The 144179-nt window shown below is 47.5% G+C and overlaps 1 protein-coding gene across 2 annotated transcripts; it reads left to right on the top strand.

The window, feature by feature from the left end:
• Positions 1 to 41344: 41344 nt before the first annotated feature.
• On the top strand, positions 41345 to 124505 carry LOC129380055 (uncharacterized). Of its 2 annotated transcripts, XM_050185101.3 has the most exons (5): positions 41358 to 41936; positions 43960 to 44114; positions 81206 to 81309; positions 102187 to 102270; positions 124281 to 124505. In XM_050185101.3, the coding sequence occupies exons 1-5, from the start codon at positions 41793 to 41795 to the stop codon at positions 124448 to 124450; spliced, it is 657 nt and encodes a 218-aa protein (XP_050041058.2). In that variant the 5' UTR covers positions 41358 to 41792; the 3' UTR covers positions 124451 to 124505. The 2 variants fall into 2 exon arrangements, with proteins under 2 accessions (XP_072143657.1, XP_050041058.2); XM_072287556.1 differs by lacking the exon at positions 81206 to 81309 and having other exon boundaries at positions 41345 to 41936.
• The last annotated feature ends 19674 nt before the right edge of the window (positions 124506 to 144179 follow it).

Here is a 144179-nt window from a genome sequence, read left to right as displayed (position 1 = left end):
GGAACATTCAAGCGGCCAGACCCTGTCCCCTTGCGCTTGCATTTGCCCTAATACCGGACTCGCGAAACGCTATTGCGTTAGTAATCTTCCGGTGTAAAGTGACGGCCACAAACGCGCAAACCCTGGCGCCGATCGGATAGCGGCAGTCCGATGCGCAGCAGCCAGCTCGCTCGTATGCTGCCTTGCAGAGGGACACGATGTCGCAGCTTGACATATTGCCAGTCGCTACGTTTGCAGTCCACAAAGCAACAAAGTCGAATCATAGTGCTCGCGAAAAGACTGAGACCGACTCTGACCGCGGAGCTCTCGTCAAAATGGAGTACGTTGTAACACAAGCAGACGACACTTGCTGTGTGCCGGAAGTGCTTAATTGTATTGAAAAATCGTTCTTGTGCATTCTCTTTATGTTACTTTCTGTTTATAAAAACAAATGAACTAACATTCCAACTATTACGAAGATCATTTGTTTACCATAAAGTTGGAAAAATTATTGATCACGCGCCCTGGTCAGCCAATCGGATAGCTCGCCCCACTGACGTCATATGGGTGATTTTCGTCATATGGGTAGGGGCGGCTTAAAATTCCGCCGAGCAGCGTGCTCCGATCGGCAGCGATGTGCATTTTTAAAACCTTATAATAAATTACACGCTTTACGCGGAGCACTTAGATGTGTCAATTAATGATCAGAAGGACCTACTCTAACGACTCAGTACGTTTGTAGAAAATCGTCAAAATCGTTTCAGGGTCCCTTTAAGTACGGCGAATGCCTTAAGTGGCGCATTGCGATAGCTCGTGCCCCCTAACGCGGCGTCTAGTAGAGTGGTACAAAAAATTCAGAGCGATTCTGCTCTGCACAGGTGCATGACCGGTGAAGTCGCAAATAACTATAAATAGAATGAACTAATATAACAAAACGATATTCCAGAAATATGCACTTTTTTATGTTTGATTTTATTAACGTTTATCTCGTGACCACAGTAAATATTGCTTTGTGGCCGCTGTCATGGACGGCAATGGGCTCTGTGACGACACTAGAGATCTTCTTAGCAAACGTTACGTCCATGCACGACCGGTGGCGCGTCGTGGAGACGTTGGTCTTGTAACATTTAAGGCCGAACCTTCCCAAAAGAAACTCCAAGAACCACTTTCCGTGGGGATGAGACACGTCGACGTTAAAGACACCCACAATGACGACGACATTGGAGTACATCGGGAGGATCCGCCCAAATATGTCGTTCATACATTCTTCAAGGTCCCTCTTTGAAATTCCGGGATGAACGTATACGGTGGCGATAACGATTCAGTTTCCAGTCTGTAAGGTGACCGCGCTACCTTGAACTGCCGGAAACTGCCTCCGCCGGCAACTCAGTCCAGTCTTTCAAACCAGGTTGAGGGTGATAGTACGCCGCTTGATGGGCACTCAATCGGCCGTGATCTTGAGCTCCGTCTCCGAGCAGCATGCGCAAGAAGATTGGCTTTGATCTGAGCGAGACGGCCAGTATATGCCACATCAAATTTCAACCAAATGCACACTGCATCGCGCGTGTGGCCTATCCTCTACTTGATCTCTCGAAGTACACCGATATCATCGTTCACGTGTCCGTCCTTCACGTCCATGTTCAACGTGAAGATATAGGGCTTGCGTCGAACTAGCAGTATTGTATGGGGTAAATTGCCCATTTCGACATGCGTCATACCGGCCTCCTTGGTCTGTGCGCGAACGCACTTGTCGTCCGGCCTCTATCCGCGCTACACATCAGCTGCTCAAGCTTGTGTACGTCTCCGACATCCTGTAAAACAGCATAGGTGTTGAAGGCATCGACGTTCTTATTGAAGTAGAACAGTCGTACAGCACCGTGCGCAACGACCTAGGCATGATCGGCGCTGCCACACCAACTCTCGATGACGCGCACCACTTCCGGTCGGAGGGCCCGCCCGTAGCCGATTTTCGTGAGGATTGCATAACTCGGCATCCTTTTGACGCACAACCTACCGCAACGAGAAGTAGGAGGAATGATGCCACGTTACCTCTGGGCTGAGTACCTTGTGGCCGCGAGCACACCTAATGAGCTCGTTAGCACGGATCCGGAGGCTGTTGTCGCAGATCGCTACACATTATGATTTCCAGACAGCCGAACGGCTTGCCATGTTGTACGTGAGCTGTACGTCGTTCGTGAGTCGATAGTCCCTATAGGCTCATACTCCCTTTAGAAATGGCTCATACCCCCGTAATCGCGGCACCCGTGACGATAGTTTTTGCACACGCACATCAAGAAACGCTGTAAACTAGCCTAAGACAGCTCAGCTGTAAAATTATCTTCATCAGCCTTGGCTCATACTGCCAGCGAATATTCTTATTTACGCGGGTATGAAATCATCCATACGATACACAGAACAGCATTCGTTTCAATGAAGACGAAGCTCAACACAAGCATCCGAAACATCAATAAAGCATTAACACGCTAGTTGAACTCACTGAGGCAGTACGAGTGTCTCAGTTAGAAAGATTAGGCCAGTCTAAAACAGGGACAAAAATCATGGAATGGGTAGGAATTCAATGGAACAGGGGTGCCCCGACTGACAAGAAAGACATTCCGTTGGACGTGCGTAAGCGCTTCCGAATCGCCCCCCTACCTAAAAATATGCATCCTATCTACAACAAAGAGAGGAGAACTCACAGGGCTAAGGCTCTAGTAAATAAACTTAAAGACACACCGGCGCATAACGTAGTGTACGTGGACGCCGCTTGCGGCAGAGACAGGGCTGCAGTATCGACGGTGGTTGATGGCGACGGGTGCGTTAAGATAGCGTGCTCCACGTGCACGAGGGAAGCCTGTAGAGCCGAGGAGGTTGCAGTAGCGCTCGCTTGTGCGGGTACAAAAGCGGGAGTAATATTATGCGATAACAAATTAGCTATCCGAAATTTTAACAAAGGGAGAATCTCGGAAGAAGCCCTCCACATTCTACTCAAAAACCCTCCCAGGAGGGACGTAACATTTATTTGGGTACCGGCCCATGAAGAAGTCCCAGGCAACGAAGCCGCTCACGAGCTCGCCCGAGCACTCTACCACCGGGCAACTCTAGAGCAGCCAGTTCCAGGGATAAAAGATAGCATGATCACGTTCAGGGAAATTGTCGATCACTACAAAGCTGAAAGAAGAATCTTTCCGCCACCGCATTGGTCTCTCTCTCTGGAGGACGCTCGCATTTGGCGACGCCTCCAGGGAAACAATTATACATCACCACATTGGATCTACTTAACACAGACGAGGGTCTATAACGACTCCCTCTGCAAAATTTGTAAGCAAAAAGGTACGCTAGACCATGTAATATGGGTGTGTGCTGGCTCCCCAGGGGCCAAGGAAAACATTGACAGTAGAGAAGCCTGGGAGGCCTTGCTCCAGAGCGAGGCTGAAGACGACAAGCGTCGAGCAATCCGCCTGGCCGTTGAGGCCGTGAAGACTCACCGTCCTCAACGCGCGGGGACTGTTTCGTCCTCCCCCCCTACCTACGTGTAGGTTAAGAGGCGGGCACCCCAGCTCGGTGGAACAATAAAGTTCGCAATCAATCAATCAATGCCACGGCCGCTGGATACAAAAGAAAGGTGCGGCCTGCCGCGTGCACCGAAAACGCTGTCATCCGCCGCGGCGCTACCAGTCGGGGTCTGTCGTCCGGGATCCGCATAGAAAATGCGCGAGGAGCGTGCTTCAAACGCCGTCGCCCGTGGAAACCGACGTGTCGCGTTCCCGTGAGCTAGCGCCGTTCGGCCCAGCCAAGCGGCCGAGAATGCAACTCCGGCTGAGACATTCGCTCCCATTGCAGCCTGCCTGACGGGGCAGGCCGCACCTTCTTTTTTCTTTTTCTTTTTTTTTTTTTTTTATCCAGCGGCCATGGCATTGCACATGCCACTCGGAAGTACGCTACGCTCGAGGAAGCTCGCCAAGCCAGAAACGAGGTGCGACATGCGAAGAAGTGGGAATAAGGCATTCGACCGCGAGTGCTAGTTCCCCCTGCTGAGCAGATGCAACGTAATGTCGACGAGAAACACTGCTTGCGCGAGTCTCGACCCGCTAGAGAAGCGCGCGAAGCCGCAGAAAAGTATCGAAAACGAGCCAAAGGAGCCAAACTGCGAAGGCAGCAATGTGACGATGCGAGATGGCCACGTGGAAGGGAGGCCGAAACTCGCAGACAACGGCATGCCACACGTGTACTTCACAATGCGGCTCGTTATGTTTCGCATAAAATCCGACGCCTCCGATCGTATAATTTGATGTAATGCCTAGTGTGCAGCAGGGTTTCGCCTTTACGTGTTAAAGGAGTGTAACATGCCGCTGTACATTTCCTTCTTCTAGACGCTTGGCCATATCATGACTGTGCCCAAGGGACCCACCTTGGTATCTTCGCCGCTAACCAGCTACGATGTCGCTGCTGTGCTGATTGAAGCTATCTTGCATGGAGTGCATGCAAGATACGTTCAGCGCGTTGTGATAGCACGATTTGGCCATGGCTCGTTTAACCAGCTCAGAATGAGAGTTGCAATGGCTTATTGCTTCATGGCTCGTAAGATCAACACGTGTGATGTGGCATTAATCTGAGTTTGATATCCAAAAATCTGATGACTTCGTTTCCTGGCACTTCAGTAGTTAGTATGAGCGGATGAACGCACTAAACAAAGGTGTCTTTGATCTGCGTAAGGACTGCGTAAATTTTTTCCACACTTGCGTCTATAAGAACATGAAAGTCGTCTAAATAGCGGAAACACTGTAAAACCGTTTACCCTTTCAATTTATCTCGGAGCCTTCTACCCTTTTGTGCTACTAACAAGTCACTAAGCACGGGAGCTATGCATGAGCTGATGCAAACTCCCCGCTTTTGCATGTAAAGCTCGCCGTCCCAGAAAATAAATGTAGTACTTAAGTGCACTTGAATTATTGAAGTATTTCTAAAAAGCCGCCGATGGATACGCCAGCCTTGTTTTGGAATTCAATTGATCCTTGTCGGTAAATACAATCTCTATGCTCGAGAAACGCTCATTATGTGCTAGTGAATAACATAAGTCCTAAACGTCAAAAGAGCAGGCCATCAGTCCTTTGTTCTAGTTAGTTTCTAAAAACTTGATTAGATCCTGCGAATTTTTCATCTGGTACGGATCGTCTAACATGAGCGAATTTATAATCTTCTTTAGGAAAACGGCTACAGTATTTTGCCAAATGCCTCTCTCAGATACGATTACACGAAACGGACCCTCTGGCTTGTGGATCTTAGCACTAAAAGAAAGACTTGTAGACATAGACCTTTACTATTATCTGCTGTTTTCGTTAACAATTCGAGGTTAGGTTTTTTACACACTTTCTTGGCCTTAGATTTAATTTTTTTCCCAGGAAATCTTCTTGGCAATAGAAAACAAAGACAAAATAGCTTCCCTACCTTTCTTGACGTACAATTGACAGGGTAGCGCTAACAATCCTCCCTCCTTGTCCATGGGGGTTGATCTTAATGAACGGCTGAAGGAGCACAACAACAATGTGCATAATGCAGTAAAAGGGCATCTTGGAACCCACTGCAGAGACTCCAACACCAGGGCTTACTACCCTTACACAGGTTTTAAGTAAACATAGTAACCAACTAACACGTGAAATCATCGAAGCAGCGCATATCGCCTGGTCAAAAAACGCACGCGTCAGTAGGCCCTCCTAATCAATTTCGTCCAAAGAACTGTCACCTTTAGCGGGGGGATAGGATCTTTACAGTTATTTTCTTTGTTCAGTGCGGCATGTATGATTAACTGTGAATCTATGAATTTTTTTTTTTGGTTGTCTTGTCGTTCGGAGCTGCTATATATTCGTCGTTCCAAGCAATAAAGTTCAGTTGCAACTCAGCGCTTGTCCGTGTCGCGTCTCCCTCCTAGTCACTGGCAAAATGCGCGCTATTCTGTTTAAAATGGCTTACCAACTCGCCCAAACGTCCGTTTTAACGAGGTTCCCAGTCAATGCCTCAGATGGCCACAGTTTTAAAGGAACTTATTTTATAGCTTTTACACGACATTTACGCGGATTGTGTTCACATTTATAGGGACGGTTTGGCCACCTCTGCCACCTCTGCGGCCGCTGTTGTTTTTCCACATGCCTGCTCAAAGGCTCACAGCTAAATTCCGAAAGCCGCCTTTGACCACGTCCACAGCCTCAAAACACACCCCTTTTCGTGCGCCTATTGAATATGTTCAATAGGAATCTCTGTTTTAATGGGCAGTGGTATGCGTTTCTAAAGCTGACCTTCAAAGTATGCAGGTGGCATTGTGCTATGTGAATTGTGAGCAGTAGATTTCAAGCATGGCCGATCAGTGATGCAAAAGCCCGCAAGGAAGGAGAAGATTCATGAAAGCAAAAAATTGCCATCCATCCTCATGTAGCACAGTAGGATGAATGTAGTACAATACGTAGCACAAACTCCTACGTTGTTCTAAGAAAGGCGGCTTCAGAGTTAATTCGTCCTGTTCCGCGAATCGGCGCCTATGAACTCAGCCACACTACTGTAGCTTTGTGGTACAATGACGCGGATTTCCAGAACATTCTTCTAATTTCTGGGCTTCAGCAGAAATTTGAAAATAAAGGTTCCACGCAGTTTTTTATTGAAATGGGGTTCGGTATGACACCGTGACTGTGTACCTGTGCCACTTTTCAACAAAGCTCTTCGACGCCAACATGGGTCGCTGGGGATATGGGACTGGCCATGGGGCACTGAGTATATAGCGTACTTCAATTATTATATTTAACACCAACTTGAATCACAGGCTACGTGCCAGTAGGTATGTCTCACCCTTGAATTAACCTCTTGGACGCCAACTTGGGTTATTAGGTACTATCTAGTGGGAATGTAACACGTTAGTTACATGAATAAATAATACACCGGAGCAAGTGATGGCTGTTGATTACGGGACCTGTATGCTTCTGATGTGACATAGACGCTTTCATGAAGCTTAAGGACTTATAAATATACATGTTTTTGAACTTTTATCTGCTCTATGTGTTCCACAGGCAGCAATAGCGCATAGGCCGGAGCTGTAACGATGCTTGTTTGTACGTGGAAAGCTGGGATTCCGAGCAGGAGGGTCCGACGGCTGCAGAGGACACGTCGACATCCTACTTTGACGCATCCGAAGAAATTTCTGCACAAGCGCAACTCACCTGAAGTTTCAGGAAGCGCCTTCGAAAGCATGCTGTAACCATGCTGAAACCAAACCATGCTGTAACCAAACCATGAGCATGGTTTGCACGACCCTTCTGAATGGTGATATATGCCACCATTAGGAACTGTCGCAGGCAGGGAACTTCAACGAAATTGCTCACTACATACGCTGGCTTTTTGAAAACATCCAATGTACAGAACCGTCGTTCGTAGGTAGTTTATACATCACTGCAGCTGCAATTACCACCAATCATTCATCGGCGACCGACTACACTGCCATGGTACCTATGACGGGGAGTAATTATCGCAAACTTATATTCCTTCTCTAATGGAATGAGTAATTTCTCTATATGTGATCACTGTAGCTTTCAGGAGGCGTTAGAGCAACTACTCTGCCACTGCACCCGCCATGATGCCTAACGCCAGCCTCTTGGGGAGGGCCCACACAACTGGATGGTCGCCTTTTCACACAGGCAAAGGTCTTCGGTGCTTTGCCACATACTTTATCAACCCAGGCAGGTACGCTTCCTATTTTAAATTACAGCTCTTAGACGACCGTTCCTACGTTGAGTGCCAGCGTCCTCGGCATTACCGAGCGAATGAGCTCAGCGAAGGATGAAATAGCGAATGCAGAGCGCAGCGGGTGAAGAAAGACTGCAATAGCGAACAGAGCGCGAGGTTGAAAACGGAGGAGGAGGGTGTGGCTAAAGCATGAGAAGAATAACGTAGCGCCACGCAAGACGGGCTCTGTGGTGACTACCACTACGGGATGGCGCGAGCGTAGCGTGCCACCGTCTGTTCAACAATCACGCCGTCAATAAGGAATGCGGCAAGCGCATTCAACGATGCCATATATGGACACAAAGCAGTGCATGAGTGGAGGTCCGCCTGTCGGGGCTGTTGTGAATTGCGCGCACGCGTGACCTACACGCTGCCTCTCGCGATGTCCCGTTTATCATGGCAGTCGCGCCACACTTCGTTTGCAATGTACCACTCGAGACAGGTTGTCCGCGCCCACCACGCCACTCACGGAGTTCTCTTCCGAATATAAACCGTGTACCTGTATAACCATAATACAAAATATTGACACGGAAACTTGTTTCGTGCATACAGCTGCGCTCACATTTTGGATTAAGAAGTATCGGAATCGTCGGTGAACTTTTCTTCTTAAATCGAACGACCTGAAAAGACGTATATAAAGACGCCCTGTGTATACTTCTGTGTGGATGAGCTATGTGGCTTTGCACTCTCTTTGTCCCCTTTTTGAATCCTGGTTTTATCTCGCAGGATAGCGCACCAAATGTCGTTATTGTAATGAAGTTCACTTAGAGATGAGAAGCAGCAAATAAACAGCAGCCTAACAGCAGCGAACAGCCCGAGCTCTCCGGCCAATCAGAGTGCGGGTCATCGTCGTCGTCGTCGTCGTCTCAGAGCTGCTATTGGAAACACGAGGCGTGCCTGCTTCATTACATTGGTCCCGAGTGTGAAACGGAGCTATCATGGCGACTCAGGGAGCAGACAAGATAAGGGAGTCGAAATAAACCTTCAGCCGGCTAACATGCACAGTCTCGCGACCTCGATAACGAAGGTCCGGCGACAGTGTTGCGGACTTAATGATATAGTTCACAAGGGAGGAGGCGTCGATGATCCAGCGCGGACCATGGTACCGCGCAATTAGTTTAGAAGAAAGGCCGGGCATGTGACGCGGTATGCATCGCCAAACAAGACAACCAGCAGGAAAGGTAGGCGTGGTCTGAGGACTGTCGCGTCTTGTCTTCTGACGCCCGTGATCCTCGCCGGTCAACGAACAAGCCAGCTGGCGGCAATCTTCAGCGTATCGGGCGACTTCTGAAATAGCTGTGCACTCGGAAGCGTCAGGTCGGTAGCGCAGGATAGTATCCAGAGGACCCGAGGCCTCACGCCCATACAAGAGAAAAAAAGGTGAAAAACCGGTGTTCGCTCTTGTCGCGGTGTTCTAAGCGAAGGTAACGAACGAGAGTACGTTGTCCCAATCGGTGTTGGCGCACGAGGCGTACATCCTCAACATGACGCCCAGTGTTCGGTTGAAGTGCTCCGTGAGACCGTTCGTTTGAGGGTGATACGCGGTCGACTGCCGGTGAATGATCTGGCGCTCGCGAAGGAAGAATTGCATCGCTTCTGACAAGAAGACACGGCCGCTATCCCTGAGAAGTTATTAAGCAACACCGTGGCGAAGGACGAAGTTGCGAAAAATGAACATCGCAACGTCGCGCGCGGTCGCAGCGGAAAGAGCCACGGTCACGGCGCAGCGCATCAGTGTATAATCGACGCCAACAATAATCCAGCGGTTTCCACATCCGTTGTATGGGAGCGGGTCATAGAGGTCCATGCCTACGCGGTCGAACGGTCCAGGAGGGCACGGTAGCGGCTGTAGTGGGACAGTAGGGCGCAGGGGGGGGGGGGGGGGGGAGTTTTGCTTTGTTGGCAGGCGGTGCATGATCGAACGCACTGCTGCACAAACTGATACATTCCACGCCAGAAATATGCTTGACGCAGCCTTATGAAGGCTTTTACGACGCCGGCGTGAGCACTTTGAGGGTCACCATAGAAGTACGCGCACATATTGGAGCGCATGGGACGAGGGATAGCCAGAATCCATTTCCGACCATCAGGCATATAGTTGCGGCGGTAGAGGATTTTGTCTCGCACGGAAAAGTGGGCTGCTTGACGGCGTAGCATCTGCGTTGAAGCAACGACCGATAGAGCGGCAAGGTAGTCGAGCAGCAGTGCTAGCGTTAGGTCCTTGCGTTGCTCGGAGGGCATGTCAAAAGCGTTCAGTAGTGACGGGTCTGAGGTCAGAAAAGAAACGGAAAGAGAAGCCACATCAGGTGTCATCGGCGAGCGGGAGAGCGCATCAGCACAGGGATGCTTTCGACCAGAGCAATATAGGACACGAATGTCATATTCCTGCAGGCGAAGCGCCCAACGGCCGAGGCGGCGCGACGGATCTTTCAAGGAGGAGAGCCTACAAATGGCGCAATGGTCAGTGGTGATGCTGAAATGATGGCCGTAGAGATAAGGTCGAAACTTGCCCAACGCCCAAATGATGACTAAGCATTCTTTCTCTGTAACGGTGTAATTAATCTCAGCTTTCTTTAAGGGAACGGCTGGCATAAGCCATGACGTATTCTTCATTCGTGGCTTTCCCTTGGGCCAAAACCGCACCAAGGCTGACACCACTGGCCTCGGCGTGAACCTCTGTCGGCGCAGTTGGGTCGTAATGGCGAAGAATCGGCGGTGAAGTCAGCAATTCGCGTAACTTGTCAAAGGCTTCATCGCATGCTGATGACCACGCCCAAATGCGCTTGCTTGCGGTAAGCAGCTTCGTCAATGGTGCGATAATAAAGGCGAAGTTCCGCACAATGCGACGAAATAAGAGCACAGGCCTATGAAGCTTCCCTGGGCTTTGATAGATGTGGGCTTCGGAAACTCGGCGACTGCGCGAAGCTTGTCGTGATCAGGAAGGATGCCGTCTTTCGAGACAACGTAACCCAAAACAATTAATTTTCGGGCAGTGAAATGGCACTTCTTTAGGTTGAGCTATAGGCCAGCTGAAGTGAGAAAGGTCAGGTCAGATGTGTTGGAAAATCCTGTGAAAAAACAACTATGTCATCCAGGTAACATAAACCAGTCTTCCACTTGTGTCCGCGAAGGATGGTATCAATCATGCGCTCGAAAGTAGAGGAAGCATTGCAGAACCCGAAAGGCATAACGTTGAACTCGTACAGGCCATCGAGAGTGGCGAAATCTGTCTTTGGGCCGTCAGCCTCAGCCATGGGAACCTGCCAATAGCCAGAGCTGAGATCTAAGGACGAGAAGTATTGGGCACCTCGCAGACAGTCAGGAGCATTGTAATCCTGTTCAGACGGCGATAATCGATACAAAACCGAATGGCGCCATCTTTTTTCCGCACTGGAACGACAGGTGACAACCAAGGGCTTTGAGAAGGTTGAATGACGCTTCGCTGCAGCATGTCGTCCACTTATTCCGTGATTACTCGGCGCTCTTCTGCGGGAAGCAATAACCACGCTGTCGCAAGGAGGCATGGGAACCGGTGTCGATATTATGAGAGACACTTGTCGTGCGACCCAAGGATGGTTTGCTGCAGTTGAACGAAGAAACGAACTCATTCAGTAGAGTAAGAAGTTGAGTGCGATGAGACGGCGAAAGGTCTGCGGTGATGGCCTCGTCGGAAGCTGCTGAAGGCGGTTTTGATTAAACGGGACTTATGGCGTCCAGATGTAAACGGGTGGCACCATCGTGAACGCGAAGGTCTTCAATACACGTGACAGTTTGCACAAATCCTAAGGTCTCACCACGCGGTATGGTCAGTGGATACCGGTGTGGATTACAGATGGGTATCAAAGCGGATTCAGACCTAACAGAGAGGACACTGAACGGGAGAAATAAATCCTTGCGGTGAGTAAGCCTGTCAGATGGCGTAAACGCCAATGTTGAGTCTGGCACGGCAGCAAGCGACAAGGTTACAAGCGCCGACGTCTGCGGAGGTATATCAGTTTCATCATCAACAAAGACTTTGTGAACACTGAGGTTGGCGCCGACCGATGGCGAGTCACATAGGCGCGCAAGGGCCACTTGTGCTCGAGAACAATCGATGCTGGCACTATGAGCTGATAGGAAGTCCCACGCGAAGATGAGATTATGAGAAAAGGAGGGCAACACAAAAACTCGATGACAATGAACGTCTTGAAAGACTACACGGGCGGTGCATACAGCTGTAGGATGAATGCGGCGCGCTATCATTGCAGAGTACCATGCGATATGGAGAGGTTGTGATTTTTTCACCATGAGGCAAACACTTTGATTGATGACGGAAACGGCGACCCCGGTATCGGTGAGTGTTTGGGCCGATGCTCCCTCGACGTGGTCGTCAATGACATCCTGTGGTGAAAATTGAGGCCTTAGAAAATTTTATGAGCTTGCAGGTCTTGCCTGCGGAACTGCGCTAGTCAGTTTCCTTCGGCAGAAGGTGGCCGACGACGCTTAGGTGATAGCGACCGTCGACGTGGAGGAGAACACCGACTGTCTGAACGGCGGTCGCAATCGAAGGGTCTCAGCGGCGAGTCAGCGGCATCATGGCAGCGTATCTAGGCGGCATGTTACGGCACATAGGAAAACTGGTCGAAGGCGTCACGGTGAGAGGACATGTTACGACGACAAAGGCACAACATGGCCAGGAATGCCACAGGCGAAGCAAATAGGCCTGCTGTCTGGCGTGCGCCACGTGTCGGCTCGACGAAGAGGCTGGGGTGACTGCCTGGAACGGGAGCAGGGATTGCTTGCTTGATTGATTGGTTCAAAACTTGATTATTCCACGGAGCTGGGGTGCCCGCCTCATAACCTACACGTAGGTAGGGGGGGGGGGGGGGTGGACGAAGCAGTCCCCGCGCGTTGAGGACGGTGAGTCTTCACGGCCTCAACGACCAGGTGGATTGCTCGACGCTGGTCGTCTTCAGCCTCGCTCTGGAGCAAAGCCTCCCAGGCTTCTCTACTGTCAATGTTTTCATTGGCCCCTGAGGAGCCAGCACACTCCCATATTATATGGTCAAGCGTACCTTTTTGCTTACAAATTTTGCAGAGGGCGTCGTTATAGTCCCCCGTCTGTGTTAAGTAGATCGAATGTGGTGATGTATGATTGTTTCCCTGGAGGCGCCGCGAAATGCGAGCGTCCTCCAGAGAGAGACCTATGCGGAGACAGAAAGATTCTTCTTTCGGCTTTGTAATGATCTACAATTTCCCTGTACGTGATGATGCTATCTTTTATCCCTGGAACTGGCTGCTCTAGAGTTGCCCGGGAGCAGTGAGAACCCAGTGCGTTGGTGGTGAGTCCGAATATTACGGTGGGTGTGACCGTGTGACAGCGGCAACATAGTTGAGCGGCGGAGGTGTGACCCGCGACGGGTAATAGGCATAACAGAGCGGTGCCGTCGGAGATGTGAATAGCGGCGGGTAGTCAACATAGGCGAGCGGTGCCGCCACAGGATCTGGCGGGCAAACCGGGGTAAGTGCGTCAGATATTCGGGAACGGATGGCTTGTTGCGCGACCGGAGTCAGTGTTGGGGCAGGCTCCTGGCTGATAGGGAGCAGCGAAAGCTGGAGGGCTACTTCCTCGCGAATGAAACACTTCAGCTGAAGGGCGAGAGCAGAAGTATCGGTATGGCCAGCGGCAAGTGCAATGGTCGAGACCGAGTCAGCCTGTGGGACGTTTTGGCAGGCGATGTTACATTAGCGGTTCGATTCGTCGAAACTCTGACACAGGCTGAAGAGTACGGCTACGCTGGTCGGACTCTTGGCCAGCAGCATTTGAAACGCGTTGTCCTCAATACCATGCAGAATATGGTTGTTCTTCGCGTCCTCCGCCATCGTTGGATTAACACGGCTGAAGAGATCCAAGACATCCTCAATATAGCGGGGAAAGGGTTGCCCGTTTGCTGTGCTCGCTGGCGTAGACGCTGTTCGGCGCGTAGCTTGCGGACAGCGAGGTGGCCAAGCAGTTCGGCGAAAGGAGTCTTGATTGAGGACCAACTGGAAATGTCATATTCGACATTCTTAAACCATTCTTTTGCGACGTCAGCAAGGTAAAATATGACGTTATTCAGTTTAGACTGGTCGCCCCACTTATTGTGAGCCCTTACACGTTCATAGGAGGACAGCCAGTCTTCGACGTCATGTTCTCCGGTCTCGCAAAAGATGGTCGGGTCGCGCTGACCGAGAACGCCTGCAGCCAAGGGGCAGCCAAGGGGCAGCCAAGGGTACAGTCGGTGCGTAGCTCGCATCAATCATGGTGACGGTGGGAAACGTACGATTACGGAGCTCCAGGGTGACTTGAGGGATTCCAGCCATATCCACCAAATGTAATGATGTTTATTTAAAGGTGAGAAGCAGTAGATAAACAGCAGCCTAGTAGCAGCTAGCAGCCCGAGCTCGCCTGCCAATCACAGCACGTGTCGTCGTCGTCGTCTCCGAGCTGCTATCGGAAACGCGAGACGAATCTGCTTCCTTACATTATGAATATCCTCCTTGACTGTCCTCGTTCACATTTTCTTGTCATCCTTACGCTGCTTCCCATGCGTATCGATTGTACAAACATACCAGTATATAAAATTGTTCATATCAGACTTGAGAATAGTCATCTAGGGCCTGCAGAAGGAAAGAAATTGTAAGAAATCCGGCCGAAAAGAAAAAGGCGAAAGCTATTAAGGCATTCCTGAGTCATTATTAAAAAAATCAAATTACGCTTTGCCATTTTCACAATTTCTTTCTTCTCACACAATTCCCCCCTACCGACTAGTTGTCGCGAACTGTTGGTTTCAGGTGCTGTAGAAATGAGCTGTATGTGCGAAAGGACGATATCGTGAAGTTTAGAAGCCACGATTTTGCCCAGCATTCCCGTTGTGCTGCCAATAGTGCCGTGGCGACGTCACGCTGTTTTAAAGCGACAGACAACCGCTCAGAACATGGATAGAGATAACCCCGATGATGGAAAGATCGTCTATTGTATTGGCTAAAACAAGCTCTGTTTTTCATTAAACGTGTATTGATTTTTAATTTGCATACTAACATCATCACACATTTTGCTGCTTCTTGCCTCACTGAAAATTTTAGTTACCTATATTAAGAAGCGGAACGCAAAAATATTATGTCTCTGCAGGAGGCGAAAATATAATGGCAAGCACTCATATCACAGGCGGTACTTGTCATGTTAATTAAGTATTCATCTAATGAATCTGGTATAGATTTCACCGGAATCGGCCTCCGTTTAATCAGATTTCAGTGGTAAATGGTCAGTTAGCCGCATGGTTTTAAGACAACTTGAGTTATCACACATTTTCCTAGAGTTGTTCTTGCATGAAGAAAACAAGGTGTGATAAAAATTATGCTCAGATTTACTTAGTTCGTTCTTGTATACATTGCCGAAACATTTCAAAGATTCTACATCTTCAGGTTTATGCGTTGAAATGATGTAAGCTGAAGCTTCTTTTTTAATTTACTAAAATGTTGAAAAGTCACCAAGGGTTCCCAAATTTTTAATGAAAGTGGTTCCGGTGATCACCAAGAAGCATGCATTTTATTTACCTAGGACACGCACTAATCCCTTCTGCTGTCTTTACTATCATGCACCAAATCTGATACACCGTGTCTCGACGCGCACACGCGTGCTGTGATTTGTTTTCGAAGGCCACAGTACGGAATTCGCAAAAATCGCATTTCTTTCATGTATACGCGCTTGTAAACAGTCCTGCACCTGCGGGAATTTCTTGAGATTAGGTTGAAGGGCCACTGAAGAACTGATATAATCAAGAGAGAATGAAGCATGAAAACAACAGCAGGGAGGTCAACCAGATCGCCATGTTTCGGCTTGCTACCCTCCGCTAGGGCAGGAGAAAAAGAGAGTTCATGAATATCAGAGAGCGCAGGACATATGCATGAAGTCAAAACGCGCAAAAGTGTTTGTAGTCAATGCCCCAAGCATTTGTGGCTATGAAGCAAGCGATGTTCTATGCTGGCAATCAGTGAGGCGACTTTTGTAGATTTTGTGAAGAAAATATCGGTAGCTTGTGCCGCATCCTTCTACTCTGGGGATGGCATAACTGCACCCAATTATTCCGGTACACACATCGCAATTTAAGCAGATGTAGTATGCCGGCAGCTTAAGAGTACATGGATAACGTTCAATAATGATCGTAGTAGAGTAATGACTTATCAATAGTCAACTGGTACTTCACTAGCAGGTGTAATGTATGTCATAGGTAGTGGCAGCACGCAGCCACTTCTTGACAATCTGCGGGTAAGACAGAGCAAGCCATTCACCTGAACAGGTAGCTCTGTCGCCTTCGATCTCCGATGTGCCCTGAACTTCAGATGCGTCCAACGCTTTAGGAGTAGAAAGTATTGCGAATGTGGACGTCAGCTTTCCCGCAACCGTTCTATGCCCTGGAAAACAGGCGGCGATGTCAGCGCCGGCGCCGACGTCGCCGCCACCACAACAAAGGCCTGTATCACAGGCGTAGCCCTTACTATCGATATTCATTTCTGTACAGCCTGCAGCCAAGTTCTAATGGCACACCCGAGTAACATGATGGGACGCTTTTGTGCCATTCTTTAGCTTGCTGCATATTTGACGGATATAAATAACTTCATGGACACACGACACTACAGCCAACCTTTTTCCAACAAAAAATAACACATTGGCTGTGAGAGCTTAACTGATGTGATTTCATGTTCTTTTAGTTATGTCTGTGGCGTTGCAATTACTTGCAGACTACGGCAGCCTTACAGCCTTTCCCTAGCGTTTCACTTGTGGCGAGCCCTAGCAAACGACCCACACGGTCTTCAGAACCGTCTCTAAAAACGGGTCCACCAATAGAATTCGGTTCTCGTTGAATTCCGCCATGGCTTTAAGGTAAAGCTTGACTTCGGTTTCGCTTAGGCTAAAAATAAAGTTTTTTTTTCAGGTTTTTGATTGAAAGAAGGTTCAGTTCGGCCCTCTGACTCTTTATCTATGTGCCACTCTTCAACGAACCTCTGCGACACCGGCATGTGTCACTTGGGATACCGTACTGCGTATGGGGCACTGCGTTTATAGCGTACTTCAATAAATTTTGTAGACGGCAACTTGGAGCACTGTGTACGTGCTGCTCAGTCTCTGCTGTTGTTGAATGAACTTCGACACTAACTTGGGTCACGGTCTATGTGCCAGCAAAGGTGTCTTACTCTTCAATTAACATCGTGGACCCGCGCTTGCGTAACTAGGGGCCCTATAACGTAAAACTACTTCAGTACGTTGTGTTTCCAATCTCCTGACGCCAAAATTACGTAGCACCGACACAAGCATCGGTAGTTGACCGGCAAGCTGCCTGAACAGCCCAATCAAGCGCTCTCCTCGTTTATAGGAGGTCGCTTTTGCTTTCAAGACGAATAACATTGCCTACATTGAGCGATTTTTCTTATCTTATTGGCTGAGAAGAGGCGAGAAGCCCGCTCCAGTGGAGAGGGCTTCGATGGAGCCAAGCCAGCGCAATGAAAATAGATAACCGGATGAAGAGGGAGGTGCCGGATTCTGCGATTTATCCACTTACCCTTACTTAGCTCGCGGTTTGTCTAAAATCGCGGTGGCGTGCAACGGACATTTAAAAATACCACTAAACGGATGGTCCAGAAAGAAGAGTTGGCATTGCGATGTCGTATACGTGGAGAAAGGACTAGATAACGTCATACGGTCATGCAATAACATTTCTTATACGCAAATAATGCCATGCTATTCGGCAGATGCGAGTGGCCAGTGCCTCAGCGATCGTCGGCAGCCATCTTCTATTTCTTTTGGAACAGGGCAGTCTCCGGTTATTCAGAAAAAAAATACAGTTTTGTTTGGCATAATTGTGCATCTTTAACGCGTACACGTCACGTTGACGCAATGAATTTTCGCGGTTTTGTGACATCGAGTGACAGACAGGTGAAGTGGGTGCAGCTTGAAACCTTTTGTCCAATAGCCCAGGGTTAATGGCAGAAATGCGTCGAGGAGGAGGAGGAAAGAACTTTATTGTGTGCCCTGCGAGTTGGTGGGGAGGGCCAAAGGCCCCGCCTAGGTGACAGCCAGGAGTTCTTGGGTCCTGGCGGCATCCTCGGCCCGCTGGACGGCCCATAGTTGATCTTCGAGGGCGGGGCTGAGCAGCGCGGCTTCCCAGCGCATGCGAAGGCTGCTTTTATCCCTCGGCATTCCCATAATATATGCTCCAGAGTGGCTCTGGAGCATATATTATGGCTCTGGAGTTTTGCATTTGTCTGAAGGATATACATCCGGATATATGATGTGCGAGAGCGCAGGATTCGGATACGTCCTAGTTTGTAACTGCCGCCATGCGACAGACTGCTTTTTTGTCAATTTTGCGTGAGGGCGCGGGAATATGCGCCTCTGTAACCTATAATGTTTTGTAATGTCATTATATGTTGTCATTCTGTCCTCCCACTCCCACTCATTTACCGCACCGTCACGTCCGGAGGGTGTCGGGGCGTCACTTGCGACTGCGGCTCGGTCCGTAAGCCCTCGAGCCGCGTCGTGTGCCACCTCGTTGTTGCCGTCCTCCGCGAGGGTGTGAGCGGGTGTCCAGGTGATGTATATCTTTCTTTTGTAATTTTGGCCTCCTGCAAGAAGAATTCGTAGTGCCTCCGGGGAGATTCGGCCGTTGGCAAAGTTTCTTATTGCCGTCTGAGAGTCGCTGACTATCACGGTTGCGTTAGTCTGAGCTGCTGCCAGTGCTATGGATACTTCTTCAGCTATCTCGTTACTTGTGGTGCGTATCATCGCGCACGTCTTGCACCGTTTCTCCCTATCGATTACGGCTGCCGTAAACCCCCGTCTGCGACTGTATCGAGCCGCGTCTACGAACACTGCGTCCTTGTCGCTGCCGAATTTCTTCTGTATTTGCTTCGCTCTGTTCTTTCTTCTGTCCTTATTGTGTTCTGGGTGCATGTTCTTTGGTAAGGGAGGTATTACCAATCTTTCCTTCGTATCTCTCGGAATGTCCACCTTGACACCATGCTGTGTGTGGTAACGTATGTCTAATCTCTCTAGGATGTGTCTGCCTGCTCTACTCTTAGAGAGGCGTTCATATTGTGCCGTACGTTGCGCTTCAATGAGCTCGTCTATAGTGTTGTGTAGGCCTAATTGCAGCAACTTGTCCGTGCTGGTGCTGATCGGTAGTCCTATGGCTAGTTTGTATATTTTCCGAATGAGGCATTCTAGTTTGATCTTTTCCGCGACCTGCCATCTTAAGTATGGTGCTACGTACACTATTCTACTTATTACGAAGGCCTGTATTAACCTGATCGTGTTTTCCTCTTTCATCCCGCTATGTTTATTTGTTATCCTTCTGATTAGCCTCATGATTTGCGCTACAGTTCCCTCCAGTCTTCTGAGGGTTTCTCCGTTGTTGCCCTTGGCTTCAATGAGGAGCCCCAATACCCTGATCCTATCGACCTTGGGTATGGGTTTCCCATCGGCCGTCTTTAACTGTATCTCCTCTCTATGGGTGAGCTCTTCCCTGTAGTTGCCTGGTTTGCGACCTCTGCGAGTCGGTCTGTACAGTAACAGCTCCGATTTCTCTGCCGAGCATGTTAGCCCTGTCCCCTCTAGATATTTTTCGATTGTTTCCACCGCTGTTTGAAGTGTTTGTTCTATCTGCCCGTCACTTCCGTTTCTCACCCATAGGGTGATATCGTCTGCGTATAAGGTACGATTTAGACCGTCGAATCAGAAATATTTTTTTTTTCTTTCGTTCAGTCGAATCATTCATAATCAATGCGTACACATCATGTCAGATTGGGACCTATAACGGTTTTTGTAACGCCACATGGGTCACAGGCTAAGTGGGGTCTGTCTAAAAGAGCTTTTGACCAATCGCAGAAGGCTGATAGCAGAATTTTAATAGTAAAGTTTGGAATAGCTTTATAGGCATAATTTACTGGCAACGTAACGCGTTAGTTGCATGGATAAATAATAAAGAGGAGCGAGTGAAGGCCGTTGATTACGGAACCCATATGCTTCTGAAATGACATAGAAGCTTCGGTGATGCCTAAAGAGTCTGTAAATATATTTTCCCGAAGTTCTAGGAAGTGCCTACGAATGAGCATCTTTGTAGCGTGCTTTGTGACATCTACAAGCGACGTATCACGCTCTCCCTTGTTGTATTGGCTTATGCGCTGCTCTAATACGAGGTCACGGCATGAAATACTTGTCGTGGCGGCGGCGTTTCAACAGGACAAAATTGTAAAAATGCCCTGTACCGTGCATTATATGCGTGATAAAGGACTCCCGAATGCCAAATTTAGCCTGTAGTCCCACACTACGGCGTGCCGGATAGCCAAATAATGCTTTTTGCACGTAGGGCTGAATAATTGTTTGTCGCCATCTACAAGCTGTATCTGGCATGGCGATAACAGCCCACCAGAAGCCATAGCAATATGTTGAAGGAGTGTGACCCCCGTTCCTTCACTGTTTCCTCACAAGAAGTGAGAACGGTTCTCTTACTGCAGATCCTCTATGAAAAAATGTAAATGTAAGGTGAAAATAAGTAAGATGTGCAGAACTGTAATGCATATTAAGAAAATATGTAAAGCTGTAGTAGCACCTCTGTAGATGGAGGGTACACATATTGCACTCTATGTAGATGTTCTGTATTGAACATATTGTGAAGGTAGCAGTCCCGACTCATATGCCAAGTTGATTATTCGGGTGCAGCATTTCTAAATGAATGGGTGCAGCACATCAATAAACCACGGTATGGTCGTTTAAACGCAACGGTATAAGGCTCTGGCACAGAATCAATACGCATTTCATATCACTGCCCCTGTTTGGATGTGAAAGAATCTTCATTAAGTTTCTTCTTTTCAGGCATTTGGCCTTGAGGTATTTCATATGGGGTATGCAGCATTAAGGGCCAATGCATGAGGACGTGGCTCCGGCAAGCCAGGAAATTGGAGTGTCCGGATAGTTACACATGGTCACTACGGGGAATACGTACGTTGATACACTTTTGTGACCAACCTACCCGTTTAGACCAGTACACACGGACCTAATAGTCATGGCGGTGTTTCAGGAATCTATTCGGGAAAAATCTTGTCCTCTGGTAGCGGTCGGTAGATTTGTTCGTTTTGCCGTTTTTAAGAAAATGACTGGAGGTAATTATACGTGGAGCGAGTACATCCTCACGGTGAAAAGTGCACAGCTGAGCACGCCTCTCCTAGGCACTACAGTTTTACGCGCAAATGTGTGTGACAGTACGTTGCATATTCTGACACAAGTATTATTGGACATATAGCTTTCTAAAACGTTCAGTATACTTCCACCAATCGGTATTCCAGAAATTTTTGTCAAATAGTTTTTCAAGTGATTTGTATAATATTCCAAATTTAAAAATAATCTAGAAATACCCAGTTATGCTATCTGCTTTCTTCATATCTAGAATTTCGGATGAGAGTAAGTGTTTCTGGGCGGCTGTGCTACGAAGATTTGCGGCAATGTGGCTAGGTGGTCGGCTGTTGACGCCCTCTTTAAACCAAGACGTGCAAATCAAGTTTTTTGTTTGAATCAAAGAAGTGTAAACACAACACTGTATCTATCGTTCTAAGAGTTTGCAAAGGCTACTTGTAAGCGTTATTGAGTGGTAGTTTCACACCGAAGGTGGACCTTTTTCTTATTTTAAAAGTGGGACCAAAATAGATTCTTCCGATGCAGCAGGCACTGCCAGGCAACAGTGTTAAAAACTGCGATCAGGGTTGTTTGAGAGACGGTGTGTAGGTTGGATAATCACATCGTTTTGTATTGTGGCAACTCTCGGTGTAGCACTCCTAGTTCAAAGCAGCTGTCACGTCTGCAATATCCAAAGGAAAGTTTATGGCTCTTTCAGATGGCATTTATGGTGAAGTGACTTGCGCTTTGTTACTTTATATTTTAGGATTACCTCTGAACCGTGGATGGTGACAGACACACGCTCAACGTGTTCCGAGAGACCATTGGTGTGGGCTTTCAAGCTTTTTCTTGTTGATACATCAGTAGTAGGGAATTTATTGGCTGCTCCTTGAACCTTGTTAGCTTATTCCTTAATTTATTTTCTTCTGTGTAACAATTTATATCAAAGAGAAAACTCATGCAGTTTTTGTTTTATTTGCCTGATGTTGAGTCCATGTTCCCCAGTCTTTTAGAGCGCTTAGTGAAACCATAGTTTCCGTATCTTAACATTGACACAGTATGTTTCATGCTTATTCTGCCTTTTTTGAGCACATCTGCGCTCTTCATTGCGCCCCGAAACGAGTCTTTTGAGCGAAAATTTATTTGTTCGTTAGGTGAGCTTTTCTGCTGCATCAATAATGAAAACTGTAAAACATGTTACTGCGCCATATATGCTTGAGCTACTTTACATGAAGTAACATTGGGATTGCAGTTATGTAGTGTTATTACGTTTACCGTTCATGGTGAAGTAGTCACTTCCCAAGAAATTCTTGATGCTTGAAGAAAAGAGCGTTACGAAGACGCGGACTAAAAGAGGAACATGTACGACGGACAAGGCGCTTCTTCCAACTAAATCTTTTTTGAATAAGCAGGATTTTATATAGATACAACCTAGAATAGCACCACCGTTACATCAGGACCTCCCTATTTTATCATTACCTCCCTATCTTTTGCGGTAAGCGTCACTGACGGGCAGCTAATGCACGTGCCATCGGCCTTTGCAATGTACAAAGCTTCTAATATGTCCCGTTCTAGTTGGATGTAGTTAGTTGGAAGTAGCGCCTCGTCCGTCGTACATGTTCCTCTTTTAGTCCGCGTCTTCGTAGCGCTCTTTTCCTCAAGTATGCGAAACCAACTCGCTCACATCAAGCTTCTGCAGATTCTTGATGACATCACAATCTAGGTCACCAAAAAAAGAAGCTGCTTTAATGCTAAGTGTATCGATGAATAGAAATTATGTTGGACATTGTAAAATCTGGGATGCTTCCAATTAAACATGCATGCATCAGAGTTTTCAAGAAAGCTCTCTTTCTGTCACCCTCTCGTGCCACAAAAGAATCTGTTCAGAAAGTGCTGTGAATAATAATGTTACCACAACAGCTGAGCCTCAGTTGAACTGATAAATTAGGTTTTAACATTCCGCTTTACTAACTGGATTATTGTGGGGTATGTAAACAGAGCATATTGTAACCAAGCTGGTAAGCAGAATGGCTGGTACAGACACTACCTCGAGGATCATCTGATCGGTGAAATGTTGACAAGGTACAAATTTGTCTTCAACTGTTTACTCATGTCCAAAGAGGCGTGAGCCTCATCATGATTTTGGCGAAAAATGACATATCGTCGAACAAGCGTCACCCGTAGGCTTCAAATCTGTCTCTTGAGCTCACAACCTTTTGATTAAACCTATGTAGGTGTTAGTTACCGTCAGTGATATTCTAGTGAAGCCCCTGATTTTTCAAATTAATATTTCTGCATTAATATGCGTAGTGCTTTTGCGCTGTCTATCTGAAAGAGCAATACAACTTTACCTTACACTGTAGCCCTTTTGGGGCCCTTTAAATACGTGGTTTGTCGTTTTTTGCGCTCTAGAAGAAGCTGTGCCTTTCTTTCGGTGCCTGAGACTGCGGTGCAGCTGGCGTTGTATCCACCGCCTCAATAGAGGCGCTGGATGCCCACTCGCGGCGTACATTCGCGGTTTCGGGCTTCTTTACCCAAGCAGGACTCAGAGCTGGCAGGGCTGGAGGCCTGCTGGCTACTCGTGCTGCGTGTCGGAACAGCATGGGCTGATTCCACTGAGGGGACGGATTGTGCGACTGCCGGTCCTTTGTGATTGAACGAATTGGGTGCCAAGTACTATTGAGATACTGGCCCCAATTGGAACACATCGACGTATGATACTCCCTGCACATATGCAGTGCTTACGCGCTGCTTTCAATCAAGTGCTTTCTTTAACCTTAAGCTTAAGGATTTTGGTTTTCTGGGCCTATCAAGGACAGGACTGAAAATATGCTGCGTCAGCAGATTTGCAAAAATGAAAGGACTTTTGACAGTTTTTTATGCTGAAGTTTATACCGGATTTCAAGAAGGAGTTCCTCACTCTCCATTTCTGTTCCTTTGTGTACGGTAAGTAATAGAATGGTAGAACATTCTGCTTCCATGAAGGGCGTAAGTTTTTTTAGTTTTCTTGTGTGCAGGTCTGTGAACGTTGAAAATACCTTTCTTTTGTTGGATGAAAATTATACACATTCTTTTTGGAAAGGGGGGCGCAAAAGCACTCTGCGCTCCCCTTTGCAAAAATCATGTCAAACCAACTCGTCCAACAGCTTACTGTTCTAAATCTTCTTTACATTCATCGGTGCGCCCTCTTTGAAAAGACGGTGATCAGTGAGTACAGGAAGAAAGGCTGTCACCTGAAGGCGTACATAATTTCGTGAGTATTGCCAGCCTCCCACCACCCATCCCAACAAGGGGGCGCTACCGGATGTAAAGAAGTAGCAGATGCCAACTTAACAAGGTTGCCAAACCTAAGGCCTAATACCCAAAAGCAGCATATGTTCGACAAGGTTAACGCGAGCCGCCTAGAAAAGATAGAAATTGAGGAAAATGGTATGGACAGGTTAGAAAATTAAATAAATAGAAAACCAAAAAAATATACACGAAATGAATCGGAGAAAGGTGACAATCGGTCCCCCCCGAGCGGGCAAGTCCGGGAGTTCCGCCTACGCGAAGCAAAGGCCAAAGTGGTGTGTTGCCTCCGCTGAGGGACCATACATTTCTTAGTACTGAGCGTCGGCTCCAGCTCCCAAATTCCCTTTTTCCTCGGACAAGGTTTGCCACCACCCGGGTGAATGCCTGAGGGTGCGTCCCCCATATTCCAAGCTCCGTGGCGCCGCTGTACACCAAATGCCAGCGGCCATTACCAACTCTCACCAAGTACACAACATAAAATTGTACGCAGAGTCAGACCCATACTTACAGTGTTTAACGAAATATGCCAATGACCCCCTCAGTAGGCCTATTGCTATTACTGCAATGTCATAATGTTTTTGCAGATTGCTCCTTCTGTGTGGCATACGCGAAGTATATGTACTCGTTTGCGACGTACGTCACTTATGGGTAATGTTTTCGTTAACACGATAAAATGGCCCAGCAAATTGTTTTCTAGGTCAACTTCACCTTATTTAAGGTAGGTAATTGAATGACAGAAGCAGAGCGCGTCTCTAAAGGGTATTAACTACACATATATATTTGCTCTTTCAACCAAACTATTGAGATAAACATAAGTAACTGTTCTTGTCCGGCTAAGTGGAGGACGTTTTGTTGCTTGTCCTGTGCGAATATTTCATATCACTTTGACAAATCTTCGAGGGTGTGAATTATCTTTTGTGTTTTGATGTCTAAATTTATTATTTTCCAGTGTTTGCTTCATTGGAGCTTTTTGCGCGGTTTTTCTTTCTCGCTAATATTCATTAAATTTGCCTGCTCCATGGTTTTGAAACGTGCGTCATGTAAACACCAATAACAACCCCTTAGGCACGACTAAATACATGTTTTAGGTCCCATGAGTGGCTTCACTTAGCAGCTGTACAGGTGCTGCCATGATGCCACCGCAAAATACTAGGAATAATATTACGCCCAAATGTCACAGCGCATGGCACTACACTGTTTTATTTTTTTTAATTGTTTTCGCGACTCTAACGTCGCAGCAGTGAGTCGAAAACAAAAAATCACACATTTTTGCTGCAAGGTACCTAGACTTTGTATTGACAGCGTGGAGAGCTTTCGAAAAGAAAATGCTTCCTAACTGATGCATATCGGAGCGTGGCCGCAAAAAAATGAAAAATGCGCTCGGACAATTACTTATCGCCAATTCACTGCTGAAATACAATGTTTCACATCGTGGAGAGAGAACATCAAAACAAAAATGCTTTGTTACCAGCACCTCTAGAACACAGTCGTTTGCCTTAAAGATATGTGTGAAACCGAATCCACAGAGATTTTTTTTCGTGGCTCCCACACAAGGTTGAAGCAACGGTACATAATTTGTTACTTTGTTTTATGTCGTTTCACTGAATACTTAGTATCAATTTTCATGACTATAGAAATTTCACTGCAATGGTGGTCGCTGAGACCTTGTCGGAGAGGGACTTGCAGGGAATGCTCTTTACTGCCTCAAGCAGGGCTGGAATTTGCTTAGTGCAAGGAAATAAGCAACTAATACGAATTAGGGCTCAGTAATTGAATATTTCTGCTCAGTGGTCGAGATGAAGCTACTAATGAAATGAAATAACTTGTTCATGCCTACGCTGGCACTCATCTAAAACATCACCAATTCTACAGCCAGCCGCGTCTTTGTGGACCGCGGTTATAGCGAACGCGTTGAAATGCTCCATAATTAGGCGTGGTAAAGCATGAGAGGACAGTAGCTTAATGAGGAGCCCAGGGAAACGGAGTAAATTTTTTTTAGAAAACTAAAAGATTTGGCAAAATAAATAAAATACGTTAGAAATACAGAAGAAGGCCCAAAGGCGTAAAAAATGAGGGCGTAGTTGGCACAAGTCCTTCCACGAAAATCTAAGACATCAGAAAATTTGGGTGCATCAGGGCAGATGCCCGACATGTCGAAGAAGTATGTCAAGGTGGCATATCTGCGATGATGGCTAGAGTAGCATGTCTAAATCGCATTTTGATGAATTGTATTGTTGCCCAGCCATGTTATAACAATGAGACCTAAACACTGAGAAATAATTCAAGCAGTATGCCTCAGAGGTCTGAGAGAACGCCATGGCGCTTTCCACGTAACAGACGCAGTAGGTCAGTTTTATTCACATAATACGGCGTCCATCCCAATGTCGAAGCTGCCTCGGTGAAAGCAGTTAAATCGAGCGGCAGGACCTGGAACTGAGAAAATCATCTGGTGTAAATAACGCCGTTTTGTAAAGGCCCGTATTGTTGACGGTAATGTGCATGTAACCGGAGTGATTGTATAAAAATGAAAAGGTCGTCGCACTGAGAAGGGAATTCGTGTCGTAAATGCGTTGCCATGGAAAGGCATTTTTCATGGTGTTTCTGCTCTTCATATGCTTATTTAAACCAGTTTCTGCACCAGTGTTTCCAACAAGAAAGTACAATACTCGCTAGCCCAAAAACCACTAACGACGTGCCAAAACGGACGTGTGTGTGAGGGCCCGCTTGCACTACCTACAAATGCAATCGGAACGCTGCACGCATTTTGTGCGAAAATGTGGCATTGAAGTGCAATATGTTGTGAGCTTGCTGGAATATGTCAGTGCGTTTCATTAGTAAACAATCAGGCCAAATCGCTCCGAATGAAATGCCGCCGTCTATATTGCAATGCGTGCCGCCGACGGCCTATGCACACTAACAATGCGATGGTAATAGTTTTCAGCAGAAAGAAACGCACGACACGAGAGAAGGCACACAGGACGCCGCTATGCCCTGTGTGCCTTCTCTCGTGTCATGCGTTTCTTTGCACTAAAAACTATTAACATGCAATACCAACTAGCCCACCAGTCTGTTTTCTTGAGTACGATCGTCCTGCGATGTACAAATAAATCTCGCGGTGATGCGCTGTGTTCCGTTCCACGTATTGGGTAGATAAACAGGCAAGCGAAAATAAGATAGCGGTTTTCACAATGCGAGATCTTTGTAGTCGTTAACTTACTTCAGAGTGGAAGGAATCGTTGAAGTCTGTCGTGTTTTCATTTTTAATACTTTATATTTAGAAAAGGAAAGAAATAAAAAAAATTTTGGCTATTGGAGAAAGGTGTTCGGCTCGCGTTTGGTATAATTACTGCGCAATCTTCAGTGCATCACGCCTACTCAACGCAGCCAGAACACTAGGGCGTTGCCTTTATTTTTTTGCTGTCTTGGTGTTATTGGGCTTTTTTTGTGTGTTATTATAGGGCAGTCAATGCCGTTGATGTGAGAGCGCGTCGACATGAGAAAGGTAAAGCCAGGAGGCGTCGTCGTCAAAGTGTGATTACATTATTGTCTCCAGAGCTTCTTTAAAGCCATAATATGTTACCAAACTTCTAATATATGACTTTTAGGCCATAAATGTATTTGGCCCCAGAATGACAGGATCTGTTGCTGTACATGATCTTTTCTGGAAAAGATGGTAACCTTTTCCTACTTCTCATTCCTGGAAATAAAATGTTGAGTTGTCCGTCCATATGTGATTGATGCATCTTTCAAGAAAAACGTATTGTTCTTCTGTACTCAGCTCATATGCAAGTGCATCAGAACTTGTTCAACTGCCAAGAGAGCCGAAAATTTCTTTCTATGCCAGAAAATTTCCACGTCGCTAAAGATGTCGCCAGCCCCCAAGAAGGCTGATTTGTTTGGGCAAAGAATATGGTATCCTAACTGAAAAAAAAAAGTTGTAATGAAGTTGAGTGGAGTAGTTGCTTGTCGTACATACGATTATTCTTTATAAATTACCGATTTTTCCACAGTATAAGCGAGACCTTTCTAAGTCGTACCCACCACGTCTTGCCAATTTAAAAGCAAAATTGCTGGATAAGTCGCACCGCTGTATAAGACGCACCTATTTTTCCTCGGTCGGCTTGATGAAACGCGGTAATGCACGCTTGTACACACATCGCAAAATGCCGTGCTTACCCATTTCATTGTACTAAATTCTCACAAGTCGCAAATTCGTGGAGAGAAGCATTTCTACCAACACTTATGTTAGGCGCAGAAAATAAAAATGTATTGAACTTTACTCTAAGGAATCGAAGGCTTCGTCTTGTGACGCAGTCAAGAAGTTCAACCCCTTCGGCTGGCAGCGTCGCTGGGCCACCGTGGTCGGACTCTGAAACACTTTTACGAGGTATTGTAGGCATGTCGCTAGCGTTGCCAACAGGGCGTGGCGTACTCGGGACGAACGTGCGAATGATCACAAAGCGACTGTCTGAACCTAACTATGGTCATACCATACCTGAAGACATGCGCACAAAAGAGGAACCGTGAACGCAAGCCGCAAGCCCGGCGACTTCTCGCGCGGGTGACTTATGATGATGATAGTGAAGTTGGGCTCTCCGTAACAGGTAATCCTAGGTGCTACAACATAAAAATGAGAAAATGTGGCCCCCTCTGTGTTTAGTACAGCAGTTCTAAACGAGAAGAGAGGGGGTTATCCGAGTGACCCAATTTTTATTAATCATATCATCAGAAGCCAACATACATTGACACCAACAACAACATAAGGTAAATTTCTTTAATTCATTCAGTAAGTACAGGTAGCTTCCCATAGGTTGTCCTTGGTGTGAATACTTGTTGGCTTCTTGTGCTACAGTAGTTCTGTGTGTTTAACTTTTTATTTAAGAAAGTTTATGCTATAACGTCTAATGTATACGCACGAGAACATCTTCGTTTTCTACTAGGTGCCACGGACAACGACAGCGCTATACGTCACCCTACTAAGCCGCTAAAACTAACCGGCAGAAGATGACGAGTTCAAATGAAACGTCAAAGAGAACAGATAGGTCGAATCGAAACGTTGACCAGCCTTTCTCAAGGACTTTATCACTGTTCATGTAACTTGTCTCCCTTAATACGGAAGACACCCATATCAGCCAGGGAGATCAAGCTGGCTGCAACCACGCGGTTCACACGGCGAAACGTAGGAGCTAACATCAGTCCAGATGGTAGCTCTACTGTTAAGACAAGATTCGATTGCTTTTAGAACGTTACCGCGCGCTTTTATTCCACTCGTGAACTAAGAAAACTTACATTGGTCTATAAGTCGCACCGTTGTGAAGATCCGCAAATAAAACAAAATGAAAGGCGACTAATATAGAAAATAAGGTACTGATACTCTATCAGGGTTGCAGTAATGGAACTCTGAGCATCCCGGCGGACGTAAATGGACTAGAGCAACTCTACTCTGTGGAATGTGATTAAGTTCAGTAACGCTGTTTTACTCTGTCAGTTGGGTAGAGCATGTACAGTAGCGCTTTTTGCTATCACACCGTTAGTGCAAACGCAGTGGAACAGTTGGAACTATCTAGCAACTTGTTCGTGCAGCTTACACGCACCTTATATGTAAGAATTTTTATACAACTCCCAAAATCGAATGAAAAAGTGCAAGAAATCTGCACTAGTTGTGCAAATACCACGTTGATCACCGTACCCAACATTTCTGACACCTTTAGAAAAAGCATCGTATGACGTGGCTCGGGAAATGGCCGGGGAAACCACGTTCCACTTTTTATTACACTGCGCTGAAATTGCGCCCAACTGAATCATTTTGGGTGCGTATCTGCGAGGTAAACATGGTGCGTCGATGTCGGTAGGGTTATTTTTTTTTTAACTTCAATAGTGACAGACAACCCTATATGACGTGATATGTGTCAGTGGGTAATTGCTTAAATAAACTGTGGACTTTCGAGGGTTGCTCTCAACTTCTATCTGATGGAGGTGGACAAGTCTGCATCTTTCTGTCAGAGAAGCAGAGATGCGATACACATAAATATGAATCTAAAGGCAAAGCATTCAACTCGTTGCAGCGCAATATAAAATTCAGAATACACGTTTTATGTATGAACGATACAACAATAATTTTTCAAAGGGTATGCCACACTGTACCCTATGGTTTAAATTAAAAGAAAATTCAAACAGTAATGTATTAAGTGTCCGCCCCGTTGGCGAAGCAGGTTATCGGATATGTTAAAGGAAAGTAAACTTTACAATGACGGCAAAAAAAAAAGCCGACATATCTTACGCATTTTGGGAATCGATGTAATGCGAAGCAGTGTGCGGGGAGCCTACCAAGTTAGCGAAACGACCATGAGCGCCACAAAATGTAGGAGGCTGTTTCATGACCTACATGACACGCATTTCGTGACATTCATGCCATGACCTATCATTTGTGTTCATCATGCACTCTTGTCATACTCTGTCAATTTTCGGGACGACCACCAGAGCATCAAGATGTAGGTGATTGTTTCATGACCTGCATGACACGCATATAATGACGTTAACGTCATGACCTATCAGTTACATTCTTCATACACTCTTGCCTGAGTATGCCAATTTTAGTACATACCGAGACGTAGGTGGCTGTTTCACGACCTACATGGCACACATGTCATGATATTCATGTCATGATCGATTAGTTATGTTTGTCATACACTCTTGTGATACTATGCCAATTTTGGTACATAGCAAGACGTAGGCGGCTGTTTCATGACCTACACAACAGGCATGTCTAGACCTATGCTTTATGTTCGTCATACACTATTGTCATGCTATAGCAATTGTAATACATACCAAGTTAATAAAGCGACCATGAGAGCATCAAGACGTTGGCGGCTGTTTAATGATCTTCATGGCCCACATGTCATGATATTGCCCATCATATATGTTCGCCATACACTCTTGTCATACTATGCCAATTTTCGTACCCACCAAGTTAACTAAACGACCTCGAGAGCACGAAGACGTGGGTGGGTGGCTGATAGATAGATAGATAGATAGATAGATAGATAGATAGATAGATAGATAGATAGATAGATAGATAGATAGATAGATAGATAGATAGATAGATAGATAGATAGATAGATAGATAGATAGATAGATAGATAGATAGATAGATAGATAGATAGATAGATAGATAGATAGATAGATAGATAGATAGATAGATAGATAGATAGATAGATAGATAGATAGATAGATAGATAGATAGATAGATAGATAGATAGATAGATAGATAGATAGATAGATAGATAGATAGATAGATAGATAGATAGATAGATAGATAGATAGATAGATAGATAGATAGATAGATAGATAGATAGATAGATAGATAGATAGATAGATAGATAGATAGATAGATAGATAGATAGATAGATAGATAGATAGATAGATAGATAGATAGATAGATAGATAGATAGATAGATAGATAGATAGATAGATAGATAGATAGATAGATAGATAGATAGATAGATAGATAGATAGATAGATAGATAGATAGATAGATAGATAGATAGATAGATAGATAGATAGATAGATAGATAGATAGATAGATAGATAGATAGATAGATAGATAGATAGATAGATAGATAGATAGATAGATAGATAGATAGATAGATAGATAGATAGATAGATAGATAGATAGATAGATAGATAGATAGATAGATAGATAGATAGATAGATAGATAGATAGATAGATAGATAGATAGATAGATAGATAGATAGATAGATAGATAGATAGATAGATAGATAGATAGATAGATAGATAGATAGATAGATAGATAGATAGATAGATAGATAGATAGATAGATAGATAGATAGATAGATAGATAGATAGATAGATAGATAGATAGATAGATAGATAGATAGATAGATAGATAGATAGATACTGTCAAACTGGGCAATGTTCCCCAAGTGCTTCACATTAAATAAAAAGGTTCTTACTTCGTTCAACTTTGCCTTCTACGTATCATTTCTGGGCTCCGAATTCGTTGGAACATTATCTCATTTGTGCGTAGAATTGTTGCTGCTGCTAACGTCGGTGTGTTTTCTTTCGCCGATGCTGCAGATAAGTACTACTTGCTGCTGGTAATGTCCAATTCTCAATGATACCCTAAAGATATGGCGTTCTCTGTAGTTGAGGTATTTAATTGTGCCGCTAGTACTGTATAATATCATTAATTTGTTAAGGAGACAAGCGTTGGCACAATAAAACAGTCCTTCACCCCTTTACGGACTTTATCAAAGCTGTGTATGATAGAATTGGCTCGTCCTATTCATTGAGGCCTGGTACCCAAACATGTTTGTATCATCACGTCTTCTCTCTTCTTCTTTCCAGGACTCGGCTCATAATATTTACTACGCGCCTATACCTTTGCTGCAAAAAGACGGGAATGTTTAATTGATTTGATTGTTTTTGTTGACAGAGTAATAAATCTCGCGCAAAATTCTCAAATCTTGTTAAACTTATAGCCCTAATGGCTAATATGAGGTCCAATTTTGAGAACGAGCATATACATACCTGACATGCAGCCGCATCTGTGCACAATATACAAGGTGATCATCTTTAAATATTGTAGAATTTTTAAAGGGACCCTGAAACGTTTTGACGATTATGTACAAACGTATTGAGTCGTTAGTGTACGTCTTTCTGGTCAATAATTGACGCATCTAAGTGCTCCGCGTAAAGCCTGTAATTTATTATAAGGTTTTAAAAAAGTACATCGCTGCCGACAGCAGCACATCACTCGGCTGAATTTTAAGCCGCTTCTACCGATTTGATGTAATTTACCCCAATGATGTTAGCAGGGCGAGCTATCCGATTGGCTGCCCAGGGGGCGTCATCGATAATTTTTCCAACTTTATGGGGAACAAATGCTGTTCGTAATAGTTGGAATGTTACTTAATTTACTTTTATAGAAGGAAAGTAACAGAAAGAGAATGCACAAGAACAATTTTCGACTACACTTAAGCACTTGCGGCACACAGCAAGCACCATTTGCTTGTGTAACACCGTGCTCCATTTTGACAAAAAATTTCCAGTTGCTTAGCTCCGCTATGCCAGGATAAACGTAGCGAAAACTAAGGCATAGAATGGTTAGCCTTGGTTAATCTTGATTGCAAGTCCAGGTTAGTCTGGTTGTCTAGCTATGTTGCGGCGTTTAGCCAGTGGTTCGGCGCGCTGTTCGTCTGTTTACTAGGCAATTTGTTTCCTCTTCATCTCGTTACGATGTCGATTCCAGGTGTCATCCTGCTTATCAGAATTGTCGCCGTCCATACTGCCACCTCAACTGTGGTTGCGGCGCATGCGAGCTCTCCTGTTCAATCCTCCGACATGTTATTAGGCATGCGACGCAGCTGGCGAAGCGAACGCAACTAGGAACGCGGTGTGACATCATGTGCCTCCTCGGAGCACGGCCACGGCGAAATCGCAAGTTCGCGGCCAGTAAAGCTTTCAGTTTAAAGCTCCGTGGTGAGAGTTGGTCTCAGTCTTTTCGCGAGCACGACGATTCGACTTTCTTGCGTTGTGGGCTTCAAACGTAGCGACTGGTAATATGTCAAGCTGCGACATCGTGTCCCTCTGCAAGGCAGCAGACGAGCGACCTGGCTGCAGCGCATCGGACTGCCGCTATCCGATCGGCGCCAGGATTTGCGCGTTTGCAGCCGTCACTTTACAGCGGAGGATTACTACCACGATAGCGTTTGCGGAGTCCGGTATTCGGGTAAACGCAAGCGCAAGGGGACAGGGCCTCGCCGTTTGACAGTTGGTTCTTTATTCTATGGTTTGACCCTGCCGTTTCACAGGATGAGTAGAAGCGCAAATGTGCAGGTGCAGCCACCTGGTAGCACACAGCTCAATCACACACGGTAGCACTAACGAAATGTATTCTTCTTTGCTGCTGGTGTAAATTTTTCGCAAGAGTGTAATCGTTAACACATTGTTTTTGTAAATGTTTAAAATGTTTTACACTTGGTTAGAGATGTATTAGAGCTTTGTTTGATTGATTTTGCTCTGCACCAACGGGCGGCTGGACATTGCAGACCGATCAGGCCGCTCACGTACGTCTACGCTAAAGTTCCTTCATCAGCTTGACTTGATGCCTACACCGTTCCGCCGAAACGCCCAGCTCGCCTGTGGTTACCGGAATAGCAGACACGTTCGGCGCTGCGACGGAATGCTCGCAACGCACGCTGCTTCGATAGCTCTCGCTAGTGGTCGACTGCCAAGTAGCTGGCGGAGAGGTTGGAGAGGCATCGCGTGCCCGCTCGTTAAAACCGGAAGCAGACGACACGACGTGCCATCATGATGCAGAGCCACTGAAGGCGGAGCTTAGCCCCGCTCACTCGGTGAACGAGTAAAATGCATGACTATGGAAGAGGGTAACTTGCAATCGTCCGTAGCTCTCTTAATATGAGACCCTTCACAGAAATTGTGGTGCGAATGGATAACTTTAGCTGTACCCTACGCATCTACAGAATCTTTCCGAACCGTCTCAGGGGCTCTTTGAGGATTGACTCTTGCGCATAAAGTAAATCTAGTGCTTGAGCTGCATTATTCTCAGAGGCGAACATTACAGGAGAAATCAGAACACATATTCAACTAATCAACAAATATCCACTAATTACCTTTGGAATTCATTACCGCACACGTTGCCAGTTACTAATTCCAGCCGGCGAGTTTACAAGGCTATCCACATGCAATGAATTTCCGGAATGACGCCAGTTTGGGGATATGCTCCATCAAACTTGTCTTATATATGCAGTTGTTCTACTTATCTTTTAACAAAACGCTATTTTTGCATTGAACCAAGAAGTAACTGGAACGCCCATGTAATCTATCGACACTTTCAGAAAGAATATCTCGAAACTGGAGTCATCCTCGAAATTAATTTCAAGTGGGTATGTCTTGCAAGGTGACCGGCTACACTTTGTAAATTCCAATATGTGCCGAAAAGTGATACATTTAGAAGTTAATTATTGAATATATTTTTTTTATTTTTTCAATATGTGTATCAATTTCTCGTACTATCAATCTCCACCTTATCGAATAATCAAGCTCAAGGACAAAAATTTTGCAACCTCCCTCGCACGATTTGTCAAAATTCCGTAAAACTGAACAATTATCATCCTGTATATACAAAAAATGCACAGTACAAGAAAAAGAACACTGAAAACTTGCTTATTTAGACAGATCATGTAGATATGAAGGCGAGCTGTAAAGTGGGTATTCATATAAAAAAAAACATCTTCGTTGGTGTAGTCAAATTAGTTGGTAATTTATTATCGTTCGGTTTGAGAGCACGAAATAATTTCAATAGCCTCCGACAATATGTGTTTCTACCAGCTGGCAGGTTAAAACAACTGTTAGTTGCAGATCCTACGTCACGTGTAGGTAGCCCAAATGTACTGAATAATACGGGTTTGTGATATGTCGTTACTCTATCAGTTATCTCGGCTGCTTTGAGCGCGTGAGCAATGTTGTACGAAAGCCCACGCAATGATCCAAAGAATCGCATAACAGAGTGCGTTTTTGAAAACATAGCAATCATTATGAGGCTCCTTTGCAGTAGACCTATCTAGATAAGTGTTGCATGTGATTTTACTCAATACGTTAGTTAGGTATGGTAGAAATGTAAAATTAAGTAATTTCAATATTGCTGGTTGTGAACATTAAAGAGCAGGCCATAGTATGTGACAATGATTTGCTAGTTTAAACGAGTCTGATTCTTGTCTTGTTGTAAGCGCATGTCGGAATCAAATGTATCTCCCAAATATTTATATGGAGCAATTCGCATCAGCAGAGCTTTTTCTAGTCACTAATATCGATCTCTGTAGTCAATTACTGTGTTCGATACTGGAAAACCCGAAATATATTTTTTGTGAACATTAAGGGTTAACTGAAAGCAATCAAACCATTACTGGAGCTCTCTTCGTCTCCTTTTGTGGGTTTCTAATTTTACCAGGTTGATTAAAAAGTAGTGCTCTGTCATCGACATGCGGTAATGTTTCTGAATAAACTAGGTACTTCTCAAAGTCATTTACATTCATTGTAAATATTTAACAAGAAAGGAAAGTTGCGGTAATCTGAGAACGACTGTTGCGACTGTCTATGCACTGTGCCGTTTGCTTGCGGCGCAGTAAACGAAGCTATACTGAAATATTATCGCGTAAAATCTAATTTTGTTTCTGCAGTATATTATATAATGTACAACACGTTACATAAACTTTGTATGACCTTGAGATTGTAGCACGGTTCACTATGGTTTATCACCAGGGCACACCAGGGTATGCATTTTTCTGCAATTTTGTTCCCGATTTAACACCAGAGAATATTTATTTAGTTTTAGAACGGGAATAACAATCATGCATGTACTTATATAAAAACACTCACCAAGTATTTATGGAAATAAGAATGTTGTATTTGTCAGAAAGTGTTGCACCCTTGATAAGAATGCTACAAATGTCGTCTGCCACGACGCCTGCTCGCTGCGTACGCGAGACTTTTCTCGCAGATGACAGGCACTTGCAAACTCTCTCGCTCTTTCGAAAGGTTGCGTCGGCTGTCACGGTTGCTGAACGTCTTCAAGTACTTTCAAGCACATCAGCTGCACTGCTAGCAGGGATGCTTGAGGCCTCCTACGAGTATGCTTCATTTTATTTTATGTTGACGTACCGCTTCCAAACCGTTATGAGGTGGCTTTCCACTTACCCATTTTGCGATACTATACTGCAGCCAGGAAGCAGCAACCTTTCTAACCACAAGCAAGTTTGTGTTCTCAAAGTTATAAAACACGCATTTCAATGAGCACATAAACGAGCAACGCATAATGAAGCCCTCAATAAAATATGATTGTCGAGCCACTAGAAGTGCGACAGTCTATGTCTTGTATCAGTAGTGCCTTGTTATTGCTATTTAGAAGTTTTATAAAGCTTAACAAATCAAGGTCCAAACGGTCAAAGTATGTTCTTTGAACGTTTACTATGCCGTCGCTATCTCGTCAGGGCTTCGACACCACACCGCGACACAAACATCGTCCCAGCCGCGACCAACAGAGCAACATAACAAATGCAGAGCAACAGAACAAATGCAGAGAGCTTTGCTTTGCCCTGTACCACTGCGGGTAATAGCAATTGCGCTTGGAGCGAAACCAAAACTGCCAAAAAATACTTATAGATTAGTTTGCCAGTCAACAGAATGCCAATTCGTAGCCTGTACTTCCCATCATTCCCATAACGGTTGAACGATCGCCGAGCCAGATTTCCCTCTAGTTATAATAATATGAAAATCTATGCATCTAACCCTGCAGCTACAATAGAACTGGCAGAATTTTCGAAGTTCATCAACAAGCGTAAGACAGCTGACATAAGGAAGTATAATATGGATAGAATTCAACATGCTCTCAGGAACGGAGGAAGCCTAAAAGCGGTGAAGAAGAAACTAGGAATAGGCAAGAATCAGGTGTATGCGTTGATAGGCAAAGCCGGCAATGTCAGTACTAATATGGATGAGATAGTTCAAGTGGCTCAGGAGTTCCATACAGATTTATACAGTACCAGTGGCACCCACGACGATAATGGAAGAGAGCATGGTCTAGAGGAATTTGACAATCCACAAGTAACGCCGGAAGAAGTAAAGAAAGCCTAGGGAGCTAGGCAAAGGGGGAAGGCAGCTGGGGAGGATCAGACAACAGCAGATTTGTTGGAGGATGGTGGGTAGATTGACCTAGAAAAACTGGCTACCCAATATACGCAATGCCTCATGACCTCGAGCGTACCGGAATCTAGGAAGAACGCCAAGATAATCTTAATCCATAAGAAAGGGGACTCCGAAGACTTGCAAAATTATAGACCGATCAGTTTACTGACTGTTGCCTACAAAGTATTTACTAAGTTAATCGCAAATAGAATCAGGAACACCTTAGACTTCTGTCAAGCAAAGGACCAGGCAGGATTCCGTAAAGGCTACTCAACCATAGATCATATTCGCACTATCAATCAGGTGATAAAGAAATGTGCAAAATATAACCAACCCTTATATATACATTCAATGATTAAGAGAAAGCGTTTGATTCAGTTGAAACCTCAGCAGTCATGGAGGCATTACGGAATCGGGGTGTAGACGAGCCGTATGTAAAGATACCGAAAGATATCCATAGCGGCTCCACAGCTGTAGCCCTCCATGAAGAAAGTAACAAAATCCGAATAAAGAAAGGCGTCAGGCAGGGAGATACGCTCTCTCCAATGCTATTCACAGCGTATTTACAGGAGGTATTCGGAGACCTGGATTGGGAAGAATTGGGGAGAAGAATTGGAATTCGCTGATGATATTGCCTTCCTTAGTAAATCAGGGAACCGATTGCAATGCATGCTTACTGACTTGGAGAGGCCAAACCGAAGGGTGGATCTAAAAATTAATCTTCAGAAAACTAAAGCAATGTTTAACAGTCTCAGAAGAGAACAACAGTTTACGATAGGTAACGAGGCACTGCAAGTCGTAAGGAAATACATCTGCTTAGGGCACGTAGTGACCGCTGATCCGGATCATGAGACTGAAATAATCAGAAGAATAAGAATGGGCTGGGGTGCGCTTGGCAGGCATTCTCAGATCATGAAGAGCAGGTGGCCATTATCCCTCAAGGGAAAAGTGTATAACAGCTTTGTCTTACCAGCACTCACCTATGGGGCAAAAACCTGGAGGCTTACGAAAAGGTTGCCGACGACTCAACGATCTATGGAAAGATTGATGGGTGTAACTTTAAGGGGGGATAAGAAAAGAGCAGAGTGCGGTGAGTAAACAAACGCGAGTTAATGACATCTTAGTTGAAAACAAAAAGAAGAAATGGGCATCGGCAGGAGATGTAATGGGGAGTGAAGATAACTGATGGTCAATAAGGGTTACGGACTGGATTCCAAGAGAAGGGAAGCGTATCAGGGGGCGACTGAAAGTTAGGTGGCCGGATGAGATTAAGAAGTTTGCAGGATCAACATGGCGACAATTCGCTCATGACCGCGGTAGTTCGAGGAGTATGGGAGAGGCCTTTGCCGGGCAGTGGTCGTAGACAGGCTGATGATGATGATTATGAGCTTACCAGACGAATAGAACTTCGGGAGTGTCGGAATTTTCAAAACAGGTAACACGTATTTTCGTTAAGTTTCTCCCTTAGTTCATTAAACAGTATATCTAGGAATAGCTATTGAATTGGTCTGATGCTCTCATGAGACCAGTTCATACGCTCATACGTAGACCAGTTCAGACTTTTTCATACTAGGTAAACTTCCACACTTATCGATGCACGTTTTGAACAGGCTTTCTAGTTAAACCCGATAAGAAATCGCCGGTAATGTCCCACACATTAATTTCATAACTATATTCAAACTTATTATACATTCCTAAACTACTCTAAAGGGTTTGTTGCAGTGCTCCAGCACCGCTTGCTACTGAAATTCTATGGAGTCACGTTATTTTCATAACGGAGTCAACTAGATGGAACACTCTCTAGCTAATCGTTTCTGGTTTTTCTTTGCAAATAACCACACGTCCAAACACCTTCCTGTTACTTCTACTATCCCTAACATGTCAGTCTTAGGCATGCTCTTCTTCTTAAAAACAGTATACATATATTTTGCTACGTGTAGCCTGCACTAAATATGCCGTCGCATTACGAAGTTCTCGGAATAAATATTGTCTCGAAAATCACTTTACTATTGCACAAGACTCACGCTTAGGCACATGGCAGTTAACCCCAACATTCGCACATTTGTTTCGATTTCGCGCTGTCGCAAACCGTTCTTCCACTTCGCACAACTGCATATTTCTGATAAAGAATTTTCGCGCGCGCGTACCAAGCGATAACCTTTCCTTACAACCTTTCCTGGAACAGGGATGAATCTCACACAACTTCCTCGGCATGTGAGACAACGTTTAGGAAACGGTACCTTCGTCATGGTCCAGGACACTTCATACTACTTGTACCTAATCTTTCATCGGACAGACAATTAAATAGCCACATCTATCTGGGACCTTGTACCCGAACCTTTGGAGTAGATTCGTGTGCTCTTCGCATTGACGCGAGAGCTTTAAGGGCCCAGTATCGCAGAAATTCCTGCGTCAGCGACCGGCGTCCAGCGCCGACCGTCTGGTGAGCAAATACTCATTCCGAACAACGCATACCCAACCACGGAGACCCTCCGTGTTGCGCGCAGGCTTTACTGAACTAATTGAATTTTCCAAAGTAAAATGCGTCAGAAAAAACGTAAAGTACGAACTACGCACAACTTAGGGGCATGATACCTTCTGGTATAGGACTGTATTTTGATATACGAGGAAACATAAGTCTGTTCCGCGGAAACTCAAACACAAACCACTTTCCCAGCGCTTCTACTATTCATAGAACAGCGCGTCAATGTCCTTGCAACACCATCCAGATGGCGCTCACATCCGTGCATCCGCGGCTCGCGCAAGATGCGGCCTTTTTACCAGAAAGTTCGCCTTCGTGCATCGTGTTCGCCACCAGCGTTTTCCAGCAATCATTACGGTTACATAAGCTGCAGTTGCCGGGAATCGTAAGCAGCAGTCGGGGATCTTTGAATGCTATGAAGGCGAAGCTTAAGCGCCCTCAAAATGTTCGTATGAGCTCTGCATTTCGCTGTTAGACGCGAAATCGTATTCACAGCTCTTGCTTCCTGTCACCGCATCGCTACGGTCTCCCTTTCTTACAATTTTTCCCCACGTGATTCAATCTCCCACCACACATCATGCTCCGCTCACTCACGCACACACAAGCGCAGCGGCCATCAATTACAAATTGGTTGCTTGCACACGTATCCTTTCTCAACAATTCTCAACAAATTTCTCAACATGTTGCCGCGCTCACATGTCTTTAGGAATTTCCAGGTACTCTTACCAGTTGTATTTTTTTCTTTGCGTATGGTAGCCACCGCTTACAAGTACCGTGAACGAGGTCTTTGCATTAAAAAAGTGAACATATTGCATGCGAATTAATGGAGCCTAGCAACACCGTAATTAGAAAAGAATATTCAGAAGTGCGGAGTCAGTCTTAGTATCTACATTCTATGCGCATTTATTCTTGCAAATATTTTAGAAGAAACTGTAATTCTTTGTAACGCTCAAAACGACGAGCTGTGCCGCTTGTAGAGTTGTTTTTTTTTTTAATTAAAGAGGAGCAGCCGGTACAGATATTGCGAAAAAAATTGAGTGACGTTGACTCACGATAAACATAGATATCCGAACCCATCAGATCAATCAACTGCTGTCATTGTTGTAAGAAACAAAACTAAACTAAGGTCATTATTCGCTGTGCACTCGTTGCTATGATATCCCCCGCCCCCCGACCTTTACTGCTGCGCATACGCCGCAGCGAAACCAATCAGCAATCCACTCCTTTACGTATGCTACAACCTTGCGCGCTTAGCAGAACTGTGCCGTCTTATTTAAGAAAGGAGAAGGTATAAAAGGAACAAGATCGCGCCGCCATTTCAAAGCAGCTAGCGGCCGGCTTGACATTACTGTGCGGAAGACATGGCGCGCAAATGTACACTGGCATCATCGGCTCTTGCGCTATGTATACTTATAAGCCTGGTTGATGATAGTCCTGAAGCACAAAGTGGAGGCGTTCGTATGGACTTCTCACCAATTTACATTAAGGACCAAGACATCACAAAGGTGAGAGAAGGAGTGCAGATGACCTCGCTTCACAAATGTGTTCTTTATGAAGCATGCTGGATTATAAAATTCAAAGCACTGAACAATTGTTCTCTCTTCAGGGTCTGTGCGAAAATCTTTTACCTCCTGTTGCATCTTCCCGCCATGCTGCATGTAAGCAAAGGGCTAAACTGAGCGAATAGGATGTTAGATTGGTGGTGAACATGCTCTTTCACCCCATAGGTGTTTATTTTCTTTAGTTAATACGCGACAACGTGGGTTTTCATCTGGTGGAACATGGTGGCTCGAGGCGATGCAGCCGTCTACCGAAGCTTCCAGAATCACAACAGTAAAAATATAACGAACGCTTGCGTTCACATGCCTGCGCCGAGGGGCGCCAACGAGCTAGCTGTTGAAGAAGACGCTCGAGCCGTTGCTGATTATGATAGTTTTGTGTATACAGGCACGCACTGACATGATTTTGGTTTGGCCTATTCATATAAAGCTTCACTTTAAAAAGTTTACGTTCGCGGTGCCCCTGTGCGTGATGCTATGCGAGACGTCACTTTGGTCGCATGCAGATACCACGTTTGCGCCGCTTGTTAGCACGTGCGATGACGGATCCGAGCGCGCCGAAGCGTATCGCACCGAAAAGGCAGTGTCCCAAAGCGAAGGCTCCAAGTACGGTAGTTGTCTACAGTACAACAAGCACCTGCAGAATCAGTACTGTCAAATGCATATCGCAACGTGTGCCGGCTTCACATTCCACGTATCCAGGCTGACCTGTCGCTATATAAGCTTGATCCATGTTACGTGGTTCACTTTAGTCGAAGTAGCTTTAATGGGTGTTGTTGCCTTGTGCTCCACGAGACATCACGACCGTCGCATGCTGATACTATGCTCGCGTCGCTTGTTAGTACGTGCGATGACAGATTCCAGGACAAAAAACCGTAATGCAGTTGAAAGGCCTTGTCCTCAGCCAATGGGGAGAGTGCGGTAGTTGTCTATAGCGCACCAAGCGTCTGCACACGAAGCAGCGTCATCGTATTCATGTCGCCAAGTGCGCCAGCTTTAAATTCTCCATAGCCAAGGTGCTCTAACGTTATACAGGCTTGCTTCTCGTTACGTGGTTCAGATTAGTTAAAGTAGCTTGCCTTGGCGTTGTCACCCTGTGCGATGCTCCACAGGACATCACTGACGTCGCATGCATATATTGCGCGTGCGTCGCTTGTTAGTATGCACGATAACGGATTCCAGGACAAAGAAGCGTATTGCAGGACGAAGACCTCCTCCCCAGCCAATAGTGCGAGTCCGCTCGTTATCTGTAGCGCATCAAGCATGTGCATAAGCAACAGCGCCGTCCGATGCGTGTCGGCAGGTGTATCAGCTTCAATTCCTACGTAGCTAGAGTGCACTGCCGTTATATAAGCTTGCTTCGGCCCACGTGATTCACGTTGCGAAAAGTAGTTTGGCTGGTCAGCGCCACCATGTGCTATGTTCTATGGGACATCACTGTCGTCGCACGCAGATACTGGCATCCGTCGATTATTAGCAGGTGCGATAACAGATCCAAGTACGAAGAAGCGTATCCAGGAAAAACGCCGTGTCCTCAGCGAGTGGCCCGAGTGCGGTCGTTATCTAGAGTGCACCGACGTACTGCCCAATCAACAGCGTCATCAGATGCATATCGGCAAGCCTACCTGCGATGAGTACAGTAAAGGCTTTCTTTAAAATACGAAATCAGAATCTATCGCCTTAGATTCTACGACTACGAAGCAACTGCAAATAGGGGCACTCCGCAGTTGGATTCTATTTGGGGATTCACAATGACCAGTGCTTCTACGATTGCCACCTAACTGTGGCTTCGCTTCCACGGTGCCAATTTGGCAATTATGAGTAGTATTTTTCTTAATACATGTACAGCTTATGTTTTTCTCTGAGCAGCGGTCCGGCGCTGCAAAAGTATTGGAGTGCCTTAAAATATGCATGTGCTTTCGTTCAAATCACCCTTCTCACAACGAATTACCCTAACATGTTATTTCAGGTGTTTCGCAAAGTGCCTTATTGGTGGCTATTCGGTTTCTACATTCCGCTCAGGGAGACTGCGGAGAACAAGAGAGAATGCGTCCATTTTAAAAAGCAGGAACAAAATGACACTGATATACTATTGAAAGCCTTCGGCGGAAAGGGCAAGCAAGAGTAAGTAGTGGGCCCCTTTCAAATTTTTGTACTTCGCATAAAGCTGTGTTGTTCCCTTTGAGTGGAGGGCTCAAATATGAAATGCTCCAATTCGACCTACGGTAGAATACCAGAAGCCTACCGCTACGCATCGACGCTTCCTACGTACTTGAAGAGTAACGTATGCTTTGAGTTAAAATGTAGGGGCAACTACAGCAAACCCCAAGGCAGTTTTTTAAGCATGAAATGCTGTTTGCATCCGCTTTTGGCGACCTTCAAGTGACCTTGAGCCGAAAGAGAGACCCATTATCCGGGTACTCAAGCGATTCCGGGAAAGTTCCGAGAACAAACCGAGATCGCCCCGGTAACCAGTCAAAACTTTCAAAGATGCGGTCTCTGGCACCATACGCTTTGTACAGGACCGCAGTATTTAGCTAGTTACTGGTCAAACGAGTTACAAAAGCATTGCTTCCCAGTTCAGTTTTTTTTTTCACAATATCATTCACGCTGTAGTTTGTAGTACGCTGAAGTTTTATTTGTCATTTCCAATGGTGTCATTCAAAATGGCAGATACAGGGCACAACAGGCCACAGAACCACGGAATTCTATTCATTCTTCCTCCAGCTGGGCAGTGCGTTCTATCTCCCTGGCGTCTTTCGCTGCCACTCGTGCGGCCTTCAGGCGGTTTTCTTCTAGCTGGGCAGCATCCATATGGACCAGTTCAGAGTATGGCGTCGTTCGATCATAGAGTAACATATGAAACGTAAAGAGTGGACACTCCCATAGGCGCCTGCGGCCGACTTTGGCTCTCAGCGCACCTAGCAGAATCGGCGAAACGCACCAGCCTCTAAGATGGTCGGGCACGCCACAGAATCTCGGAGGCCCTAATTTCACTTTCGTTTATTTTTTTTTTGTGCGACCCACAACGTTGCTTAAATCGAGTGGTTTCATGCGGGTGCTTGTGCCGCTGTTTATATGTGACGACGAGCGCACAAAGGTGTTTCACTTTATGTTACTGTCATTTAAATTCATATTTGCTGCTTCAAGCTGTAAGTTGGCGCAACAATGATGCCAACCGTTAAGGAAGTAGAACTTTATCACTTATGATACTGTAGGTCTAGTAACTCACGCTAAACCGGTGTATTGTAAATAAATGTGCCATGTTCCTTAAATATAAATCAAGTTGCTGCACAGTCAAGAAAAAGAAAATAGCAGACAATTTATCGCAGCAAGAATGCAAGAGGCAGATACATGCAAACTCGAAGGAAGAGCGAAATGCAAATAATATGGGTGTCACACGGCGCACTTTTAAACCCGATCAAGCCCAATCCGATTTGAATTTCTCGGTCCCGATCGCTTTTTTCGCGCAAACTTCGCGATGGAGCCAATAGCAGTCGAGAATTTCGATCCGGATCGGAACTGATCGCGATCGAAAGTGGTCGTGTGACACCGGTATAATGGAGAATAGTACGAAATTAATGGCGTGATGGCAATTACTTTGCACAAGCGAAACACATAGAAGACGTGTTGCAACTATCCAGATAATGAAAAACTGCCCATACGCGCCAGCACTTAATATGCTCAAAATGGGATTGTTTTAGGAAGAAAAAAATATGACGTTCTTTCTTGTACTTTTGCGAAGGAGGGTGAATTAGGGTAGCAAAATAATGTGAATGGTTGCCTGCCAAAATAAAATGGCTGCAAATAATTGAGCACGCACCAACATTCTTATCTCGAATGTGTAAAACAGTGTGTCCGTCACTAAACAGCTGCAACTAAGCACTTTGTGTTGGGGCTCTTCACCTTCTGTCTTCGAAGCCTTGCAAACGTGTTCTGATACTTGGAATTTTGCCCTTGAGTATGCATGATGTCCTTTGGGTGTACAGTGTATTTTGGGGAAATGGTAGGGATTCCTGCAATACGTAGAATAACAGACAGAAGGTAAGCAATACTGGAGGCTTCAAAGGGATGGAATGTAGACGCTACGTTCCTTCGTATAAGCAATACTAGAGCCCGCAAAGATTTATAATTGAGATGATGCGTTCGTTCATGTAATGCGTATTTTTTAAGCTAACGAAGCACTGTTATAAATGCTACACTCTTAGACAAAGTTACACTCTTTGGAGTGCCCCTTCTGCCACACAACAATAATCGTCATCTGCCTTGATGAGTTTCCTTTCTTTAACGCTGCGAGCCCGGTACTTTCCAGTAACGAACGGCATGCGCGTTATCAGCATGATAGCATTCCCGACAGGAAAGTAGCGGGCGCGGCGTTTGGCAAGGCAGATGACGATTATCGTTGTGTGGCAGAAGGGGCAATCCAAAGGGTGTAACTTTGCCTAAGAGTGTAAGAAACAAGGAACTTTCTATGGTAGTGACTCCATACCCAATTAAAACATGAAAACATCTTCAGCCCAATGCAGAACAGCTAACAACGCTCGAGCTCACATAGCCTACTACAGAGGTTGACAGTGAACCCATTAATGCCGTACGGCAAATATTGCACGTGTGCCGCTTTAGAAATAGCTACGTTTCTTTTGCGAAAGTAGAGGACCATACTTTTTCAGCAGTCGCTGCGCGTAACATAAAGCTCTCTGCCCGAACGGCATGTGTTCGTAGGCCGCATTTCTTAACGAACCATTTTATTTTATTTTCTAACTTCATCATTGTATCCAACGTGCCTCGAAGCTCGGGCGCTGCCGCGTCGCTGTTATCGCTAGCATCATCGCTCATGGGTGCGCATAAAGAAAAGAATGCGAACTGAAAGCCACCATAGCAAATGGGCAGCAGCTGTTCATCGCTGCAAGGCCACCGTCACTCGTTCATGTGGCTAACAGTGACATAACAAAATGCGAAGAGAATAAGCCGTTACAAACGCGCAAAAGAACTTGTTGTGGCCTTACCATGAAACGGCGATGAAGCAGACGCTGGCAGAAAAACCCAACAACGATGCTCAGGGCCGCTATCTTGTACACGTTCGAAAAGCCGACGTTCGATTTCGCCTCGCGCGATTGTCCAGGCTGCGCCGATATCGCGGCCTAGGCCAATCTAGTCCAATCGCGTGAGGCGAAATCGAACGTCGGCTTTTCGAACGTGTACAAGATAGCGGCCCAAGGGCCAAATCTTATAACGCTTCGGTTGGGGAACCGTTCGTTTGGCCTCACCTGATTGGCCAAAATTTTGGTTACGTCACAGGTCTTCAGAAGCAGCGGGGCGGTATCGCAATTTATGAATACGTCACGCATCTGTCAATGATCTTCAAACGAAACCGGTCGTAGGAACCGGCGAAGGGGTAGTCCGCTTTGGGTTCTGTTGCTGTGGCTTGGCTGTTGGCTTGCGACCTTGGCCGCGCGCGCCGGTAGCGCGACCGGCGCGACCCCGTAGACATGCGGGCGTCGCGCGCGCGTGCGTTGGTTGCTTCGGAGGCTATTACTTGCCTTCGTCGTCTGCTTGGCGTTGCTCTTTCGGTGTCTACCACGGCTGTAAGTGCAATACGCGATCGAAAAAATGACGCATAAGGAGTTGCACTGCCCTTGGCAGCTTTCTAAGTAGACCTTTTGCAGGCTACGCTATCAAATGGAGGAGACTCGGGTGCAAACGTTACCGGGGTCATTCCACGCAGGGGAAGGAACATTGCGCGCTGCGGTTCATCGCCACTGGTCTGCAGCTCTCATAGGTTTGTCGGACGGGAAGCCTTCATCGGAATGGCCTAGAAATCTGCTGCCGACAATGTCCACAAAGTTGCTCTCGCAATTACTGTATTGGCCGGTAGAAGGGTTGGGTCAGCTTTCCCGTGATCTCCGCTTCAAAGCCAATGCCAAGGAGATATTTGCATGGTGAGATCGAATTCCCAGTGCTATCGCCAGCGTGAATAGCTCGCAGATCGCCGTTCAGCAATCGGAAGGGTTCAACCTAGGCCGGTTCTGCGCTTCCTTCGTTCGGCTGATAAAACTATACAGTCAGGATGGGAAGATATTGTGGAGATCTCTTATTTGGCTGCCCTTTTTTCTGTAGTTCGGGAGTGCCGCAATTTGTTCCTCAATTTCGCAGCAGAGCGCGCACCTTCAGCACCACGCAGGCAATGCAGGGCCCGTATATCGTAATGTTCGATTTCAAGTTCCATCGCGTCTATCACGCGACGCGCTGTGGGGCTGATCGCAGGGATAGTGGCAGCGCGGCGTCGAGCGAGTCATGTCCGAGCCGATGACGAAGGGCGAAAAAAGAAGGAAAATTGACATAGTCGGCTAGTTGTGTCCCCATAGGGAAAGAAACTTCAACAAGAGCGGACACTCCCATAGAGCCCAGCGGCCGAATTGACTGTAGCACACCAAGCGGATGTCATTGACTCCTTCCGGTTTCGGTTTTGGGCGCGCGCGTTTTGAACACCAGTTGGTACACGCCGCGCCGGCTCCGCTGCTGGGCGCGGCATTCATTTTTTTTTCTCGCTTCTGCTGAACCTCGCGTGGCCTTCGCGTGGAATCGTTTCATTATTAAGTAGAAATGATTGTGTTTGACCTTTACAAGACTGCGCCGAATCTGTCAGGTGCAATTTCATAAAGAAAACGAAAGACGTCTTCTGAAATGATGAAATGTTAATTTAGCTCTAAATAAATGCTCGTTCCGGGTTTCTTCTGCTTTCATCCAAAGTTGTGGCACCAGGTAAGCAGAAGTCGTTGCCGTACGATGCTCCACCGGATGCCATCAGCTGAAAGAAAGTAAATTACACGCATGTATCATTTCGGTACATTGACCTAACAGGAGTATTGCGTGTAGATGCGAAACGTGCGTAAGTGGTGAACGAGCGGCATTACAGATAAATTCACTTTTACGTACATTTCGCAGCAAGGACTCCTCCCAAACAATGCCATAAAATCTGAACATCCGATCTTCAAGCACCCCTCCTTTCCCGGGCATTATTTCTTGCACTTTAAGTGCACAAATACACGGGTGACTGCGCGCTTCCAAAACAACTTGGCCTCATGAGACACGATGGTACGCCAAGTACACAAAGGTGGCTACAACACAGGCTCAGCCAGACCATGTTACACGCTCGCAGATTGCCTTCTAATCGCACTCAAGTCAGACTCGTGGGTGCAAAGCCTGTTCTCAGTCGCTCAGAATACATAAATATGTTCTTCAGCTCCTCCGTGTTATCTTTTACGCGTCCTGCCGGCGCATGCAACACTCTCGTGTTATCACTCTCGGCAATCGCGCGTCGCGTTTTCGAGAAGCGTGAGTACCGAAATAAGGTACTGTACATGTTGTTGCAGGGCTACAAAATGCGTCACAAACTTGTCCCACTAAAATTCAGTACACGCAAAACTAACTCACTATGGCCGGCTTGCTTTTTTGCTAACAGCTTCACAACCCCAGGCGCGGCGAGCAAGCCTCAATATATCCCAAAAAGTTACCAAATAAATTACAATACCTTTTCGGGTCAGAGAATGCATCACAAACTTATACCAGTAAGATTCAGTACACGCGAAACTGCGGCACACAGCTGAGCTGCTTTTCACTAACTGCGCCACTACGCCGAGCGCGTCCACTGTGCTTGAAAAGTGCCCCAAAAGGTAGTGAAATCAGTTACAATAATGTCTTGGGTCAGAGAAAGCGCCACAACTTGTCCCGGTAAGATTCAGTACACGCGAAACTGCGTCACACGGCCAAGGTGCTTTTCGTCAGAAAGCCAGGTGCGGCGAGCGTGCCCAAAAACTACCGAAATAGGTTATAATTATGCTTACGCTCATAGAAAGCGTCGCAAACATCTCCCAGTACGAGTAATTACCTCATATTAACTAGGCTTGGACTGCGGAGCTGTTTTTCGATAACTGCGTCACTATATAGGTTCAGTTTTGTGCAGTAAGCCTAAATGTGCTTGAAGTACACTCGCCCACAAAATATTGCGGGGCGCACGAGCGCGTGGCGAAACGACCCTCCTCCTCCGCTAGCGGGGAACCCCTGGTGTCGAGACCGGCGCCTGCACGCACGCGCGTCCCTCCGAGACTGCAAGCGTGCATGCTTCCGCGCTTCCTCCTTGCGCGCCGGCGATATCCGAATGCAGCCGCGAGCTTCCCCTCTAGCGATTGGTGCTGTGGCGGCTTCGACGGGCACAACTATGTGAAGCCTGTTTAGAAGCTTGCGCGCGCCGCTGCGGCCGCTTTTTGTCGAGTCACGAGCGCTGACGCATAGGGCCCAGGGGTGAACTCAAGTATTTTTCTTTCTGCGCTGCACCTTTTCGTTGCCAATCTTCGTTGTTTCTTTCTTTATACGAACGGGGCGTTCTCCCGCAGAAGAGCGTGGCAGAAAAGGCGCTCTATAGAAGGAGACAGGCAAGACGAAAATGAACTCTTGATTTCTATTGTATAAACGAAGTTTTGCCCGTCGAAGCCACCAATCGCAAGAGGGGCACCTCGCGGCTGCATTCGGATACCGCCGGTGCGCAAGGAGGAACCGCGGAAACATGCACACTTGCAGTCTCGGAGGGACGTGCATGCGTGATTCGTTGGTCTCGACACCAGGGGTTCCCCGCTAGCAGGGGAGGAGGGTCGTTTCGCCACGCGCTCGCGCACCCCGCAATATTATGTGAGCGAGTGTACGTCGCAGACTGTCAAACAAAATTCCTCACCTTGCTGTAGTCCAGTAGTGCAGCGGTGCCGTGTCGAAATGCAGACGGAACACAAGAGAACGCCGGGAGCCCAAAAAACGGGCTACATCCAAAATAGACGGGTCGCCGAGCACGCGAGCTTCACATGCGCAGCCGGCCTCGGTCACTCCTGCGGCTTGTCTGGCGCATGACGCATGCACGCGCGTCTGGCGTGCCGCTAGCTTGTTGCTAGGCAACGCAACAAAAAGTTGCAAAGTATAAGTTCATTTACACGCAAAACTTTTTCACTTTTAGTGGGAAGGAATAAAAAATAAAACGTTGTCTGGAAGCTTATTTCACATTCTCTTTTTCTGATGCTCGCGTCAACTAACGGTTGGTGTTGTAACTAGGCGTGACGTGTTTCCTGTTGCCAGTTTTTGAAGAGTGTCCCCTCTTGTTGAATTTCTTTCTATATGGTGTCCCTAACAACCAGTTCACGGTGTTGTCGCGCTCGCTACTTAAGTGCTGGCAGTGCGTTCCTGTTGCGTGCACCGTGCGAGCTCCTGGCAGCAGACGACATATAGCGCTGCGCTCTGCCAACTTATTTACGCTAGCGATACCACCTGTAGGCTGAGAATGAAAAAGAATGACCTTATTCAATTACCTCTGCATTGCGTAAAGGCCCGGCACCACACGTTTATACTTCAGAACATGGCGTATAATATTTAATTTATATGTTACATTTATTTAGCCCGCAGAAACATTCTGCAATTCCTCGATTAGCTCGTCATATAATGACGTACACTTCAGAGGTGGCACTTTCTCATCTATTGGTCGCGTCCTCCCCTTCTTCCACCACCGGCTTAGGAGTGGCGCATCTAGTGACGTAAGCGGCGAAGCGAATGGTTCGTATTCCAAACCGTTATAAGATTCGGCCCCAGGTGCACTTTACAGAAAGAGCCCGGAGGCGCGGTCTGGCTAAGCTTCGCACGTGTTGGGTCATGCCCAGTGGTCGTACCGCCTGTCAGCTGCTAGCCGCAGCCGCAGCCACAGCCGCATTTTTCTTTATGTGCTCTGCCACCTAGCGGAACCGGCGAAGCTCCATAGCTCGGACGCGAAACGGCTCGAGTGTCCACTCTTGTCGTTTACTATGTTACTCTATGGTTCGGTGGGGTGTGCTCATAGAGTTTCTCACTACATTACCTAGAGGGAAATCTGGCGTTGCTGCGCTGTGGTATGCATGGGAATGCCGGTATATTGTGGATTCGGATTGGCATCGTTCTCGTAGAGACAGGAGACCTTGAAGACGCGCTTGGCAAGTACCGTTCCGTCTGTCACAATGATTCATTTTCTACTAAAACAGCACGTGAAAAGCTGTTTTAGTTTTATTATTACGCGAAAACATGTTCTGTCTAACTATGAGAACTTGTTATTGTGTGTACGACTACATGTTGCGTAAAAAGTATCAGCGGGCCGCTAAAGTTGGAGGACAGACGACAAGGTTCGCGCTCGCTTTGAAACAGTTGGTCATCTGTTCTTGCTTTTCTTCGCTTGGTCATGCATCGTGGGTAAGTAAAGATGTAATATGCGTGAATGGAAACATTTTATGAAGATTTTACTTTGAGAACACGTTATTTGCGTAGCCATATCCACGTTTTAGGCGAAGCCTCTTACAACACCAGCCAACACGAGCCTCGCAGACACATACCGTCATTCCCATGACGGCACGGTGCCCCCTTAAGAAACTCCCATAGACGGTGGCGCCAGATTACCCTCTAGGTGTTATAGTGAGAAACTCTATGGGTCTGCTAGGGCGTGCCGTTGCGAACATGCGCTACACCCATTTTAACATTGTGGATAGGGTTACCTCCAACCACATTAATTTGCTGGTTGCCATTATATGCTTACATTTACTGGCGATTACGGGAGAGCCAGCAATATTTATAGCGAAGCTGCATATGTCTAGGTTTGCGTTCTTTCTGCGTTCGTAGAAGAGGTTGGTGTAGCCCCAAAAAATTAATATAGCCATGTCCAGCACTGCGACGCACCCGGCGTCGAGCGACGCTCGCGCGCGCGCTGATAACGTGAAACAATAAACGCTAAAGGCGCGTTTGTAGGCCGACGTTATGCGTGCGCCTCGTTAGTGTGACGTCAACATCGCCTAGCGACGTTATCAGCACTTGCATTCTCGTCGTCTATGGGTGGGAGGCATTGTACGCACCGAGGAAGAGCAGCGTGCACTTAAAGAGCGACAGCTTGAACGGGAACGGAAATGGGCACGGCGGTGGCGGAAGGAAACCATCGTCTGCGCGTCATTGTTCATGTAAAGACTTGACGTTTGCTAAGAATTTTTCCAGTATTCTCATTCAGCCCATGGCCTTCTACCAAAGTGACCTAAGAGCGATGATCGCTATGGTAATAAAATAAGAGAAAATACGGTAGAATCGAGAAGTCACGTGTATGTGTCTTTATTCAATCGATATGGTAACCACCACTTATCAATTAAATATAGTCATCACTATGCAGAGCTTCGCTGGTCATCCACATTGGCAGAGTGTAATGACACTGAATTTCTTTTAGTACGGTTGCCATACGGCATAACCTCATAATGTAGTTAAATATAAGCACGCAGCCCCATTTCATATCGATACTGCAACAGTGACTTGTAAAACGTGTTGTCCATAATTCATCCTTTATTGTGTTCAACTTAATCAAAGTTAAATTTCACACCTTTAAAAACACTTTCGCGAATTGTCTTTTTCTTAGTACAGGTTCAAGGTAGATGGCGGGGATCCGCTGCCGAAAGAGGAGCGCAGCACTTCGAACACCGGATAATGTCTTTGTATGGCTGACCCCAAACACAAGTGACTATTGGCGTAAGAGCCACCCTGGCTCGAAGTCTTCGGAGAGAGACCTCCTCCACCCGAGATAGTGAGAAAGGGAGCTGACACGCGGTGGTATTAGGGTATTCGTGTAACGCAGCAGGTTGGATTTTCGAGCAATGAAAACAAAGAGGTGGTCAGATGTCAGGAAATAAAAAAGAATTACGGGTGTCGAGAAAGACTGACTAATGCGATCCACAATCTCAATGCTGTGATCATTACCATGTGCCTGCACCCAGTGGACAGTAACGTTCACACGTGTAAAACTGAATCTCGTGTATCTGCACACAAATACGCAATCTTTTCGTTGGTTCTTTGAAATGCTTAACTGCGCCGAGGCTGTCAGCTTAGATATGAGCTTCATCGATGTTTGAAAATTGGACTTTGTTTTCTATCGCATGGCGTAAAGCCTGCAGCTAATTTAATAAGCGGTCCGAAAATTCCGTTGCATAGCTGCGAGAGGCTTCGATCTGAAAGTGTGTTGGACTAGAGAAGGCTATTTGTCCTCATTTTGAGTTAACCGCCGCGTCCACAGGGTCCCGTAGGTATGGTCATTTCAGTTGTTGCAATCGGTTGAACCCGCTGACGGAGCATGGTCGTCTTGCTATTGGTTAGGTATATACTCTTCAATGGTGGAAGACTGTCCATATTCGTTGTCATGGCACAATCTCCACAGAAATAGGAATGAAGCGCCGCAGCTGTCGCTATGTGGCATCTTTTGAGATTTCTTGCTTGCTGTCGCTGTTCAACTAGTTCTGAACGTGCGTTAACCTGGGCGTGCTTTCGTAGCGCTGGTATAGATTTTCCGCATAGCACTCGGTGTCTACCACATGTCCTCTCATCCTCGTTGCCGTCGTAGCGTAGGAAGGGCCTGGTTGCTCGTTGACGTCGGAAAGAGCGACGTTATAGCAAGGCCGGTGGGCTGCCGCTATAGTCCCTCCACCCCCCTCCACCTGGCTCAGGTCCTCGGTCTCGACGCCAGCAGTTCGCCTCCTCCAGCAAACTGCTCAAGCGCACCTCTTGCTTTTTCTGAAGCCGCGCCGGCTGTGCTGGTTCTTATTTTCTGTTCCTTGAAATTTGTTGTTTGCCGCACGCGTTGATGTCCTTGTCTTGTACGATGCAGTGGCCGTGCTCTCTGAGCTGTTTTTTTTATTTTTGCTACCACTTAGTCACGAGGTACCTCCCCTACTTCCTTTAACACATGACAATGACTCCCCATTGAGAGTTTTTACCAAAAGAACTGCTTGATGATGGCCGCTTCGGTTGATATACTGAGAAATACGATTACAAGGAAGGCCACGGCACCATGCGCATCACTTTCACAAATGTACGGTATTTGTGATTTGACGCAACATCAAAGTTCACAATTACACAGAACAGTTCATCTTGTTATACAGTACGAGAGCCCTACTAACAGCAACACAGCCATATATAGCAATATTTCTTACTGGTTACTCATGACCTGCCCTCTGATATTCCTGCAAACCAATCATTTATTGCTCTTTTGACCCCTGAATACAATTATTAGCTTAACTCTAAATTTGCTTTCTTATAGTGTCACTGCGAGAATAAACATGCAGGATAAAATCTCCAGCGTCAACAGGAACAATTTATTGTAAGCATGCTTTCACGCTAGCGCAAAACTTTGCCCATTAATGACAACGAAGTCTTTTTTAATGCAATACAATGGTAGCAAGCACTGTACTTCAAACCGTGTAAAACTCGACCACATGAAATTCTCGCACGACCTACACGACCATATTGACACGTGTACTTATCTTTATCGGGCGACCACGTTTCGCCGCTTAACAACTCTAATCGCACAGCGACGGACGCGCCTGCATGTATCCGACGTTTCTGGAAAGTTATCGATGCTTCTGCCCGGCTGTCTGTTGTCGCCGAACCTTGTGTTATCTGATTTCATCGCGTAACGCGAATGGTGTACAACTTTGTGGAAGGCACGCGGGTCCAAACGATTAGTCTGGAACATTCGACGACTGCTCTATAAAATCCGACGCGCTTGACCCGCTGATCAGATTTCCGACGATCGCCGACTGTGTTCGCTGCTTTCGTTGTGCTATAAGTGTAGCCTGTTTTGTGGGCACAAGTTCACCCAATAAAATCTAGTTTTGCCTTTCACAGTATTGCTACTGTGTTTTTAACGTCACCACCACGTGACAATATTTTGGCCTGTATGAACGTTTACTTTAGAATTAATCAGTGAAATATACAATAAAAATTATTTTTCCAAGCAAACGCTTCAGCCACCCTAATTGCACGTCGGGTTGTCTCCACTTGTTCAGATGTTTTGGTGTGCAATGCTTTATAACCCTTTTCTCGAACTTAAGCTTGCAGCAAACAAATCCGTCTCTGAGAACGGTGAGAGCCTTTAATCACGCCAAACTTCTCATTTCTTAATTGCTGTGTGTTTTCTGTACCATTTTTTCGATGTATTTGTGCGTCCACCTTCTTGTGTTGTTGTTGTAATCTGCCCGCATGTGCACTGGGTTATATTATTTTGAGAACGTCACCTTGTATGCAGTGACGTCTTCGTTTCCTTGGGAACATCTCTTGCGAAAACCTCCGAGCTCTTACAGGGTAGTTTACAAACGTAGTTTACAAGGCGAGTAGGAAGCTTGCCCAATGTTCTGAATTAACTCAAGGTGTCCCAAAATATGACACAGAATAATAAGACACTTCATCCTTAATCCGCGGGCAAAGTTCAAAGAGCGCCAGTTATTCAGCGCATTTCCAATACCTCAGGTGTTTTGGTCAATTCCCGAAGGTCCGTCTGCGTGAAACGTTGCTATGCTGTGTCTAGTTTCTTCTGAAGCACTGCGGAATTAGATACACAAGACCTGAGGTGGCCCTGTAAGGTTTGTTAAAGGGTTTTCTTGAGGTATTCGCTTGTAGAGATGCTTTGACAGCCACATTATTGAAGGGGAGTTGTCGACTGCAAATGCATCTGTGGTATTGTTACAACGTTCCACAGAGCGCCAGAAAACACCCGCCCTTGCCCACGCCACCACTTCTCACACACATTCCTAAAGCGCCGACAAATACTCTATTCGGCGATCAACATTCTGCTGCCTTTTAACAGCGTAAGCCGCATATGAATAACCTTCCGTAGTAACTGGAAAACATTTCGCAAGCGAGTTGCAAGAATGGCATTTGAAAGTGCTTAAATTCTTGAAGAGTCAAGTTGATCTTGTTTTGAATAATGCTGGCCGATATCGGCCCGATTTATTGGTGTTTGCTAGCCTTTTGTTCACAATTTCACCTCATGCATATAGATCCCTGAGAAGTTTGATGAAGCTTAAGATGCCGCATTCTGATACGATCAGAAGACTGTGTTCATCGTACGATGTACGCCCTGAAACGGAGCAGCAAGAACGTAGCTTTCTTTCCTATGCAAAGCGTATTGTAAGCACATATAAAGAGCATGAAAAGACTGTAACGTTAATGATTGATGAGATTCACCTTCAATATTTTTTTGATTACAAGGCTGGCTTTGTTACTGGTGCTGCGGTAAATTCATCGACTGCAGCAAAAACTGCCCACGTATTTATGATACAGAGCCTGCTTTCTTCAAGCAAGGATGTTGTACACATTCTTCCTGTGGCACAAATCGATGCTAAGGCGCTGCACGACTTACTTCAGAAGATGGTTCTTGATCTAGAGGCATCTGGTTTTAGAATAATCGCAGTGATCTCGGACAATAACTCCATAAACCGAAAAGCCATGTCCTACTTCGCTAAGACGGCAAATGTCAGCATTGTTTACCTCGCATCCTGCTGACCCATCACGACCCCTGTTTTTCATGGTGGACCCAGTTCACATACTAAAGTGTATAAGAAATAACTGGCTAAATCAAAGAAACACCGGCAAATGCATGTACTTTCCTGAACCGAAGAGTGATGAGGCTGCACCAAAGATACTTACAGCTTCTTTCAAGGTATTATGCCAGTTGCACGAAGCTGAAAAGCATGAGCTCTTGAAGCTAGCGCCAACGCTCACTTTGAAGCCACTGAACCCCTCGAACATGGAAGGCAGAACGTTAAACTGGCCTTAAAGATTTTTAACTCATCTACTGTTGTTGCTCTCAGTGTTGCAACGTTCCAGCATGCAAAAAAAAACATCTCAATATCTCGACACCATTTTGAGTTGGTGGAACATTGTTAACGTCAAGACGCCAAGAAAAGGACAGCGATTGCGAGATCAGTTGCAATGTCCAATAGTTTCATCGTCATGTCCTCAACTAGAATTCTTAGAGAGAATAGTTGAATGGCGTGATCACTGGGGAAGCCTCAAACATGACAATGGCCGCCTGACACGTGAAACACACATAGCTTTCAGCCACACTACCCACGCCTTGCACGAACTTGCCATATACTGTCTCGAAGAGCTTCATTTCGAGTATGTTCTTTTGGGCAAATTTCAAACTGATAGCTGAGAGGATCGCTTTGGAAAGTACCGGCAATCGTCTGGTGCCAATTACCACGTGTCTGTAAGGCAGGTATATGACTCTGAAAAGGAATTGCGTTTGCAGAAGGTTCTGGACCTGCGAGATTTGGACATTCTACTACCACTGAGCGCCAGCATGTTGTAGACAAGTGCAAATTCAGGAAACGGCTAGTTTCAAGTCACTGTGACGGACTCTGACATTGAGAAAAAAGCGTCAAGGCTACCGGCACTAACCTATGCTGCCGGCTATTGTGCCCATGCAGCTCTAAAAAAGTTGACATGCGCATCTTGCAGTGAAAGCCTTGTGATGGAAAACGTCGATCTAGATGACCCTGAGAATGCATTAATCATGAAGATGACAAGGGGTGGCCTGAAGTTTCCACGAGTAGTTGTAGTTAATGCTGTACTCTTTACTGAAATTATATTGGACAAGCTCAGGACACCAGAATATGCCGTACAATTTTTCAGCCTTCCTAGGCAGAAAGATACTCCTGTCGGCATTGTGTTCGCTACCCTTCATGACTTTGAGGATGTAGATGTGTGTGATTTCGGTCATCCTGCACAGGAGGTAATGGGGCATGTTGTAAGTACTGCAGCGAATACACTGCTGAACAACTTGTGCCGCACAGAAAATGACAAATTACGCAACGCCAAGAACGACCGAAAATTGCAGACCTTGAAGGCCTGAGATGTTTCTCATTGTTTATTTTTTATTCATGAAGCTCTGTTTTGTTGAACATCTACGTATGCTTGTGTTGACAGAACCCTTGCAAAAAGAAACCTGTGGCGTAGCTAGGACTTACTTGCCTACATTATCAAATTTGAATCCTGCATTTTGGCCAATTCAAATGTTAGCGTTTGAGTGCATTGTGCTACCTGTTTATGATTCGAACTCTCCATGCTACCGTAATCCATTAATTGCATGTTTTCCTTTAGGACTGAGAGTAGGCCTCTCGTTTTTGACTTGCTTTTCACCATTATCGCAGTATTTTATTAAGACCAAAAAGGCCTGCAAACAAGGCGGGTGGAAATAAAATAACCACAGGAAATGGTAAAACAAAAACGGAAGCTTATTCTGTTTGACAATTAGTTGTGCGTGACCCTATAATGATAAAATTTTCACAATAACATGAACTTCGATATTCGTGTGTCTAGCGAGGACTGTTTTACGCAATGCAAGAGTGAGAATGATAATTGTATATGGAAGATTTAAAATGGTTGTTTCTGAATGCAGTTCTTATCATTTGTGAACAAAGTATTTTCTGTGTCTTCAATACGCAGTTTTCCTCTTTCTTTCTTTCCGTCTAACCTTAAAGTGACTAAGCAGCATGCAGTTTGCTTGTCTTAGTCCCGACCAAACATCACAAGCACAATAAGGCAGGTCGTGTTGCGATACACGCAAAAAAAAAAATGTCGCCAATCAAGTAATCTAAGGAAGGTATGAAAGAATGTTGCTTTCTATGGTGGTGTTGACTGCGGTTAACCAGCGGCTCCCCCTTATTTTTTGCGTCAGCTATACGTGTCTTTCTTTGGAATCGAAGCATATGCATTTATAGGTGACTGTCACTTTAAGGACAGCACTAATTTTCCCATGCCATAGTATCCGCGACGAGCAAATAGTAACCCTGCAAGCTCAGCGAACCTTGGCACGGAGACGCCGACGGCGTTGACTGTCCGGCCCATCCGACTAGCGTGACGTCACACCGGCGTGCGGAGGCCTTACATTTTTTTCTAGGTGGCTTTGCCCCAAGCCGCGAGCCGCCCTGCCTCCAGCTTTGACCCCCCGTTACCCCTTCGGTGCCCTGCACATCCTGCGCCGCCTGCTTTACTATAACCTCACTTGCCCTCCAGAGGGCTCCCTTTGCCGGTTGCATGTGGCCTCATGGAGCAGTGCTTGTAAAAAATTCAATTTATCATCGCGACAAAAAAAGCGACCCGCGACTTATACATCACGAGTCACAACTTGGCCCCTTCAGACACAGCGATCACCAAATGGAGCGTCCGTGCCCATTGCCTCACCGCGCTGGCAGCCAGCGGCGGAGCTTAAACTAACTCGACCGCACTCCGCAATGCCGGCATGTCTAGGGGACGAACGCATACAACACGCGCTAAGAAACCTCCTCCGTAGTGCCTAGGCCGAGTCATATATTCAAGGAGTAAACGGCCCCAGCTTTTCTCTCTCGCGCCCGATCTTACTCGCGCCTGCGCACAAATGACTGGCGAACCCGCCCTCAAATGAACGTCTTGTATTGCAGGGGGACAACGAGCATTTACATAGGACAAAATCAACATTTCATCATATCAGAAGACGTCTTGCGTTTACTCTACGAAATTGCACGTGATGCAAATTAGATGGAGGCTTGTACAGATCGTTCGCAATCATTTTTACTAAATAATGAAACGATTCCGCGCCAAGGCCGCCTGCGGTTCAGCAGTAGAAGCAAAAAAAAGAATGCCGCGCCGCTCAGCAGAGCCCGCATGGCGTGTACCGGCTGGCGTTCAAAACGCGCGCGCCCGAACACGAAAGCGGAAGGTGTTAATTCGGCCGCTGGGCTCTATAGGAGCGTGCGCTCTTGTTGAATTTATTTCTCTATGGCGCGTCAGTAGCGTCTCTTGGAGACGCGCTTGTTAGATAAGCGAAATCAATGCACTCTAACTAGCCACCCATGCGCGTTAAATGTGCGCGGAGCGGAACATAAGGGGAACGCTCCGCTAGAACTGTCTGTTGACGGCATACGACAGTCGCGACGTGATGTTAAATGTTGCCTTGGCTGCCCCGCTCGACACTTTACGCGAGCCTTCGTCTTCTCGGAACAAAGTGCACGCTTCGGTGCCATTGTCTGTTGTAGCGTTGTAGCTCACGAAAGTGTCTCCTCTCTCTATTCTCTCGGTAACATTCTCCCCGCCTCCTCCCTCTACTGTCGTTGCTGTTGCGGGTAAACACGGAGACAAGCGCGGCAGCGCTTGCGTTCAATTTGGGGGGGGTCACGCCTAGTTACGCCGTCAAGAGAGCATTGTTCACATGCTACGCGGCGTAAATGTTGACACGAGCTTCTCGGCTCGTCTTTCCTATGTGCCACACTCCTGTCATGTACTAACGCGACAGCGTTAAGGCCCCCGTATCGCAGCAAAACCGCGGTCGTCGCTTGGCGAATAATCATCCTAAACCAAAACTGCACAGGCCCTCCACGTGGCGCATATCTTGCCCTGCATTCCTTACAAAGTTATTCCTCGGAATTTCGAGAATGACAGCTAATAAACAAATGCCATGAAACAAAACACCGACAGCGCATGCCTTTTATGTTTTTTGACATGGCCACGTCTCAACCACGTCCCATGCGGCCGGTGTTAGCGCCATGCAGCACCGCAGCAGCAGCGGAAAGTAGAAGAAAGAGGCAGAGGAAGCGTTCCTTTAATACTGCTGGCTCTCCCATGATCGAGAGTATATGTAAACATGAATTGGCTACAGGCAAAGCAAATTGGTTGGAGATAATACTAGCCACAATCTGAAGATGAGTCTAGTGCATGTTCGCCGCGGCACAGCCCACCACATTACACCCCAACGCGCTATACTGTGCACTGGTGCATATGGACGCAATAGTTTCCCGTCTCAGTGAAACAGGCATCCACGGTGCGCCGGGCGCCACCGGCTTGGACGCGGCCGACCGCTACCAGCACTGCCGGCGCGCCAGACGCGCCGCGGACCTCACGAACCGCTGGCGTTGAAAAAAGCGCAGGCAACTCTGCCTCAGCGCCAAACTATGAAGATCAGGTGTATAGTGCCCTGTATCTGCCTTTGAACGCCGCCCTCCCCCCTCCCCCCCGGTTAGAAATGGCAAATAAAACTTCAGCGTACTAGAACTTACAGCTTGATTGACGTTGTGAACAGAGAGTTGGAAGAACTCGGAAGCATTCTTTTTGCAACGTGTTTGGGAAGTAACTAGAGTATGTAATGCGGTGTTGACTGTTTGGCCGGATGATCGCAATTCTTTCTCGCAACTTGCCCGGATACTCTTGTTTGACTGTCCAGATGTTCTCGCTTAAGTGCCCGGAGAACGGCTCTGGCTTTTACATCAAGGTCACTTGAAGGCCGTCGATAACGGGTGCTAAAAGCATTGCATGCATAAAAACGCCTCGTCCGGTCCAATGGTACACGAACTATCATCATGACCATCGGTTCATACCCTCCTGAGCAAGCAATAAATGCAATGGCTCAAACCTCTCGTAATGTACAGGCTACAAGCGCTCAGCGTGTGAAGTGTATACCTTCATTGGAACGATGCATACAACGTACAGAAACGCGGCGTCTGGTAGAGTGGTAAAAAAAAACATGTGGCCTTCTCAATGGCTCATAACCCCCGTAAGCAAGCAAAAAAGTGCTACGACTCATACCGTGGCAAAGCTGAGGGGACAAGATCTGAGGAACTTGTAGGGAATAGTGCATACATTCATTGAAATCACGCATACAATACACAGAACAGCATACGTTTCAATCCTGTGCGCAGAGGATGCAGCGTAAAATTGAAGACAAACGTTGCCGGCGCTAGTATGACTCCGCTATACGAGGGCCGAAGAAGCCGAACTGCGAAAGCAGCAACGCAGCGATGCGAGACGGCGGATTATCAGATGTGCAGCTGGCTTTCGCCTTCACGTGTTAGAGGAGTGCAACTTGCCGCCAAACTTTTAACTCGACTGCTTACCAGTTTATCCTTCCATCTTCATTGAATCTTCTGTAAGGTGTACATTCATTCCCTACGGGCTCACTGGGTATCTTGGCTCAGTAATGTGGAAAGTTGGGCTAGTTGGTGAGTAATTATCATACTTTGCTGTTGAAGCAGCGCACTGACACGGACACAGTGAAGACACACAAGAAAAAACGACACTCGCTGCTTCGTGAGTAGGCGCTGCATTACGATGTTTCGTGTCATTCCCGGGCACTTTCCGCATCATATACATGCCTCATCCTGTGATTCACATTTTCTTTGATATCTTTTGCTCTTAAGTAGCTAGCTCGGGTCTCGAAAGGCACTGCGTTTTGCGTTATCACGCAGATTTTCCATCCTGATATCTTTTTCTTGCCATTCTTGTACTTATAAGAGGTCTTTTCTGCTTTACCTTGCACCCAATTTATCATCTCTGTTTTGCTTCTCTCACATTCGCTTTTTTACACCAGGTTGTCTATTTAAATTTTAATTATCCTGTTATTGGCTGCCAAATTTTTTAACCGGTTCCTCCATTCCATGTCCACGCTTTTGATGTACAGATATTTGTGCATTTTAGGCGGCGATTCATTTATTCCATGTTTCTTAGTCGTTCTTGCAAGGTAATGTTTCTCTGCTCTTTTTTGTCTTCAAACGAAGCCCAATTTATGACACCTTGCCCTGCCTCATTTGTTCTTTTACCGTAGGCCCCTAAAGCCAGTCAGCTCACTATGCTCTGGTTAACCTCAAACCGCGGCACTATTTCTGAGGTTCAGAATTGCATTCGCGAATGTAATCGTTGAAACCATTACACTTTTCCAAATTCCTCGCACCACCTCAAATTTATTGTGACCCCAAGTACTTCATTTCATTATCGCTTCATGCCGCTTCGCGGTTGCTGTATTATTCCTTCACTCCGCTGGTGATGATTAATTGCCATCGCCTTTGAAACAGGGATTTGTCAAATGGTCCAGTAGCCTGCGTGAGCTTCTCAGGTATACTACACATGCTTTTGATTCTAACATTTTTGTATACATCTCTTTCATCTTTTTGGGCAATCTCAAAACGTCTCTATCTGCCTGTCAATCTCTTCCCCGCTTTTTTTTTCACCAATACTCAAAATCTATCTTCTTTATTTCGACTGCTGGCCGGTTCATGCTTCCGTCGAGATTAAGTTCGAGCGCTCCTGGAAGTTGTACGTTACTTGCTTGTCGCACTAAGTACTTTCTCATTCTATTAATATGTGTTGAGTGGTCCCCGGAGTTTTGCTGCAGCATAGACATCCCTCATTTTGTTGCGAATATTTGGTCCGGTATATAATTTGTGCTTAGTTAGCCAGTCTGAGCCTTCATTAGCAAGGCAATGCACTTTATATTATCCTACAAATTTTTCCTTCTAATGTCTTTCTTTCAACTTTCGTTCTACCAATCTCTTTTTTGTTTCCATTCTGTGCATCTGATTCGCTGTCTCTGCTTCTCTCACTTTCTGATGACTACTACTTGTCTGTTTACAGTTTCGACAACCCTGTACTTGGTCGCCAACTTTCTTTAACGATTGCGCCACTCTATGTCCACGCTTGTCAGGCACAGATATTTGTGCACTTTAGCCGCCCATTTATTTTCATCCATATTCCTCAGTCCTCAAAACAAAATTTTCCTCGGTGCTTCTCTGACTTCCAAAGTTTCCCTACCCATGTCACCTTGCACTGCCTCATTTGTGGTGTTACCGTGGGCTCACAAAGCCAACCGACCCACCGATAATTCGTTAACTTCCAACCCCGAGAATATATCCGATTTTAGGCACAGAATGGCATTTGCGAACGTTAGCGATGACACCATGACTCTTTTCCACATCCCGCGCACAAACTTATATTCATCGTGGCCCCAAAGTGCCCAACGTTTCATTACTGCTGCATCCCGCTTCTCCTTTATTTTCACATTATCTTAGTCGGTGCTTGAGTAAGTCTTGTCTGTGTTTATGTTTATGCCGATGTATATGTATGGTTTGACTATGGGTGTGATGTGCCGTTGAACTAACAGCACGTAATTACTTTTGTCTTCATTAAAGATCATAATCCCCGATCTTTTTGTGATATACGTAAGGCGTATATTTGCAGCTGTGTTGCCACAGATATTCGCAAGTGTTTGTAAATTTCTTACAAATTCAGCTTGTAGCACTATATCGTCAACAGATTACTGTGACCACTTTCTCTTCCACCACTTGTCCATTATGCATGTGTTATAATTCAAACATGGATTTACTATTCTCAATTCGTCTTTCTATGCTTTAATATAAAGCGTGAACAACAAAGGATACAGAGGACATTCTTGCTTCAGTCCTTGGTGAATTTTGACCACTTCATTGCATTTTCGGCCTTCCTACACATTTTTTACGTTATTGTCTCTATGTGTCTCCCAAAGCAGATCCACGAAATCGTCACCTACACATCCGTGCTTGAGAATGTGCCATAACAATTCCCTGCCTACGTTGTGACAGGCTCCATTATTATCTTCAAATGATATCGATAAAAGTCACTTTTGAGCTGCTGTAATCTCCATGCTCTGAGTTAGTGCAAACATATTATCCTATAAGCCTGCATGATCTGAACCCATTATGTAGTTGCTCCATGCAGTAAATCATTTTTCGCCACCCACCTTGACAGTTCTACTTTTATGGCTTGCATTGTCATTCTATATGTCACGGACGTTGATGTAACTGGCTTGCTCGAGCTCGTCTTATCCTTATCACCTTTGCCTTTGTAGATGAGGTTCATCTTGCTTTCACACCATCCAACCAGCATTTTCTTCGTTTTAATCACTTATTCAATGGCATTAGTAACCAGTGCCTGGCTCTTCGCACCAAGATTGTTGATTAACTGTACGAGACATTCGTCGCTTCCTACGGTGATGTTATTATAGACATTTTCTCCTTAGGTCTTTCCAGCAAACCACTTTTACGCTAAATCTTGATCAGCCATGCTTTGTTGTTGTTCTTGCTGGATTTGTTTGAGGGTGAACTACGCGTTGTTTCTTGCAACGTTATCCCTAATAATGTTTCTAATGTACCGCAGCGCATCGTCTCCGTCGAAGATATTACCGTCTTCATTCCTTGTAGCTGTTTGCTAATATTTAGTTGGAGCTTCCAGTGCTTATACATGGCTACAGAATATTTTTCGGCGCCTTCTCCTGTTTGCGAATGTTGTATAGCCGAAGTTCACTTGTGCATGTAATTTGCATTTGCGTGAGGTCGCTGCCCAAACTTTTCTCGGTCTTTTTGTTCACCTAAGCAGCGCGTATTCGTGCGATTCCTACTTTCTGGCTTCTCTGTGATCCCTAAATGCCTGCTTACGCTCTTCCATAGCTTGTTTTATTTCCCTGTTCCTCCACCCAGGAGGTTTCCGCTTTCCAATCCATCAATCATTTTGCTGTGTAGTTCTTATTTCCGGCTACATAATGCCTACGATTCGCTTATGTTCCCTGGCTGCCTTATGAAACTCCTAGAATTTCTTCTTCATGTTAGTGCAATGTTTGGTATTTACTTTGAACTCATTTTAGAATATTTTCACTGTATTGGTTCTTGTTTTGCATCAGTATCTTATACAAATATTAAGTTTAACCGTTCAAGACCCCGTTTCAGGCTGTAATCTCAATGTTCGTCTGTCATCATTTAGTCTAGCCATTTGTGACCATTTCTGAGGCTTGGGCGTAGTCGATACATGAATGTCTGTATCCCCACTGCCAAGTTACCTCTCCATGGCATTTGCTTTCCCTGTTAACTGCTATAAAGGTCTGTTAATCGCACAGATCCTGCAACAGAGAACCGTTGGAATCCGTATATGCCTGTAAATCATCTATGTGCGCATTCATTTCTCCTGCGAAATCCACCTGGCCCGATATTTTCAACCAATTAATATTGCTCTAAAGCAATCAATCATTTTTCTTTGATTTTTATCTCTTCAATTACTACTTGCCCATAGGCAGGATGCTCCAAGGCGCGTCTTTGTCCCTCTCTTGTGCCACTGATCCATTAGTGCTCCCCCACACGTCTCTGTTACTCTTTCCTAATTCATACCTCGCCAAAATAGCATGCCTACGCCTTCGCCTTTCTTTGAGGCTGCCATTCAGCTGCATCCCTCTCATACAAAATTCTGGATAAAATGGGACAGCTCCAAATCCTGAAGATACGTTTCGCTCAAAGCGTCGCTTCCTTCACAAAGCTTCAAAGCGACACGCTGTGCCATCTACCGGCACAGATGCGAAATGGGCTTTTGACACGTATCTGAATGTATACATTCAACCAACAATTCTACCTAACACCAGAAAAAAAATTTAAGGAGATTCCTTTTTTTTTTGAAGGTCGGATTACGCTGACACATACCCGTAATCAAAGTGGCGTGATAAAAGCTTCATTCAAAAGGAGAACATAACCAGCGCTTTCGTGGCGCAGCTCACCAAGGCTAGTGGTCGATGTGCTTGAACCGGCTCGTGTAATGCGGATTCCATTTCGGTCAGCAGCACAATATGGTTGCAAAATGTTCGTCCTGAAAGAGTTGCACATACTCAGTGACACAAGTTGGTCTGACGTTGTTTTTAAGCGATATTCGCTCAAAATTGGAGCCCGAAGCTGTGACCATGTGACCACGCGCTACCCAGTGACTCATGCTGACACGAAAGTGCTAGATACGCAAACAAACAATATATATATATATATATATATATATATATATATATATATATATATATATATATATATATATATATATATATATATATATATCATCAGCCTAGTTACGCCCACTGCAGGGCAAATGCCTCTCCCATACTTCTCCAACTACCCCGGTCATGTACTAATTGTGGCCATCTTGTCCCTGCAAACGTGTTAATGTCATCCGCCCACCTAACTTTCTGCCGCCCCCTAGTACGCTCCCCTTCCCTTGGAATCCAGTCCGCAACCCTTAATGACCATCGGTTATCTTCCCTCCTCATTACATGTCCGGCCCATGCCCATTTCTTTTTCTTGATTTCAACTAAGATGTCATTTACCCGCGTTTGTTCCCTCACCCAATCTGCTCTTTTCTTATCCCTTAACGTTACACCTATCATTCTTCTTGCCATAGCTCGTTGCGTCGTCCTCAATTTCAGCAGAACCCTTTTCGTAAGCCTCCAGGTTTCTGCCCCGTAGGTGAGTACTGGTAAGACACAGCTGTTATACACTTTCCTCTTGAGGGATAGTGGCAACCTGCTGTTCATGATTTGAGAATGCCTGCCAAACGCACCCCAGCCCATTCTTATTCTTCTGGTTATTTCAGTCTCATGATCCGGATCCGTGGTCACTACCTGCCCTAAGTAGATGTATTTCCTTACCACTTCCAGTGCCTCGCTACCTATCGTAAACTGCTGTTCTCTTCCGAGACTGTTAAACATTACTTTAGTTTTCTGTAGATTAATTTTCAGACCCACCCTTCTGCTTTGCCTCTCCAGGTCAGTGAGCATGCATTGCAATTGGTGTCCTGAGTTACTAAGCAAGGCAATATCATCAGCGAATCGCAAGTTGCTAAGGTACTCTCCATGAACTTTTATACCCAATTCTTCCCACTCCAGGTCTCTGAATACCTCCTGTAAACATGCTGTAAATAGCATTGGGGATATCGTACCTCCCTCTCTGACGCTTTTCTTTATTGGGATTTTGTTGCTTTCTTTGTGGAGGATTACGGTGGCTGTGGAACCGCTATAGATATCTTCCAGTATCGTTACATATGGCTCATCTACTCCCTGATTCCGTCCTTCATGACTGCTGAGGTTTCGACTGAATCAAATGCTTTTTCGTAATCAATGAAGGCTATATATAAGGGTTGGTTATATTCCGCACATTTCTCTATCACCTATTGATAGTGTGAATATGGTCTATTGTTGAGTAGCCTTTACGGAATCCTGCCTGGTCCTTTGGTTGACAGAAGTCTAAGGTATTCCTGATTCTATTTGCGATTACCTTAGTAAATACTTTGTAGGCAACGGACAGTAAGCTGATCGGTCTATAATTTTTCAAGTCTTTGGCGTCCCCTTTCTTATGGATTAGGATTATGTTAGCGTTCTTCCAAGATTCCGGTACGTTCGAGGTCATGAGGCATTGTGTATATAGGGCGGCCAACCTTTCTAGGACAGTGTTCCCACCATCCTTCAACAAATCTGCTGTTACCTGATCCTCCCCAGCTGCCTTCCCCCTTTGCATAGCTCCCAAGGCGTTCTTTACCTCTTCCGGTGCTACTTGTGGGAGTTCAAGTTCCTCTAGACTATTCTCTCTCACCTTATCGTCGTGGGTGTTACTGGTACTGTATAAATCTCTATAAAACTCTTCAGCCACTTGAACTATCTCATCCATATTAGTAACGATATTGCCGGCTTTGTCTCTTAAAGCACACATCTGATTTTTGCCTATTCCTAGTTTCTTCTTTACTGCTTTTACGCTTCCTCCGTTCCTGAGAGCATGTTCAATTCTATCCATATTATACTTCCTTATGTCCGCTGTCTTACGCTTCTTGATTACCTTAGAAAGTTCTGCCAGTTCTATTCTAGCTGTAGGGTTATAGGCTTTCATACATTGGCGTTTCTTGATCAGATGTTTCGTCTCCTGCGATAGCTTACTGGTTTCCTGTTTAACGGCGTTACCACCGACTTCTATTGCGCACTTCTTAATGATGCCCATAAGATTGTCGTTCATTGCTTCAACACTATGGTCCTCTTCCTGGGTTAAAGCCGAATACCTGTTCTGTAGCTTGATCCGGAATTCCTCTAGTTTCCCTCTTTCCGCTAACTCATTGATTGGTTTCTTATGTACCAGTTTCTTCCGTTCCTTCCTCAAGTCAAGGCTAATTCGAGTTCTTACCATCCTATGGTCACTGCAGCGCACCTTGCCGAGCACGTCTACATATTGTATGATGCCAGGGTTCGCGCAGAGTATGAAGTCGATTTCATTTCTAGTCTAACCATTCGGGCTCCTGCATGTCCACTTTCGGCTAACTCGCTTGCGGAAAAAGGTATTCATTATCCGCATATTATTCTGTTCTGCAATCTCTACTAATAACTCTCCTCTGCTATTCCTACAGCCTATGCCATATTCTCCCACTGACTTGTCTCCGGCCTGCTTCTTGCCTACCCTGGCATTGAAATCGCCCATCAGTATACTGTATTTTGTTTTGACTTTACCCATCGCCGATTCCACGTCTTCATAGAAGCTTTCCACTTCCTGGTCATCATGACTAGATGTAGGGGCGTAGACCTGTACAACCTTCATTTTGTACCTCTTATTAAGTTTCACAACAAGACATGCCACCCTCTCGTTAATGCTATAGAAATCCTGTATGTTACCAGCTATGTTCTTATTAATTAGGAATCCGACTCCTAGTTCTCGTCTCTCTGCTAAGCCCCGGTAGCGCAGGACGTGCCCGCTTTTTAGCACTGTATATGCTTCTTTTGGCCTCCTAACTTCACTGAGCCCTATTATATCCCATTTACTGCCCTCTAATTCCTCCAATAGCACTGCTAGACTCGCCTCACTAGATAACGTTCTAGCGTTAAACGTTGCCAGGTTCATATTCCAATGGCGGCCTGTCCGGAGCCAGGGATTCTTAGCACCCTCTGCAGCGTCGCAGGTCCTACCGCCGCCGTGGTCAGTTGCTTCGCAGCTGCTGGGGACTGAGGGCCGGGGTTTGATTGTTGTGTTCATATAGGAGGTTGTGGCCAAGTACTGCACCAGGGTGGCCAATCCTGCTCTGGTGAGAGAGTGCGTTACCGGTTCTGGTCACCGGGATCAGGCCGCACTCCAGGCCTGTTTGTGCAATTTTCTCAACACACGGTTTCTTTTCTGGTATTTTCCGGTGGAGAATTATGCGGCCCGGGATTTAAATCACGGTCCTCTTGCACGGGAGGCGGATACTCTAACGTCCCCGCAGGAGTTAAATTAAAAATTAAATTATGGGATTTTACGTGACAAAACCACTTTCAGATTATGAGGCACGCCGTAGTGGAGGACTGCGGAAATTTCGACCACCTGGGGTTCTTTAACGTGCACCTAAATCTAAGACACGGGTGTTTTCGCATTTCGCCCCCATCGAAATGCGGCCGCCGTGGCCGGGATCCGATCCCGCGACCTCGTGCTCAGCAGTCTAACACCATAGCCACTGAGTAACCACGGCGGGTCCCGCAGGAGTTGTACGCTTCATTTAACATACAGTGGTGCCCTATTTGATCAGTCAAGGTGGACCAACCTGAGCTCGGTTATACCGCACGGATGGCACTCAGCTAGAGAACCTGGTATTTATGACCTGCACATGTGTGGCCATACACAATTGAAGATATATATCTTTCTTTTTTCTTTTATTTTAGGAGGGTTCCCGTACAGTGGTAAAATAAAGGAAAATACATTAAAAAGAAAGAAAAAAAGAGAGAAAAAGGGGGAAAAAAGGAACATAACAGGTGATTTGAACTCGTGACCCTTGGGTGTTGCCCGGAAAGATAGCTCAGCCGGTTGGTTCGTCAGGCCCCAGGCTATTTACAAGCGCCACAGCTCCTGCTCCGAGCCTCACACTTACGTGGAAAGGGACTGATGTTGTCCGCGATAGTCGGTTTTGGAAGGCATACTTTCTTTGAAAAATGGCTGCCCGAGGAGAAGAGCGAACTCGAGCGGCTTTAGAGACTTGGAAAACTGCCTTAAAATATTTAGACTTGAGGGAAAACTTCGTTAACAAACTATAACACGGCAATCAGCACTCGAATACGACGCGAAAAAATATTGAGACGTGGAAAATTTGCTTGAAATAAATATGGTTTACGAAACAAATGCTTGTAAGTATTGAACCTCTTAATAGATGAGAGGAAATATGCGCTCACCGAGAGGGCATCGTCTGCACGAGACCACCACCAGGCACCTTACTGAGACGTGGAGTGCTGTGCGGCCGGAACAACGCCTCCCGTCCCCGCCGGCCAAGAGGGGAAAACGCGCTTTCCGATCGCTCAAGGTTGCGCGGACATAGTATAACTCTAGCGTCTAGGAGAAGCTTAACCAGGTGCGATGGCGGCACGCATAGCGTGGGAAGCTAGCCGCCAGAAGAAGTATCTCAAGGACTGCTGCTGACGAGGGCGATCGGATCGGATCGGAAAACATTTATTGGGCTCTAGAAAAGAGATCTTCGCGGCTTCAGACGGCCTCTTCCATCTTCTGATGGATTCTTCAGTCTGCAATCACAGGGTTGGTGCCCTAGTCCAAGGCTCCACTGAGTATGGCCAACCCGCGAGCTCGCTTTACTAGGCGCTTTTGGCCGTTCAAGCTTACGCTGGAAAGCATACTCTCCCACTGTTCCGCACTCGGGTTTTTAATTTTATAGATAGTTGGGGACTCAATATTTTGACAGGCCCATGATATGTGGTACAGATGTGGTTTCCCTCCGCACCATCGGCACTTAGCCTCATATTGTGTCGGGAAAATTTTATTCAGAAGGTTTAGATTCGGGAAAGTACCCGTCTGCAGTTGTCGCCATGCAACAGCATCCTCTCTGCTTAGATCCTTATCCGGAGGTGGGTACTTCAATCTGACCGCTTTATAATAATTTAGGATATCTGAGTAGCCCATGGGTACTGACTCAGTTTCCTCAAGGCTGGATGTGTCGGACGCACGGTTGGTATGCCCTCGAGCTATCCTATCCGCCTCTTGGTTCCCTGTTATGCCAGTGTGCCCTGGTACCCAGATTATGGCATGCTGAACTTTGTTTCCCGGGTCGCATGAGCAGAGTATGTGGCGTGCTCTGCGCCCAATTCTGCCGTTTGTATAATTACGGCATGCTGCTTGAGAGTCTGTTATTATTGTTAGGGACCTGCCAGATCGATAGCCCTCCAGTGCTGCCAGAGCCACAGCGGCCTCTTCGGCCTCGACTACCGTGCAGTCCTGCAGTGATGCGCTGGTGATCTCCTTGAGGTCCGAATTAACCACCGACGCCACTGCTCTGCTGTTGTGTCTTCCGTCTTTGATGAACGTTGCCACGTCCGTATACCTTGTGTTGTCCTTGTTCGCCAAGGTTCTCTGCACGTACTCCGCTCTGGCTTCTCTACGCGCCTTGTGCAGGTTCCGGTCCCTATTCTTGGGTATCGGTGCGACTCGCAGTGTACTGCGATACTTGTCCAGAATGGCCTCGGTACGCTCGATCTCTTGGATCATGTTGCCGCCGCCATATCTTCGCAGGAGCACCCTTCCCGTGGGGGTCTGCATCAACCTATGTGCCTGAGAGCATAGTAGTGCTTCTCTTAGTTCACTGAAGGTATTGTGCAGTCCCAGGGCCAGCAGTTTCTCGGTCGATGTGCGCTGCGGCAGGTGAAGCGCAGTTTTGTACGCCTTTCGCAGTATGGCGTCCGCTTGTTCTTCTTCTTGCTTGATGCATTTGTGGTAGGGAAGGCTATACACCACTCTGCTAACCACAAGGCTCGTGACTAGCCAAAGTGTGTCGCTCTCCTTCATGCCGTGTCTCTTGCTAGATACTCTGTTGATCATACGGGCTACCTGCATGGTGGCAGTCTTCAGCAGTGTCAGAGTATGATTGCACCGTTGATTGGACTGAAGCCACATCCCCAGGATCCGAATGGTGGTCTTCTCCGGAATGCGTTGTCCCGTGAGGTATACGTTGAGGCTGAGCTCATCGCTTGTAGGGACCGTTCGATTTTGTTTGGCTCGCCACACCCTTAGGAGCTCGGACTTCTCCGTCGAGCAGGTGAGGCCCCTGGCCCTAACGTAGGTTTCTACGCAGGTGGCCGCTTTTTGCAGGCACTCGTCTTTTTCGCTGAGCGATCCCCGGTTCACCCATACCGTGATGTCGTCAGCGTAAATGGCGTGCCGTATGCCTTCAAATTGTTCGAGTTGTCTTGCTAGCCCGATCATTGCGACGTTGAAGAGGATGGGGGAGATGACCGACCCTTGAGGACTTCCCTTGTTTGGGGTGCGAAACTTCTCTGATCTGACTGCTCCCAGGCCGATTGTTGCTGTCCGGTTAGAGAGGAAGGCCTCGACGTAGCCATGAATCCTTCTGCCACAGTTCAGGCTATCCATTCCTGTGAGTATGGCTTCGTGGCTGACATTGTCGAAAGCTCCTTTAATGTCCAGTGCCATGATGACGTGTTCGCTGTTTCGTGGGACGTTGCTGAGCACCTCCTCCTTGAGCTGGAGAAGCACGTCTTGCGTCGATATTTTAGCGCGGAATCCAAACATGCTGGGGGGGTACTGCTCGTTGTCCTTCATATAATTTTGTAGCCTCATTGTAACCACCCGCTCGTACAGCTTGCCTAAGCATGACGTGAGAGAGATTTGTCTAAGATTTTCTACTTGCAGTTTTTTGCTAGGTTTGGGAGTCATCACTACCTCCGAATGCTTCCACTCCTCGGGTACTGTCTCCTCCGCCCAGTGCTTGTTGAGATAGTCAGTAAGCTCGACTACCAGCTCATCACTAAGGTTGCGAATCAGCGCGTTTTTTATCTTGTCTGCGCCTGCAGCCGTATTTCTAGTGGTATTTCTTATTGCTGCGTATACTTCCTCTTTGGTTATAGGCCTGTCCAGATCAGAATTTTCTTTCCCCTTGTAGCACTCCGTGTAGGCTGCTGGGTCACCGTCACCGAAGCACTTGTGCCTTACTCTTTCTATGAGCTCATACTCTGAGCCCTGAAACTGGTGAACCAGCCTCTGTATGGCCTTGTTGTTCTCCGACTTGGTTTTAGTCGGGTCGAGGAGTGCCTTGAGTATGCTCCACGTTCGGGCGGTACTCAGGGTTCCGCTTAAGGAATTGCTAAATTGCTGCCAATTTGCTCTCGCCAATTGTTCCGCATACTCTTCTGTCTGTTGCGTAATTTCCGCAATCTTCAGTTTTAGCTTCCTATTAAACTTCTGTCTCCTCCACCTTTTGGTCAGGCTCTGTCTTGCCTCCCATAGCCAAAGCAGTCTAGAGTCAACCTCCGGTATTTGCTCTGTGCGGTCAATCTCCTTGGTGTACTCGCTTTGCCTTTCCTTCAGCATATTCCCCCATTCCTCGATTGACAGTATCAAGCCCAGCGGATGTCCATCACAGGCTTGTCTAAAGGCATCCCAATCCGTTATTTTTGCTGTACCTATCCGACGCTTTACCTTCGTGTAATTATACTAACCCTAATAGGAATACTTTCGAAAGAAAAAAAAGGAAACGGCCCAGAGGGCTATACTGCAAGAGCTATGACTGATAGTTTTCTATATATATGTATATATATATATATATATATATATATTCAGCTCATCTATGGGATCGCATGCGCGCGCTGTTGCTTTGTCTCTGCGTGTAGTAGTTAAGAGAGCCACTTTAAGGGCGGAGAAGAAGGAAGGAAAGGAAAGCAAAATTGCAGCGCCGTGGTTTTAAAGCGCAACCGTGGTAGAGAAACGGAAGGCGATATAAGCGTGCGTGGCCATGATACGCACACGACAAACTGCCTTAAAATATTTAGACTTGAGGGAAAGCTTCGTTAACAAACGATAGCACAGCAATCAGCACTCGAATATAATTATAGCCCTAATAATAATTGTAAATTTTCATCTCATCTATGGGATCTAATGCGCGCGCTGTTGCTTTGTCTCTGCGTGTAGTATTTAAGAGAGCCAGTTTAAGGGCGGAGAAGAAGGAAGGAAAGGAAAGTCTCTGAAGCAAAATTGCAGCGCCATGGTTTTAAAGCGCAACCGTGGTAGAAAAACGGAAGGCGATATAAGCGTGCGTGGCCATGATACGCACACGACAAACTGCCTTAAAATATTTATATATATATGTATATTTATATATATATATTTATATCTATATATTTATATAAATATATATATATATATATATATATATATATATATATATATATATATATATATATATATATATATATATATATATATATATTGTGACGAAGAAGATCGGCAGGCTGAAAAGCCCCATTGCCATCGCGTGGCTCGTACCCTGTTCGCTCGCTGGCTGCGCCCTACCTGCTGTTGCCGCGTTGGTCGCTGCTTCTCTACGACCCGAATAAACCCCCTTTACAATTGGTGGAGGTGCTGGGTACAACCGGAATTCTGGAACTTCGCAACCGGACACTGCAGCCTGTCTTCATTATGCCGGAAGAAGGATCACCGCAACCACAACCCGCTGCCCCGGTGACTACCGTGGTCTGCCCCGGCCCGCTGCGTCAACGCGACCCACCCATCTTCAGCGGTACCGAAGACCATGACGTAGAAGACTGGCTCGCTGACTACGACCGGGTGAGCATCCACAACCACTGGGACGACACCAAAAAACTGAATTACGCATCGTTTTATTTGAGCGGTATCGCCAGCGTGTGGCACCGCAACCATGAACGTGATCTCACGACGTGGCCAGCCTTCAAAACTAACGTGACGGAGGTATTCGGGCGCCCCGCCGTTCGCAAGCTTCGCGCCGAGCAACGTTTGCGCAGTCGTGCGCAACAGTGCGGGGAGACATTCACAAGTTATATAGAAGATGTTGTCGACCTGTGCAACCGCGTTGACGTCACAATGGCTGATGCCGAGAAGATCCGCCATATCTTAAAAGGCATTGAAGACGACGCCTTCCAGATGCTGTTGGCGAAAAATCCGGCGACAGTCTCTGAACTCGTCAGTCTCTGCCAAAGCTTCGACGAACTCCGCAAACAACGCCTAGCCACCCGCCAATCTCCTCCTCAGGCGACTTCAATGTCGAGCTTGGTGGTTTCCCCGGATAATACGTCGCTACTGCTACAGATCAAGGAGTTCGTCCGTGAAGAGGTGGCTCGTCAGCTTTCTCTGATTCCCCTCACACACGGCCAGTCGAATTCTCCGTTGGTGCCCGCTCTCCAATCTGTCATCAAGGCGCAGGTAGCCGACCACATTCCACCTTCTCTCCAGCAGGCTCCGGTTGCCGCTCCCCTGACGTACGCCGAAGTCGCTTCGAGGCCTGCACCACAGACCTACGGTCCCCTTCGCCCGCCTTTGCGCCCGCCCGTATCCGCTCCGGTCCGGCCACTGGTGCAGTATGCACGACCTCAAGATCATTGGCGCACGGAAGATAATCGGCCGATTTGTTTTTATTGTGGCCGTGCTGGACACGTAGCACGTCACTGTCGCCTCTTTACCCCCAACGTCCCCAACAATGTGCGTCCATATGCGCCACGTTTCCACCAACACCGCAACTATTCGGACACCTTTGACTCTCCTCCTGTTGTCGACACCGCATTCTCCGCTGCTCGCCGTTCACCTTCTCCTCGCCGCCGCTCGCTTTCACCCATGCACCGGCGTCGGAGCCCTTTGCGCCAGGAAAACTAAATATCGCAGTTCAGGAGGCGAGAACTGCGGTGCCAGCGAAATGTATAAGGCCTCACACTTCCCCGCAGAACGTTATTGAAGTCGCAATAGAAGGAACAGGCTAGCACTTGTCGACACCGGCGCTGCACTTTCAGCGATAGATGCCCGTATTTGCCGCAAGATCGGAAAAGTGACGACACCGCTTTCTGGACTGTCTCTTCGAACTGCCAACGCGCAGCACGTCGAGCCATCCGGCGCCTGCACTGCTCGTGTCGTCATTCAGGACGTCCTCTATATCATAGAATTCGTCATGCTGCCATCATGTTCACACGACGTCATATTAGGTTGGGACTTTCTCTCCACACATCATGCGATCATTGACTGCGCCCGCGCCGAAATCGAGCTGTTTCAGTTTTCGACTGATATTATCACTGACCATAAGGACCATTGCCGCAAAATCTCTGTTTCAGAAGACACCATTATACCTGCCTGGTCTTCCACCCTTGTCAGTATCTCTTGTGACTATGTAGATGACGGCACAGTACTCTTCGCTCCGTCTGAACTCTTAGTTCGCCGCCGTTCACTACCACTGCCGTTCGCCGTCCTCGAGTTCAAAGCTGGCGCCTCTCTCATGTGCGTCTCCAACCCATGGGCTGAACCAATTACTTTACGCCGCCGTGAAAGCCTTGGCAGAGCAGAGCCACTGACTTCATCTTCAATATTTGACACGATGGACGACTCCACTTATATTGCTGCTCTCGAGGAATCGCGTCCACAGTCCCTACCGGGTTCTTTTACGCCAGCTATTGCCAGTGACCTTACGACGACGCAGCGCGACGAACTTCTTCGCTTGCTCCAAGGCTTCTCTTCCTCCTTTGATTGCCAAGCAACATCACTCGGCCGCACAACGACTGTTTCGCACACTATCGACACTGGGAGCCACGCACCAATTCGACAGCGTCCCTACCGAGTATCGGCGACTGAAAGACTGGTTATCAATGACCAGGTGAACGATATGCTCAATCGCGGTGTCATCCAGCCTTCTAGTAGTCCTTGGGCATCCCCAGTCGTCCTAGTTAAAAAGAAAGACGGCTCCATACGATTTTGCGTCGACTATCGAAGGCTTAACAAGATTACCCGAAAGGATGTGTACCCGTTGCCTCGTATTGACGACGCACTTGACTGTTTGCAAGGAGCGGAGTTCTTTTCCTCCTTAGATCTCCGCTCTGGCTACTGGCAGGTGCCCATGGCGGACGCTGACTGTTCTAAAACCGCATTTGTAACACCAGATGGCTTGTATGAATTCACTGTGATGCCGTTCGGTCTGTGCAATGCACCCGCCACCTCCGAACGCATGATGGACGGCATCCTACGTGGCCTAAAGTGGCATACTTGCCTCTGCTACCTCGACGACGTTGTCGTCTTTTCCCCTGATTTTCCGACCCATCTTCGGCGTTTACATCAAGTTTTGACTTGTCTCCGGAATGCTGGTCTCCAGCTTAACTTAAGAAAGTGCCGATTTGCAGCTCGAAAACTGACTATATTAGGCCACGTTATCTCCAAAGAAGGCATTCTTCCTGATCCTGATAAACTTCGCGCCGTATCCGAATTTCCGAAGCCCACTAATTTGAAAGCACTGCGCAGCTTCATTGGCCTATGCTCCTATTTTCGACGTTTCGTTCGCAATTTCGCTACAGTGATCGCACCACTTAACCAACTTCTTCAAGGCGACAATGAACTTTCTGGTTGGTCGGAAGCCTCTGATGATGCCTTTACGACTCTTCGTCACCTCCTCACGTCTCCGCCAGTCTTGCGCCATTTTGATCCAAGCGCACCTACAGAACTTCATACTGACGCCAGTGGTGTCGGCCTTGGTGCCGTGCTCGCACAACGCAAGAACACTAATGCCGAATACGTCGTCGCTTATGCTAGTCGTGCCCTCACGAAACCTGAGACCAATTACTCAGTCACAGAAAAAGAGTGCCTAGCTATCGTATGGGCTCTTCAAAAATTTCGTCCATATCTCTACGGTCGACGCTTTGACGTGGTGACGGATCATCACGCTCTTTGCTGGTTGTCCAACCTAAAAGACCCGTCGGGCCGCCTCGCTCGGTGGGCCCTCCGAATCCAGGAATACGATATCCGTGTCGTCTATCGTTCTGGACGCAAACACTCTGACGCCGATGCCCTCTCGCGCTCCCCAGTTACTTCAGACAGCAGCACTTCTACTTATAGACATGACATCTCACCACTTGACATCCTGGACATGGCATCGGAGCAACGAAAAGACCCATGGATCGTCATGATATTCGACTTTTTATCAAATCCTCCGGCAACTTCGGCACCTCGAGCGTTACGCCGACAGGCGCAGCATTTCACAATCCGCGACGGACTTTTATACCGCCGCAACTACCAAAATGACGGCCGCAAGTGGCTCTTAGTAGTGCCTCGCCACCTACGACAAGATTTATGCTCCGCTTTTCATTCTGACCCGCAGTGTGGTCACGGCGGAGTGTCAAAAACTTACACACGGCTTCGCCTACGATATTATTGGCGAGGGATGTACACCTTCGTCCACAAATACGTGCGCTCCTGCATTGCCTGCCAGCGACGCAAATGTGTCCCGCATCTCTCCACCGCACCTCTCCAACCACTTCCCTGCCCAGCTCAACCATTCGACCGCGTCGGCATTGATATATACGGGCCTCTTCCATCTACTGGCGCTGGCAACCGATGGATTGTTGTGACCGTAGATCATCTGACACGGTATGCCGAAACCGCCGCCTTGCCTGCTGCATCAGCAAAAGACATCGCCTCGTTCATACTAAACAACTTCGTTCTCCGCCATGGCGCCCCTCGCGAACTGTTGAGCGATCGGGGCCGCGTATTCCTCTCAGACGTCCTGCAGTCACTCCTATCTGAATGCCAAATTATTCACCGCACTACTACTGCTTATCATCCACAGACCAATGGCTTAACAGAACGATTCAACAGAACTCTTGGTGACATGCTATCAATGTATGTTGCATCTGACCACTCCAACTGGGATCTTGTACTTCCGTTCGTCACTTACGCATATAACACTGCCTCTCAAGCCACTACTGGATTCTCGCCATTCTTCCTGCTTTACGGCCGCCATCCCTCCAGCACCATTGATACTGTTCTCCCGTACCGGCCGGACCCTGCTGAATGCTCACCTGTTTCTGCGATTGCTCAGCACGCCGAGAAATGCCGACAACTGGCCCGTTCTTTGACGTCTGCTCAACAGTGCCGCCAAAAAGAGCGCCATGACCTCAATCCTCCCCCTCACACTTTCCCCGTCGACTCACTCGTGTGGCTTTGGGTCCCGCCTGTTGCTGCTCCGGGCCTTTCGTCCAAGCTCCTCCCGAAGTACCACGGGCCCTACCGCGTGGTTGCACAAACATCACCAGTGAACTACGTGGTCGAACCCGTATCGCCATCTCCTGATCTCCGTCGACGAGGGCGCGAGACTGTACACATTGACCGGCTGAAGCAGTACTACGATCCGCCCACCTCTTCCTAGGTCGCCAGGATGGCTACTCTTCAATTCCGGGGGTGATTGTGACGAAGAAGATCGGCAGGCTGAAAAGCCCCATTGCCATCGCGTGGCTCGTACCCTGTTCGCTCGCTGGCTGCGCCCTACCTGCTGTTGCCGCGTTGGTCGCTGCTTCTCTACGACCCGAATAAACCCCCTTTACAATATATATATATATATATATATATATATATATATATATATATGTGTGTGTGTGTGTGTGTGTGTGTGTGTGTGTGTAAGAACAGCCCCCTGGAAGTGCGTCAGGTTCCGAAGGAGAAATAATAATCCTATTATGACTCAAAGCAATACGAGGCGGACATTGCGGTCTATTCGGACTCCTTCGTCTTCGACTTCTAGAAAATTGTCATATTGGGTAATTCTATTTCGCAGCCATCTTAGAAAGCAGTGCGTTCTTGGCTCAGTTCAAGAGAAAAAGCTTTTTGTCGGCGTCTATGACTGTAGAGCAATTCTGAGTGTAAGATAGGAAGACTTCAATTTAAATTTCAGTAATTAGACGACATTATATTTACGATGCCATAGAAGCTAAAAGCAGTTGGGATATTCGGCGTTGCTTTTGTTTTCTTTTCTAGGACGGAGACTGAAATCTATGGAAAGTTCTACAAATGTAATGACACATATGGTATGGAAAAGGGCCAGCGGAAACACCCAAATTGTGTTAGACTCACCGCGGAAGGTAAAAAACTTGTGCTTGAATATTTCAATTTAAATCCTCCAGAATCTTGGGGTTCCTTAGGTTCTTTTTTAATTTTGTCGAGCAGGAGGGCGTCACATAGAATTTCTGTCCGAACCAAAGAAATAGCGTCGTAGTTTGTACTGCATATGCCTGAAAATTCGGAAAGAGACAGACAATTATTGCTCACTTTTAAACAATTCCTGCCCAAAATTTGTTGCACCTTTCACCTTGCGGTACAATCTGAAGACAACATCCTGTGTCAAGGACCAATGCTACGTGCTAGGGTTTTGCGTAAGTTAAGATGCCAAATGACCCAAACGTTCTGCTGACCGTTTCGGTTTCGATTTTATGCGGGAGTTCAATACATGAATTGCTTTCTTCCCTAAGTGATATTAGTTTGAGCTTACTGGCTGTATTATTAGCGCCGTCAAAGAGTGATAAGGTGAAGTTAGTTGTGCACAGTCATTGTCAGAAAGCAAACAAAATTATTGATACAAATTGTGGATAGCGCACAAATAAAACAAATAATTTAACTTGGCTGTATAGCTATTCTCAAAGCTAGATTGCTCCGCTCATCTTGCGCTAAACATGGCAGGTATTATAACGTATTGCATTGCGAACGAGCCTAACAAACATCATGATTGGAGTATTGATGGGAAATCATCAAATGGCCCGTTGAGCGAAAGAGCCAGAGTCTTTAGCAGCGAAAGGAAACCTAAATTCCCTTTGGCTGCAATGCCACGTCACGAGCGCGCCTCGACGGGGCAGAGTGGGCGAATCGGAACACTTCCTGCGCCGTTAGTGGGCCAGGTGTTGCGTGACGGTAGAGGGCATCGCCGCGACGCCAAGTAAGCAGTTTACGGCTACGCGACGCGGCGGCGCGATACGGATTGCCGTCGGCGAGATAGTCGCGTGACGTGCGCGTGCGGCTGCCACCGTTTCGCTCTCAGTAGCCGGCGGGCGGTCCGTGTTTTTCTCTCACTCACCCAATGGGCATCGCTGCTGTGCGCGCCTGCCGACCTTGGTGGCCCCTGCGGCTTCCTCGCTCTTTCGTCGCGCAGGACGTCGGTGCATGCGGCATACTTAACGGCTCAGCAGTATCGCCCAAGTGATTCCAATTGTCATCAAGCATGCTAACGTAGAAACTTTAAAAAAAATTATTTGCACGAATTAAATGGGGAAAAAGTGAAGATAACTTTACTCGCAGTGAACAACTCGAAGGACCGCTCAGCGGCGTCCAATGGGAGATTAGTGCTTTCGCATTCCAATCGCATTACAAGTGCTCAGCTGTCCTCCAATTTTTTTGTTTCGCTGTTTATGTTTACTTTCGTGAGATTTATATTACGTTCCCATCAATCATAAAATGTACCCCGCTAGCCGCGAGCATGCATGCTTCATCATCAGTGATGCTGTATAAGATAGGACTACGGCTCAATAGAAGCCTGCAATGCGGCTGAAAATGTGTTCACGGTAATTATTCGACTCTCTCAACTGATGGTGGCTCGTATCAATAATGCCGCTTGAATCCAAACTCAGTGAAAATTGCTGCTTCTCGAGTTACAGTTCAGTTCCGTCATCGCTTCGCTCATGGACGCGCTGAACACACCTGGCTATTCTTCTGCCGTCACAAGACAGAAACATTTATGAATTAGTTTTTCGATGGCGGCAAGAGTGAATATAGTATTCCTAGTCATAACGCACCCCTTCACCAGCACCCATCTTAATTTGTTAGAATCGAGCGGGAAGTGACTTGGGAGAAGCACCACAATATCGTGGCCATCGCCCTTAGCGAAAGATTCAATCCGATGAAACGGAAATTCCTTGTCGATTCGGCCTACCAAGGTGCAACAGCTCCCACGCTAATTGATTTTGAGATTACCTTATGGTTTTCAGTTACCCATAGCTGCATAACTCTATCGTGTCGATGAAGTAGGCAGTTTATTCAAGTGTACACTATGGCAAGGGGCATTGATAACTATGGCCAAGTTGCGTAGCTTGATGTTCCCCAGAACTCATTCATGCAGTCTCTACTCAAACCGTGGCCTATAGCTAATTTATGGTAGTTCCCAGGGCCATTCTCCACTGTAACAGTGACATTCATAAAACGTCCCTCGTTACTGCCGTGCGAAACAATCTGTGCCGAAAGCTTTGCCGCTAGTTGCGGCAAGCTTAAAGGGAAGCTGAAACACTTTTCGAAAAAAAAAAATGAGTTCTCTGCGGCATTCTACTGTTTTGAGTCCCCTGAACACGAATATCTGGTTCAAAAAGGGCGGAAACAAGCGCAAGCGGCTGTTTTTTCAAGAAAACGCGCACCAGCGCCTCAGGGCATCGCGCAAACGCCGCTGTTGCCCGTGATTGGTCGGGGCCGCTGTGACGTCATTCGCGGCAGTCGCCGGTCGGCGCCGCCGTTTCCGAGCGTAGCACGGTAGCACGCTGTTCTGTTCTGGCTTCATAGCTGAGTTGTAAGCATTACGGAACGTGCTCGCGGTCTCGGACAGCTTGTATTTTCGCCGTACCTGTTCGAACCGACAGCCGATACGGAAAACGATGGCGGCAACGGCGGCAACGACGATGTTGAGTGTGCCAACAGCGAGAGCGATGTGTGCACCTTCTCGCGCGTTGGAAATCTTAGCTGGTACGTATGCTTTTTTTTCATGTAGCTGCACGTTCCAATGACGGGAGAAAAAATGCGCTAAAGTGTCACTGGGAACTTGCTGCTGGAAGAATGCCGAAGCACTAACTTCTCATTAGATTGTAAACACGGGTGCAATTCCGCGATGTCAAGCACCTTGCCGCTGCTTGTCATACACATCCAGAGATGGCCAGAGGTATTATATGTGCAATATTCATACTATGGTTCGACGATTTTGCGATTGTGGCTCGATCAAGAATCGGTGTGCGTGCTCCATGCTAGTGTTGACATAAAGATATTAGGCAGTTTTAGCACCGCCGTGTGGTAAACACGATAACTGCAACCGTACGTCGAATGTCACTAGGCAAGCCTATACTCCATTTCATACCTCAGGTGCAAAGCTGGGGAAGCTACGCACGAAATTCAGTCACCAAAATTTATTACTGCGCGCGTTTCCGTCTATGCTTCGCAGCGTGCCAGCGGCGTTTGCTCGCGCGAGCATGCACGTGAAGCTGCCGCGACGGGCTGCAATTAAAAAAATACCGAAAAGAAAATTGATTTAAAAGAACGTGTTAGCAGCCGTATAAGTACACGGTTTGTTTCCATGGGTAAATTCTTTTTTTTTCCTTCAGAACTGAGCTTATATATAGAAAAGTTTCTAAAAAATCGGGTCAAGAAACACCTAACTTTTTCAAAGTGCGAACGCAGCCACTGCAAGAAGTATCTCAAGCGGAAAAACGGAACAACGTCGGGCTTCAGTCGCGCCGATTTAACTGGAATACCGATTGCCCGCATCGTTGTCAAGCTCCGATGATAGTCACTGTGGCGGAAATGGTCCGAGCACAGCACAGTTGATTTCGTCGGCACGAACTTATCTCTCCTCACCGCACGGACCCACTGCGCGGCAAGCTTCTTGTCCTTCGGGAACCTGTGAAACACCACATCGTCTCGCCCGCCTGTGTTCGCGCAGCCGAATGCTGCACAGAACAAGGGCATGTTGGGCGCCCTTGGCTGTAGGCACTCACGCAGCACAGAAGGAAAGAACAGTTTACGAAAATCGCAAAAGAAAACAAACGTGAGCGGCCGTGGCGGCGGCAGATCTCTCGTAGCGTCGTTCAGTAAAGCGCAGGACGGAAAGAGGCATGCCAGCACATGCCAGCACGCTGGTCCGGCAGCTCGGTCCCCGCGAATGGGGGAGGGAGGGAGCGTCGGTGACGGTAGCGGTCGCATACCGCGTCGGCTCCGTGACAGATCGCAATCAATTGCGATACACCAACTTTTCCCCCTGCAAGCCTGGTATCATCGTCTCCAGAAACCTCAGCGGCACCCATCTACACCACGTTTGTTAAGGTGGGGCCAATTTTTGACCACTTTTCGGTCATTTGAAGCTTTCGTCACGCCGCGGTGGTGCTAAGCCTAACGGCGCCGGGGCCTGCGATCGCCCCGGTCGGGGATCCCTCGGCTCTGGCGGCTCCAAATCAAGTCACCGGATACGACCCGCAGTCCTTGCAGATCGTAACAATGGATACCCATCAATCCGAGGATACGACTCAAGGCGAGGATCCTCTACCATCCGAGGACGATTACCTCCAAGATATGGTCCGCGTCTGGCGCGGAAAGAAGAACGCGGCGGCGGCATCGAGGGACGCTGGTGCTGGTGCCACCCAGCAACAGGCGCCGGCTAGCTCTGCGCATATGCAGGGCGGGAGTGCACTGAACGCAGCCTCGACGAGCTCCAAGCAACTCCGGTGGCGGCCGCAGAACACGCCGCGCATTGAAAAAGATGACATCGTCGTGGTGCTGAAACCAAGAAACACGGTCGACCTCAAGGCAACTTTTGGTCCTGGACGAGCCGGCGCTGCAGTCCGCAGCATCCTCGGGGACGACGCAAATGCTGGACTTGAGGTGTGGCCCGTTTGGGACCAAAACGTCCTTGTATGTGCACTGAAATCTGTCGACGCCGCGGAGAAGCTACTCCGGGATATTGTGCTGCCGGTAGGGGAACGCGAGCTACCGTTCCGGGGACACCCTAAACTCTCCGGAGCGTTCTGTCGAGGCGTCGTGACTGTTTCGCCAGACGAAACGTCTGAAAACGTTAAACGAAAACTCAGTGCGGAACAAAATGTGGTGTCTGTGCGCAAGCTAGGGGGAACCCCGGTTGCGGTGATCACCTTCGCGGGGACCAAGGTGCCACGGACGGTGTTGTACAGCTACGAACGGCTCCCTGTTCGCCTGTACAAGAAAACAGTGCCAGCATGCCACCGCTGTGGCACAGTGGGCCATCGGGCCGATGCGTGCCCGCGACCGCAGCCGGGACGCTGCAAACGCTGCGGAGTCCAGGTTCCCGATGCCACTCCTGACGGCCCGGCAGAACATGACTGTGTTCCGAGCTGCCTCATCTGCGGAGGCGGCCACCCCACCGGAGCTCCTGGCTGTGCCGGGTGGTTCCGGAAAGCCATCAAACCGAGCTCCCCATCCGGATCCAAACCGAAGACAAAGACGGGGCCCAAGCAGGCTCCTCCGCCCAAGGCCAAGAAAGCGCCAGCCGATCAGGAAACCAAGGCTTTCAAAGCCGGCACATCGAAACCTGTCAGGTCCGCGACCCAGGCGGTGCCCCCGGTCCTCAACGCCAGGGACTTCCCGCCCTTGGCACCCGTCCAACCACAGGTGAGCAGTTGGAGTAGGGCAGTCTCCGGGCCCCCTACCCGTCCCTCCCCTACCGAAACCGCCCTACAGCAGCAGGTAGAGGAGCTCAGGCGCCAAAACCAAATTCCAGCGCGCAAAATTCAAGAATTAAAGGCCAAACAGGCCGGGTCATCCGAACCAATGCAAGAAGCTGAGCCAGATGGCGAGGATGACGGATCATCCGGATGACGGATCATCTTGCCTTACTAACGTCTTGCGGCAGTGCGGGGACACGGTAGTTGGATCTGCTGGTCGCGTCGCCGGCCTAGAGGCACTGCAGCGCCAAACCGAGCAACTGGAGGAGCAAGTGGCGGCCCTCCCGAATAAAATCATGTCCGCAGTCCGCGAGTCCTTCCAGGACATGTGCAAGGCAGCTTTAACGCAAGCACTTCCCGACCTTATGGCCCAGGTCACTGACTCGGTCTTTAAAGCCGTGCAGCCCTGGGTCAGCACCCAAATTAAGAACGCCACTAGCTGCGAATCCCCTCACCTCAAACGTAAGACAGCCTCCCGCCAGGCAGCGGAGCAACATGTTTCAGGCTCTGCAGCTGGTGGGTCGGTGCGGCCCCTCGCTGGGGTTGCGCTGGCTCCCGGCCAGAGCTAGTCCGCTCGCCCATAAATAAATAGAACAAGATGGCTAGCAGATCTATTAGGAATGATAAAAACCTTGAAAAATTCCAGATCATCCAATGGAACTGCATGGGTTTCAGAGCTTGGAAAAAACGGTCACACCTCCAGCTCTACCTGCAGTCCCTAGGAGACATGCCGGCACTCATTGCCCTGCAGGAGCCCGGCATAGACGCTAAATTATCAGGCTACAGCACCTTTCAGGGGGGCGCCTCTACGTGCATCTTGGTGAATAAAGCTTACACCGTGGTTCAGGTCGACTTAGACTTGAGTACCGAGCAAGAGTATACAATGGTCCGGGTACTGCCTCTCAGACGCCGCGACCCGTCAATACATATCCTCAACATATACTGCCCTCCGCATAAGCCGCGCGTAACTTTTAATGAAATCTTCCTTCGCGCGATAAAAATGGCAGCCAAAGAGCCTCTAGTGATCGTTGGAGACTTCAATGCTCCCAGCCTTCATTGGGGCTACCACTTCGAACAGGCAAGAGGACGTAAGCTGGCGGAGCTCATCTCGACCCTCAGCCTCACGTTGCTCACGGACCCGGCGTATCCCACCCGAGTGGGGAATTCGGTAACCCGCGACACGTGTCCCGCCCTTTCTCTCGTTAAAAATGCCAGAGCGGCTGCTTGGGAGAACTTGGGAGATTCTCTAGGCAGCGATCACCTCCTTCTCCGGATTACACTCATGGCGAAGGCAGCGCGCAAAAAATGGGGTCAGGCCAAGCTGACCGATTGGCACAAATTCCGAAATCACACTATCCCTCCCGTACTATTTTCCGGCGGCTACGCGGAGTGGGCTAACCACATGTACAACATTCAGAAAGAACACGTCACAACACTACAAACCACCGAAGAGATCCCCGCAGTGGACACCCACCTCCTGCACTTGTGGGAGGCGCGCCGGAGCTTAACTAAACGGTGGAAAAAGCAGAAAACTAATCGCAAATTACGCGACCGCATAGCCAAACTCACAGAGCAGGCTGCTGCGTATGCTGCCAAACACTCAGATTCAAATCGGATAGCACGCTGCGACGCCGCAGCTCATCAGATGAGCTCGAAGGGGACGTGGCGTCTCTTTCGCAGTCTAATCGACCCCTCCCAAACGAGAGGGGAGACGCAAAAGCAGCTCCGGCGGGCTCTGCAAGGGTATCAAGGTACGACGGTGCAACTTGCGGACACTCTGTGCGACAGATATCTCTGTCGTACGGAGGACCCGCCTGGGCCTGAGTGCATATACTCTGGCAGGCCTAATGAAACACTTGATGCCCCTTTTGAGTTGCACGACCTTAAGGCGGCCTTAGCAAAAATGCGCCGGGGTACGGCTCGGGGACGGGATCGCATAACAGTGAACCTGTTGGCGAACCTACCGGACCCAGCCTACCTCCATTTATTAGAATACATCAACCAGATCTGAGACGGGCGTCCACTCCCTCCCGAGTGGAAAACGTCACTTGTGACGTTTATCCCTGAAACAGGTAAGGCCGTGAATACGGACAACCTGAGGCCCAACATACTGACCTCATGTGTGGGCAAGCTTATGGAGACAATGGTTCGGGATCGCCTCTCTCCATACCTGGAGAGTAAGGGCTTCTTTGCAGTCACCCTGTTCGGGTTTCGCCCCCACATGTCTGCACAGTATGTCCTTCTCCAGCTGCACAGGGATGTAATACGACCCACAACTATGCAACACAATGACAAAGCCATCCTCGCCCTTGATCTGAAAGGGGCTTTCGACAATGTTAAACACGGAAGCATCCTGGCCAACTTTAGTTCTACCGATTGTGGGGCTAGGGCCTACGCGTATGTAAGAGATTTCTTGACTAATCGCCAGGCCTTCCTTCGGATTGAGGGCGAGGAATACGGCCCTTACATGATGGGAACACGGGGTACCCCTCAGGGAGCGGTGTTATCACCGCTCCCGTTCAATATAGCTATGTTGCGCCTCCCAAGCCAACTGGCCCGGGTGGAAGGCATTCAACACGCGTTATATGCAGATGACATTACAATTTGGACCACTGAGGGGAGCCTGGGGGACATGGAGGCCCGCCTTCAGCAGGCCGCTTCCATAGTCGATGCGTATGCTATGGACTGTGGGCTCCAATGTGCTCCAGCGAAATCAGAGCTTCTGCATGTCAGAGCGAACCCAAAGGATAGGACAGCAATTCACATCTCTCTGTCAGGAGGTCCTATTAGAGAGGTGGAGGAGCTCCGTATTCTGGGCCTTTTCATTCACCACAGACTCAGACCGGACTCCACCATTGTGAAACTCAAGAGAGTAGGCGAACAGGTAGGGCGTATGATCCGCCGCGTTTCCAACAAGCGGGGCGGTCTGCGGGGCAGGGACGCGCTTCGGCTCGTCTATGCCTTCGTGACTAGCCGGATCCTCTACGCCGTGCCATATCTCCGCACTACTAAGCAAGATGAGGCGCGAATAGACGCCATCATCCGCAAGGCAACTCAGCGAGCCCTGGATCTCCCGGTGGCTACCTCTAATGCCAAACTGAAGGCATTGGGGGTGCTAAACTCCTACCGGGAGCTGCGGGAGGCCCACCTCATGAACCAATACACGCGGCTCATGCAGACGGCCCCTGGGCGCCGCCTGCTAAACCGCTTACACATCCAACACGACTGCACTCCAGAGGAGACGGAGCGTATCCCAGTACTGTGGAGCCATATGCTCTGGGTCACCCCGCTCCCCCGTAACATGTACACCGACATGCACGAAAACAGACGACAAGCGCGGGCTCGGGCTCTTGAGAGAGAACACGGCTCCCGACCCGGTGTATATTGTGTAGACGTAGCAGGGCCGTCGCCCACGGGATGTTACACGGCCGCTGTTGTTCACCAGGAAATGCACGCCGATGGACTTTCTTTTCGAGCCCCGAATTCAATGCGAGCCGAGGAAGTAGCGATAGCGCTTGCTGCCGCCCACGCCAATTCGAGAATCATCATTACGGACTCCCGAAAAGCATGTGATCATTACTTGGCTGGGGAGATCTCCCCCTTAGCTGCTTGCATTCTAAGACGGACTGCCACTGATCCAGCACCGAAAAGAATCATTTGGGCTCCTGGCCATCAGGTCGTACGAGGTAATGAGGCCGCTGACGCGGCTGCCCGAGCGCTTATTTACCGGGCTCCTCATCCCAGCTCTTCTGGCTCGGAGACTAACCAGCCGCTGCTGCGATTCAGGGAAATAATAACGCATTATAGCGACAACCACCGCCTTTTCCCGGCCCCTGCCAAGGGGCTGAGTAAGACGGAGGAGCAAACTTTAAGGCGCCTGCAGACAGGTACTCTGCTTTGTCCTGCAATCTTAAAGCATTACGATCCTAACACGGATGGGCGATGCCCGCACTGTGGGGAGACCTGTGATATCTTCCACATGGTGTGGGCATGTACTCAAAATGCCCACCTCCCCCCTTCCCCTACCCCTTCCTAAGAGGCATGGGAGACTGCCCTCCTCAACTGCTCCTCGCTTGAGTCCCAAAGGGCTCTGGTGAAACGGGCGAGAGACGGGGCATTGTCATGCGATGTCCCGGAGTAGGGACGCCGACCATGTTGCGGGGCCACTCTGTGGCTCCCAAACTCTCTTGCAGCAATTAAAAGTTTTCACCACCACCACCACCGCGAATGGCGTCACTCTCGCCGGTTCTCTCCTCTGGCAACCACCTCACCTGGCGCTCCGGGAAGCGATGGCGGCGTGTCCGCGGGGGTGATTTAGAAAGCGATTTCCGCCCCTTATGTTAATAAAACAAAGAAAAAATTTCGGAACCGTAAATTATTATGTCTGTTCTTCCCAGTCCCAGCAATTCATGGAAATCGAAAACCGTTTCAGCTTCCCTTTAATGAAAGGCGCAAATATCGAGTAGCGATATTTGCGCCTTCCAAGATGCGCTGCTTTGCGGGGCCGTCTTAGACTTATATTTCATTTAGGCACTGCTAGACAGTGTAGAATCAAGTTGGTTGATCGGACATAACATGAAAGTCGGACATAACACGAAAGTGAATAGCGTATTCTAAGAAGTAATAGCAGGTACTTTGCATACACAAATACAAGCCCATAAATGTTCACAGTCTTATTAATTAGTTACTTAGCGTGGTAGCGTAGTGGCTTTGGAGGTAACCTCCTAAACACGAGGACGTGTGATCAAATCCCGGTCGCGGCTGCTGCATTTAGATGGGGGCGAAATGCTAGAGCACCCTGGCACATTCGGGTGCAAGGTAAAAAAGCCCACGTGGTCAAGAACGTTCTGTTTTCCCCGCCACGGCGTACCTCATAATGATAGCGTGGTTTTGGTGCGTAAAATCCAAGAATACAACTGAAATAAATGCAGTTCTGCTCGAATCGCGATGATATGACAGCAATCACAAGCCCCCGAGTCCTGTGCAGCGAGGCAGCGTAACCAGCTACCCGGAGGCTACCCGGTGCAACAGATATTTTTGACACGAAGGTGAGTGCGTACGTATTGTTGTTGGAGCTCCGACGGCGTCGCGTGCGAGCGCCCATACTTACTGTCACACTGCACGACACAGCCGAAGAAAGAGAAAGTATAGGTGTGTGCGAAAAGCTGGTGGCTGCCTGTTGGCCTTGCATGACCGTCTTGGACCTTGCTCTACGCTACCAATGTATCATCTTGTAAATAAAACCATCTCGTCCATAGCAGTTTTGATGGACGTGCGATGTAGATCACACTGAACGACCGAGTTGTACTAGCCCTCTGACGCAGCAAACAGTTGGCCAGACTACCACTGGGAGACGCTGACATAAGTGATTTGGACGGAGGCAACCTCTGCGAGGAAACCGCAGAAGAAAGCATTCGCCTAATGCAAGCTGTCTACTGGACACCTCATCGAGAAGCACGTACATTCTCAGGCAAAGCGAATGAGGACGTCGAAAACTGGTTCAGACACTACCAGAGGCTGAGCCGCCACAATGAATGGAGCGCGTCTGCGGAACTTTCAAACGTTGTCTTTTCCCTTGCCAGAACTGCCTTTATTTGCTTCGACAATAACCAGGGCTCGCTCACAACTTGGGACAGCTTCGGTGAAGAGATAAAAAATGCTTTGGCGATTCGCTTACGAAAAAGAAAAGGGTTAAACAGACACTTTCACGACGAGCCCAGTTACTGGGAGAGACGTGCACTACCTATATTGAGGAAATCCTGAAGTTTTGCGGAATTGTGAACGCAAGTATGTCGGACTAGGAAAAGGTTCGACACCTACTCAAGGGAATTGCCGAAGCTGTATAATTTTTTTTATCTCTAAGAACGACGTCACTACCCCTTCTGGCTAAGGCGTCACTGTCGTACGTTCGAGGCTCTTCAAACACGTCGCATTCTTCCGAAGTTTGGTCGGCTGGACAACGTGACCATCGCAGCAAGTGCGGACGTATGTGCCTCTAACGACCTTCGTCTTTGGTAATATCACAAGAAACCAAGACTGCCACCAAGGACAACATAGGAAAAATTACTTGTGCTTAATAAATGAAATAAAGAAACGATAATTTATCGTTTCTTTGTTTGATTTATTAAGCACAAGTAATTTCCCCCATTTTATCGTTTCTTTATTTCATTTATTAAGTACTTGTAATTGCCCCTATGTTGCCCTTGGTGTCAGTGTTTGTTGGCTTCTTGTGATATGACTAATAAAAATCGGGCCCCTCGGTTAAACCCCTTGCTTCCTGTTTGTTACCTTCGCGTTTTGTAAGACAATTTATCAGAGATGATCTGGCTCATTTTCAGCACCCAGATGCCAACCGCTTGTACCACTAATGCTCCGTTGAAGAGCGCTACTGCGAGGCACCGGCAGCCTGGCAACGGCCTACCTACAGCGACCATCCTGTTTACGACAACACTCATGCCGAGAGCACCACCGTCCAGCAGCAGCCTACAAGTTTCGAGCGTCGATATCACAGACAGCCGCAACGAGCGTCTCCCATCCACAACACGCCTTGGAGATCTGTGCCCAACTTCAATTGAAAGCGCAGGCTGCGTATTTGATATGGCTGCGGGGCTCAAGGACACATCGCGAGGTATTGCCGCCGTAACCCACAGCGTGCTCCACGATATCGCTAATATTTACCACGCATGCAAGAAGCTGCTTCTTGGCAACCATTTGTCCCTTTTCGTCAGCAACTTTGAGAGTACACGCCAAGGAATGGCTCCCCAATACCTGACCGCAGCCTGACTCCACCTCGGACCCGGACGCGTCGATCGCCATCTCCGCGTCGCCGCTCGCCTACGCCGCCCTAGCTGGGAAACTAGCTGGTGCGACCGACGGAGGTGGGGTCGTGGGACGGCCACTTTCTCCAATGTCTCCGCCTATCGTGATGTTAAAGAACAAAGTGTGTGTTTGTGTCGATAGTGTCAATACTGTGGCTTTCATAGATACTGGTGTTTTCGTGTCTGTGATGTGTCTTTCTTTCAAGAATCGCCTAGGACTCAAAGTGATGTTTGCTTGGGGCGGAAATGCCACTTTTCGCCGAGTTGGCGGTGAACTGCACCGCCCTGTAGGAGTATGTTAAGTTGTCATAACCGTTGGTTGAAAAGTGTTTCGAACGAAATTCACTGTACTCGCACGGGGCACGCGTGATGTAATTCTTGGTATTAATTTTTACGGGACTGTGGAGCAACTTTACACTGCAGGGCTGGTGAAATTTCATTCAGCAGCGATGTGAGACCACCAATGGTTGACAACGTTCCATCCGATTGTCCAGAAGTAGATTCCGTGTGCCCTGACGTACGTGTGCCTGCGAAGGCGGCAATGTTCATCCTAGTGACCTCGACGCGCCCGTGTTATGTTTGCTGTGTATTAATTGAACCCGAATACATGAGCACTATAAAGAAGAATGTACTTGTCCCACGCTCATTTATCGATGTTGTAAACGGTTGTCCTTACGTGTGGACGGTGAATGTGTCTTCCGAGTCAGCTATTTCGCCTGCCAGATTGAACGTAGCACGCTGTGATGAAGCTGGTGTTGCGACCATTCACGCAGGTGCTACTTCCACGGACGCAAGCTCGTCGCTCAGCGACCACTCTTCAAAATTTAACAGCACGATTAATAAATCCCTTCCCTCTTCCCACCAAGAAGCGCTCCAAAAGCTCCTTGGCCGCTAGCTTCAGTGTTTGTCTCTGCACAAGAGCGCCTACACTCACCACCTCACTCCCGCGCACACCACAGCATAAATACTGGAACAGCATCGCCCATACGACAGAAGCCGTACCACGTTTGTTCAGCCAAGCAAAACGTGATCGCCGAATATGTTGCAGACATTCTACAGTAAGGCGTCATCCAGCAGTCCAATAGGCCGTGAGCGGCTCCAGTTAAATTGGTCAAGAAGAAAGATAATTCATGGTGATTCTGCGTCAACTACAAGCGCCTAAACGTAGTGACAAACAAGGATATGTGTATCCTCTCCCACGTATAGATGACGCCAATGACTGTTTACGTTCTGCCTCGTACTTCTCTGTCGATCTGCGCTCAGGTTACTGGCAGATACCTAAGCACACCCCAGAAAAGGAGAAGACTGCCTTTTTAATGCTGGATGGACTCTTCGAGTTTAACGTAAAGCCTTTCGGTTTGTGAAATGCTCCAGCTAGATTCGAACGATTTATGGACACGATTCTACGCTGACTTCGATGGGAAATATGCATGTGTTACCTGGACGGCGTTGTCATTTACGGCTAGACCAACGGCTACACGTTGTCCTTGACTGCCTACGGCAAGCTGGACTGATATAAAACTCCAAAAAGTGCCACTTTGGCAAGCGTCAAACACATGCTTTTGGGTTTCCTCGTTGACAAAAAAGGCATTCGCCCAGACCTGTAAAATCTTGCAACCATTCGTGACTTTCACCAGCGGAACTCAAACTCAACCTCTGAAAACAGCGTATTTAATGAAATTGCTTGTCTGAAAAGAAATACAGCTACTTATATTACCCGTCACGGAGAATATTGGTCTATACCCCCTTCAAGAACCAACTACGGTTTGCAAATGACGAAAAATAAATTACCTAGACTGCTTAATTCATTACATGACGCTGGCATTGACATCATTAACATAACACGGTCAGAACTGTCATTACTTATCAGAACCTTCTCCTAAATAATGAATCAAGCGTAATTTCTTTTTCACCTGTATTCACATGTGTATCTTGTTAAATGTTTGTAATGACACAATTTTTGCTCGTCCTTTTCTTTCTCTTAATTATTCCAATATTAATCGACCATCGTATCTTTTCACCTTTAATTATGCATCGTCAAGTGTACGCGATTTTCACTTTTATTTACGTATTGCTAAGTGTATGTAATGTGGTGGTGCGTACTATCTGCATTGCTTATATTTGTCCTTATCCCATTTCTTTGTTCCTTTTTTGTTTGTTCCGGTATAGAAAATTCTCTTGAATTGATTGATGATTGTAATTAATATTTATATGTAATGTTCTTTGCGTATGGTTGATTGCGCTACTCACTGCCACCATGTAACACGGGGGCTAAGGGCACCTCAAGCGGCCTCATTGCAGCTTTTATCTTAGCCCCCGTCATTGTATTTTAGCAATGGAGACAAATAAAGGAAGCAAAAAAAGAGAGAATACGGCGAACGACTTCCGCAGTTTCCTGGGATTATGTGCGTACTTTCGCCGTTTTATTAAGGACTTTGCACACCAAGCTCATCCGCTCACGACACTCCTTCACAAGGACAGACCGCTTACATCGACTGCTGAGTTTGAGTCTGCATTCTGTCAAGTAAAACTTCTGCTCAACTCAGCTCCAATATTGCGCCTCTTTGATCCTGAATCCCCAAGTGAGGTTCACACCGTTGCGAGTGGTCCGGCTGTCGGAGCAGTACTCGTACAGATAAATGGCGGGCGCCAACAAGTCATCGCCGACGCAAGCCGTACTCCTACCAAGGCTGAGCGGAATTATACCGTAACCGAATTGCAAAGCATCGCGGTAGCTATCACCATCGACAAGTTTTGACCATACTTGTACGGCCACCACTTCACAATAGAGACAGACCACTATTCTCTTTGCTGGTTGGTCGCACTACGCGATCCATGTAGCTGATTAGTTCGGTGGTCATTAAGGCTTCAAGAATACGACTTTTCTGTCACACCGATGCTGACTGTTTATTTCGTCTTCGGTTAGCAAACATGCGAGATACCAACAATGACTTAGATTATTACTTCCTTATTATCTCTGAACAATTTCGCAATGCGACCGCCTTCAAGCGCGAGCAACTGCATGACCCTTCCATCAGACCTATTCTTTACGCCGCTCGGTCGTCAGCACGGAGCCCACTATCATTATTGTTGACGGTTTACTGTATAAGTCGAATTATTCGGCTGACGGTGCTCTACTTCTCCTCGTGGTTCCCCAGACATTGAGACCTATGATTCTTCAGGTCATGCACATGACATCATGTCAGGCCACTTTGGCTGTGCCCGGACGCTGCACCGACTGCACCAGCATTTCTATTGGCCCATGCTCTGGAAGAAGGGCGAAGCAATATGTTTCCAGCTGTGGAATTTGTCAATGCCATAAGCAGTTAACGACTCCTTCTGCCGGTGCACTTCAGCCAGTTAAGCCGCCTACCTTGCCATTTTAAAAAGTTGGTGTCTACATGCTGGGTTCTTTCCCCAAGTCTACTACCGGCACCACTGGATTATTGTGTGTGTGGACTATTTGACCCGGTATGCGGAGACGGCGGCACTTGCTTCGGCCACAGGAGCAGACGTTTCATATTTTCTGGTGTGCACCGTGATTCTCCGTCACGGTGCTCCATGAATTGTGATCAGTGATCATGGACGGCTGTTTACTGCAGACGTTATGGAAAAACTACTACGTCATTGTAGAGGTGATTACTGGCACTCGACCCCTTACCACTCGCCAACAAGGGGCCTCACTGAGCTCACGAATCGTACCCTGACGAATATGCTTGCCATGTATGTCTCGACAAATAACAAAAATTGGGATTATAGTTTACCATTTGTAACGTATGCTTAAAATACTGCCAAGCATGAAGTCACAGGGTATGCGCCATTCTTTTCTTTCTTCTGTATGCTCACAACCCCAACAGCTTTATCGACGCTATCCTCCCCTGGTCTCCACGTGATGACTTCCATAGGCCAGACTTTATGTCGTGCCGATGAAGCCCTTCGAATGGCCCGCCTCTGTACTCTCTCCTCTCAGGATCATGCCAAGGCTCATTCGCTCGACATATGCTCCTCACATTTGCTCTTGGGGAACTTGTTTGACTTTGGACACTTGTACGGAAAAGGGGGCTGTACACAAAATGTTGTCACAATAGACCGGCCCATACGTGACACTGAAACGCTTGAGTGAAGTGACATATGCCATCGGAAGAGTGATTTTCAACAACCGGCGGTCACATAGAAAGCAAGTCGTGTACGTGGCCCGATTTAAACTGTATCGCCATCGGGCTACATAGCTAACTCGGAGAGCCTCGTCTGCTCGCGGAGAAGCTGTCACGATGAGCGACACAGCCGAAGGAAGAAGAAGCAGAGGTGTGCGCGAGGAGCTGGTGGCTGCTGTCAGTCTTTCATGAGCGTGCTGACCCTTGCTCTACGCTAACCAGCTGTCATCTTGTAAATAAACGCATCCCATCCGTAACGATATGTTTAAAGATGAGCAGACGCGCCAAAACGACGTGAGTTGGCGCGTCGCAAACGAGGGGTGAGGATTATCAGCGATAAAGTGCGTAGAACGCGCTAAGAATGCCCTCGACCTTAAACCCCAATAACCCTGTCATATCTAGTGATACTTCAAGCAAGTGCACTTCGCCGTTAGCGTCACCCGCAGGCTGTCAGACGGAAAGGTTTAGTCGCACTTGATACGGAGTAACTTTCTAGGAAGTTCTTTCGAGGAACTCGCTTTGCTGCGTTGAAGCGTATAGGCTCGATAGCAATGCATCAATAAAGAAATAAATGGTCGCAGCAGAGTCGGTGTTAATTCTAAGACCCCGTTTTCGTGATTTAAAAAGCTGTGAGCAACCTTTTGGCACCCGTGAAGCAAAAAAAAAGCAAAAATTAAAAATACAGAGTGCTTGAAACGTTCATTTTCAATGGACTCCGCGGCACTGTCCTGGTGAATTATGGATATGTTCCTTGCTTGTATCGGCTCGAAACTGACAGACCTGTTAATGGGTCTACAGTATTTCTATTATTGATGGCTTAGGCGCTTGTACATATGTAGCTTCTCGTAATAAAACAGTAACCGTTTGCAAAACTCCCTTGTGGCTTTGCAAATCAACCCTTGTGGCTTCGCAGATCGTCACTGTCATCAATCCCCAATTATACTTCGTTTTGCCGTCCAGTACCACTATACCCCGAAGGGCACTCTGGGAGGCGAAGTACATTCTGTCAATGTGTAAATAAATTTGGTTGCCTGACTAGTGTAAGACTTCAAAGCTCCTTCCAAACACTACCATATTAGCTACCCTTATAGGTGTCCAGGTTGCCGGCCATTTTATGTGTGAAATTACTCCGTGTGAAAGCAAATGAGACCTAAATATCCTCACTCCAAAAAAATATACGCGTGAAAACTTGCGCAATTATTTCTAATAAAGCAAACACATCGGTTCTTTTGATGCCCACTTTCCTAACAATTAGGTAAGCATTAAATGAGAAGCATCGCCGTCTCACGGATTTGGCCGATGACAGCATGACGTACACACATGGGCCAGAACTAGAAGATGTGTGCTCGAAATTGTCTGAAGATTGATGGCATTCTATAACCCTGGCTTCTTAAACCCTATATTATGGCTGCTTATTTGCCATGATGTACCCCGCAATCAATAAATGGTTTGCAAAGTAACTGTATTCTAATAAGAACAGTCACCCATTAATGGCGGCAACACAATACAGTTATTTTGGGATAAACTAATATTGCGGAGACCGCGAACGCGTTGCGCGCGAATTTTTGCTAGATTAACGGCGTCTACGAAAGCGAACGACCGAGAATGCTTACCTTGTTCGCATGGAATTTATTAAATTCTCCTTTCCTTTTTTTTTCATTCCTTCTTGTGCAGTTTTTGGCCTGTCTTAACGTGTTTTAATTCTGAATCTTGGTAGCGATTCTGAGGAGTAACACCCCTGGTAAACATAGGAAAGGCTCAGTTCCCGTCGTCAGTGTGGCCGCTCACTTGCGTATGGGACCCGAAACGCAAGTACCCTGGTTGTGTGCAGTGTAAACAGCATAGCTGGCTTACTCGTAGCCGCATACAGCAACCGACAGCCCATGCCAAACCACTGTGTTTATTGCTCATGATAGCTGAATGCTAATCAGCCTACAAAAATAGCCGCTGCAAAAGTTGCTCAATCCAGGAACGCTAGCTTTCTTATCAGGAACACGAAAATAAGACATGAAACCCCGAATTGTTGGGACACAACAAACCGCGCCGAAACCAACGATGGGTGATTTGTAGCCAACATTTCCTTCGCTTTCTTTTCCATTGTCTTGCGCATAAGCACTGATCTTCTATATATACGCGGCCCTATTTCGCAATAAAATTTCAGTTTTGAGCCAGCGCCAGTGTTGCGTTTTTCACCGTCCATCGCCTTTTTTGAAACGTCTATAGCCTTCTAAAGTATATTGACACGTGTACTTGTTTATTGGGAGACCGCGTTTTCATCATCTAAGAAATGTTATCGCTTAGCGCAAGCCACATCTGCATGTGTCGGAAGTTTCTCGAGCGTTATCGATGCTGCTACCCACAGTCTGTTGTCACCAAACCTTGTGTAATCTGATTGCATGTATGCATGACGCGAATTGTGTAGTAATTTCTGGAAGACACGTCGGCGCCAGTGATTACTCGGGAACCTTCCATCGCCGGCTGTTTTTACCGCTATTATTGTTCTCTTAGTGTAGCCCGTTTTGGAGGGCACAGGTTCGCCAAATAAAACGCTAGCTTCGTCATTCACAGTTTTGCTGCTTTCGTCACCGTCACTACTACTTGACAATATCAACTTGCCCAGTTCTTGATTTTTCTGCATGACACGAAGAAGCCGCAAAAGTAGAAAGGACCTGAGAGGATAATTTTGGTACGTTACACGTGTTGTGCCTGTTATGATCAAAATACTCGAGCAATTTGTACTTTTTGTCGTACTCTCCGTCGCCTACGGATGCTTATCTCTATGCGGGCACTTTGTAAGTGCGTTCTAACCCCATAACTACAGCTACACTGCTTCAGTAATTTCTCGGGTGTAGCTGCATTAACTTCAGTGCTAACGATGTCCGCGAACAGCAGCGCTTGGCAAATAGTTGTCTTTGTTTGTTCCACAGCAATAGACGTTTTGCATTGACGTCATCGTGGCCGCCATCTTTGAAAGGCTCCGTTAACAACTACTACAAAAAATCGTAGGAGCATGACTGGCGCGTCTGGTGCAGTGCGAGAAATTCATCAGTGATATGTCTTTAAGAAAATGTCAATCTCAAAAAGCAAAGTAATCCACGCGTGATAATATGGCCACCGGGGTCATAGTGGCTTCCAAGTTTTAGTACTAACAATATGATGTACTGAATGTAGATGACGTAAGAAAGCGGAGCTTACTTGCTCGAGAAATCGAAACACATATTTCACTAAGTAACAAAAAATCACTAAAGACCTTCGAAATTATTTACTCTTCGGCACTTATGCCAATTTGCGAATTGTAACCGATAATTTTGTAAGGCGTATCGACTTGGAATGAATTACGAGAATGACACCAGTGTTTAGATATTCAGCATCAAGCTCACCATAAAAAAGCACGGTTGTTCCACCTAATTCTTTAACAAAACACTCTTTTATGTATTCAAACGCAAAAGTAATAGGACCGCCCATGTATTTCCTCCCACACTCTGGAAAATAAATTCTCAAAACTGATGTCAGCTTAGGAATTCATTTCAAGTGAATACATCTAAAAAATTCATTGGGCACAATACGTAAATGGGAATATGTACTGTAATGTAATTAATTAAAGTAAGCGGTAGAATTTTCGTCCATTAGAGAAATATGTGTTCCGATTTTTTGTGCTAGTAATGGTCGCCTCTTCGAATAATAAAACTCAAGGACAGGAATTAGGCTATCTACCACAGGCGATTTATTAAAGAAAAAAAAATCGGTACAAATTAAAAATTATGACCCGGTACACCGACAGCACACAGCTAAGATCAAAGGTTGGGCGGGTGTTACTTAGAAGGAAATAGCTAGCCTAGCTGCTAGCCTATGAACTCCGCCTAAATGACTGAGATTCTGGAAGTGCACCTATTTTATTGAGAAAAGCGCTGTTTGCATAAAAGCTACAGAAAGTAGACGCCCTGTAGTGCTGTCTCGGACAGGGGTCGAAATTGAATTTTACAAAGGTTGCAAATGGCCGACGTCACAGTGTTTACCCAAATGAGCGATATGCGAAAATTTCTAAGCAGGCTTCCCGCCCATCGAAGTTACCCTAACCAAAGTGGACGTGTTTCCACAACTATCACTGTCAAAGCTGAGATATGCATCTTCAAAGCTTGGACAATGCTAGTAAGTGATTTCCGCAGGAATTATATCACTATAGCCCACATGATGACACAATATTTACGATTCTAGCATGAAGTAAGCCATATGTGTTAGGTAAAACGGCGATAGTAGAGGAGCGCAAGTGCTCGTTTTGCGCATCACCTTTTATCTCATAGTATACTCTCAGTTTTCGTAACGCTTACTTGCGTCTTTACTTCTTAATGATATATTTATTTTCCTTTTATTATGCATCACACCGGGTGCATTATCCCTGTGATAACGCATTTGCGACATCATCAGACTGAAAGACAAAATGCGAATGCATGAAAAAATGAAATTGGTCGCTAAGAAATACGGCTCCATGTTAGGCATTCTTAGAAGCCAGAAATTCCTTCACTGCTATATATACTGCTCATGTTTTCCAACAGATCCAATGTTTGGAGCAAACTTCAGATTGCTATATTTAGAAAATGGCATGTGTTCTCTTTTCCGAGTGATGGACGTGGACAAAGGTATGTACGCTAGGTGGCTCAAGAGGTTTTTTATAAAGCTATGTTGCAAAATTTCGGCGCTTTCAGGCGTGTTCTAGTTCGACCGATCGTTCGACAGAAAGGCAGGCATTGTAATTACCCGCATTCTTTTATTGCACTTAACCTGATCGGATACAGCTAAGAGAAATGTCCAGGGAAGGTAACAGAAATTCACGCTAGTGCGTTTATAGCCGTTTACATAAAATTCTGCATGCAGGAAGACACGAAGGCCCGAATGAAAGGGACAAAGCGAGAGTGCGCGAAAGAAAAAAAATGAAAGAAAAGAAAAAACGACGGTGACGAAAAAAGGTGGATTTGATATTTCAATGTGACGCTCTCGAAAACGCATTATCCGGAAGAATAAGGAAGTAAGTGCCATGCCGTCAGTGCCTGTCTTGCAAGGTCACCTTGCCACATTGGACGTGAAATGCATAAGGATTAAACAAATGTATAGATACGAGTTGTAGAAGGTAAGCGACAAAAAACATTCAGCTCCGCTATTCGAATTTATTTAAAACAGTCCTTACAGCACATCAAGAAAGCCAACATCCTGGCGTAGCCAAAATTACTATAAAGTATGATGTCACCTTGTTTAAAAGTTTATGTAATTGGAACTTGTTCTCAGCAATAGTGGCGGCTGACAAATGTTGTCCGTTGTCCGTTTGCCTTTTTCTTTTTTCTCATGAGCTCTCGCTTAAACGTAATGTTTTTACCTTTTAATGTAAAATCTAGACGCGAAAATTAAGAGCTAAAATAGCACACAGCAGGCTGTTCCAATTTAAGACAACGCGTAAGTAGTGGCGAATGTGCACGTTTATTTAGTGAGCTATCAGTCTTCAAGCAGTGCAAAGGCCAGGTTTGCAAAAGAATCAAAGAATCTTTTATCGAAAAATAAAAAGATGTGCGCACAATCACGCCGTCAATCACCTTCCGAGTGAGTTCCCTTTCCTTAATCCTTTAACTGGCAGCTAAGCAATATTGTTGTCCTTACTAAAGTATCTGCAAACATTATATAAATTAGTCTGTGCCCGTCAATTTACTTCACATAATGTACCTGCTCAACAGTGGGAGTCACATAAATGTCGACCGTCAGCAGCAGATGTTTTGGTGACAAAACTCGAAGACCTCGTCGGTATCGTCCTAGCGGATGTGGTGGTCATATTATCGCTAATGCGAAATTTTTTCCCTTGGTTTAAGAAAGCAATTTTTTTCTCCATTAAGATGCACCTCAAGAACACAGATTTAGCTTGTCAAAGCAAGTACCAAACATAAGTTTCGCATCCTAAATTTGGCTCAACCAGTTGGTGAACAGTATTTCGACCAGCTGTATTTCACTTAGTTTTCAGATAAAATATCTCATATTCGAGTTGATAAGTACGTGAACAATATCAAGAACAAATAAAGCAATAAAACATTCTAGGTTAGGTCCTTCTTATCTCGGCAGTTAAAGGGTTAACATAAGATTTTGATTTTACTTTCGTCATAATTTAATGCTTGGTTGATTTTAACGAAGTCGAGCGACGCTTGTGGCGTCTGCGAGTACTGTCGTGTCCACATGCGCTCCGCGAATTTTCCTATTTTTTATTTGAAAATTGTGTGTGCGACCGATTTCCACGATCATCACGGATCTGTAAAGTGGTCTCGCATCGACTGACGCTACCCTCAGCCGTGAGTGACCGGAGCTTGTTATTTTACAAGCCCATACGCATACGTGTCTTCGTTGGTGCTCGCTTGCTAAGGCCAAAGCCGCCACGTAGGCGGCCGCAAGAACGCCAGAGTGTGCGGCGAACACGCGCATGATGACTCTTGCAAATCAACCCCCCGAAGCAACTGCGCATCCTGGACCCTCGCGGATGACGGACACGCGCCGCCAGGACCTTGATAACATGGATTTTCAAGACTCCGCTGCTCACAACGTCACGAAACCAAGAGGGCCCAGCGACTAGAATGCCGGGACAGAGAGCCAAACAGATGGTGATTGGCGGACGGTCCTCACACTTCGGCGAAAAAGAAAGAGACCAAAACACTGAAATATTCGTGGAACCATGAAGAATCAACAAGTTTCCGCTAGTCAAGCAACCGGAAAATCTAAACACAAACCAGCATACAGGCGGTAACCCCCCCCCCCCTCCTGCCGAAGGACGATTTTAATATAGTGGTGAGACCGCATCAAGTGCTACAGGTCAAGAACCTGACTAGTCCACTACTGGTGGACGCCGCGATTGCTGCATGCAGCTGGCAAATATCAGTTGAGCAATTACTGCTCAGAATCAAGCTGGGATCCAACATCTTTATTGTGTCCACGCCGCACCAGACAGTGGCGGATTATGTCAGACGTATTGCAATGCTAAACATGAAAGACCGGCTTCACTCGATCAACTCCAACGTAGTGACAAGTGACGGGACAACCAAGGGTGTCATTCACGGCTTGAACCCGCACACGATCCTGAAGCGCTAAAAGCGAATCTACACATACGCACGCGAGGGGTTGAAATTCTCCAAGCGCGAATGTTCCATAACACTGAAACGGCCGTTATCACCTTTTTTGGAGGGATACGCCACCGTACGTCTACTAAAACGTCGGGGAACTTGCTTGCTACCCCTACAAAGTCCCCACTCATGTGTGCAAAGTGTTTCACCAAATGGGTAACTCATCGGTCGTCTCTCCCCAGCCGGACACTCGAGTATGTCGTACATCTGGACAACGAGACCCTGTAACCGTACACGTGTTCGCTCCCAAGTGTGCAGCCTGTGGGGAGCGTCACATGACAGGAGACCGAAGTTGTAAGAAACCACTCAAACCCCGAAGCAAAAGAACGCCGAGGACTGGCTTTCAACGGATTACTCGGGCGAACAGCTCAACGAAGCCACCGAAACTCTTGCGTTGGGTCAATTCCGATGGTGGAGAATCCGCATCGGATCCCTCGCCAGAGGTATCTGGGACGTGCCGTCGATCCAGATCCAGATTGCGTACACGAAAGGACTTCAGTGCCAAAAATTCACCTCATTCCCAATCCCGAAAGTCGCCTAAATCTAGGGCTACCTGCACTGTGATCGAGCAAGCGCCACAATATAACACGGTAAGCTGGGTACGAGTCGTTTCTCCTACTCCTCCTGCAACAGAAAATTCCGAGTATCAGAAGATCATTAGCGAAAACAAGCTTCTCCGCGACAGCTTGGCAGAGATTAAGCCAGAGTCGGCCTCCCTCAAATGTTGTCGCTGCACCGAACGGAACAAAACAGCACATACTAAAGCAGCAGGCACGCCTCTCGAGGTTATAACGACGCCGAGTTCCATGGAGGCCACACTCCAACAAGTTCTGCGTCAATTACAAACTATGAAAAATTTTCAGCAGCAGATCTAAGCAGAATTTCAAAGCCAAAAAACTTACGTCGATGAATCCGCGGCCAGTGTAAAGAGCGCGGTTCTTAAGGGAGCTAGCACTAGCCCCAGTGCTCAATCTAACCGCCGTCCGCCACCCGTACCGAACACGGACAGCGAAAGCATTATGCATGGCGAGTAGAACGCGAGCACATCACGAATATCTCCAAATTCGGCAATGGAACTGCCGCACTTTCCACAAACAGGCGGCTGCTCCACAGCAATACATTAACACGGCTCCAGTCAAACCTGATGCCATTTGTTTGCAAGAGATCGGTAACAGGCCGGTGAGATTGACTGGCTACTACACGATACCCCACCCAGGCTACTCTAAGGTCACGATGATGGTGCTCAAGGACATAGCAACCAGTATAGATTATTTGGCGACTAGCAGCATCAACCACCAAATCGTAGCAATACTACCGCAGAAGCGTAGCAAGGCTAAATCCATAATCTCCAGCGTGTATAGCCCACCTAAAGAAAGGAGGGCTGATGTTGAGGCCCTGATTCGGCACGTCAAGTGTCACTCCGGCACCCAGGATCGATTACTGCTTTTTGAGGACTTCAATGCCTCTCACACCAGCTGGGGTTATCGAACAGACACCTCCAAAGCCGGGAACTCGAGCGAGCGGCCGAAGCATATGACCCAGAGTGTCCCTGAAAACCCGACGAGATTAGGTAACAGCGTCAGTGCGGACACCTTTCCAGGTCTTGCACTCACAAATAATGTCGACCAGGTATTCTGGACCAATCTAGGAGAGAATCTAGGCAGTGGCCATTTCATCATCAGTGTGTCGGTAGGTTCCCCGAAAATTCGGCGACCCGGTGGCCATGTGGTAATCACGAATTGGGTAAATTACCGCAATATCCCCGTGCCGGAGATGTCACCTGAGAGCGTTGAAGAGTTGGCAACGCACATACGAGACGCTCATAAAGCAACATCTAAACGGCTAGGGCTCACAGCGGAAACACCGGTAACTGACAACCACCTGCTACATATGTGGGAAGCCAGGAAGGGGCTAACTAAGCGATGGAGGAAACTGCAACTTAATCGCAAACTGCGCCACAGAATTGCTAACATATCCAAGCGGGCAAACGCTTACGCACAGTAGTTAGAGGCAGCGAGTTGGGCGAGTTTTTGCGACTCACTTCGCGAAACGTTAAACACCTCCAAGACATGGGCGATACTTCATAGCATAATGGTACCAGGAAAAACCGAAACGGCCAATAACCGCACCCTTCGAAAGCTTGCCGGAGAATTTTCAGGAACAGATCAGGCCCTCCTCACTAAGCTTAAAGAGAAGTATGTAGGAGCCGTAATCACTCCCCCATGCACCTTGCCATACCAAGGGCAAGAAAACGCGATGCTGGATGCCCCGATAACTAAGGCAGAACTATTCGTGGCAGCGCAAGCTCCGAAGAAAAATACTGCTCCAGGAGCAGATCAGCTCACAAATGCTATGATCCGGAACCTTAGCGACGGGCACCTAGAACGGCTTACTCGGTATTTAAATGAACAGATATGAGAGAGGTGCGCAGTTCCACAACAGTGGAAGGAGGTCGAAATTGTGCTTATTCCGAAAGCAGGAAAACTTCATGATCTACCCAATCTCAGACCGATATCAGTAACCTCCCGTCTTGGCAAATTATTTGAGAAGGTGATCCACACACGTCTCACGTCTTACATTGAAGACCACAACCTATTTCCCACAAACATATTCGGGTTTCGCCAACATTTGTCGACACAGGATATATTCCTGCTACTTCGCGAAGTTATTTGCAACACCACGCTTGGTGCAGAACATCTCGTCTTAGCTCTTGATTTGAAAAGTGCATTTGACACTATTTCACATGAACTTATCTTATCTGAGATAAATGACATCGCTTGTGGACAAAGAATTTATGACTACGCCCGCTCTTTCCTGACCTATTGCATCGCGACAATAGGCATCGGCACTACGCGCTAAGACCCTTTTCCCATGCCCAATAGAGGTACACCACAAGGGGCGATACTGTCCCCTCCTTGTTTCCAATACTGGCGTGACACGCTTCGACAAAACACTCGACCTCATACCCAGCCCAGGCTACGCATTATATGCAGACGATATTACCCTAGGGGCAACCAGCGGCTCTTTTGGACAAAAAGATCAAATTCTGCAAGAAGCAGCGACTGCTGTTGAAACCTTCTCTCGCAGCAGCGGAATGAGCTGCGCTCCTGATAAATCAGAATTTGTCAGGGTCGGAGGTCAAGGCTGTCAAACTCACGAGCCCGTCAACCTCTTTCTAGGAGCCAGCCAGATAAGGGCAGTCCAGAAAATGCGAGTCCTCGGACTGTGCCGGCAAAGCGACAAACGAGCAGACCACCATATCTCAACGGGAGAGGCTTAGCTTAACCTCCTGTGGCAGAAAATTACTTTGCCGCGTAGGTTATCGTACTCGTCGACAGTATGCGAGAGAAGAACTCGAATCTCTGTCCAAAGTCCTTCGTGAAAGGATCATAGTAGCCCCAATCCCTAAGAACATGAGTCCAAAATACCGCCGGGGTCGTAGAAGTGCTCGAGCTCGAAAGTTAATGCAGCAATTCGGTGGAAATCCGGATACAGTCTACATAGATGTGGCTCGATGTGGTGCTTACAAGAACACCCTCGCAGTAAAAGGAGCGGCCGCAGATCAAGGGCTTGTGACTTGCACCACGGCCCGAGTTACATCTGCGAATACCGCAGAAGCTTCAGCCATCGCGCTAGCTATTAAAACTACGGACGCTCTGGGACAATCGTCGATAACTATTACAGATTCCCAAATCACATGTAGGCTCTTGCTCACCGGGAGGCTACCACACAGCAGCACTCACCTATTAGGATACAACCTAACGCAGAAACACGTGAGCATCTGGTGCCCGGATCAAGCTGGATTCGAGGGCAATGAGAGAGCGGACGGTGCAGCTCGTGCTTTTGTCGACCGAGCGGCCGACCCCTCTGACGAAAACCCCTACTTACCATGAAACATCCTTGAGCACTAACGCTACGAGGGAAGAAAGTACAGTCCACCACACCCTGACCTATCCAGGCGGGACTAGTATGACTGGCGCCGAATACAGACGCACACATTTCCAAACCTTTATTTGAAACTTTCCATTCACCCAACGCTGTACAGCGTTCGTCGTCCATGGTGCGGAGGCCGGCCAACTCTCGCCCACATACGTGGGATTGCCAAAACAGGCCACCCAAAATTTGTATACCAGAAACAGCCTGCAAACTTTCCGGAAGGGAGCAGTGGAGACTTGGCTCGCCAGCGAGGATCGGGACATGCAGCTAGCGCTCCTCCACCACGCACGGCGGACAGCTAAGCAAGTGGGGTCCTGAACTAGGAGCTCCAGCCACTCGCTTTCTGCACTTTTTATTTAAGTAAACGTTTTGATATATATATATATATATATATATATATATATATATATATATATTTAACGCACTCTGTACACAGATTATTATTCTATAGGTCCCCAGAGAGATATACATATATTGCCACATAGCCTGCATTCAAGTACCACACAGATCGCTTTGGACACCGCAAGCGTTGCCACACGCCGAAACACCACTAGCGTCCATCAAGACACGTGGAGCGCGCCAGCCTGCGTGCGCACGTGCTCCAACCGAGGTGCTACCCAACCAATGGGAAACTACCCGGTGTGGTTTCACCAAGAGAGGCCGCAAGCGGCGTTCGAGGACAGTGGCTCGCGGCAGAGTACGTTTTTGGTCTGCCTTCGTTGCCCAGGCGATCGAGTGATGCTCATTAGCTATGGGAACAAGTTCGCCCTTTAATAAATAGTTTATTTATACACCTGTGTTGACCAAAGTCGCTACACCAAAAATTCAGTGCGACGTTTTTTTTTTTTTTGTCTATGCGCTTACTATAGCGATTCGTCGAAAATTTTTCAAAAATTGCAGAGCCTCTAACAAAACTTGCAAGAGAGGATTTACCCTTTGTGTGACAAAGGAAGCAACAGAGCTCGTTTAATGAGTTAAGAAAATGCATGGAAGTGCCTCCAATTATTGCTCATTTTGACGAGACAGCTGGCACAGAAATACACACGAATGAGTGTAGTGTAGTTCTCGATGCCATCCTGGTCAAGTGGCAAAATGGCCAAGAAAACGTTATAGCCTATGCTAGCCGGACCTTATGGAAAGCAGAGACCAACTATTCAGCAACTGAAAAAAAATGTCTCGCCATGATCTGGGCCATAATTAAATTTCGTCCAAATTTCTATGGCAGACCATTCAAAGCCATTCAAATCACCGTTCGCTTTGCTGGCTGGCGAACCTCAAGGACCCATCTGGAAGACTATCAAGATGGAGCCTCCTATTGCCAGATTACGACATTGCGGTGCTACACAGATCTGGAAGAAAGCACACCGATGCCGACTGCTTGTCACGCGCCCCAGTAGACACAGCACTAACAGAGAAAGACGACTTTCCGAACGTAGGCATTTGCAAAACAACTCAAATCCTGGAAGATCAACGTGCCGACGAAGAATTACTATCACTTATTAAGCACCTCGAAGGAATCGACATCCATATACAACGTATTCTTTCCAGAGCCCTGTAAGCGTTCGGCCTGAGATGAAATGTCCTATACAAGAGAATCTTCGACCCAAACTGCAAAAATATTTTGCTTGTAGTGCCTACAACTATGCGCCAAGAAATTCTACAAGCATGCCACGATGAACCCATATCAGGAAATTTGGGCGTGCGTCGAACATACGCCAGAATTAGTTTAAATAATTGTTGGCCCAAACTGCTAGCTTCAGTGCAACATTATGTGAAGACTTGCCGCGAATGTCAAAGGTGAAAATCGCCGTCTGTTAAACCTGCAGGCCTCCTACAGGGTATAGATATGCCGAAGGCACCATTTCAACAAGTTGGAATGGACCTTCATTGACCCTTCCCTAAATCTTCATTTGGGAAGAAGTGGATTGTGGTGCCTACAGATTACTTAACCAGATACGCTGAAACAGACTCCCTGCACCAAGGAATGGCGGCTGAAGTTGCCAAGTTCTTCGTAAACAACATAGTCCTCCGGAATGACGCTCTAACCGTCGTCATTACTGATTGCGGAACAGCGTTCATAGCGCAACTTATGCAGTGCTGGAAGAGGATCACTCATACTGACCATATGAAAACTACCGCCTATCACCATCAAAGCAATGGTCTAACTAAACGCCTGAATAGAACTCTGGCGGACATGATTTTCATGTATGTCGATGTTGAGCATAAGATGTGGGATGACATTTTACCCTACATCGCCCTTGCCTATAATAAAGCCGTACAAAGACAACTAGAGTCAAACCATTGCAGCTTGTATACGACCGTGCAGTTACCACAACACTGGATGCTATGCTGCCGATAGATGACGATGATTATCCTCTGGATTTAGACGAGTTCCTACAAAGAGCTGAGGAAGTCTACCAGTTGGCAAGATACCGAATACGTCGCCAACAACGCATAGAGGCAAGGCACTACAACCAGCGACATCGCGAAACGGTATATGAACCGGGTGACCAAGTGTGGATATCGACCCCAGTACGACGTCGTGGGCTGTTCCAAAAACTTTTTGTCCATATTTTGGTCCCTATGAAGTAGCTCACCGACTTAGAGACCTTACACATGAAGTCAAGTCTGCTGGACGCGAGCTTTCAAGGCAAAGCAACCCCACGGAGGGCGTACGTGTTGTGCGCATTAAACCTTAGTGTGAAATATAAATAGAAGGAGCGCGCAGCAAGACGTCCGTGATGCAAATTATCTCATCTGAAACACGTACACTGTACGTTGTTTTACTGGGCATCGGGACAAAGTGCATTAGGAGGGGGATAATGCCATGTAGCCTGCATTCAAGTACCACACTGATCGCTTTGGAAAACACAAGCGTTGCAACAAAGCGAGACACCACCTGCAGTCCACCAAGACACGCGGAGGGCGCCAGCCTGCCAGCCTGCGTGCGGACGAGCTCCCACCGAGATGCTACCCCACAAATGGGAAACGACCGCATGTGGTTTCATCACGAGAGACAGCAAGCGGCATTCGAGGGCAGTGGCTTGCGGTAGAGGACGTTTATAAAAATCGGGCCCCTAGGTTAACCCCCTTTCTTCTCGCTTATTACATAATGACGGTTTCGAATCCGGAAACATTGATGCCTTGAGGTAGCATGTGCAGGTTTATTGACCAGTTGCCTTCACCCTAAAAGACCACTTTCTCGTGACGCCTGCGGCAGAATGTATGTTCCACGTCCGCCACCAAGGTCTGTGAGTGATGGCGCTGGCTAATACACCCAGGGTTCTGCTAGAAAACATAAGTACCCAAGGAAGTGGATGGGGAAACGGTGCCGCAGTAGCTAAATTGGTAGAGCATCGTACGCGAAATGCGAAGGCTGTGGTATTGTTCCCCACCTGCGGCAAGTTGTTTTCTTCCTCCACTTTCATTTCCATGCATATATAGTTTCTTTATTTCATTCATTAAGCAAAAGTAATTTCCCCTATGTTGTCCTTGGTGTCAGTGTTTGTTGGATTTAGTGACAATATGACTATATGTATATATATATATATATATATATATCTTGAAATACCACGGTCGAGACGACGCTTTTTTCCAAGAAGGAAAAGTGGCGCCGATGCAAGAATGAAGACTAGCCGAAGATTGATGATGACTTTGTACAGATGAAGATGAAGTCCGCATAAATGCTTACACTAATTTTCCCCCTGGACGGAAGCGGCCAGCCTGGGCGCACATTACACAGTGGTACGGAGATGAAAGGGCTTCAGGCGGGAAACGTGCACGATCTCTGTTCCGCGGCAGCGTTGGTCGGTTGGGGCATCAGCTGGTGTAACGCGATAGTTCACCGGCGAGGTCTGCTCTATGACTTTGTAGGGGCCAATATATCGAGACTCAAGCTTCTCGCATAAACCGGGTGTTCATGCAGGTGTCCATAGGAGCACATCGTCACCAAGGCGGTAGGAAGCGCCGCGGTGAGAGGCATCGTGCCGATGTTTGCAATCGTCTTGGCTGGCTTCAGTGTTCATACGGGCGCGACATCGATATTGGGCAAGATGAGACACAAACTGGTCGCAAATGAATGGTGAAGCGTTGACTGGACCAGAGAAGAAAGAAACGTCGAGTGATGAGGTTAGGTGGCGGCTGTATACTAAGAAAAACGGAGAGTATCCGGTGGTCCATTGAACAGACGTGCTGCATGCAAATGTTACAAATGAGAGAATCACATCCCAGTTACGATGGTCAGGTTGAATATACATGGATAGCATGTCGCACAGCGTGCGATGAAATCGCTCTTTTAGGCCTTTGGTTTGAGGGTGGTAGCTAGACGCTGTCTTGTGCACGGCGTCGCACGCTTGCAGAACTTAAGAGTGCTTGAAAGAAATGCCTTGCCTCGGTCGCTCAAAAGAACGTGAGGCGCCTCGTGACGGAAGTAGATAACCTGCAGGAAGAAGGCCGCTACTTCTGAGGCAGCTCCTGAACGTATTGAGGCTGTTTCAGCGTACCGAGGCAGTGGTCAACAGCAGTGACGATCCATCTGTTGCCGTCTGGAGTAGGTGGGAGTGGACCGAAAAGTCAATTCCGACGACAGAGAAGGATTATGCTGGACAAGGAAGAGGTTGTAGCCTCTCGACTGGAGCAGTAGAAGGTCCCTTACGGTGTTGGCAAAGCGTGCACGAGGCAACATATCTAGCTATGCTCGTGGAAAGACCTGGCCAAGGAATCGGCTGCGTATGCACTCGTGTGTTTTGTGGTAACTCAAGTGGCCTGACGTAGGCTCATCGTGTGAGGCCTCCAGAACTGCAGCGCGAAGATAGCGTGATAGAACGGGAACACATCGATGGCTTTCCGGGTGAAAAATGTACCGGTAGAGCACGTCGTCTTCGAACTTGAACAGTTTGAGCTGTTTCCGTAGCCCGGCATTGGGTGGAGATGAAACACCGCTAGGGCGATTGATGATACCATGACAATAAGAATCGGCGTGCTGGTGAGTGGAAAGCACTGAAGGGCGGTTTGATGGAGTCAAGGAAGAAATCTCTGTAATAGGCGATGCGTCCTCCGCGCGGCCAATTTGACAAGGTGATGTGATGTGGTCCGATGTTGGTGGTAATGGGCATCGTGAAAGAGCCTCGGCATCTTGGTGCTTCCTTCTGGACTTGTATATGACATCGAAATCATATGCTTTTAAACGGAGTATCCAGCGGCCAAGGCGTCCAGACAAGTTTTTGATTGTCGACAACTTACATAGGGCATGGTGGTCGGTCACAACCGTGAAATGTCGATCGTGGAGATATGGACGAAATTTCTGAATGGACCAGACCACAGCCAAACACTCTTATTCGGTTACCCAGTACTTTTTTTTTCGGGGAATTGAGGATGCGGCTTGCATATGCAATAACTTTTTGGCGAAATTCGGGGTCGCGCTGCAGCAGTACGGCACCAATTTCTTGACCTGTATGCAGTAATGTCGGCGCCTTGTCATCAAAATGACAAAGAACAGGTGGGGATGTTAGTGCGCGCTTGAGTTCTTGTAACGCGGCTTCACCGTGATCGTTCTAATGGAAGGAACTGGAACTAGCAAGGAGCCTGTGATGGGGCGAGGCAATATTGGCGATGTTCCGGATAAAATGTCGAAAGTATTAGGCGAGTCCAATTAAGCTGCGCAGTTCTTTTGCACGAAGTGGGCGTGGAAAGTTGAGCACTGCGGAAATTTTGTCTAGATCGGGTTGGATGCCGTCTTTGCTAACGGGATGACCCAGAACTTTAATCGTTGTGCTAGTGAAACGGCGCTTCGTCATGTTTAGTTGAAGTCCGGGATTAGAAAGGCATGTGAGCACTTCATCTAAGCATTGCAGATGGTCAGTGAAAGTCGAGGAAAACACGACAATTTCGTCGAGGTAACATAGACAAGTGTTCCACTTGAGGCCGCAAAGAACGTACAGTGTCTATAATTCTTTCAAATGTGGCGGTACCATTGCATACACCGAAAGGCAATACGTCAAACTCGTACAGACCATCCGGAGTAGAAAAGGCGGTCTTTTCTTTGTCCGCTTCGTGCATTGGAACTTGCCAGTATCCGGAGCGGAGATCAAGGCTGAAAAAGTATTGCGCGTCTTGCAAAGAATAAAGGGCGTCATCGATACTGGGCACCGAATATACATCCTTACGGGTGATCTTGTTTAGCGCGCGGTAGTCAACACAAAATCGTACGGATCAATCCTTCTTCTGCACTAAAACGACGGGTGATGACCAAGAACTGGCAGAGGCACGTATGATGTTTCTTTTCAGCATATTGGCGACGTTCTCCTCGATGATTTTGCGTTCGGCCAAAGAGACTCGATAGGGACGACGGCGTACAGTAGTCTGGCCATCGGTGTCGATACGATGGAATGCAACGGACGTCTGTCCGAGTGACGAAGTATCCATATCAAGGGAGGCCTGATGCTTCGTGAGCAATTTTAGCAACGCTTCACTCTGAGCAGCAGTAAGGTCAGAACTTATCACGGAAGCAAAGGCAGATGAAGCAGATTCGCCCTGTTGAGGAAGAGCTTGCGAGGCGGCAAGAGGAAGCAGGGAGGCTGGTTGGGCATCCACATAACAGGTCACTGAGGAGCCTTGAGGTAGGAGGATTGTCTCAGTGGTCGCGTTTAAAGCGATGGTTAATGTAGAAATTTCCTTCAACCGCACCAGGCAGGAAGCGAAGACAATCCCACGGGCAAGACAGCGGTCGTAAGGAGTGATGAACACATCGCTGTTGGTGATGTACGTAGAAGAGAGGCTTATGATTTGCTCGTGGCCGGGAGGCAGCACAGAATCGGCAGCAGTGAGAAAATGTAGTCGTGGCTCATTGGCACTCCCGCTGTAATGAACTGTCTCGGTCATATGGACTACTCATTGACGGCAAGAGATTAAAGCGGATGCTGACGAGATAAAGTCCCAACCTAAAATTAGTTCATGAGCGCACGGGAATAAAATCGCGAGCTTAATGTGATGACGGATACCATCAATGAAGACGCGTGCTGTACGTGCACTGGGCTGATGGTCACATGATTGCTCCATTAACCCCAATTAGGGATGATCCAATATAAGGCGTCTTCACTTTCCGCAGACGAGAGCACAGGTCCGCACGCATAACAGATATAGTAGCTCCCGTGTCAATCAGAGCTAACAAACGCACACCCTCCTGCAGACGCCAATAACATGTTCGAAGGAAGTTCAGGACGACATGGAGCACTTTGCGGCGATGCAGTTTTCCCTCCGAAAACTGCACTGTTTAGTTCTCCGGTCGCTGGACATGGAGTTGCGAGTCAGGTCGAAGTGGCGAAACAGGACGCCGGATCGGCGATGGGGAGCAGCTTCTCGAGGAACGTGTGTTGTGTGTGGTGTTGGAGAAGTCGACCGGAGATGAAGAGCGGCTAACATGAGGATTATCGTCATAAGTGCGGTAGACGCGAGGAGGTTGCTCATCGCCTTTAAAGGCAGAGTAACTACGACGTTCATCTTGCTGGTGGCGACTGGGAGATATGTCCTCGAAAGCCGCAGTAATAGCAGATAGGCCTCGACGAACGCTAGGCAGAGTAGTAAGGTGGGTTCGGATCTAGAGTGACTAAAGGTGCCAGGTGATCGGGAACAGGCGCAGGTGCTGTGATTGGAGGTGGCGCGGCTGGCGTTGCAGCAACCTGGGCGTAAGAAGCCGTTTGTGGGCAAGGAGAAGCGTTAGTATGGTGGGCGTTCTGCAGGGAGGCCAGTTCCTCCTTAATAATGCCGCGCAGCTCAGTAGAAGCAGGTTGGACATGAGCACTGCTGCAAGGGGGTGAGCCATGCGCCTGCAATTCCTCACAAATCATGGCTCGAATGATAGACCGGAGCTCAATACTGTTTGCCAGGGAGTTGTCGGAAAAGTCCGGTTGCAAGCGGACTTATTGCAGGGCGTCGAGGCGCTGACAGATGGAGCGGCGAGTGCGTCGAAGGCAGTAGATCCTATACCCTTAAGAAGGAGTCGCACGCGGCCAGTTTCTGGCATGGCACTGTCGACCCGGCGGCAAAGTGCGAGGATGTCTTCAATGTACGAGATATACGACTCGCCATTATACTGGACGCGCTCAGACAGCCTCTTTTTCGCAACTTCTGAACGAACCGTGGGTGTGCCGAAAATCCGCCGTAGCTGCTCCCTGAAAGACGACCAATCACGGAAGTCTCTCTCTCGTGATTCAGGAGCCATGTTTTGGCTACTTGAGAGGCATAAAATGGCACGTTGTTTCACCACGATGTCTCGTTGCAGTTGTTGTATTCGCTGACACGATCGTAGTTGTCGAGCCAGTCTTCAACGTCCTCACCAGGTAAGTCAGAGAAGATTTCAGGATCGCGATACCGGTTGTTGGCAGGGCTGGGAGTGGGGATGCCTGGCACTTCAACCGACATGGTGGACGTCCCGGTCTGGTTTTGTGACATGGCGGCCTCATGGCATAAGAGGCGTCCCAAACGTTGCTCCAGGAAAGATATTGAAGTGGATTGAGGTCGAAGGGATCTTAAAGCGCCTCCACCACTTGAAATACCATGGTCGAGACAACGCTTTATTCCAAGAAAGAATAATGGCGTCGATGCATAAAAGAACACTAGCCGAAGATTGATGATGACTTTGTACAGATGAAGATAAAGTCCGCATAAATGCTGACAATATATATATATATATATATATATATGCGCGTGTGCGTGTGTGTGTGTGTGTACATACACATTAACGAGACGAAAGTAAACTGAGAGGTTCGATTTGTATTAGTGATATCAGAAACCAACAAAGGAAGACACCAACGACCACGTAGGGGAACTACTTGTACTTACTAATTGAATTAACGCAATAATAAATTAATTGTAATGAAAATGGATGAAGAAACAACTGGGCGCCGGTCGGAAACGATCCCACGTGTTTTCAATTATCAGTGCGACGCTCTTCCGAACTGCGCTACCGCGGCGCCGTCATCTCGCCACTATCTGGGGTATTTGGGTTTCACTACTAGAACTGACCCTGGGAGTTTTAGCCAGCGCCAGCACTCACAAAGCAACTGGTCCATAAACCCACAGATCCATGCAAGTTGCATGTGTGGGTTTACTGACCAATAGCCTTCACCCAAAAAGAACACGTACCCGTGACGCCTCCCACAAAAGTGATGTTCCACATCCGCCGCCAAGGTCGTGGCGAATATATTTTATGCAATTATTATAAAAATTAAAAGCTGACGGTTCGAGGTTGCTTTCTTGTAGCAGTAACTTGTAACTACTTCATTGTTTTGAGAACTTAAGTGATTAATCGATACGAAATGACATCATATTGAAGACATAGCCTAATGTGAATTAAGTTACTTAAGCTCTGTCTCCTTCTATTCTCGTCACTCGTGCCCACACACAAAAATCCACCTCTAAACCACCATGTGAAAGTGGATGTACGACGAAGATATTGCGGACGTTCGACAAGTACAACTAATGCAACTGACGTTCGGCGACGCTACACAAGCACCACCAGCGCAAGCGACGTACGTAACGCGTTCGCGCTCGTGTGCGCAAGTACAGCATACATCCTGGTTCTTCTATGTCCTCCGCAAAGCGCAAGTGCCTTATTCAACTAAATTAAAGTTTAAAAGTATTCCGCCAGAAAATGCGTAAAGTACGACTTACACACAAGCCGCGGACGTGATAGGTTCGCATTCTACTACGGATATAAGAGAAAACATAATTCCCTTACGCGGAAACACAAAGACAAAGTCCTTTTCCAGCTGCAGTTTGAGGTCCATCCTCATTCATTATCATTCTTGTGGGCACTTCGCCATGCTCAACTGCGGTATTAAACTAGTCGAATTTCTCAAAGTAAAATGTGTCAGAAAATTCGTAAAGTACGACAAACACAGAACCGACAGACATCATATCATATTCATCAACATCACAAATCATATTTCTGTTACGTGGGAACTCAGGGACAATCCTCTTTTCAAGCTTCCGTAGTGGCACTGTTGGACAGCGCTTCTCACGACAATCATGGTAGGAGCATACGCTGTGTGACGGATGCAACGAGCAGTGCGCCCACGCATCAAGGACAAATACATGGTTTGTACGCGTTCGTCCCTCGCGCACGCATTTGTGTGAAAGTGCAGCATACTCTCATTCTTGGAACCCAATCAGCCAGCGTAGATGGCGGCTGGCCCTGCTACGCCCGGTCCGGCGGTCACATGCCATTACATTCGCGGCACCGCCGCTTCTTGGCACCACCGGTTTAAACTCATTCAGTGCCCGATGCCTATACAGACTCTAGAGAAAAAAGGGGAAAAAAATGGGCAACAGTACTGTCACGGTCATGTGGCTACCTCTCATCTAGGTAACGATGAAAATATTCAAAATATTATTGCGAAGAATTGTGTATGAGCATGCCGTTGATGGATCACTTCGCTCGGCGAAGCCATGCCGCGTGTGATGCTCTCAGCGATTCTGCAGTAGCACCTGCCTGTAAATATTGTAACATACAGTTTCGTCTCTTCCCCGTGTACACGTTAATCCCCATTACAATTTGGTGGAGGTTGGGGTTACCAGAAGCGGTGTACAACGGAGCTCCGCAGTAGACGTCGTGTCGGGGTCATCATGATGACAGAAGACCACGTCCCTGCCTGTGTCGACCGGTACGGGGAAACTAGGGGAAGGAAAACTAAGGAAAGCAGCTCTTAGAGCTGACGCTGCATCTTTGATTTGCACCTCAAATCCTCTCCACGTACCGCCGACACGACGAAACTTCATCGACGTTGACGTTGACGGCTGACGTGTCCGCGCCCTGATCGGTACTGGGGTACAAATTACCGCGATGAGTAATCCACTTCGTTGCCGCCTTAGGAAAGTACTTACCCCCGTCGCTACTGGTATTATTCGCGGCGCTGATGGACGAAGTCCCGCGGTCATCAGAATGTGCGCCGCTCGTATACCATCGCCGGTCACCATATATATATATATATATATATATATATATATATATATATATATATATATTTTGTACTGTCATCGAGCAATGCCGCAACGACGTCATTCTGGCACTAGATTTCTTGTCACCGCATGCCGCTCTCCTTGATTGTGCAACGGGCGTGTTTCAAGTTGAGCTTCCTCAACTTGCTGATGTTCCACCTTCACCGACACACCGCTTATGCTCTGTCGATTACGTTTGGTTGTCACCTCAAGCCGCCACGTGTGTTGCAATGACGACGGCATCACCGGTCTCCGACGGCGACTGCCTAGTATCTCCACTAGTTGACGTGCTGTTTATCTGAAATATTGCTGTGCCGCACACCCTCGTGCCTGTTCTTTGCAGCCACGTCCAGCTCCTGCTCCTCAATATCAGCAACTCGAACCAAGCTCTCCCGCAAGGCACCTCAGTGGCCAACGTGTCAGCGAAAGATGCATGTGACACCGCGGCATTAGACGCTGCAAGTTGTTCATCCTTTCTCTCAACCGGCCTGGCGAGTCCAGTCCCCGACGAAATTACCAAAATGATTATCCCTGACCTTCCGACCTGTCAAGCTGACGCAAAAACAAGCATCTACGCGTAAAACATACGTATTGATAACGTGTAATCCTCACTCCACATATTCATGAGAAAAATCTGATCGTTATTTATAAAAGAAACAACACCCCTTCCAGTCCATGAAGATGGTCCAACAGCGAAGCTGTGCTAGTTACACCGAGTGTTACACCATGCAAGTCAAACTTCGCAACCAGACTATATTGTAAATCTTTCGTTTCACCATTCTTTCACCTCATTTGCGCTTTTGCGCGCTTCACGCGGTTGCCATGCTTTAGGAGTGCTTTATTTTGCAGTTCTGCCAGCGTTTCTTTTTTTTTTTTTTTTGCGCGCAACTTGCTCCGGCCTTTTTTTTGCGCGCAAGTAATGAGAGCAAGGTTTGGCGGATTGGTTCGATTGGTTTGACGGTCGACATGGCTGCCGGCACTTCTTTCGCATGCAGGCTTACCTATGCGCCTAATTTTAAGTATGCCACCATGTCTTTCGCTACACTACCCTAATTTAATCAGTCAAGCTGACCTGCACCTGAAAACGTAATACAAATAACTTTGTGAACATCTAGCCCCCTGGAGGAATTGACTACACTTGTAGCGTGGCAATCGAGCACCTAACCTCTACCAGGCTAAGGGCTGTGAAGGGGATCAGAATACGCACGACACTTGACCGGAAGATGCTGTCATGGAAGATGATGGCCGTCATGCTGTCACGATGTCGACGGGCATGAACGGTTGTTGCTTTAATGGCTAGTTCCCCAGAATGTTGGAGTGCGTTTGGCTGTAAAAGCAAAGAAGTCCAAAGGACGCAGTTTCATCATGCTCCTCCACACCAAACAATTCTACTCACGCATATTTTGTTTCTAATAGGACGCACTGCTCGTTCAATGAGGTTTAGTGGGTTTCGAGCGAAGCACATCGCGTCTGACTTCAAACACGAAGCAACCACCATGCTCGGCTCAGTTGCGTCTCATTGAATTTGAATGACATATGTATTTTGTGCGAATGTTCTGGCTTAATTCAGACAATCATCGTAGATGGTGTATGTCAGAGTTTCTGTAGGTTGGTTATTCTCTCTGCATTATAAGTCTGCGTTGTTTCTATTTGTGTTGCACCTGGTGCCAATGAATACTTGCGTAGCGTGTACACCACATGTGAAAACGACTGCAATCTGTTCATGCGAAGTGAAAAACATGTGCAACACAATTCACCGTATCTCATGTGTACGAAGTCGTATTACTTAGATCACATTCAGAAATTATCTCTGGTTACCGAACAGCCCTTTAACTCTTTTATCGAAAGCGGTAGAAAATTGCAGAAGGGTCAAGCTTATCGTACGGCAAGAACGCGTACTGGTCTAAGGATCAAGCCGAAATACACGACGCTGTGTGTCTACCGGACACTGTGGTTTGATCAGTTGAACAGGTTTCCCTAAAAAAGAAATATATTGTTCAAGCAATACTACACATGCAATTCAAGCTTGACAAATGTTAATCTTTAAGTTTGCCATTGAAAACACTGAGCAAGCTGTCTTGCTCATGCCCGAGAACTACTACCATGTTGATGCTCAGACTGCTCGTCATGGAAAAGGCGTTAAGGACTTAAACATTAAAGTTAACCTCTTAAGCAAAATGACAGGGATCACGTAAGTTTGTTTCAGGAATGGCGGAATGATCTTGTATCGATTAAACGCAAGCTAAACTTATTTCAAGGCGTCAAAGAAACACGAAACGAGGGCTTGCTTGTAGACGTGAAATATGTTTTCATTTGGTTGGACATTACACGCCTCTCAAAATACAATTTTTCATTGATACATCCGCTTTCATCTAAATATTGTCAACTTTTCGATTTAACAGAAAAAAAGGACGAATAGTTTGGAACAATACGTGTGCTAAGTATAGTTCTCTTTTTCATAAAAAATATATCAAGAAATCTAAAAAAATATAAATTAGGGGGTTTTACGTGCCAAAACAACGATCTGAATATGAGGCACGCCGTAGTGGAGGACTCCGCAAATTTGTACTACCTGGGGTTCTTTAACGTGCACCTAAATCTAAGTACACGGGTATTTTAGCATTTCACCCCCACCGAAATCCGGCCGCCATGGCCGGGATTCGATCCCGCGACCTCGTGCTCAGCAGTATAACGCCATAGCCACTGAGCAACCACGGCGGGTGCGAATAAATCTACACTGCTGTTAGAACCAAAGTAATGCAACACAGTTCTTCAATTCCATGGTACCAAAATTCCACGATTATCGTCAGAGGCAAAAAAAGGGGGGCGGGGGAGCGCGTCAGGATTTTCAGGGGAATCGAATCAATTGTGGGGTTTTACGTGCCAAAACCTTTCTGATTATGAGGCACGCCGTAGTGGGGGACTCCGGAAATTTCGACCACCTGGGGTTCGTTAACGTGCACCTAAACCTAAGTACATGGGTCTTTTAGCTTCCATTGAAATGCGGCCGCCGTAGCCGGGATTCGATCCCGCGACCTCGTGCTTAGCAGCCCAACATCATAGCCACTAAGCAACCATGGCAGGTGATTTTCAGGGGACGTGAATGATCATGCGGAAATAGCTACATAGACATCACATGTCGTTACTGTAACCGTGAACACGGAGCAACATTTTAAGGAGCGCCAACTATGCATCTAGCAATGTCTTTGCTGTCCTTAATGCACCGGCTCCGGCGTGCCCCTCGCTTCCCTTCACGCCTTTGCCTGTTCACGGCTTTGTACGCGCTTGTCGTCCCCATATTCATCTGTTCCTGGCACATGGGTATCATTACATAGATTTTGTGTACGGAAAGTTACAAACGCATGCATCAATTGTCTGCTTTGAAAATGATAAAGTACTCAGTAAAAACACCTAATTGTCTTAGAGGAGGCGTACGTTAGGTTTCGTCGACCTATTCGCTGAAACGAACGATTCAAGCTACTATTGTTTCGTTCAAATAGGAAGATGCATATACAATGGTTATTTAAATGGTGCAGGACAATTATAATCTTGTTCAACATTACATATATAGGCGATGGATACATTTCAAAAATAACTTAGAAACCAGGTGCAACAAAGTTTAACAACCGTCCTTAAATAGGTTTGCAAGGGAAAGCGTTCACGACCGTCCTGAAATAGGTTTGCTAGGGAAAACGTTCACGTGCTGAGGATATAAGGCGGGTTTTATAATTGATGTGTGCGCAATCATTAAAGAGCGTCTGTTAATAATAACCCTCGCAAGCCAAAAAAAACGCTTAATCAAAAAGTATTGGAAAGCATTATATGGCCATTATAATTTCTCTCACAATCAGCCAATAGAATCGTAATAACACCAAGTTCACTTTTGGTATAAATTTCGACCATATTAGGTACAATGTGTGGCAAAGCTTTAACATCTCTGGATTATATGTGAGCGTTTGACGTAAGCATTAAGCGCACGTTTCTTCCGTATTCCTATTCGCTATACAAGATTGGCCTTAGCTTTCCGGAACATCCTCGGTAGCAGCCATGAATACCTCGTCTATATTTGGCGAATTGAAGGGGAACGTCATGCGGGATGTGCAACAAAGGTATTCGAACTTATTACGACACGTTTAAGAAATTGCGTACTCAAGCTCTTCGGAGTGTTATAAATGTTTTTTTACGTACGGTGCACGTGTGAGTACTTTGCCCTTCGGGACCTATTCAATACGACAAAAGCGAACTACGTGAAAACTCGGGGGCCTTTATGGTCACTGCTTGGCTGAAGCTGTGTCTTTGTGCATCATTAGCTCTCTTTAAAAAGACATTTCTTCCATGATGTCTCGAAATATTGTATGCCACCACGATGTAAAGCGGACGATTCATGTATGAGCAACATTGTAATGGCGCGAAGTTTGGTAATGGTAATTACATATCTTGTAACGGCCAGAAAAAAGCAGATTTTCTGGAAATTCGGATGCGATTCTTTAAGGTTGCAAGTCTGCTGTATTCGCGAACTGTAATATCACATTTTTGTTCTCTCCGTAAGTTGTCTATATTTATTTTCCCAGGAACCGGCTGCCTGGTTCTTCTCAGCAATTCGACTGTCAGCAAGGGTCTGAGTCCTGTATGTAAGACAGCCTATAAACGATTTTGCGGTGAGCTACATACACTTCAAAAAGTGTATACAGAAGATTGCAAATGGCAAGGCGCCCAAGCACATCCCAAGGAAAACATCTAAGCAAGTTAATAAAGCAACCCTCTCCCTTACTTTGCAATAAAATCGACTCATCATAACGCTGAAGTATTTTGCTAAATAGGCAGTTGTGCTCCGTGAGTTCAATATTTCGCGAACGATACCTTCCCCAACTAGGCTTGATGGCCAGGATAGAGAGAGATGCCAGCTAGGAGGAGCGCCGAGGGTGTACGATTTAGGCAGTGCTATAAGTGCTGTCACCAACGCTATTCAATGCTGCTTGTCTGTATTTGCTGTCGGTGTGAGAGTGGGGCAGGGCGGAAACGGTACACCCACTCTCCTTCACGCCTGGTCAGAGGCGTATGGACTCTTCTTCAAGTGGGCGGCAAGCCTGCCTCCCTCTTCTTCTTTCTCTGTCTTTATTTATCTGTGCCTTTCTACGGAATGCTTCAATTTATTCCGGAATCTCCTTGGGTTGTTTTGAGACAGGCACCAAACACTAAAGACATCACCGTCATATAACTGCTATGTCCGCTGATGGATGAAGCGACTTTATTCAATTCGCAGAAAGGCCCCCCTGCCCCTTGTAAATAAGGGGGGGGGGGGCACACTAGGTGTCGGCCAGGATCCCCTGTGCCCTGGCGGCGTCTTCGGCCTACTCGATTGAGCGTGCTTGTTTTTTTTGGGTGGGAGCTGACGAGCGCCCCCCCCCCCCCCCCCCTCTCCGCCCGTCCGAGAATCCGACCCTCATGGGGGCATCCGAGCCAGCCCAGAGCAGGTATGTAGCTCAGGTGCGCCCTCTTATTACAGAATTTACATTTGTCTGAATAAATTTCCGGTCAGCGATTATTCTGGACATCGCAAGTTTCCGTCAACGTATTTAATGTTAGTCGTTCTAGATATCCCTAAATTCGATGGTGTTGTGGGCACATATGACTGGAAGATCTTTCTTGTGGATGTCAAGACAACTGACATTTATGATAAATTTATTGAAGCATTTAAGAGGCTGAAAACCGCCGCTAAAGAAAGGTGGTTATCGACTGACTTTCTTCAGGTCATTAAAGGATGCCCTTTCGTCACGTTGCAAACAATCTCCCAACAACACAAGCATCATAGACGCTTACAGATCTAAGCGGAACAAGGTAACGGCAATGGTTAATCGGCGAAGCGACGCTCTTGCAACAAATGTTATTATGAGAACAGGCAATGTCCCCATGAAACTTGGTCTTCAACTGTTGTTTAGTTTGTGCGAAATTCTAAATTGACACTAGGCGAAACACTATATTAAACTTTTTCGGATTTAAGAACTGCAATGTACAATTTCAATGCGCACTTTTCAAAAACATCGCTACTCATTCAGCCTTTTAAACCAGGCGCTCTTAAATACGTCAAAAGTAGCCTCCAATCAGCATTCTTGCCTACCATCACCGCTTGAAATGTTTATATTATATTATTCAGTTTTAAGCCAAAAAAGACCACTGGCATAGATAACATACATATGCAATAACTCCAACGCAATTTTCTTGCGCTGAAGAATGTCCATCTGTACATGCTTAACGGTTTGATTGACCACAACATTATGCCTGATAAACTAAATGCAGCCATAGTTAAACCACTGTATAAAGGTGGCTGTTTCAAAGATATCGAAAACTAAAGACATATTTCCATTTTGCTGGCAGTTACCGTTACTTCAGAAAACACCTACTTTTGATTATGACAAGTGTCCTTAACATGAACAAATGCGCTGTGTAAAGCGCAATATAATTATAGCTCTGGAAGGAGTAGCACCACGTTGTTGGAAGACTATTGTGACATTATTTACACAGCATTAGATGGTAATGAGGTGCCATGTGCTCTTTCCCTGGACGCAATCAAGGCTTTGGACTCTGTATGTGATCAGTTACTGTTAAAAAATTAGAACTGTTAGGACTTCGTGATCCCTTTTTTAAACTACTTCCTTACTTTCTTTCTAATCACATTTAAAATATTTAAGTTAACAATTACTAAGTCCGAAGTTCGACAAGGTTCGGTACTCTCCCCTCTTTTGTTTCGTCTCTACGCTAATTGTTTGAGTTCTGTGATAAATAGGGGCTATACATTTCAATCCGCTGATGACACTGTTATTCTTGCTACTCACGCTGTACATAAAAATGGAATCAAAAAGCTTCAAGTTGATGCCATATCAGTTATGCATTGGTTTCACGACAACATGATATTGATTAAGAAATCAAAAGCAGAACTTTTTTGTTTTCAAAACCCGCATAAGAAATTGACGAACCACATTTATTTATTCTGCACAATTCGCAGTGCAGTAAATGTTGTTGGACCAAAATACCTTACTCAAGAACTATTAAGTAGTTCGGTCTTGTTTTCGACCAAAATATGATATGGAATAGGCATATTTCACTTATTGCAAAAAGCTCCGTGGTACGTCATGAGTTTCATACAACTTGCGTTCGTTAATCCCTTACGCTGTCCATAAAGTTATAGCGCATGCTCTCGTTTATAGCACGCTCAGATGAGGCATCACTTTTTCTTATAATTGTTCTCTATCCTGGCGCAAAAAATTAACTGTCTCCTGAAGGCTATTCCTTGAAGTGTCGTGTACGATATTCACCTTTCTCAAAGTTCGAACCTGTTGCCTAGCCCACATCTGTCGTCACTTGATGCTCTCTTTTTGCCGACCGTTTTACGTTATTATCCCTGAGATAGTGTATTTTTAATTCAGCATATGCCTTTATGCTGTTTTGGTCGAATCCCCGCTTTTTTGTTTCGACTTACTGTATACCAAGGATTCTTAACTCAGTGCTGGATTCCCTATTTTCTCTGTCTTCAAAGCGTGAATTGGTGCAATAGCTTCGTGTAAATGTTTGCGAAATGCCCACACAACTTGTTTAACGTTCACCTATCTGGCACACCCTTTCACGCAAACACATTTTTTGCCGTCTTCGTTGCTTAGGGTTTTATGTTTTAGAAACTGCACTAGCACCTTTTTACTGCTGGCTGCCAGGTACGGCCCCGGAAGTCTCCTTCTGGCTTGGGCAGACCCGCCAAAATTATCTGGACATTTTAACGTGAAACAAAAGCTATTATTATTATTATTATTATTATTATTATTAATATTATTATTATTATTATTATTATTATTATTATTATTATTATTATTATTAATATTAAGTATTATTATTATTATTAATATTCTAAAGGTGTTTATTTGGCACAGCTCGCAGCAGCGCAATGTCGACGGGCAGGGCAGTCACAGCTTCCAAGCACGAGAGCCGTTGCTGAGTAGGAGCGCTCGACCCACTAGCGTTTAGAGCCAATAGCGCTGAACCCACTAGCGTCTCTCTTCGCTACAATCACCCCCCGGGAGCGAGAAGGGAGCCGTCCGGCGACCTAACAGCTCGTCACGATGAGCGGGTCATAGTAACGCTTTAAACGGTCGACATGGACAATGTCTCGTCCACGGCGGCGCATGTCTGAAGATGGCTCAATTGGTTCTATGACATAGTTCACAGGAGATGCGCGTTCGAGAACACGATAAGGTCCTTCATCCTTAAGGACCAGTTTTGATGAGAGGCCAGGGGCAGTTAAAGGAACTGAGAGCCACACGAGCGCTCCCGGATCGAAGGTGACCGTGGCAGTGGCGTCACCGCGAGTGCTCCTCTGGCGCTCTTGATCATCGGAAGTAAAAGCCCGTGCGAGGTCGCGGCACTCTTCTGCATGTCTGACCGTGGCAAAAATAGGCACGCACTGGGATGCATCCGGCCGGTACGGAAGAAGGGTGTCGATGGTGTGCGAAGGGTGTCGACCATACAGCAAGAAATAAGGTGAAAATCCAGTGGTGCTCTGCGTAGCGGTATTATACGCGTAGGTGACGAATGGCAGGACGGCGTCCCAGTTCGTGTGGTCGAGGCAACGTACATTGAAAGCATGTCGCCGAGCGTACGGTTGAAGCGTTCTGTGAGGCCATTCGTTTGAGGATGGTACGCCGTAGTCGTACGATGAACAACGTGGCACTCTTTGAGAATCGCTTCAACTACTTCCGACAGGAAGACGCGTCCGCGATCGCTGAGCAGTTCTTGAGGTGGACCATGCCACAGGATGAATCGGCGAAGCAGGAATGATGCAACATCACGCGCTGTAGCTGCTGGCAGAGCGGCGGTTTCAGCGTATCGTGTAAGGTGATCTACTGCCACAATTGCCCAGCGGTTACCAGCCGATGTCAGAGGGAGTGGCCCTTACAAATCGATGCCAACGCGCACGAACGGCCGGGTAGGGCAGGGTAAAGGCTGCAGACCAGCTGGCGAGTGGTGGGGTGAAGATTTTCGGCACTGGCAGTCGGGGCATGAGCGAACGAACTTTTGAATGTAGTTGTACATTCCTCGCCAGTAGTAGCGTCGTCGGAGGCGCTGGTAGCTTTTGAAAAGTCCCGAGTGAGCACACTGTGGATCAGAGTGGAACGATGCGCAGATTTCAGAACGCAGGCTTCGAGGTACAACTAATAACAACTGGCGGCCGTCAGAGGTGTAACTGCGTCGGTGAAGCAGGTTGTTGCGAATGGCGAAATGGCGAGCTTGACGCTCGAGTGGAATGCACGAGTGGTTGGCTGCGATGACGGATCAGAAAGGCATTCTATGATGGAGGCAATCCAGGGGTCCTTGCGCTGCTCAGAAACGATGGTCCCAATGTCGACGGAAGAAACGTCAAGCTGGGATATTGCGCAGCAGGCATTGTCGTCTGGCAAAAGGGAGAACGTGAGAGGGCGTCAGCATCAGCATGCTGGCGTTCGTTGCGGTACAGTACGCGGATATCGTAATCCTGTAAGCGAAGCGCCCAGCGGGCGAGACGGCCTGAGGGATCCTTCAATGACGACAGCCAGCATAATGCATGGTGGTCCGTGACGACATCAAATTGTAGACCATACAAATAGGGCCGGAACTTGATAAGAGCCCAGATGATCGCCAGGCATTCTTTTTCCGTGACGGTGTAATTGGTGTCGGCTTCAGTAAGCACACGGCTTGCATATGCCACAACATATTCAGGAAATCCTTCTTTGCGCTGCGCTAGGACAGCGCCGAGGCCAACACCGCTGGCATCTGTGTGTACCTCAATAGGTGCCCTTGGGTCGTAGTGGCGCAAAATAGGAGGAGACGTCAGCAAACGTCGGAGCTTAGTGAACGCCTCGTCGCGCTCCGACGACCACGAATGGAGAGGTCCGTTGCTGCCAAGGAGCTTCGTCAGGGGCGATATGATGGCGGGGAAAGTGCGAATTAAGCGCCTGAAGTAGGAACACAAACCTACAAAACTGCGCAGTTCTTTGACGGACGTCGGTTTAGGAAATTCAGCTACGGCACGAAGTTTGTCTGGATCGGGGAGGATTCCATCCTTCGAGACGACGTCACCTAGTATCGTGAGCGGCCGCGCTGCAAATCGGCACTTCTTTAGGTTCAGTTGGAGGCCAGCGTTTGCTAAGCATGTCAAAACACGCCGTAGGCGTTGAAGGTGCGTGGTGAAGTCAGAGGCAAAAACAACAATGTCGTCGAGATAACATAAGCACGTGTGCCACTTCAAACCGCGGAGAACTCTGCCCATCATGCGTTCAAAGGTTGCTGGCGCATTACAAAGTCCAAACGGCATGACGTTATATTCGTATAAGCCGTCGGGTGTGACAAAGGCTGTCTTCGGCCTATCGACGTCAGCCATGGGTACTTACCAATAGCCGGAGCGTAAATCTAGAGATGAAAAGAATTCTGCTCCTTGTAGGCTATCGATGGCGTCATCGATTCGCGGCAGCGGGTATACATCTTTGCGAGTGATCTTGTTCCGGCGCCGATAGTCTACACAGAACCGTACCGAGCCGTCTTTTTTCGTAACAAGGACGACAGGAGATGCCCATGGACTGTTCGAGGGTCGGATCACTTCGCGGCGAAGCATATCGTCCACTTGCTCATTAATCACACGACGTTCTGTGGCAGAGACGCGATATGGTCGTTGCCGCAATGGCGGTTGGGAGCCAGTGTCAATATGGTGCATGACAGCAGACGCCCGGCCCAGGGAAGATTGCCCGACATCAAAAGAAGAGCGAAATTCTACTAAGATACGCAGAAGCTGCGAACGCTGAGGTGGGGTGAGGCCATCGGCAATAGATGAATCGAACACACCTGTGGGCAAAGGGTCCGACGTAGAGAGAGAACCGAGCGTGTTGTAACTGGCGCAGGACGTGTCTTCGGGAACATCCGTAATTTGTACGGCGTCGAACACTTCCACGTGGCCAAGACATTCGCCTTGAAGCAGCATCACAGGGTATGAGAAGGGGTTGCAGACAAAAATAGCTGTGGAGCCCTGTTTGACGTTCACAGTCGCAAAAGGCAGCAGCAGACCTTTTCGAGTATAAAAGTGGCCCGACGGAGAAAGTAGTGCGATGCCGTCAGAGAGGCTGCTGCAATGCATTGATACAATCACTGACGAGTTGGGAGGAACGTTTGTGTCGTGCCTGACGAGTAGCTTGTTCGCAAAAGAAGCATTATCGGCAAGCGTCATATCTGAGATCGGCGACAGTTCTAGTTCGGCCCGTGCGCAATGAATGACGGCATCGTGGCGGGCGAGAAAGTCCCACCCCAGGATAACTTCGTGGCAGCACGAGGAAATCACAATAAATTCGACGGCGTATACAACGTCCTCGATGAGAACACGAGCGGTGCACGCCGCAATCGGGTGAATACGTTGTGCGCCTGCTGTTCGGAGGGCGAGTCCAGCAATGGGCGTCGTAACCTTTCGAAGGAAGCGACAAAGCTTTGCGTCCATAGCTGATACAGCGGCTCCGGTATCCACGAGGGCATATGTGCGCACACCGTCAACTAACACGTCTATCACATTGGTCGGGCTACGTTGAGGACTTCCGCGTTTCGACGGGGTCGCAGCCCTTGCCTCATGGACTGCGACCATTAGTTTTCCTCATCCCGAGCTTCGGGACGAGGCCGCATCGGTGATGGGGAGCGTCGGCGTGGAGAAGTTGAGCGGCGGATGTTGGCGGACCGGCGGAATGGTGGTGACGCAGCCCGAGGTTCATCGTCGTAATAAGGGCGCGGAGAACCCGCCATAGAACTTGGCCCATATGGTGTAGCGCTAGGCGACTGCACGCGACTACAGTGGCGTGCGACGTGGCCTGCATAGCCGCACGCAAAACATATCGGTCGATTGTCCGCTGTACGCCACCGAGTTGTTGCGGCAGGTCCCATTCATGTGGAAGGACGCGTTGGACGTGGCGGCTGGTAAAGTTATTGCATAGCAGGCTGTTGTCGGGGCATAGCGAGGACTTCGGCGTACGTGCGAGGTCCCCGTTGAGGGAGCTGTTGAGGCTGGGTGACGACTTCCGCGTAGCTGAGTGGCACAGCTGTCGGGATCCGTTGGGGCCTGGCCATGACTTCGGCGTAGCTGTGAGGCGCATCCGCAGGAACACGCTGGTGGTGCTCAGGCAAAACCTCGTGCAGTTCTTGCGCTATGACGCGGCGAAGCAGAGGCGCAAAACTTGGCGTAGGCGCGTGCACCGACTGCGGCTGTGCAAAATCCATCAACGAGAGTTGCCGGGCAACATCCTCGCGGACGAACGCCTTCATTTCTGCGAGCAACGCTGCCTGGTTGGACATGGCGGCCAAACCAGCGAGGTGTTCGTCACGCGGTAGAGATAGACGGGTCAGTGACCGCTGCCTGCGGAGTTCTTCATAGCTCTGACACAGTGTGACAATTTCATCCACAGAGCGTGGACTTTGGCTGGGATCGACGCCGGAAGTGAAGAGGACCACGAGGACCCCAAATTCAAGCCGGTGGGTCTAATAATCTGGATTTTATCGGCATTTGAGTTTGCCATGTGGCCGACCGGGTGGTAAGCCTAACAAAACCTAGAGCAATAGCGAGTCTCCGCGGCCTCCCCGGCCTCGGCCCGAGGTAGAGAAGACCCAGAGCGATGTCCCGAGCAAGCAACCCCATCTACGACCGACCCTCAGCGACAGGCCCGACAAGATTTTCGGCCGAATCTCAAGAAAACATGGAGGAAGACCTCCAAGACACCACCGAGGCGGCTCCCGAGCAGCAGCTAGTCCGCGGCGGACCCGCGGCGGCAGGCAGCCACCAAGCCCTAGGAAGCAGCACCCCGTCGACACAAAGCTCACAAGTAAGCAACAATGGTGGAACCGACACAGATTGGGAAATCGCCATGTCAAAAAGGCAGAAAAGACGCCAACGCAGCGATAACAAGCAGCAAGTTTTGGCGGGAACGCCGGGGAATGGAAATTCCCCAGGCGCGGCGAAGGTCACAGATGGTGAGCCAACTGCGCCGGAGAAGAAGAGAGAAGGAGGAGGAGCGCCGAGGAGGAGAATGCCGCCGCTCCCCAGAGACGACCTTAAAATAGTCCTTCGGCCGAGGGGACTGGCTGTTAAAAGCCTGCAGACGCACCAGGTGGCGCGAGCGGTGGTTGCGGCCACCGAGCAAGGATGTAAGGCGGAAGACCTCATCATCCGACTGCGCAACGGATCCAATATCATCATCATCAGCACCGACAACGAAGAGGCGGCCCAGACGATTAGGCGCATCACGCAGCTGAGCTTCGGGGGCAAGAACTACGCCATCAACACCCACGTGGCGGCGCCGGAAGGCACGTTGCGCGGGGTCACCCACGGCGTGGACCCGGGGACCTCGCCGGAAGAACTCAAGACCAACCTCAGAGTCCGCACGCAAGGCGTGAAGATCCTTGCAGCCAGAATGCTTGGGAGATCCAGCACGGCCGTCATCACCTTCGACGGACCCATCCTCCCGAAGCAGGTGCTGTACTACGGTGGGGAGATGTGGTGCTACCGGTATCGGCCAACGAGGCAGGTGTGCTACGCCTGCGGCCAACAGGGGCACCGAATGGACGTCTGCCTGAACCCGGAAACCAGGACCTGCAGGCAGTGCGGCTGCCAAAACCCGGAGGAGGTGCATCAGTGCACGCCCAAGTGCCTGCTATGCGGCGGCGACCACGCGGTGGGTACGAGAGACTGCAAACAACGCCTCAAGTCAGCGAGCGAGCTGCGATGGGGCACCCAGCAGCAGCTACGGCGCAGCAGAAGCCGAAGCCGAGGAAGAAGACCACGATGGTTCCCGGACGAGAGCCAGGACCCGGGCCGGAGCGGATCGCGGAGCCGCAGCCGCGGCAGGAGCCGAAGCCGAAGCCGGAGCCGAGGGTCCGTCCGGGATGAGTCATACCCACCCCTGGGCAACACCGACAAGAAGCAGCTACAGCAGAAACAGCAGCAAAAGAAGAGCGGCGAAGGAGTTAAGGTGAGCTGGGGAGACGGCCCTCCCAAATCGCTTTTTGCACCGCACTCGAACAACACACAAACAACACAAGACAGACAACTAATTGAAGAAATCAAAAGTCTCAGGCGCGAACTCGAGCAAAGTCGCGAGGAATCGAGACAATTAAAGAAACAGCTAAATGACTTAATCAGGGAAAAACAAAAAATGAGGGCAGGTTATACACCGACTAGCACACCTTCTCCGCCACCCCAGACCATGGAGCTGGCACAACAAAACAACGAAGAGGGGAACCCCATTGACGACATCAGAAGTCTCATAATGAATCTACAGAGCCAGACGCAAAGTCAAATGCAACAGATGCAAAGCGAAATACAGCAAACACAACAAAAGTTTGCCCTGCAAGAGCAGAGTTTCCGAAATTACGTAAAGAACCAGAATACGCAAAGAACCACCAACGACGCCGGAGACAGACTTTACAACGAACGTAGGTTCGGCGCAGAAACCCCCAACGCAACCAACAATAATCAGACATGGCAGAACGGAAACAACAACACTTAGAAATCTGGCAATGGAACTGCAGGGGGTACAAGCGCAAGCAGAGCCTTCTACAGCAATTCATATACACCAGAGGAACCCCCCCAGATGTAATCATGTTGCAAGAAACAAACAGCACCCCAACGCTCAGAGGCTACACATGTCAAGAGAGCGGCCGCACCGCGACCCTCATAAGCAAACAAATAGTAGCCATAGCACACAAAGAGATAGAGGATACCCAAATAGAGCACGTAATCACGGAGATAATTCCCAAAAAGAAAAGAAAAGCCAAGAGCACCTACATCGTAAATCTATATAGCCCACCCAGACAAACAAAGGGGAACTTTATTAGGCTCTTTGCGGAGGCGAAAAAGTTAGCGGGGCAGAATACTCTAATCATTGCGGGCGACTTTAACGCCAAGAGTCCGAGATGGGGCTATACTAACGAGGACAAAAAGGGGCGCGGCATCTGCACGGCGGCAGAGAACGTGGGGTGCGAGCTGCTAACCGACGAGAACCAACCGACCAGACAGGGGAATAGCGTCAGTCCAGACACGAGTCCCGATCTAACCTTTATCAGGGGCGCCAAACAAGCGGAGTGGGAAAACCTGCTCGAGAACCTTGGGAGCGACCATCACATAATAAGGATCAGCACGGTGGCGGACAACGTCTGGAGGAAGATTGGCAAGGCTCGGCTGACGGACTGGGACGCCTTTAGAGCGCACTGCAAGCAGCTCGAAGGCAGCATCGTTTCGGCGGAAGAGTGGAGCCAACAACTCAGGCGAATTCAAGACCTATACACGAAGGAAGTAGACAGGACGGAACAGACGCCGGAGGTGGACAAGCGGCTCCTCAGGCTATGGGAGGCGAGACGCAGGCTCACCAAGAGGTGGAAGAGACAGAAACTCAACAGAAAGCTAAAAAAGAAAATTGCGGACATCACCAAGAAATAGGAGGAGTACGCGACGCAGCCGGCCAGACAGGGGTGGCAGCAATTTAGCAATTCGCTAAACGGCACCCTCAGTACGGCCAGAACGTGGCAGATCCTCAAGGCCCTCATGGACCCGAGCAAAAACAAATCCGAAGGCAGCAAGTCGATACAGAGGCTAGTCCACCAGTACGAAGGAACGGACGAACAACTCCTTGAGGAAGTCCGGGTCAAATGCTACGGCAAAGACCAGGTCGAGAGCTACAAGGAAGAATACCGTGGCGAAGAAAACCCTACCACGGACCGACCCATCATGAGAGAAGAGGTCGTCGAGGCGATAAGATCGGCCACCAAGAACACGGCGGCGGGGGCGGACAAAATCCGGAACTCGCTAATCAGAAATGTCGGCGACGAGGCCATCGACCAACTTACGGCCTACCTCAACACGCTCTGGCAAGAAGGAAGAGTTCCGGCGGAGTGGAAACACGCCGTCGTCGTAATGATTCAGAAGCGAGGGAAGAAACTCCAAATAGAAAATCTCAGGCCGATATCCCTAACGTCGTGCCTGGGCAAGCTGTACGAGAAAGTGATCACGAAGAGAATCCAGTCGCACTTGGAAAACGAGCGATGGTACCCGGATAGCATGTACGGTTTCAGAGCCAACCTCTCAACGCAAGACGTGCTGCTCCAACTCAAGGAGGAAGTGCTCGAGACGATGCCGAAAACGGGCGAAAACGTCGCCATGGCCCTCGACATAAAGGGGGCCTTCGACAACGTGAGCCACGCGGCCATCATGGAGGGCATCAACAACGCCAACTGCGGGAAGAGAGTGCACGATTACGTCAGGGACTTCCTGAGCAACAGAACGGCAAGGGTGGGGCTGAGCGAGCTGAGAAGCAACGTCTTCCCCACGCCGTGCAATGGCACACCCCAAGGATCCGTCATATCGCCCGTCCTCTTCAACGTGACAATGATTGGCCTGGCAAGAAAACTTAAGGAGATCCGAGGAATCCAGCACGCGATATACGCCGACGACGTCACGATCTGGGTCACCCAAGGATCCCTCGGAGAGAAGCAAGAAAAACTGCAGGAAGCGGCGACCTGCGTGGAGAACTACACCAGAGAAAGGGGACTGCGATGCTCCACGGAGAAGTCGGAGCTCCTCAGGGTCGGCAAGCACCCAACGCAAGCGACACTGGAGGTGACCCTCGAGGGACACAACATCCCGGAGAAGAACATGATTAGGATCCTGGGCATGTGGCTACAAGGCAGCCGGAAGTGCAGCCACACCATTAGCCTGCTGAGCAAGGCGGCGGAACAGGTGGGCCGCATGATCAATAGGGTATCCCAAAAGAGATACGGAATGAAAGAAGAAGACACTCTCAAGCTAGTCAACAGCCTAATTGTCAGCCGAGTCACGTACTCCCTGCCGTACCACGTGACGACCAAGGCAGAAAGAGAGCAAGCAGACACCATCCTCAGGAAGGCGTACAAGACGGCTCTGCGTCTACCGAGAAACACGTCGAACGAGAAGTTGCTCCAGCTGGGCATCAGCAACACCTTCAGCGAGCTCGCCGAGGCTCTGCTGGGTACGCAAACCGCGAGACTGAGAGGCACCCCTACGGGACGAGCGCTCCTGAGGAGGTTGGGTCGGGATAAGAGCGGACTGACAGACAGATACGCGGATGCACCGGACCACCTCAGGAAAACCATTAATGTGGGACCACTGCCGAGAAATATGGATCCCAACCTACACGAAAACAGGCGAAAAGCTATGGCCGAATACGTTGAGAGAACGCTAGCCCAGCTAGACAATACAGTATACACGGACGCCGCCGTATATCTACACGGAAGAGAACGTGTGGCCGCGACGGTAGTGGTTAACAAGGAAGGAAACCCGATCACGTATGCCACGGCAAAGGTCGCTGGCCCAGCGGAGGCCGAGGAGATTGCCGTAGCGCTGGCGGCAGCGGAAGGTTATAGAACAGGCCGATCTCTCAACATACTGACGGACTGAAAAGAGGTGTGCAGGAACTATACGAGAGGCAGAATCAGCAAAACTGCCCTCAGAATACTCAGCGGAGCCACCTCCGTCGAGAAGGAAAAGCCCAGGCAAAAAACTAATCTGGATGCCGGGTCACGTAGGCATAGGGGGGAACGAAAGGGCAGACAGCCTAGCTCGAGGCGAAGCGTTCCGAGCTGGGCGGTCGGATGCCCCGGAGACCCACCTACAGGCTTGCGAGGGGGGATACGCAGAGACCCTGAACTTACATAGAGGAACTAGATTTAGATATCCGCCACCACACAAAGACCTCACAAAGGAGGAAGCGACCAGCTGGCGCAGACTACAAACAAACTCCTTCCCCAACTTACACGTGCTCAATAAGATGTTTCCGACACAATACAGGGCCACCAGCCCTTGGTGCGGTGCCAAACCTACACTCTACCACATCACCTGGGAGTGCGAACGCAACAAAGCATTCCACAAACACGAACACCCGAGTGCGGAGCAATGGGAGAGTCTGCTCACCAGCAGCGAGCTCACGGCCCAAAGGGCCCTAGTGCAGCACGCGAGCGATGCAGCACGACTCAGTGGAGCCTTGGAATAGGGGCCCACCCTTGCTGAAGAGGAGTCTCAAGTCGCCAGCGCCAAGAAGATGAAGACGACGGAGACCTCGTTACCGCGAAACTCTTGAAAGACTCAAAAGTTTTCACTCACTCACTCAAAGGCGTCGTCTTCTATGCCCTTCACGATGTTTCGGATTCGATCAGATTCCGCCATGGTAGGATCAGCTTTCCTGCATAGGTCCAGGACACCTTCGATATAGCTGGTGAACGTTTCGCCTGGCTGTTGAGCTTGTTCTCGCAAACGTTGCTCGGCACGCAGCTTGCGAACAGCAGGGCGACCAAATACATCGGCGAGGGAAGTCTTAAATTTCGACCATGTGTGGAACTCTGCTTGATGGTTGTTATACCACAGGCTGGCCACTCCAGCGAGGTAGAACAGAACATGGCTCAGTTTGGCCGCTTCGTCCCACTTGTTATGGTCGCCTACCCTGTCGTACGCCGTGAGCCATTCGTCCACGTCAGTGTCGTCCGCTCCAGTGTAGATAGGAGGGTCGCGATGACGAGGCACCCCGGGACACGCAGTGGGTGCAGGAGGAGGCGTTTGCTGGGAGGCGTCTTGGGGCATGGTAGATGGTAGGGTACGGGACCGGAGTTCCAGGATGATCGTCTGAGGGTACCCCGCACACTCCACCAATTCTAAAGGTGTTTATTTGGCACAGCTCGGAGCAGCGCAACGTCGACGGGCAGGGCAGTCACAGCTACCAAGCACGAGAGCCGTTGCTGAGTAGGAGCGCTCGACCCACTAGCGTTTAGAGCCAGTAGCGCTGAACCCACTAGCGTCTCTCTTCGCTACATTATTATTATTATTATTATTATTATTATTATTATTATTATTATTATTATTATTATTATTATTACCGGACTTGAGAACGCTTGTGTCTGAAGGAGGCGCCACGGCGCCGCCTGTCTCTTGTTTAAAGACCCCTGTGCTAGCGGCTAAATTCTCCTGCCTTGTCTATATTGCTGCGTGATCTCTCTGTAACTTGTCCTTCTTTCTAATCTCTCATCTTCTTCATCCCCTGACGAGGTCGATCCAGAAGCTCCGTGTGCTAGTCCTCGAGGCACCTCATATGCAGCCTCATTGTCGGGTAAAGAGGACTGAGCGGCCGCCCAGATTATGTATGTTATCTGGGCGCCCGCTCATTATGCATTACATTACATACTATACATTATGTATACTATACAACATACTATACATTATGTATATATATGTTATGTATGTTTTACATAATACGCTGGTCTTTGTATTCAGCCAACGTTCTTATTGCTATTTTTGATATGCCCTCTTGTGCGAAGTTTCTCACAGCCGTATGCGTGTCGCCTATGATTAGTGTGCTTCAGGTGTCTGCTATTGGCAAGGCAATGGCTGTTTCCTCCGCCTTTTCTGCGAAGTTCGTTTTTAGCGAACCACTAACCTGGTGATTCGCTTTGTAGACCATTACTATTACAGTCATGCCATTTCTTCATACTTGGCTGCGCCTGCGTAAGTTGTTTCTTGGGACTTTGTAAAGTTCTTACATTTTTAGCTCTTTAGGCTCTTCTTTGGTGATGATGTTCAGGATGCTTGCTTTTTTGGTATTGGCCGTGTTATCATGCAATTCCGTATGTCATAAGAGATATCCTTTTGCGAGCCAACTTGATTTGTGTAGTTTATTCTCAATTCCCCTAGTATATTTTTGCTCGTTTTACTCTAGCAGTTTTTCATATTGTGGCATTTTCTGAGATTCTATAAGCCCTTTTAAGGTATTGTGAACCCCTATTCAAGTAGTTTCCCATGAGAGGTATTTAACGGAAGTCCAAACGCCTGTTTGAAAACTCGTCTAAAGATTCGATATATCTTTCCTTTCTCGGCGACTTGAAGTCCGAGGTGCTGAATCGCATATACAATGCGACTTATGACGAAAGCCTCAACCAGCCTTATAATTATGATGATGATTTTTTATTGCCACGCACGCTTATTTCGGCTTACAGTGACGCGAGCGACAAAGCTCGCGTCGCTGCAATGCGAGTGGCATCGCTTGACGCGTTTCGATCATGGACACGCACCAAGCATTCCGCGACACAAGGTATAAATACGGGACGACCGCTTGCGCGGGCTTAGCCCGACGAACGCAGTAGGCGCGCTTGCTGTTTTCGCCGTGCCCGAGTTGTTCGCTTGCTTTAGGGCACAAATACGCCGAATAATCTGCCTTTAAGTTTACCGCCGACGCAGGGTCCCTTTCTCTCGGCCTGCGTGCCAGTCAGATCGCCGTCACCTGCGTGACAATATTTTTTTTCCTTCATAGCATAGTGCGGATTTCCAATCCCTCTAATTAGGCGCATAATTTGTTGCGCACTGGTTTCAAGTATTCTGGTCCTTTCTCCATTAGGTCTGTTTGAGGTTATTCGCAGTCCCAGAATTTTTATGCTTTCGGTCGAGGGTGTTTCGTTATTTCCAAGATAGATTTTAATATTAAGCTCATTCTTTACTTTTCTTAGCTCTACTTGTCGGGTTGTGGAAAAGTTCATACTATTCTGGTGAGCATTGCAGTCCCTTATGAGCGACATAGTCTTCTACAATCTTACTGCTCTTTGAAAAGCTTCCTCTACAGGTCCGTCACTACCTGCGTCTTCCATAGGGCAATGTCATCAGCATGGAGACTATGGTGGAGTCCTAGAATTCATTTCAGTCTTGTAGCAAGATCTGTCATCGCCACGTTAAAAAGAAAGGGGGATAGTAAAAAGTCTCGCGGCGTTCTTCTACTACCTTGGCTAAATTCTTAGAATTCTGTCCCGCCTAGTATTATTTCTGCAGCCCGGTCAGTAAGGAAGTCGTCAATATAATCGCACTCTTCTTCCTACCACTAAATCTTGAGAACTTTCAAATATAACTTTATGTGTGGTATTATCAAAAGCCGTCTAAAGATTTTTGCCTACTGTAATCTCAGTATCATTTGCTGCCACTTCTGCATAGACAGTTCTTTCTTGAATCCTTCCATAGTATGGGGAAGAAGTTCATCTTTTTCCATATAATTGGTCAGGCGCGTTAGAATGACATGCTCTAATAGTTTCCCTATACACGATGTAAGGGAAATTGGTCTAAGGCTTTCAAGATTTAGTTTTTTTGCCCGGCTTGGGTATCATTATGATTTGTGCCGTTTTCCACTGTTTGGGTATCCGACTTTTTTCCCAGCTCTTCTTCATATATTCGGTGATGGATGTGATTGACTTATCATCCAAATTCCTGAGGGCTTTGTTCGTAATTCTACCGGGACACGGTGCAGATTTGGTATCCAGTTTCATAATTTCTTATCTTACCTCAGCCTTTATTAAGGGTCTGTCTAGGGAATCACTTTCTTTGCCCTTGCACGAACTTAATTGGTCTTCGGTTCTATTCCCTACATATATCTCCTTTATTTCTTGTACTAGTTGTTCTGTACCTTCGCATTTATATATTATCTAATTTAGGTTTTGTCATTGTGCTCTCACCGGACAAAAAAATGATCCGCGTGTTGATAACATTGCATAAACAGGCCAGGAGTGCGGCCTGATCCCGGTGACCAGAACCGGTAACGCACTCCCTCACCAGAGCAAGATTGGCCACCCTGGCGCAGTACTTGGACACAACCTCCTACATGAGACCTATGGAAAGAATAATGATAGGTGAAACGCTAAGGGATAAGAAAAGAGCAGATTGGGTGAGGGAACAAACACGAGTTAATGACACCTTATTTGAAATCAAGAAAGAGAAATGGGCATGGGCAGGACATGTAAGGTGGAGGGAAGATAACTGATTGTCATTAAGGATTACGGACTGCATTCCAAGGGAAGGGAAGCGTAGCAGTGGGCGGCAGAAAGTTAGGTGGGCGGACGAGATTAAGAGGTTTGCAGGGACAACATGCCCACAATTAGTACGTGACCGGGGTAGTTGGGGAAGTATGGGAGAGGCCTTTGCCCTGCAGTGGGCGTAACCAGGCTGCTGCTGCTGATGATGATTGTGCTGTCTTGCACTTTTCCGAGTCTATCAGTGATCTTAGGATGTTGCCTGTTTTGGATAAACTCATTTGTTTTTCCATCATATCATACGTTTCCTCCCACTGCGTAGTTCCCAAACGTATTCCTCAATTTCCTTGCTGAGGGTAGCTATCTTGTTTATAAGTGTTCTTTTTGTTTTTTTCCATCTCTTTTGTAGGCTTCCTTTCCCTTCCCACATATGTAGTAGCTACTTCCCGTTCTCTCTGGTCGCTCTCTCTCTCTGATATGGTCTTAGTTGTCATCTGAAGACTTCATTATAGGTATCCTAGCCATTCATCTATGTCTTCTATGACATCGCTTGCTTCCTTATCTCAAATTTTTCTAGGGCATCCCATTCAATTATCTTTAATACTTTGCCTTTCCTTTTTTCTGGGCCCGCTTTAAAGGAGGCTTCAATATTCTAATGATCACTGCCCATATTTTCCTGTTTTTTTATTGAATGCGTTTCTATTAAATTCTTAGTGAATGTAAAATCAGGAGTGGTGTCTTTGGATACGCTCTTTCCGATCCTAGTTGGGAAGAGGGGCTCGGTTACTGATATGTGTCCCTCTTGTTGGGCATTAATCCCGACAATTCGATCTTCAATATTTTCCTTATCATAGCACATGGCTGCATGTGATGCATCAAAATCTCCTACTATAAGTGCTGTTTTGTTTGCAATGTTGATAGTTTTCTTGAAAAGCGACCTAAATTTGGTATTTTATCTGCAACTGCTAAAACTTTTAATATGAATAATATCTCTCCATTCTTCTTAGTCGGAATTGCCTTAACTATAATACGATCTAAACCATAAACGTTTCTATCGTGTTCTATTGTTGTGATATTTCTTGGCATGAGTATAGTTACCGATGCTTTTTATTCAAGACATCCATAAGATTTATAGCCTGATAATTTAGCCACTCCTCCAGTTTGTTATAAGGCGATGATGTCCGGCGCCTCCTTTTCATTTAGTCACTGTTTATAGCTTCACCGTAGCCGGCGATACCCGATACAGCTCCACTGCCAAATTGCATAGTGATTACGTCGAGCCATGTTAACTAACTGGCCCTTCTACTGTGATTTTAATCAATATCGATGTAGCCAGTTTGTTGTACGGTTTAGTAGTTGCTTTGACAGGGCCTACTCCTACAGGCCTCAGATCAGTATGCGTGTTCGTTGCCGCCATTATTGATTTTCTATGCTATTCATTATTTTGCTTACTTCTCCAAGCCGCACCTGCCATCCCGCGAATTGCAGTTGCATTGTGTTGGTTAATTCTCCGAACATATTCCCTTGGTGTTTTTCTAATGTTTTTGATATCTCATCAGTTTCTACGTCTGACATTTCCTCTGTTCTTTTTCTTTTTTTGCTACATGCGCTCCTGACACCAGTACTAGCACAGGTGTTGGGTCTCGACTAAAAAAGTGTAATGTGCTTGTTGACTTCCGTAGCTGATTTTTCTGAGCTTAGCGTTCTGCTCCTTTAAATGTTGTATTTCATCCCTCTATTTTGCGTTTTCTTGGGTGAGTTGCTCTAGCATTTACTTAATTCGCATTAGTTATTGTCCTGGGGCGGACCCTTCTGGCACTGCCTCAGACGGCCTCCCAGACGAGAGAGAAGCACCGGATACCGTGCTCGGCCAGCTCACCGGTGTCCGACCACCGCGACCTCCGCCAAGAACCCACCCGGGACTCCTATCGGCGACGTCCTTGTTCTTGACTTGGATCTGGCCCGTCACTGGACCTGTGTTTGGGCCGAGACGTGGATCATGGTCTGCGTTGGACATTTTCTCTGTTCGCTTTGGCGAGTCTGGGGATGGATCTGGAACAAGACCTGATTCGCCCTCTTGTCTCTTAGTTAATCTTGCGATTTTCCTCCATGGGATTTTCCGTTGCATTTTGTTGTCTCCAATTCCGTGTTGCGTTGTCTGTTGTTCGTCATATTCTTTACAGTTTGTTGTTCACTTTTTCATTGCAGTTGTTTCTCCAACCATCTCTTCTTTAAGATATGGGATCTTCAAACGTTATTTTCATTTCTTATCTCGTGTGAGATGTTCTTTCCCGCAAAGCAGGCACTTTGGATGGCACTTTTGATTGTCAGTCGGATTGAGTACTCCACATCCGCGACATTTCTTGCTGTTGGGCTGTACACAAACATCTTCCTGTTTGCCAACTCTTCCACATATAGTGCACATTTTATGTTGTTTCTTGTTTAGGGTACATCGATATTCGGCGCCACGGTAACGGAGTGCGGCACAAAAGTACTTTCAAAAACAATAACCACTGAGCCCGTTTTTCCCATGCGTGTTGCGTGCAGAACAGTTGGATTTCTGTTGTTCACGAGGCTCTTTTCTATGTTTTCTGGCTAATCCTACGTCGATGTTCTGTATATAA

Source organism: Dermacentor andersoni, chromosome 4, assembly GCF_023375885.2.
Source record: "Dermacentor andersoni chromosome 4, qqDerAnde1_hic_scaffold, whole genome shotgun sequence".
In the NCBI taxonomy this organism is placed as follows: Eukaryota; Metazoa; Arthropoda; class Arachnida; order Ixodida; family Ixodidae; genus Dermacentor; species Dermacentor andersoni.
Note: the sequence above shows the minus strand (reverse complement) of the source record. Positions and strands in the feature narration are given on the sequence as shown.

Excerpts from the sequence above, each read along its gene's own strand:
- LOC129380055 (XM_050185101.3), top strand. The coding sequence starts at position 41,793 with ATGGCGCGCAAATGTACACTGGCATCATCGGCTCTTGCGCTATGTATA. Across the intron at positions 81,310-102,186 it reads TGTTAGACTCACCGCGGAAG|ATCCAATGTTTGGAGCAAAC; the intron begins GTAAAAAACTTG and ends GTTTTCCAACAG. Across the intron at positions 102,271-124,280 it reads AGTGATGGACGTGGACAAAG|GAACCGGCTGCCTGGTTCTT; the intron begins GTATGTACGCTA and ends TTATTTTCCCAG.